This window comes from Mytilus californianus, unplaced genomic scaffold, assembly GCF_021869535.1.
Source record: "Mytilus californianus isolate M0D057914Y unplaced genomic scaffold, xbMytCali1.0.p SCAF_9, whole genome shotgun sequence".
Taxonomy (NCBI): domain Eukaryota; kingdom Metazoa; phylum Mollusca; class Bivalvia; order Mytilida; family Mytilidae; genus Mytilus; species Mytilus californianus.
This window is the reverse complement of record NW_026262745.1, coordinates 12139232-12283410: the sequence shown is the minus strand read 5'-3', so window position 1 is coordinate 12283410 and position 144179 is coordinate 12139232. Positions and strand designations below refer to the sequence as shown.

The window sequence follows — 144179 nt, the reverse complement described above, 5'->3', positions numbered from 1 at the left end:
TCGATACCATATGGGGTGAACGTCAATAAGACAGCAATCATACAAGAAGAAACCACACTTGGAGGGCAATATATAGTGTTCAACATTAGACAGGTCATGTTCTAAATCGTCTCGAATTTTATATAACAATTCTTTAATTGTGAATAAATTTTATAGAAACAATCAAAGATCGGCATTAAAAAGCAATTCTCCAAAATATGTTTCAATTTAAAAGAAAGCCTGAAATATAAAAAAAAGTCACTAGAAATATTTTTAAAAGCTACAAACCTTTTACAACACAAAGGCGCATTTCCCATTTCTTTACTAAACAAGAAAACTTACACAGGAGCCTTGGAGTATATATAACTTATCTGCACGGTCGGGGCTGGGAACAGTATATCACAAATATATATGTTCCTGGTCGGGGTGAGCATAAAAAAAAGATTCAAAAAGACTTTTTGTAACATGATGACCATGATGTGAAATGAATTCAATGGCAATTGTTGTCCTTACCTCTTTGCAATTTTGTTTCTATTTTTGTACTAGAAAAATTCCAAAGATGTTTTTATAAACAAAATGTTCCAATTTAACGATTTAACGATTTTCAGATGTTGACCTCGTGAGATAGGAGGAGATATAGGAGATCTATATTTTTTTAGTTGGGATGATTGTTGTGTTCTTATCTCTGTGCATTTTCATCATATACCAATGTTTGGACCTTTCTCCTGCACTACTGAGCATTTGTAATATGGAGTAAAATCCATGTATTTAAAGACTAAAGACTTTCAACGATTATTCAATCATGATTAGTATAGCAGGCTGGACATTTCGTGCGAACTCTTGTTTAAAAGTTCAGTTGACGAATACGGCCCACGTCTATATATACATGAATATAAAAAGAGTTCTTTAACCTTTATTTGTCTTTTAAATACTCCATGTACATAATAATATTTGAGAGTCAACACATGAATTCAGTAAACGATTATGAAAATAAAAATATGTCGTAAGGGAGCTACCATTTGATTTTTATGGGGGGGGGGGGGGGCGGGGGGGGGGGGGGGGCTAGGATGAAAAATTTTGTCCTGCCTTTTTTATTTTTCCCTCTATTCGGTCCTGCCTTTTTTTTTACATAAATTGTCATCCTGCCTTTTTTTTTTGCAAATAATCTCATCCTACCTTTTTTTTTACTCAAAACTTCTGTCCTGCCTTTTTTTTTCAAATTTCATCCTAGCCCCCTCCCCCCCCCCCCCCCCCCCCCCCCCCCCCATAAAAATCAAACGGTAGCTCCCTAAATGCAGATATGATAACTCTATCAGGATAGACATTTATTATTCAATTTCATAGATGAAAAACACGTATCGTAATACATGACCGTTTTTCGTTTTCAGTGGCGTAGCTAGCCATTTTTAAGTGTACGCCCGATCTCGGCGGGGGGTTTGAGGGTCCCCAGCGGGTACAGGACAATGGACCTCCTAGCAGGGGTCCGACGGAAGCTAACGATTTATTGAGAGCGATACTATTTCTGTCATTAAAACTCATCAATAGCAACATACTTTAAAGTCTAATTTCTTGATTTTTTCATGTATAATTTATTAAGTGTGTTGATTTGGAATCTAATGGCCAATAGTTGTTACTATGAAATATGTTTAAAAGGAGATGTGGGGTAAAACAATCAATCGACCAAAGATCCAAAGTTTTCGAAATATAAAAAAAGCAAGTCTACATTTTCAATGGTGTCGTTCTTTTGATTATTATGACTTAATCTAGTTTTCTCCCCTTTTATGCGCAAATTTCGTTAATGGACAAGTACATGCAATAATGAATCTTCATAGATGGCCATGTGTGATATAAACATACTCAAAGGGTTCCGTGGAATCCTGGTTTCGCCTGGGATTGCTGCTGTCGGTTAAACTATAAAAAGTGAATCCATTTATCGGTCAAATACAGGATTTAAAAGAAATCAAACTTTTCTTTAAATGTTTTTCTTGATCTTGGAAGATAAGCTTCTGTCCAAGTTTTCATAACAATCTATGAAAGTTTACAAATGTAGCAGGTGAAAAATATTCAATTCCAGACCGTCTGCTAATTGCCCCCCCAAAAAAATGGTAAAATACTGAAAATGAAAAAAAAATCTAGACTGAAATTTGCTGACTGTTGTAAAAGTTTTGAAATCATTTAAAAATAAAGGAATAATATATCTCCCCCAATGCAAAGCTCTGATTCTTTGTCCGGAATTGGCTATACTTTAGGTACGTTTTATTTTTGATCAGCTCTTCCAATGTTTTTATTAGGTTTTGGATTTTCAAATATTTCGGCCTCGAGCATCACTGATGAGAAATTAATTGTCGAAAATGCGCATCTGGTGCAAAAAAAAATCGTACAGTTGGTGTTAAAATTTTTACATAAAATTCGATGAAGTTTTGACAAAGTAATTGATGCGTAACAAACAGTATCTACTTGTTAACTAATAAAAACAATGTTCTTTTCAGTAAATTGCGGAAAAAATTAAAAGTAAATTTTTCATAATTATGCTCTGGATACTCTTTTGATCATAAAAAAATGTATGCCTATATTCTGTAAAATTTCATAAAGCTTTTACAAATTCATTGATGTTTTAAAAAAAAATTAACCACAGGCTGAACATGAATATTGACGACGGCAACGCCGATTACGGAATGTCTCGCAGGCTCGACAAAACTGCATATCGTATCTAAGCAGATAATGAATTGGGATAATTCACAGTAGATTCAGATTTGGACAGAAAACGAACAAATAAATAATATGATACCATTTGATTTAAAAGTAAATTTCTTCCGACTGTTATCTTCAATTTCAAGTCAGTGGAGAAAGAACTACAAGGCTCATGTGCTTTTATCCAGATCTTTTAATTTATTTAGATTAAAATATTTTTTCTCCAAAATTCATGTGTACGCCCGGGCGTTTTGACGTAAACGTAGCTACGCGCCTGGTTTTGTTTCTTATTTTTAAAATCTTTCAAGGGAGATAAATTGTTAACTAGTATTGAGACAGAATGGCAGGAGCTTAAATTTTTAAAAAATAAAGGGATTTAACACCCGCAGAAGTGCTGGAATTACATGACTTCTTAATGTTAGACTGACAATTGAACCTCACGCAAGTCTACGACTTCCATTATTCCCGTTATTGGCAAATTTACCGATTTACGACTGCTTAGACCCAGTCGGGAATTTGCGACCAATATTCCTCGTAAGTAGTAAATCGTAAATATTTGTGAAACGGTCGCATATCGTTAAGATGGTCGTACGACCTATTTCACGATTTACGACCTTTTGTGAAACGGTGGCCAGGCTTAGCGTGTCGGTCGGTACAAAGCAGGGTTCATATTCATATTGCCTTAACATGTCCTCGTCCTGAATATGCATTTAATTTGCCACTGGACGTTAAACATCCATCAATCCATCCAACCGTTATCCAACCATCTTATTGTGTCAGAGAAATGCAATAAATCCAGATGATCCTATAGATAGATCAGTGCTGTTTTCCAGTAACTGCTAATCAATTAAATCAAAACTTAATCATGTTTTATTTTATTTAACCTATTTTTAATATTCTTTTATATTATGTTTGAAAATTATATTGTAATTATTTGGCTCATTTTGGGCGCCCTGATTGGCTAATAAAGTATTTGTATGTTTGTTGTACGTCGACCAAATTTTTATATTTTTTAATAGGTCTGCCTCATTGTAATAAAAGTTGACAGGTCATAGTATCTGTTACTGATAATACAAGGTTCAAACTTTTTTTTAATTTAAAGTCGGTATTCAAAAACGGGCTACAAAACAAAAACTATAGTGAGCTTTTCAAATCAAAGGCATAACAATATTTACATTTGAATTTATTATATGGATTAAAATTATGTCCATCTGAAATTTCAGTCCAGTGACATTTTGCCAAAAGATCACCACGCCACAATGCGGCTATATCAACAGGCCAGGAATAACCATTAATGGGTGGATTACACCTCAATTGAGCGCTTCGAAGACATGATTGGAGGTATAATCCACCATTTGACATATAGTGAGATAGACCAATTAAGGTATAAAGCAGTTTTTGCGTTTTGTAAAAATGTGGATTATACCTCAATTGAGGTATAATCCACTAATTTATGGATATTCCTTAAGTCTGCATCAGTTCCAACTATATGATTTGTTAGTCGAAATAGACAGGAAGAGACTAGAACAAAAATAAATTTTGATAGATGAAAACTCAGAATTTATAAGTAGGAAAAGAAGGGTCATATTAGTTTATGGGTTTCCATAACAAATGCAACACGAAGTGCCAGAATCAATTACATGTCATCACTAAATGGTCACCACAGCCTGTTATGGTAAATGCAAAAAGATGCTAAAATATCTCTTCAAATTTTCTTTGGATAAAAACTGCATTATACATCAATTGGTGTATCTCATTATATGTCAAATTGTGGATTATACCTGAATTGAGGTATAATTCACCAATAAATGGTTATTCCTGACCTGATCAAATACCTTTTGAAAGCTTAACTGGATCATCTTGTAATAGTTTTTTAAGTTGAGAAATATTGTTTGTTCCAAGTAAAAAAACATGCTTCCCTAGGTTAGTACCTTTTAAATTTTACTTTTCCTGTCTGAGCGTAAACAAATTGCATGTTCGGTTGAATTGATGGTGATGATGGATGGCTGGTCCAGCGGCAAATTAATTCATATTAACGACGAGAACATGTTGATATTAGTTACATGAATATTAACCCTTATTTGTACTAGACCGACACGCCGAGTCGGATTTTTTAACGTGATAGTTCACAAGATAATTGTCCACATGAAGACATACCACCTACCCGGACATATTATTCAGAGTAGAACAGTCTTTGCTCTAACCTCACTCCTTAATGCCGCTTTCTTCGAGGAGAAGCAGCAAATATCAATTTCAAAGTCTTTGGATTTATCCGGCTGTGGTTCGAACCCGCGACCCCTCGCATTCGTAGCGAATACGCTACCACAAGACCAACGAAGCGGTTCGGTTGCATTGAGGTCAAAGGTTATGAATGAACATTCCTAAAATTTGCAAGAATTAAATCTAGATGTACAAGAGATCAATAACGTTCTAAATATGCAATTTATAAGAAATTGCTTAAAAAAGTTTATTACCCATAATATTTTAGGGATAAAGTTTTACATGCTTACAATCATATATATTCTTCCATTTAACACCAACCATCTTTCATCACTTTAAACAAGGTATTTTCCATATATAATGAAATTGGATACACTGTACCAGGGTAAATAATTGCCCAATTGGTCTAACATTTACAGAGTGTTATTTTCTTATCAAAACCATTGATTTAAGGCAAATACGCGATTTTTTGGTTGCAATTTTTGTTATTTCAAAAATCGTATTTTCACCCAAAAATTCAAAAATCGATATCAGAATTTAAAACTTTAAACTTAAACATGGCCTGCTTAAAATTTTGAATGCCTATGCAGATATTTGAATACTTAATTCTAATCTTCGAAATTAAGTGCCGACTTTTGTCATTATTTTCCGCAAAAATAAATGTGACCCCTATGTGCAATAACACGGTATTTTCTCACTTTCCAATTTGGTCAGATTCTTTTAATCATATGCAACTGAATGTTTTTCATTGGATAATTTAACAGTTTTTACTATTGATTATATTTTTTGATACATTGGACTTCAAACTTGTGTATCGTTACGTTTGTTGACTAGTATATAATACAATTCTGCATATGTCTCTGCCTCGACGAACCCGAGAAAGCAAGACTTAGGCGCTGTTTGGAGGCGTCGGCGGCGTCAACACTGTATTAATTTGTGATTAGGTCAGTTTAAGGGGAACCACTAGGGGTAGGTCAATGATATTTGGTATTAGTATTGGCACGTCTCATTTCCATGTATAAAATGAGCCCCTTCAGTTACATTGTATTGTCTATTGACTTTGAAACTTCTGCATACTTGTAGTTTACGATTATGTCAGTTTAAGACAAACCACTTATGGTAAGTCAATGATATTAGGTATACAGCTGTATTAGGATTGGCATTTCTCATTTTCATGAAGATTATATGGCCCACCCCATGATCATGGTTCATAGGCTTTGTAACTTTATATAAATAAGAAGATGCGGTGTGAGTGCCAATGAGACAACTATCCATCCAAGTCACAATGTGTAAAAAGTAAACAATTATAGGTCAAAGTACGGCCTTCAACACGGAGCCTTGGCTCACACTGAACAGCAAGCTATAAAGGGTCCCAAAAAGACTAGTGTAAAACAATTCAAACAGGAAAACCAACGGTCTAATCTATATAAAAAAACGAGAAACGAGAAACACTTATGAACCACACCAACAAACGACAACCACTGAACAACAAGCTCCTGACTTAGGACAGGTGCATAAAAATGCAGCGGGTTTAAACGTTTTAACAGGCGCCAACCTTCACCCTAACCTGAAACAGTGGTATAACATTACAACATAAAAAGACACACAATAAAATATCAATTGAAATGGCTTAACTCGACCAAAAGGACAATACACAAAAACAAAAACAAGTATATATACACTGAACGAATAAGTTTGATCTATGACACAACATAAATAACTTTGCATAGTTTAGACGTTAAAGCTTGTGTTTAAGTGTTTAGGTCAACTTAAGATTAGTCAGTGATATTTTGTATGTAGTTGTCATTTCTCATTGACAAATTGACAAAAAAACAATTGAAACTAGTTTGCCAAAAGTTCTGGGTTATGAACGAAGTCACGAGAATACTACTTAATGATACATATGGTAGATTACAACAATCCAGAGCATAAAATGTAACGGGTTTGTAGAAATAAACTTGCCTCTCCGTGTCTGCCGGTTTTTTTTTCATTCAATTAGTCGGTAGATATTATCTGTCAATAAACCCTACCAATGCCGTATGGAGATGTTTATAAAGGGATATTGTATTAAGGAGGTATGAATTATCAGCAATGTTATTTCTGCGTAGAAATGATACTTTTTTCGCACGCCTAATTTTTCGGAGAATTATTCATGTACAAATAAGCAAAATGAGAGAAACTTCCTGTTGAATGGTCGCGTTACACTTTTCAAAATTTCCCATCCTTTTCTTCAAAGAAATGGAATATTACTGATAAAAAAGTACAAAAACACTCGATCGATTATTATGCAGATAAGAGAAGTTAAAATCACTTCTGTAAGGAAGTTAACTCTTTATCTAACCTAAACATCTCTGGCTTAGCATTCATTCATATCTACGTGATATTGTTATAATATCTTCCTCGTTTATTCTGTCATTTTATTTTTGTTTTATATAGCCTTCTCCATTGTTCTAACATATTAAAAAAAAAATCATTTATGAGGGTCTGAAAAGGGTGTCTTTCAGATGTATTCTTTAATTTTAAACCATTTTTCTCTATTCTTTATAAATTTTGACTCTTCTTTTCTATTATTCTTATTTCAGCACTCCATTATTCTCTATTCTATACTTTTGCCTATTTTTCTTTTTTCTTTATTATTTTTGGCATATTTTTCATCTTGCCCCTTTATTATCTATTCTGTAAACCCCATCCAGACACTCCTTTACAAAATGTACATCAGATACTCATTGCATTATAAGGAATAGATCGCACTAAAAGTTTAATAAAAAAATGTACTTTATGTAACATGCACAAGTCTCGCCACTTGTTATAGATAAAATATATAACATAATAAAGACACAAGTTAAAGGAGAGAGTTTAAAGAACTATGGGAAACTATAAAACCATCTTATATACAAATGCAAGTCATCTTTCATAAGTATAAAATACATTGTGTGATGATATTATTTATGCTTTTCTTATAGGTATTCGGGGAAATACCAGTTTGATAAAAAGGGGGTCATTTTTGGAAAAGGTTGTTGTTTTGCTTATATAACCGAAATTCTGAAAAAATATACGATTGGGTGTTTTGCGCTTTTCTGTCTGTAACATTCAAGCTCTTTGTTTCAATATGAACAAAAGGAGGTTTTTTTTTAAACAGTTGTTTTAAACTTTTTTTATACCATAAAAAATGTACAGTGCGAATATTTGGGGATTGAGAAAAAATATACATGATATGACGTGCTTTTGAGAGGTATATTACATAGCCACTCTCTAGGTGAATGCATGGTAATATCAAATTATCTACCTGGGAGCTTCTTCACGAAGCATCCATTAACTCACGAACCCGTTTATATCTCTGTTAAGTTTCCGTTAATTTTAATTCGTATTCACAAAGCAAGTTTCCGTTAATTGCTCCGTTAAGGATAAAGGGACATTAAATACAAAAAAAAAATCTAAATCAACCATCATTGTTGTCAGAGTAGAATTTGAATCATTCCATTGAGAAACTTTTTATAGAAAACATTAGAAATGTCGTCCTTTCCAGAACTCGAATACGAATCGGAACATAACCTTGATTCAAATATTGAGTCGATTTTTTTTGACAAATTCGAAAATTTACTGGAATGCTAAATAACATTCTAACACACACTCAACGACCAACCTTACTCAATAATAAATACAAAAGAAATTTCTAACATAAACTATTAAAACGTTTTGAATAAATTCTTAAATTATGGTATGTTCATTTGTAGAAACGGAAAAGGTATCTCATGCACACCAAACTCGTATATATATCTTCGTTTATCTGGTACATTTGCCTATCTTCCTCTTCCTCGTACGTTAAATCCGGGCGTTTACTTATAATAAGTTCTTACTGTAAGTGGGCTACCTAAATTAATTTTATAATGGAAAAAGCCACAAAACAACTAAATTTTTTGAGACGATTAAAGTTTAAACTGTACAGCATATTCATAATATTTATGTTCTTTCATATTTAAAATATTCTTTTGAAACAAAGGTGATCTACAAATGCGGATCTATTAGAAGAAAAATATCGGTATGGGTTTTTCTTATTGTTGAAGGCCGTACGGTCGCTACGATTGCTTACATCCACTTCATTTGAACTTTGATAGATAGTTGTCACATTGGCATCTATATCACATCTCGTTATTTTCATATCATCCTTTATCTAAGAATTGTGGAAGACGTGACGGTTGTTTAAGGATGTACACCTCTGAGGAGCCAAAAATTTCAAGAATTAAACTTTTTGTCTTAACCTGATTTATGGGTTTATATGACTGTAAAAAAATAATTGGTGAAGAAAAAATCATATGGTGGTGCACTTCTTTTTTTGCTACGGCCATTTGAAAGTACCCAATTTTGATGATTTTCCCATTTTTCATCAATTTTTACCCATTTTTGGGCTATTATCATGAAAAAAATCACAGTCTCACAATTAAACTTTTTTTCATACTTTCACCAAAGATGAAGTGGACCAATCTGAATAAATTTAACTTTAAAACCTATATGTAGGTGTTAATATAAGAAAGTTTTATAAAATATTGTTGCTTTTTTTGTGTCAAATTTACCATGCTGTCAATTTTTTTAAATTTGGGATTTTTCTCTTTTTTCAGAACAAAAACTTTTTAAAGCATATCATTTAAACTTCTTTGTTATGAATGATTGACAAAATACATATCTAAGAAATCTGAAAAGAAAAAAATGACATGGGATGTACATGTTTCTGTTAAAATCATTTCTTGTACCCATCACCCATTTTCTCAAAATTTTGGCTATTGAGACTGACTTGATTGGTTTATAAAATTTGAAAATTTTATTACTCAAAAACTACTTATTATAAATACACGATTTTTTCACAGAGTTACGTTTGATTATAATATTTTTTAAATTCATTGATATTTTCCACTTGTAATACTTGATTTTGCCATTTGATTGGGGACTTTCCTTTTTGAATTTTCCTCGGAGTTCAGTATTTTTGTGATTTTACTTTTTTTGTATCACAAGTTTTGGAAATAATTCCAGAACGGGATTTCAACGAGACTGAAAAGTCAGAAGAATACATCCTTAACAACATTTATAGAAATAACAGTTCGCTACAGAGGCATTTTAAACATTTATAGTAGATGACAGATAATAGAATGAGTACACATTGATGCGTGTTGTTAGAGTACATTGGTTAATTGTCCAATGAAGACACAAAGTACCTGTTTGCAATCTCATTTTTCCTGAATACTACATTAGTTAAGGTTTATGAATATTTGCACAATAATACATATGTCAACCATTTCATCAAAAACTCTATAACAGTATTAATTGTATATTGCTGTAACTTCAACGCAAATGAATAGTTACAATTGTTAGAAGAGAAGCAAACCCTATATCATATCACATTTCCTGCATATTGGAAAGCAAATATTTTCAGCAATCATATAAGACGGAAAGGGAATCATTTCATTGGAGGATTCTTTAGAGACATATTTCGTTCAATTTGAACGTGTCATTGTGAACTTACTACTAGTATTTCTAAAGCAATATCAAAATCTACTATTTACAAAATTACCTAAAGCAACCCACATCCACTTTAATGAAATGAATTTGATAAACGGATTGTAAACATTTCAAAATCAAAGTGATTTGATCGGAATATGCAGTTAGGTAAACTGGAATCTAAACTTTTCTTCTTGTCCTTCTTTTACGACGTGTGTGAGATGCACGTGATCAATGTCTGTTTCATCTGACAGCATTGTTCTCCATGTCCCTTTGAGGTAGTCGTTACAATGAATTACTCCTCCGGGTACATACAGTGTATGACGTACAGGAAGTCGGAAGGCTGTTATGTGGAAGTCGCCGTTGTCTATGAATTTTGCAAGAATGAAAAAGCCCGAATCTTCTGACAAGGGACAATCTAAGTGTGAAAAATCATGTTTTTCAATCCCTGCCCCACCATTTGTAGCCGTTACATACTTTTCCAAGTATCCGTTTTCATAAGTGAAATCCTGGATTCCGTGGCGGAAGAGCAACGATATTTGTTCTTGCTGACTATCAGCAAAACTGCAGCCATAATACCGCAAAAGTTCTGATGTGGCCTGTTCCATTGGTACTTTCTTGTCAAATTCAAGTGGAAATATCATCTTTCCTGATTTTCCGGATATTGTACTGGATAACCATTGTGTGTCTTTTACGACCGCATGCTTTGGTTCCAATGGAGGCAGGTCACTGAAACAAGCAAGGTCAATCAAGCTATACTCTCCTGGAACAATATCTGCTACCATTCCGTGTCCACCGGTCATAACAACAGAACCTGTCTTTCCAGCCCTTCGGAATGAAGCAAATTTATTCCATCGCTCTCTAATATAGATAGTAAGTTCATCTGCTTCTGTGTCATCATACACTTTCTGAAGGCGGCCTTCAAAATCATCTAGAGATGAATCAGTACCTTGTTCTATTTCCTCTTCTAATATTGGCACAAGGACCTCTGCTCCACTGCCCGAAACCAACAATTCAAAATCTTCAAACGAGATTTCGTCAGTCGAAACGTTAGCAAACGACTTCAAAATTTTTGTCATATTTGCGTTTCTGTTCTTTTCCCAAACATATTCCGTAAATTCCCGGAAGTTCAAAGTTCCTGACCCATCACGATCAGCCTCCAAAAATGCCTTTCTCATTACATTGACGCATTCTGCAGTTTCAGTTTCATTCATGATGTGATTACAAAAGTAGATTTGGAATTCCTCAAAGGAAATCTGTTCACTCTTATTTGTATCTACAGAATTAAAAACTAGATTGCTTTCTTTTTCCGACATGTTTAACCCAAGGCCTTTTAAGAAGTCTGCAAATTCATTCTTATCCAACATGCCGTTTCCATTCGTGTCAATTTTCATAAACATTGCTTTTATCTTTTCTGTACTTTCTTTTTCCAAGGAGGGACCTTTTGGTTTTGTCTTCTCTTCTGGTTCCACTACCTTGATAGAGGTGTCGAACAATTGCTTTTTAGACTGTTTCTCAGCTCGAAGCTTTGTTTTATTAAGAGCTGATTCGATATCCTCTACTTGTTCAATTGTTCCATTTTTATTATCCCTTGTTGCCATATTCTTCAAATGCCTTTCCTTAAGGAGTTTTTGAACAGGCGTTGTCTTATCTCTCAAGCACTGAATTATTTCCTCTAAGTCAGATAACCAGGCCCGTTTCTCATTTTCGTCGTCGACGGCGATCTCCATTTCTAGCACTGGGATATTCGCGAGCCTAAACCTGCCTTTAAGATTTTTCATTACACCACTGTACCTTTCAAGGCTTTCTACTTTAGTATGTTTGGTGAACGTAAATTCGCCTTTTTGGTTGGACTCATTGTCATTACTATAGTATCGAAGACAATGAGGTGTCAAAACACACCAACGTTTTACCCAGTTTGTCCAATTTGCCTGCTTCTTAGTACGTTTGTAAACCTTGCCTTTTTTCATAACCTCTACAACCAACCACATGAAGAGACCATCGATACACGTGTTTATCTGTTGCTGTGACGTGTTGGAAAAGGCAAAATCCTCCATAATGGATAACATTTCTTGGAAAGTAAATTTATCTTCTCTAAAGGCATCATCTGAAGATTTGAAATTATGTCCTAGATTAGACAGCACTTTCCCTAAAAGCCAACTTGCCTCCTCGCGGAATATCACAGGTGGGTAAGTGTCTTCCTTCATCAGACGATTAGAAATGCGCCATAGTTTGTAAACGTCTTCTGTCTCAAGTTTACTATTCATTCCAGATTTAAGGTCGATCCAACTCATTTCCTCCAAATCATTGCAAGTTGTCGAAAAAGCAACACCGTGTTCCCGAATATTTTTTTTTACATACTCTTTGAAATCATCGAATTTTACAGTCGCCTCTGAAAACGTGTCGAAAAATTTGCGCTCAGAAAATTGAATTGATTCATATTGAGACGCTTTCGTCAGAAACAATTTCAATACTTCTTTATTCATGGTTACACTGTTGGGTCGGTCTTGAGCATATATAGCTTGCCAAACACAAGTCAGCTGTTCTCCTGGCATTTTTACCTGCAAATAATAATAATGATAATAGTAAAATTTATCTACTTATTCTAGCGTGTTATTAAAATTCGGTAAAATACAATTTTGATTAATTACGGAATGACTGTAATATTTTTTTCTGTCTATGAAGAAATAACCTCAAAAACGTGTGCACCACATTTTAGAGATTATTTCGAATAAACAGAAAAAAATATTACAGTCATTCCTTATAATTTAATTCTAAATTCCATTTTTTAGGAGTTAATCATGAAAAAAACGTTGTTGACGTCACGGTCACATGTAAAATGAGCTGATAGACAAAAAACTTTCAGCCTATCAAAAGACGTGTTACATCCAAAATTAAACTATTAGAAAAATGTGTTATAATTTTGTCGGTTGGTTAGTTTCCAATTATGGCTGTTTAAAAAGAGAGAATTTAAAAGACACTTCTCTTAAAATAATTGATATATCTATGTCAACCATTCTCATAAATATGTATTGAGCTTCTTAGTATAAACACAAAATTTTAATTCCATTTCTAAGAATGCTTGAAGGCATTAATGCTATTCTAATTTAAAGTTTTATCCCCCTTAAACCAGGTCTACCCAATAAGTTGATGCGCTTTCGAAAGCGTGAATTTGAAAGCTAAAATTATAATTTCACTCCATATGAAGGAAGTCTGGTTTGCTGCAGTGAAGAGCAATCAATAGTTCTCATTTAATATTTTATTTATATACATGTTTTAACTACTGAAGGTATCTTTATTGTCCTCATATTTGTAACTAAACCCGACTACTGCTTATTAAGTTGAGAATAATTGTATATAAAACTGATCATTACTAATCCACAGTTTAATATCAACGTTATTACCCAAGCTAGAATCGCAACAAACAAGTATTTCTTACTGGAATGGGGCATAACTCATACCAAATAAAATAGATTTAAATCAGGGTTTCTAAAATAACTGTATTGGAAGGCCTATTAATTCAAACATATGTATGACTCTCAAACGTGATGGTACTCCGAATCGCGATGGTCACCCTTAAGTACGATGATTTGACGCTGAAGTGCGATTTTGATCACGCCGAAGTGCGATGGTGGCATTGTGACGCTATAATGTCTATAGCTACGCGGAAGTGCGTTCGTGGTAACTCTGAAGTACGATGGATAACATAAACTATATATTTCAATGTTTTACATGTTAACATGTCAACGTAGCAGTCAATTGTTTTGTTAGAATCAGCTTTCAAGTTTTTAAGTTAATCATCGAGAGTATGCAGCAAAATTAAATAGAACGATCTCTCATTTAGTATGGAACTGCAATTGAGGACACACATTTATACGATATTTTCATATATTTAGAATGATGCAAACACTGTTTGAATAGATAAACATTTAAAGGTGTAGATGAAACCATAATATTAGCAAGGTGCTAACAGATTATATTCAAACAGTATATAGGATTATCACATACTAGTAATCCTAATTTGTATGGTAAGCAGGCTTATTACAGGAATGATTCTTTTATTTCAACCATAAACATACATATCATGCATACCAAAATGCCATAAGTGTTTTATGGACAATAATCAATGCAAATTTATAGACTAACTAATAAAAAAAAATCAACTTCTAAAGAAAATGGACATCGGTAGATTTTAAAATAGTCATATAGTCCATCAAACATCAGAGATAGGGCCATCACACTTTGGCAAAGACCATCACACTTCGGCGGAGACAATCACACTTTGGCGAAGACCATCGCACTTCAGAGTGACCATCGCACTTCTTTGTCCCCATCGCACCTCCGAGTCCTACACATATACATTGAATATGATTGATAAAAATGTCGCACGTTTAAAACCAGCTGGTTGAATACATTATAATATTATGTGTTCCTCAAGTTCTTTCCAAGTATTCCGTTTCTATTTAGTTAACAGTCGCAATTTACAGAAATTTTCGATCTGTGTACCGTGTTTTCGTTTATGTAAAAATGAGAAGATGTGTTATTATTGGCAATGAGACAACTATCCACCACAGTTAAAATGAAGTGGTAGTTAGCATTTGTAGGCCACAGTACGACCTACAACAATGCGAAAAACTCATACTCGGCTATTAAAGGCACCGACATGAAAAATGTGAAACAATTTATACGAAAAAACTGACGGCCTAATTTATAACAAAACAATTTACGAAAAACAAATATGAGAGACCTGAACCAACAACAACCACTGTATGACAGGTTCCTGACTTTGGACAGGCATATAAAGAATGTGGCGGGGTTAAAATGTTTGCGAGGGATCAACCATCCCCTGACCTGGGACATTGCTGCAGCAACACAACATCAGAACAAACTGTAAAAATTAGTTCCAATTGGCTTAACTCAAAAGATGGGTACGAGGCACAAAAACAACTAACATAAAAACAATAGACAAAACGCATCGAAATTAGAGTACTCACAGTGACTAAAAGCTAGTTTAAAGTCAATAACGACTAACAAATAAATACTGTTTTCTCAGACTAAAGTACACTGTATATCTGTTATGTAGTTATTCAGTTAGTTGTTATACTCATTTAAAGAAATTTTAACACAAATATCGAAACTTTTATCGTGTATTTGTCTTAGAACTGTTCCTTTGTCGAAGAATACTTCTGAATAAAAGTCAGCTTCATAAATATTTTGTCGTAAAAATCGTTGATGAAAAGAACGGTTTTGAATAAAATATATATGACTAGATGTTTTATAGCATGTTTTATAACTCGTGACCGTTGTCTAGTATACTTTTCTTATTTACATATCTTGCTAAACATTTAACCCTTGTAACCAAGGTTAAAGATGACACTTAACATTGCCTTGGTATGTCTTGTTGAAACTTTTTGAAGTCGATAATAATTATTTTTGCTTCCTTGTAAAATATAATTCATTATATTCATTTAATATGTAATAGAAATGATAACATTTGAGATCAAGTTACTTTTACCATGTTAATAGAATGTCTATTTTTCTACACATCTCAAATGAGTTAGTTACCTGCTACACGTCTTAATCTGACACAGATTACGTAACGATGTCAAGTTTGACCTTATATTAATTATCTTATACACTTAAAATTCTTCAAGTACCTTAATCCTGTACTATTTAATTGCGTTACTAGTACAATGTATTACAAGTTTAACTGATCCTGCAGAAATAAGATTGTTCCAATCATTCATTCTTTTACTTTTCGTGAAGATAAACCAGTCCTATGTTCATTTGCAGTTGAATGCTTATTTACTTTATTGTAATACAAAGAAAATTGTATTTTGTGTATCATTTTCTCTTAAGTAGTTTTAGTGATGAAAACCATGTTATGCACATGGATAATGTATTTAGATAGTACATGAATTAAAAATAGGCGGAAGATACAAAGGGCACTTTCAAAACTCATAAATTAAATATAAACTCACAACGTCATGGCAAAACATCGAAAAACGACGAAAAAACAATTATCTCCACAAAACACTACACAGAAAACTAATGACTGAGCATCAAAACTGGGGAGTATCACATGTGCTCCGAAAGGTATACAGGTAAGTTAACACTTGGTGATATCACAGTCGAGAAAAAGAGGACAGGTTTTTGGTTGGGACAATTGGAACATATCCGTAGTCATCTGTAGCACAGATATTTCAAAACCAGCTCGTGATGGCGTCCGTAAAACTTTCGAAGGGATCACTTGCTTAACCCTTGATTAAATAGTTTTCTTGTAAAAAGCAACCTTCTATCAAGGAAATTATGTTGAGGAAACGAAAGCCCTGCAATATCGTATCAACTAGAAGATATATACTCCATATGCAGGCGATGCTGGCATGCTTTAACATAGATATAGAAAGCTCACAATTGGAAAGCTGAAATGTTTTCATTTTGTCGTCAAGTAGATTTTCAACCGACCCTCATTATCAATTTCTAGATGCAATTCAAGATATGACGCAGACTTAACTGTATCTTTGGTATCCTTTATTTCTATTTCGTTGGGATATATAAACTAACAAAATACGACGAGAAACTTATGTTAAGAAGGTTGATTGATCGGTAACTTTTTCATATCTAGAGAATATTTCTTTTAAAGTCCCAATTTTACAAATGGAACCTATTTCAGTTGGAATAAAACTCTACTCTTTACTGGTTTACGTGAGGCCACACAATATTCTTTGCGAAGGAAACAAAACCTTCCCCCAGAATCAGTTGGAGTTTACCAGTTGAAGGCTTCCGTTGAATAAATACAATTAGCTATTTTTTCTCTATGGGGGTTCATTTAACGGGAACATTAAATTTCTCCTTGAAAAACCAATCATTCATTGATTTATTTGGCTGTACAAAAATTAAATCCTAGTGATGATAATACATGTACCAAATACTGAATAATGACAAGCTGGATTTTATTTTGTATTTATTCAATATCAACTACTCAATTTCTAATGTAATAATAGACGTTTTTTGTTGGTTACTAGGATTGAATAAGGGATATGTTGACTGCATTGGCATACCAGTCTTGAGATTTATCACTATAAAACCAAAATAAACCGATATATTGTTTTTGCAATGTGCATCATTTAAAACAAAATGTCAACACCTTCTCACTTCCTTAACAATAAATGAAAGTATCAAGGTTAAAAAAAAACGTGCAGCATCTAATGTGTTACATGTACTTACCTATATTGAAGTCTCAAGTCACACACAAGTCACTACAGTGCTCACTACAGTGGAGAAATCCTACTACTATGCAATATATATCCGACTCTTCTCGTTTTTTTAGGATTTGTTTATATTGGTGAGAAATTATTCTCATATACACGTCAACTCGCTGATTTCCGGAGGAAGGCACACTGAAGTGTGATTATAAATAACACATCGAACATAAATTATTTTTCAATTCTTAGAAATATTGACACCACTATTCGTACAATTTTTATTAAAAATGTCTAAAGCTGAATCTTCTGCTTATTCATATGAGATGAGCTACGCAAAACTTTTTCACTCGTTTTTAATATTTTAACGAAAACATTAATCAAGAACACATCAAGTTGAAAACAAGCAAATATTGATATGAAAGATCTATCATGATAAACAAAAAGATAAAACACAAAAAGAAACGAAAAAAAACATTAGGTCTAGATCTTACAATAATTTAATTCTCAACGTTAACTTAGTTTGTCAAAAGTTAGCACCGTCGTGCAGAAAAACGGAAACTTTCAATTCTCAGATGCAGAACTTAAAACTTATTATATCTTATTTTCTGACTCATATTTTGTGACGATAAAAAAAGGCACCATAAGTGCACTACTCCTTGCAGTTTTTTTATTTCTATCATCATATCTAACAGAATGTAACAAAGATGATCAAAAGAGATCAGGCCTATACTTTTAGTTATTATATACAAGTATAGATAATGGACTTTTTTGAACTATTAAAATATTCAAGTATGATCTGCTCCAAAACTATGTGAATGCAAAAAAAAAATGCATTCCTTCGTACCTAGACTTTTATATATCCATATATACCCTAGGAAGTTTAAAACACAAAATAGCAATACACTTATTGTTCCCGCATCCTTATAAAACGTAAACATGTATCTGTTTTGTAATATCAGATATTGATTTGGTCATTATATGATATGAAATCCTGAATGAAATTTTAGAGGGAGGCGAAAGATTCCAAAGGAATATATTCAAGACAAACAGACAACGCCAATGCACAAAAAGACAAACAGCAGTCTACAAAACACAACAAAGAAAACTAAAGACTGATCAACACGAACCGCACAGAGTAAACAAGATAGATCTTATTTTCTGTGTAACTTGTGATAAAACTTTAAATCATATTTGGTTATACTAATGATAGTGTTGGTCAATCTTATGGGGTATAGAGAAAAAAGCAGCAAATGCAGATGTATATTTCGTATATTTTATGTATTTTTTCTCGGTGTTATATCTCAGGTACCAGTATAGTAATCTGATTTGTAAATGTACCGATGCGTCGCTTATTACTATTACTGATTGTTAACTAGCATAGAGGGTGGTACATTACACAGGAGACGCCTAACATGTGGTAGCACCATGTCTCTCCGTTTGGAGTTTTTGTTTCTATCGTGATTAGTACATTCTAAATAGTTTCACGAGATTTGAACATCGGTAAAATACGATTACTTAAATTTATATTGCAGCTAAAACATCTAAGCATACAAATTTGAATATTGATTTGTTTGAAAAAGAAGGCAAGAATAAGTTGATTGCTATTTATGGATCACTTTATCACTATGTCTTAACTACCCTCGAGCTCACAAGAAATGCTTGGATTCGATTGTATCTAATATCCAGTACAGCAACGACGGACCACTTATAGCCAGATAAAAGGTAAGATTTTCTTTCAGTTATTTGTTATTTGTATGAAATTGTATAATATAAATACACATATTGGTATTTTCGAATGTGAGATTTAAAAGAGGTACGAAAGATACCAGAGGGACAGTCAAACTCATAGATCAAAAACAAACTGACAACGCCATGGCCAAAAATAAAAAGACAAACAGACAAATAATAGTACAGATGACACAACATAGAAAACTAAAGTAATATTTTCTACAAACAGAGGCGAAAGATACCAAACTCATAAGTCAAAAACGAACTGATAATGCCTAGGCCAAACACCGAAAAACAAAAAGACAACCAATAGTATACAAAACACAACATAGAAAACTAAAGAATGAGCAACACGATCCTCACAAAAATTTGGGGTGATCTGAGGTGCTCCGGAAGGTTAACCTTCCGTTCTAGACAAATGAAGAAATAGGTAAAAATGCCCGGCAAATTGATGAACAGAAGTACTGGAATCTTTACCATAATCTGACAGTAAATACATCAATATCATTTCAGTCAAACCTTAATGAGTCAAAGGTCAAACTGATTTAACAAATATATACGACATAGTCAAGGCTCAATACATGTTGAGAGTACTGAATTAAAACTCGATCTGATATCAGAGGTGTTTGTGTAGGAAAAGCTTGTTGATGGGCTATTCATTGTGTGCCTTGAGCTATGATTACTATATTTTGATTCAAATACTGAATTTAATTTATCACATTAGTTCTTGTTGAACATGTATAAGGATGTTCATTGCTCTTGTTTTTGATTTTTTTGTCAGATATTCGGAATCCTCTGGTTTTATCCATGTAGTGCCATTAAAAAGTTTGACCGTTTATCCCTACTTTTCACATTTTTAATACATATAGTTATAAAAGCTATTTATCAAAATCTTATAAAATCCTTTTTTTCCCCATAGTTTTTGAAAGAAAAAAGGTAACAATGTTAAATGTAGGAAAAAATAGAGGGATTCATTTCCCGCCAAATTTTTAATAACTTTTATCTAAAAAATAAGGACACAGACCTTTGATTTTTTTCTCGATTTTTTTACTTCTATTTACTATCAATTTATAACAGTCTTTTTAAAAGCTTGCTATTTTGAAACAGAGTAGCGAACATCCTTAAATGATTTTTGCATAATATTTGGTCATTATTTTTTTGTATTTCAGCAGATAAAGAAAATTGTGTTTGTTTTATTACAGTCAATCATTTTTTTTTAAATCTTTTTTTTTTTATTAAACAGGACAGTGCATTATTAGAATGTTTGTGAATTTTTAGATGTTAAGTTTTGCAATTTAAGTATTTTTTTCAGAATCTTTGAGGAAATTGGGTTCATCCGAGTAAACAGTACGCCAGTACTTTGATTAGTATTTATTTACAAACGGTACAATAAGTCATCGTTAACCAAAACCAAAATTATGTTGAAAGTTAAGGTTTCAACTCCCACAGGCAAAGTTGACCTTAGATGAATTTGGCTTTTTGTTTTATGTATTTTTGTCATATAGCTCTTCAACTGTTTCGGTACTTATACATCCCTCGGATTTCAAATGTTTGGCTTTGAGCGTTCCTGATGAAGGTAAATCCAGAAAAGCGCTTCGAACGCATGAAATTATTAAACGTGTTGTTTTCAATATTTTAAGCTATGCAGTGTCTTTCGGACACTAAGTAATCCATTTTGGTTATCGATGTCCTTCGATACAAAATTTGACAAAAGCATTTAAAATTTGCAAATTTGTATCAATATGTCTTCAACAGTAACATGTAACGCTGAAAAGCATTTTGAGTGTATTGATCACCAGCCCAGTAGTCAGCACTTCTGTGTTGACATGAATTATCATTGATATGGTCATAATTATAAATTAGCTGTTTACAAAACTTTGAATATTTGAAATACTAAGGCTTGTCTACCTCAGGAATAGATTACCTTAGCTGTATTTGGCAAAACTTTTAGGAATTTTTGGTCCTCAATGCTCTTCAACTTTGTACTTTGTTTGGCCCTTTTAACAATTTTTTGATTCGAGCGTCATTGATGAGTCTTTTGTAGACGAAACGCGCGTCTGGCGCAAATATAAAAATTCAATCCTGGTATCTAAGATGAGTTTATTTGCACGTGTAAAATTAAATTTTTTTTCTTCAAATATATGATAAAGTCTCTTTGATATTAAGTTTCAAGTGAAATAAAGATATATAAAAACAAATTTTAGACCTCGTGAGTGAAGCAGGTACTGGAGAAATTGAATTTACCCTTTTGCAATTCTTATTAAAATGCAGTCAACAGCTACATACCGTGCTAAAAAAGTATTTTGATGACATGGGAATTTGTAAAACTGTGACACAATATATTACATTGTACGTACGCCATCTTCAACTTTAAATTTCAAGACCAATTTTAGATTTTGAACCTATGCCTCTATCAAAGACACCCTCCCCCCCCTCCCAAAAAAAAGGAGTGCATACACATGAACCTCAATCGCCTGTGCTTTTGGCTTTTCTTTTCGTTGAACCATCATCATGCCAAAAATAAAGTTATCGTTCTATGAAACAAGCCAATTGCAACTTAATTTTTACAGTTTATTCTTATGTTGCGCTGTTACACCACTGTCCAAGGTTAAGGAAGAATTGAGCGCTCATACACATGTTAAACCACGCCATATTCTGTATGTCTCTTTTATTGCAAAAAAAAAAAAATAAATAAATAATGAAGCCTTTTAGAGTTATGTTAATTTTATTTAAGAATTGAATACTTCTTTTTGTAAATTTATTGGAGTGTAAAAGCATTGACCAAAGCACATTTTGTATACGGCACGAAAATCTTCCATTCTACACATGTGTGGATGTTCAACGCTTTTACAACCCTATAAAATTACAAAAAGAATTCAATTCTTGGAATGCCTCGGCCAATCAACGCTTTTGGAACTTATGCATCTTTAGTGTAATTTGATTATTGATAAAAGGACAGATTAATATAATCTAGCCATTATAGTGCAGAAAGATGACTAATGATGCCATTTTACATGAGACAACTCTCCACCAGAGACTAAATAAGATAAAAGATAACTACTATAGGTCGCCGTACGGCCGTAAACAATGAGCAAAACCATACCACTTTGTAAGCTACAAAAGGCACACATTAACATCTGTGTGCGATACATCTTGTGTAAAATTATTATCTTTTCAAGTAAAGCTGTTGCTTAAATCATTACATTCATGACAAAATCTCAAAATGTGGCTATTTTGGGAGTTGATGCAGTTTTGCACTAAATTCAAAGTTTGAAATCATAATGCAAGAATGCATGTCAAAATCTAAAAATAATTATACTGATGTCTGACATCTACTGAACATTTGAAGGATATAATTTGGTAGATTTATAATACTTTTTGATTTTTTGAATTCAAGGGGCCAAACAAGTGACATTATCATATTATCTCCTTTAGGACAAAGTATATATATATATATTTATGACTCTATTGAATTAAGGAAAGTCAATAAATATCATTTAAACAAAAATCAACAATCTTGTGTGACATGATACAAACATTAGATATTTTAGAGTACATACAATCTAAGACTCTTGTCTTAGGAAGGGAAAAAAGGGGGGGGGGGGGAGGGGGCGGTTAATCGTTCTTTTCAAAATTCCTCTGATTCAAACAAAAACTTCTCTGAAGCTGACATCATTAAGATGCTTTATTTCTTGATTGACAAAATATATCTTACGTTTGGAGGACGTGTTTTTCAACAAACAAATGACATTTTCAAGGGAACCAACTGTGCTCCTCTTCTTTCTGCTTGTTCCTTTATTCATATGAGGCTGTCTTCATACAGGAGCTTCTTAGGAAGAAAGAAAATAAGTAAGCATTATCCTTTAACTTCACTTTCCGCTATATAATTGATGTTCTCTCACTAAATAATTCAAAATTTGGTGACTATGTTGAACGCATCTATCCCATCGAACTTGAGATAAAGGATACAACAAATACAGTTAAGTCTGCTTCATATCTTGACTTACATCTAGAGGATCGGTTGAAAACAAAACTTTACGACAAAAGAGATGATTTCAGCGTCCAAAGTGTAAACTTTCTACGTAGCAATATTACAGCAGCGCCTGCATACGGAGTATATATCTCCCAGTTGATACGATATTCCAGTGCTTGTATTGCTTATCATAATTTCCTTGATAGAGGGTAACTGTGGACAAGGAAGCTATTTCACAGATGACAACGGATATGTTCCAATTTTTGTAACTACAATACCGTCCTCTTTTCCCCGAATTATACTTATTGCCGGGTTTGTGCTTACAAGATGCTTACATATGTGGAGTACGTACCTTTACCTTTAGCATGGTTCATTGATCCATTTTGCAGAAATAATAATCAATTAGTCAACTGCATTTTGTGTTTGAAATGATTATTAGCTGTTCGTGTATGTCAGGAAGCGTCCGAGTGTGGCATCGTTTTCATAGATCATTAGTCAATTAGGTACGTCTGCCAGGGTTAATATGACCTTCATATAATTTTTATTGTTCATTGGTGAACGTTACATTTTTAGGATAGGTCATTTACCCTAAATACAATAGGTCATTTATATTTGCTATATGGAATGATTGTAAGGTGTGCATATCCGTCTGGCAGTGTTCATCTGATCTTGATCTCATTTCCATAGTAAATTGGTCCACATTAATTTTTCGTGGGCAGGTCCATTCCTTAGAAATCATAAGCAATAAGTCGGGTGTATTCGGTGTAATGAATAATTATAAGGTGTACACTCCTTTCGGGGAGGGTTCATCAGATCTTGAGGTCATTTTCCTAATTCATTGGTAAACTTAATTTCTATGATTATGTTCATCTCTAATACCCTACGACCTTGGCCTCTTTTTTTCATTGCTCAATGGTTTTGTAGAGAGGCTATATGTCAAAGATATTTGGTGTATGGAAAGATTGTAAAATGTACGCCTGGCAGGGTTTTTATAACCGTCATATTATATTTATTTATTGTTCATTGGTGAACGTTGCATTTATATTTTAGGTCTTTCCCCCAGATACTATAAACAATAGGTCAACTATATTTGCTGTATGGAATGATTGTTAGGTGTACATGACCATGTAGCAGTGTTCATCTGATTTTGACATCACTTGCATGGTTCAGTGGTCTACTTTAATTCTTCGTGGACAGGTTCGTTTCTCAGCAATACGTCATGTACATTTGTTGTCATAAATGATTGTAAAGTGTACATGTACGTCTAGCAGTGTTAATATGACCTCCACATCCGTGTAACCTAACATTAATGAACGTTACATTTCAATGTTAGGTCTTTGTTTCCAGATAGTACTGTGGATTCATTATTAGTCGATAGATACCAATTGTCACGGAATTTGTGGGTTTCATGGTTCATTGGTTAATGAATTTGTTTAGTAGACAAGCCATAGGTCAAACATCTTTGGTGTATGAACATATTGTAAAGTGCACATGTACGTGTAGCAGGATTCATATGACTTTCACAGCATTTTCATTATACATTAATAGACGTTACATTTTCAAGGTTAAGTCTTTTCCCAGATACTCTAAGCCATAGGTCAACTATGTTTGAAGTATGGAATGATTTGAAGGTGTACATGTCCATCTAGCAGTGTTTATGTTTCTGTATTGTTATGAATTACATTTTATGCCTAAAATCAGCAAAGACCCATCGAAACCATATCTGATACCAAAATTTAATAACACTTTTAGATATTTGGATGATATATTGGCTCTAAATAATGACGACTTCAGTATGTACACTGAAGAAATTTATCCTGCTGAACTGACTTTAATTAAAGCTAATACTAACAATGAACACGGCCCTTTCCTGGATCTTGATATCTATATCTTAACGGGAAGCTTAATACCAAAATTTATGATAACAGAGATGATTTCTCATTTCCTATTGTTAATCATCCATTTTAAGATGGTGACGTTCCCTTGTCACCATCTTAAAGTGTTTATATATCTCAACTTGTTCGATTCGCTCGTGTATGTTACAACGTATTTGATTTTAATGAAAGAAATCTCTGTATTACTGAAAAATTATTACACCAGGGTTTTCGATATCACAAACTAGTCAAAACATTTACTAAATTTTATCATCGGTACAAGGACATCAATCGTAAATATAAATCAACATGCATACATCTTATACGTTCAGGTATTTCACATCCAATCTTTTATGGTAATATTCTATACAAAGCACAAAAATGTCGGCATTCACCTCAAAAGTTGACCAAACCTTTAAACAGACTTATTCAGAAGGGATATAGTTACGTTACTGTTGTCAGGTTATTGAAGATGGCATATTTTGGTATTAATATTGATTTACTCATAGGGTCTTTGCATCGGAGATAAACACATTTGTACTAAAACCAGTTGTTGGCATGATACTTTTCTCATATATTTTATGATGGTATGATACTAAACCCCTAACGGGAGGGATTATGCTTGACTTTCATATGATGAAGACATAATCTTTCAATCAGTTTAATTGAAGTCTGAAGCTGGCATGTCAGTAACTGCTAGTAGTCCCTTGTTAATTTATGTATCATTGTGATTTTGCTTAGTTTCTTTTGTTACCTATTCTGACATCGAAAACGGACTTCTTTTAAACTGAGTTTTACTGTGCGTATTTCTGTGTGTTTGTTTATTCTACATTGGCCAGAGGTATAGAGGGAGGGTTGAGATCTCACAAAACATGTTTAACCCCGCCGCATGTTTGCGCCTGTCCCAAGTCAGGAGCCTCTGGCATTTGTTAGTCTTGTATATTTTGTAATTTTAGTTCACTTATATGTTTCGGAATTTAGTATGACGTTCATTTTCACTGAACTAGTACACATTTGTATTTAGGAGCCAGCTGAAGCCCGCCTCCGTGTGCGGGATTTCTCTCTGTGTTGACGACCCATTGGTGGCCTTCAGCTGTTTTCTGCTCTTTGGTCGGGTTTTTGTCTCTTTGACATACTCCCCATTTCCATTCTCAATTTTATTGACCTTATTTTCATGGATCGTTGGTCTATATACATTTTTCGTGGACAGGTCCGTTTCACAGAAACAATAAGCAATAAGTCACGTATATGTATTGTACATAGAATGATTATAAGATGTACACTACTTTCCTGCAGGTTTCTTCAGACCTTGAACTCATTTTCTTTCTTCATGGTAAACTTAATATTTATGATTATGTACATCTTTCATGTACTTTAAGCAATAGGACAACTATGTTTGGTGTATGCAATTATTGTTAGGTGTGCATGTATGTCAGGAAAAGTTTGTTCACATGACCTTAACATTTTTTTTATTGTCGATTGGTCAAAGTTACATTTTTAATGTTAGGTCTATTTCCCTGATACTGTAAGCAATAGGTCAACTCTAATGGTTCATCGATAAGATTGTGTGTTCTCTGGTTTAGTTTCATACATATGTAAGGACAATTTGTTTGTTCCTGTTTAAGTATTTTGACAACTTTCACAAAAAACTCCTATAACCTGCTTAATTCTTTTTATATAGGCTTCATTATCCATAGCCTCAATAATGCAGAACAGATACTAGTAATAAACAATATTGTGCTGTTCGTCGCTCCTGATCTTCTCCAATAAATCTTCCCTGAGCACAAACATCAAAATTCCGAAACCTTCGACACAATACAAATGCATAGTGTTAACATTGTGCCACGTTTCAAGATTCTTGCGGAGAATATCCCTGATATCATTATATATTTCATTTATATCATATGCAGAAATTTAATAGATTGTGTTGGAATTTTTGTATGGCTCCTTGAATATGGTATCTAGGGGGAAAAATCGAAATTTGTTCTCCATCATGAAGAACTTAGAACTTCATAAGATAAACCCAAAAGCAGTAATTATGTATTTTACATTATAAATTTGGATGACAGAATAAGTAGAGATTATCTGATTTATAAAACTACATGTATTTAATTTTAAGGTATTATAACTTGGTGAATATTATTTGTGATAGTAATACGGTGAATATGTTATCCCGTATAATTGTCAAAAGGTAATATTTGGTTGTAATTTAATGATGTATGCCTTCAGGGTACTAGATTGTGTTCTTCTTCACAACCACCGTGTGCTGACTAGAGTGTAATACTATTGGAATATGACTTTATGTGTTATCTGCCTTCTGGATTATGAAGTATAAAAAGAAATTCACAAAAATCGTCTTACGCAATTAAGGATAGAAACTTGATATCGTGTAAACAATCAACACTAACAGTTTGCTCAAGACTTGGAAGTTTGATTTCTTGCCCTATGGACATAGAAAGGAGAAACATGCTTTCGTTATGCTGTCTAAGTGAAACACTGTATATTATTGTGGATAGGAAGTAGACTACCTAACACTATACACGATATTACAAATGATGGTGTCGATATTTTATCACTTCATTTTATGGGAAATGAGTGACTCTATATAAACGTTATATAATTGGTTAAAGTTTTGGACAGACAGCTGCTTTTTAGAACCTATGCATTTATTTATTTGGCAATAAAAATTTATCATTTGAAGCCATTATAAATCAAAACAAAACATACGCATCTGATAGCTTTCACTTGACTTTTACGTTAGCATCGTTATTTAGTGGACTTCAACATATGTTTTCTTCGTTACTTAAAAATTATGGAAGACGTGACGTTTGTTTGAAAACATTTATATTATAACAGTTCGCTGCAGAAATAATCTAAAACAACTAAACTAGATGCAATATAATAGAATGAGTACTTTTTAATCCACTTTGTTACAGAATATTGGTCAATTGTCTAACTAAGACACCAAGTATCTGTTTCAAATCACAATTATTCCTGATTTTAATACTTTAAATATAAGGGTTATGAATATTTGCACGATAATATATTTTTCAACTATATAATTGTTTACTGTATACAACTATTGTATACTGTAATTATAAAGCAAATGATTAGTTATAACTGTTAGAAGAGAATCGAACCCTATATCATTTCACCTTTCATGCATGCAACAAAGCAAATATTTTTAGCAATCATATATGATCAAAGTTTCATCATTTCAATGAAAACTCTGTATAGATGAATTTCATTCAATTCGAACAAGTGTATGTGAAAGCGTTAACTGGCTATTTATAATTTTAAAGCAATTTCAAAATTCGTTATTTATAAATTACAGAGACCGCCTTAAATAAAATAAATTTCATTAACTGATTATATACAATTTAAAATCAAAGTAATTTGATCGGAATATGCAGTTAGGTAAACTGGAATCTAAACTTTTCTTCTTGTCCTTCTTGTACGACGTGTGTGAGATGCACGTGATCAATTTCTGTTTCATCTGACAGCATTGTTCTCCATGTCCCTTTGAGGTAGTCGTTACAATGAATTACTCCTCCGGGTACATACAGTGTATGACGTACAGGAAGTCGAAAGGCTGTTATGTGGAAGTCGCCGTTGTCCATGAATTTTGCAAGGATAAAAAAGCCCGAATCTTCTGACAAGGGACAATCTAAGTGTGAGAAATCATGCTTTTCAACTCCTGCTCCACCATTTGTAGCCGTTACATACTTTTCCAAGTATCCGTTTTCATAAGTGAAATCCTGGATTCCGTGGCGGAAGAGCAAAGATATTTTTTCTTGCTGACTATCGGCAAAACTGCAGCCATAATACCGCAAAAGTTCCGATGTGGCCTGTTCGATTGGTACTTGTTTGTCATATTCAAGTGGAAATATCAACTTTCCTGATTTTCCGGGTATTGTACTTGATAACCATCGTGTGTCTTTTACGACCGCATGCTTTGGTACCAATGGAGGCAGATCACTGAAACAAGCAAGGTCAATCAAGCTATACTCTCCTGGAACAATATCTGCTACCATTCCGTGTCCACCAGTCATAACAACAGAACCTGTCTGTCCAGCCCTTCGGAATGTAGCAAATTTATCCCATCGTTGTCTAATATAGGTAGCTAGTTCATCTGCCTCTGTGTCCTTATAGACTTTCTGAAGGCTGCCTTCAAAATCATCTAGAGTTGAATCAGTACCTTGTTCTATTTCCTCTTCCAATATTGGCACAAGAACCTCTGCTCCACTGCCTGAAACCAACTTTTCAAAATCATTAAACGATATTTCGTCAGTAGTAATGTTAGCGAAAGACTTCAAAATTTTTGTCATTCTCGCGGATCTGTTCTTTTCCCAAACAAATTCCGTAAATTCCCGGAAGTTCAAAGTTCCTGATCCATCACGATCAGCCTCCAAAAATGCCTTTCGCATTGCATTCACGCATTCTGCAGTTTCAGTTTCGTTCATGATATATAAACAAAAGTAGTTTTTGAATTGTTCGAATGTAATCTGTTCACTTTTATTTGTATCTACAGATTTAAAAATAAGATTGCTTTCTTTTTCCGACATGTTTAATCCAAGACCCTTTAAGAAGTTTGCAAATTCATTTTTATCCAATAATCCGTTTCCATTTGTGTCAATTTTCATAAACATCGCCTTTATCTTTTCTTCACTTTCTTTTTCCAAGGAAGGACGCTTTGTTTGTATTTTGTCTTTCGGTTTTTCTGTCGTTAATGGTTTAACAACCTTTCTGGATGTGTCATCGAAAACTTGCTTTTTAGACTGCCTCTCTGCCCGGAGCTTTGTTTTATTTAGAGCAGATTCGATATCTTCTACTTGTTTATTCAAACTATCTTTCTTTTCCCTTGCTGCCATACTTTTCAAATGCCTTTCCTTAAGGAGTTTTTGAACAGGTGTTGTATTATCTCTCAAGCACTGAATTATTTCCTCTAGGTCAGATAACCAGGCCCGTTTCTCATTTTCGTCATCGACAGCAATCTCCATTTCTAGAACTGGGACATTCGCGAGCCTAAACCTGCCTTGAAAATGTTTCAATACACCACTGTACCCTTCAAGGCTTTCTAGTTTAGTATTCTTAGTAAACGTAAATTCGCCTTTTTGGTTGGATTCAGCTTTTTTGGGTACTCTTGTTAAAGCTTTAGCATCCGTACCATAGTATCGAAGATACTGAGGTGTCAAAACACACCAACGTTTTACCCAATTTGTCCAATTTGCCTGCTTCTTAGTACGCTTGTGTACTTTGCCTTTCTTCATTACCTCTACGACCAACCACATGTAGAGATCGTCGATACACGTGGTTATTTGTTGCTGTGATTTGTCGGAAAAGGCAAAATCCTCCATAATTGATAACATTTCTTGGAAAGTAAATTTGTCTTGCCTAAAGGCATCATCTGAAGATTTGAGATTATGCTCTAGATTAGACAGCACTTTCTCTAAAAGCCAACTTGCCTCCTCGCGGAAGATCACAGGTGGGTAGCTGTCTTCCTTCATCAGACGATTAGAAATGCGCCATAGTTTGTAAACGTCTCCTGTCTCAAGATTACTTTTCATTCCAGACTTAAGGTTGTTCCAACTCAATTCCTCCAAATCACTGCAAGTTTTCGAATAGGCAACCCCGTTTTCCCGTAGATGTTTTTTTACGTACTCTTTGAAATCATTGAACTTTACAGTCGCCTCTGAAAACGTGTCGGAAAATGTGCGCTCAGAAAATTGGATTGATTCGTATAGAGCAGCATTTGTGAGAAACAATTTCAATGCATCTTTATTTATGTTTACACTGTTGAGACGATCGAGGGAATATATAGCCTGCCAAACACAGGTCAGCTGTTCTCCTGGCATTTTTACCTGCAAAAAGAAATTTAAAAAAGAAATTTTAACACAGACCAAATGACAACAATTTGTAGAGATGAACAAATAATGAAAACAACATTTGAAATCCAAGGATGTATGAAAACCAAACCAGTTGAAGAGCTATAGGACCAAAGAGGACCCAAACAATTAGCCCAAAACAATCAAAGGTCAACTTTGCCTGAGGGAGTTCTGTTCTTAATTTCTTTCTGATTCTGAATTTACAAACAAACAGTTTTAAAAAGGTTTGTTACAAATCATGTCAGTAACGAGTACTGACTATTAAGTTGGTGATACCCTGGGGATTGATAGTCCACCAGCAGCGGTGTCGACCCATTGGTGTAACAGATGGAACCAACACTTAATTAATTTTATGCGTCCGAAGTGCTTTTCTGGATTTACTTTCACCAGGAACGCCCAAAGCCGAATATTTGAAAGCCAAGGACGAATTGACGATTACGAGTTAGTCTAACGTGAAATAATGCATCGGTCATAAAATTTTGATTATCTGAAAATGTATGTCAATTTTGTCGTTGAAAGACATTACTAAGGGAAATAATTCTTTAAAATCACTGGTATGTTTATTTCAACCATTTTCATTGATATTTTCTAAGCTTCTTAGTAAAACAGATTGATTTAATTTCATTCCACATGAATGCTTGAAGGCATGGATGAAGCTGACTATTAAAAGAGTTAAACCATGTCTACCCACTAAATTGATTCCGAAAGTGTGACTTTGTCAATTTTGTTTTTACAGTTTTTCTACATGTAAAGTAAGTTTGGTTTGCTGCAGTGAAGAGCAATAGTGTGATGCAAATATCGCACATTTTATATCTTTTCTATGTACATATTTTATCTATATAGATAGTTCAACTACAGAAGGTATCTTTACTATCCTTATGTATGTAACTAATTAAGAATGATTGTATGTTAAAGTAAACATTTCTAATCAATAATTGCATATTAAGACTCTTTGTTACCCAAGCTCTTATCACAGCAAACCTATATTAGCTTCTGGAATGGGACATAACTTATATCTAATGAAAATATAAATTTAATTCAGTGTTTCTGAAATATTTGTTTGGGCATGGCTATTAATTAAGATATATAATTGAATTGGATTTATAAAAATGTATGAAGTTTAAAACCAGTTGGTGTAATTGTCCTTGCCAAAATATAATTACATTATGTAAAACTGAGAATGGAAATGGGGAATGTGTCAAAGAGACAACAACCCGACAATAGAACAGACAACCACAGAAGGTCACCAACAGGTCTTCAATGCAGCGAGAAATTCCCGCACCCGGAGGCGTCCTTCAGCTGGCCCCTAAACAAATATATATACTAGTTCAGTGATAATGACCGCTATACTAAACTCCAAATTGTACACAAGAAACTAAAATTAAAAATAATACAAGACTGACAAAGGCCAGAGGCTCCTGACTTGGGACAGGCGCAAAAATGCGGCGGGGTTAAACATGTTTATGAGATCTCAACCCTCCCCCTATACCTCTAGCCAATGTAGAAAAGTAAACGCATAACAATACGCACATTAAAATTCAGTTCAAGAGAAGTCCGAGTCTGATGTCAGAAGATGTAACCAAAGAAAATAAACAAAATGACAATAATACATAAATAACAACAGACTACTAGCAGTTAACTGACATGCCAGCTCCAGACTTCAATTAAACTGATTGAAAGATTATGTCTTCATCATATGAATATCAGGCACAATCCTTCCCGTTAGGGGTTTAGTATCATACCATCATAACATATATGAGAAGAACATAACCCGTGTCATGCCAACAACTGGTTTTTAAATAAATGTGTTTTGTGCCGATGCAAAGATGTGTTCTTTTTGGAAAATTTCTTCCAAGAACCAGTTTCTGTTTAGTTTACAGAGATGCAATCTATAGAAATTGACTATCTGCGTACCATGTCCGCCTTGTATATTTTTATTCACCTTAATAGATGTTTATAGTAGTTAGCACAATATATTTTTGTCGAAGAATGCAGTGATGAAATTACAGTTTTAAAAATTAAACATGTATGACTAGATTTTTTATAACATGTACTAAACAGTAATCTAACTCATGATATATATATATTGTATATCCTATCTTATTTACTTAGCTTCCTTTGTAGTCAAGATTAAATATGAACTTTGGTATGCCATGGTGAAACGTTTTGAAGTCGTTTCAAGTGGATTTTGTTTCCTTGTAAATATATAGAAGGTTGCATTTTGCTACACATTTTAAATGTGCTTTTAACCTGCTACACAACTGAAAGTGACAAATTGAAAAATTCTACATCTTTATATTTTTATATGATTACGTAACGATGTCAAGATTGATCTAAAACCACTTATTTTATACTCTTTAAATTTTTTAAGTACATTTATTCGGTACTATTCAGTTGCGTTATAATGTATTACAAGTTTAACCGACCTTGCAAAAAAGATTGCTTTAACAGGGATCAGTCATTCATTTTTTTTTCTCTTCGTGAAGAATGAACCAGTCTTATGTTTATGGAATTTGCGTTTCATCAAATATTTGCGTTTAAAGAAAATTATAAAATTGAGAATGGAAATGGGGAATGTGTCAAAGAGACAACAACCCGACCATAGAACAGACAACAGCAGAAGGTCACCAACAGGTCTTCAATGCAGCGTTTGTCTAATATTTCTTTTTAATGGTTCCAGGAAGGGAAATTATTACAAGGGCATCAATAGTGTATTTCAATAATACCCAAATAAAAAAAGAGGCGGCAGATATCAAGAAGTCTTTCACTACCCCTAAGTTGAAGATAAACTGACAACTACAGGGCAAAAAACCAAAAGATGACAAAAAGACAAACAAGTCAACGAAACACTGCATACAAAACTAAAGACTGAGCAACACGAGCCCTATCAAAATTGTAAGTAATTTCAGGTACTCTGGAAGGGTGAGCAGACCACGCTCTAAAAACTTTCGAAGGGATAACTTCTCTTTTTCCACTAAGAACCCCGTGTTTAATAGCTTAACTTGTAAGCAGCAACCATCTATCAACGAAATTATGATAGGAAAAAACATCACACCTACAAGGTTTATTATTTGTTACGACAGACTTTCGTCTAAATAAAACTCATCAGTGACACTCGAATCTAAACAATTGAAGGCACAATCAAATACGAAGCGTCAGCTTTTCATTATCTTTTTCCTTTTTGTCTAAAGTTTTGGTCTCAACCGACCGTCCCGGTGCAAATCAAAATATGACGCAACATTAACTGTATCTGTGTTTCATTTATTACAAGTTTGTTGGGATAGATAAACTCATATTACGGTGGAACAACTAACATTTAAAAAATTGATTGATTCATTTCTGACTTTCTTTTTTTACACAACTCGAGTAAATACTTCTTTATAGTCACAACTCTACAAATAAAACATTATTTACCTAAAATGTAACTCTGTTTCTTTCTATGAATCACATGCTACCTATGCGAAAAGGTTGGCATTGTGTAAAAACAATAAGATTTGATAGAACTGCCCAAGTGCTAACTACCAACAAGAGACCAAATATTGTAGATGTCCAAAAATGAGCAAAAAAGAAAAAAAAAGAGAATAGTAAGCTTTAAAAAACCCCAACAAGACAAACTGTAAAACAATTAAATCTAGAAAAAGATCGGCCTGATTAATTTGCAAAACAATAAACAAGAAACAAATATGATAAACAGCAACCACCAACAACTACTGAAATACAGGTTCATAACTGGGATATGCATATACAGTATATTGCGTGGTTAAACATGTATGCAACCGTCAACCCTCTATAACCTGGGACAGTGGTGTATTAACACAACGTAAAAAAAACTGTAAAATGGCTTAACTCATCAGATCGACACATAGCACAAAAAAAAAAAACCACTAACAAAGTGACAACAGACAAAAATTACCGACCTAAGAGTAATTGCAGTTAATTGGGGCTATTTCAACGCTAATAAAAAATGTATTCCTTTTGAGCAGTTAATCGAACACATTTCTAATTTAGGGGAGGAGGTGAAGGGGTGGGGATATATTAAGGCAATGATAGTTTACTGATAAGCTTATCAAAGCAAAGACCCAAGTCAACTTCATTTATATATTTTATTATCTTTTGACTGAAATGTTTGCTGACAATAATATTCATTCTAAAGACCATAAATTGTGCACCGCTCCTTGCTGAATTATTGTTCTAGTATGGAGCTGAATCAACACAAACTTGTATAATAAATAAATAAATGCCATATTAGCATGATTTGGTGTATACTTTCCCCGCCTTTCACGAAAAACATAAATACGGTTTATATTCGTTTATGCTTACCTTATAAAAATATCGCGAAACACACGGTGAAAAAAAAAAAAAAAAAATAACCCAGAGAATATCAGTTTAATTAGGAATAAACCGTCTACTCAAACAAAGTATGTTTCTTTTTAAACTTATTGCAAACTAAATAGTAAAAAATCAGACGATTGATATTAATCCCGACTACTATTTCATGAAATGACATCTTTCTGTCTCCCTTTTTAATAACAAGAGTTATAATGATAGAAAGAAGAATATTGAAATTAATGATTGTTCTACGCACTAATTTTTATTATTGTTGTTACAAAAGTGATTTAGTTGCATATACCTTAAGAAGAATTTTTTATGATTATATTTATAAAATGTGATGTATTGTTCTATATTCGATGAATACTATGTTTGAATAGTAGAAAATGTAAGTTCTTCAAGCCTCTTTATTTTTCTATAGGGACGGTTTCTACTATAGTAAGTTAATATCAAGCAAAAAACGTTCCGTACCTTTATTATCTAACGATAAACATTATATAACTTATCAACACTAATATTAAAATTACGTGACGCCACATCATATTTCGAATGAAACTAACAACGTAAAAACAACAAAGAACGTGATACATCGCATGTTCCACTTACCTGTATTAAGGTCTGAAGTCATGAAATAGTCACTAGAGTAGGGAATTACCTACAATGTTTCGGGTGAATATTCGTGTTCGAATTAAAGGTTTTGAGGTCACGATATTTTACTGGTAGCCTTGATCGAGATGATCGTAAAATGGATGTACAATGTATACTCCTGTTTATGATGCTTTATTATTCAATAATGATGAAAGGCACTTTAAAAAAGTATAAATATTAAAGTGAAATTACTAGGCTGTCTGCACAAATCACTTTGACAAATATATAAATGTCTAGATATGTTTAGATGTTCTTTGGTGAATTAGTTGAACTGTTCAATTTTCAAATACTGAGAACCTACACTTATAAAATGGAAGCAGGTATGGATTATTGGAATGTAACTACCTTTTACCAAACGTTCGACGATGCTTATTCACTTTGGTTAAATTTGATGATTTCTTTTGCCAAAGATAGGATCCGATGGTTAATTATAACCCTAATACGTTCAAACGTAGTAATTATATTTTACATTTCAACAATTGTTTTACTTTTAAGGTGGCTGGGTGGTATAAATATCTAATATAGGATTTGGCTAATACTTTTTATAAATGAACTTTATCATATATTAAGTGGAAAATAAAAATAAAAAAATGGGTTCACCGTCTAGTTAAATTTTTTTGAAGGGTTCAAGTTTATTGGTTTTCATTCAAGATTACTATAGAAATGATAGGGAAATGAATGCATAGCCATCTTTTTTGAAGAATTTCTCATGAAACCTAATATAAGATTTTTTAATGTTTGTGTATTTTCAGTTGCTGAAATAGTCTTTTTAAATGATAAAAAAATAAAATCAACAAGTCACCGTCTAGTTAAGACAAAAAATGTACATCATTAAAAATAATGAGCATTTTTTTAAAAAGAGAGATAACTCTGTCTTTTACACATTTTTCTAATTTTGAGACCAGATATAGAAAGACCTGGTTATACAAACTTGTTATACCTTCTATACATGTAAGACCATATATAATATATATAATATTTCCAAACAGTTGATTTGCATATTGGTTGCCATGGCAACCAGCAGTCAAAATGGAAAATCACTAATATTTGGGATTTTTTTAAATTTTCAGTTCAAATTCAATACCAACCAATTTGAAAAATGAACAGGCAGTATCTATTACAACAGGGGTGTTTTTGTTTTTAGAACCTGCATATTTATATGGACTGTGGAATCCCTGAGGCAAATAGTTCTTAGTTTGTCTGCCCGTTCACTTGTTTAATACCACTGGTTTCAGATGATAATTTTAGTATTTCTTGCTTGATTGTAATAAAACTTGCCTTTTTTATGAAACCTAGAGACTCACTCAGACACCTGACTTAAACTGATTTTTCAATTTACAAGACAATCCCTCATCTGCAATAAATATCCCACCTCAGGGACCTCTAACATTAGTATTCCAATTTTGATGAAACTTTGCAAGGTATTTTTATTTTATTGGTGTTTTGTACATAAATCAGGCTGTTTTGACATGTTTGAAATGCCTTACATTTGTCATTTGGTTTTATAGCTTGCCGAACGGTATGCAGTCGGCTCATTGTTGAAGGCCATAGGGGGACATATAGCTCTTAACTTCTATCTCTTTTGGTCTCTGGTGGCAAGTTTTCTCAGTGGCAATCATGCCCCGTATATCCCACCTTTTTATATATATTTGAAATTTTAAACACAATGCTGACAAATATAGCACACAGGACAGCCTCTATGTTTGTTGTATAATGGAATTATTACAGGAGCATATCTAGTTTGACATGGACAAATTCTTCTTTCATTTCCTAGTACTTGTGTATGTATAAAAATTAATACATGAGATAGTTGAACCTGATACACCCGCCATTTAATCCTTTTTTATATCTGTCAATTTATCCGTTTTATGCTTTTGAAATTACATACATAAAAAATTTCAGGTTAAATAGTGTGTTATTAGATTTGTATTAAATAGAAAATGTGTCTATAAGACACAGGATGTCCTGCCATTAAATGTAGGTCACAGTAATAAAATTGTTGATGACCTGTGTGGTATCATAAAAGAATACTGTGGTGATGATATATCACAATAGGTTTCTGTGAAATAAACCTAAACACAAGACTTAACCAAAGACACAAAAGCAACAAATGTAGGTCAAAATGACTCAAGTAATGTATAGTACTACTAGCATACAAGATGTCCGTGGAGAAAAAAATATCACTGATATATTACCATTAGTTTCTCAGAAATAGAGATAAATGCAAAACTTTACTGGAAAGGGATGTACATACTTATGGACTGACAAAGGTATACTAGTATCAATCTATATAATCCATCCACATTTGTTGCAGGGCATAATAAAATCCAATCTTGGTAACTTTTTCAAATAAATATAAATAACAACATGCAGTATTGTGACAAAAGTACTCATTTATGATCAAATTTCAGTTCCCATAAATTACTTGTTTAGATTCAATAAATTCCCCCAAAAAATTAACTAATTTAAAAGTGTTGAAAAGCATGGTTTGAGTAGTAAGCAGGCCAACCTCACAGGTTTATTCTATTCATATAACCTTATGATTTTCTTTTCACAGTGTGCCAATTTTTAAAAATCCTGTTCTGTATAATCAGTTATGCAAATACTTGTCCCCCCCCCTTCCTCCCTCTTACAATTAATTTAAGTGTACACATGTTTTATATGCTAAAACAGTGTTTTTGAGATTTATAAAGTTCTCAACAGTAAATTATTTTGATAAGTGTACCTGTTTCATTTCATATACTACCTTTATTTTCTTTGGTAGGATAGTAAGTTCACCAAATACAAGGAACATGTGTATGACAATTGGGACTAAAATTACACGCAAGTTGTCCACTAAAAATTGAAAAATATATTGCATCAGCATACATTGTACTTCTTAACATATGCAAAAACAATCTATTTCCTATAGCTTCTGTATTAATTTTTATGTGTAAATATGCGTTATTGCCTAAATTGACCAAATAACTTTTTTCAATCATGATGATGATGGGAGTTTTTAACGACCTTGACTGGCTATACAGCTCTTGCACTGTTGTTTTTTTTCTATTCAATTATACATGGTCAAGCACGTTTTATACTCATGTGGAAGAAATAAAAAACCTAAAAATTTTAAATTGGTAGAAAAAAGACATTTTTATGTCATGCATCATGCATGTAAAGCCACCTTCTTTTGATAATCTTGTATTTTTCAGGCACACATTAATTTAAATTTTGAATAATTGTAATACATCTTGAATCCTTGATACACTGAATGATTCTTCATTGAATTGCTTTACATACATGCTACATAATATATTAGGGCATTTAACATTGTTAAATAAATAAATGTAAAAAATAAACTACCTAAGCTACATGATTAAAATGGATATACATGTATCAGTATTGTCTTTAATAAAGATTGTATATTAACTTTGTCAACTCTTTTATAATTTCCTAATCTAACATGTCTAAGGTCATGCAAAGTCTATAAAAAATGTCTATTCAGTTTGAAAATAAAATTATTTCATTATTTTAAAGAGATGGATTTAAGGGATGTACATAAATGGTTAATTCATAGCCTTTTTACATGTCCCACTTCAACCGTTGCCTGGTTTGGGAAGCCTTTTGCCCCTTTTTTCGAAATCCTGGAAACATATTAGTAACATTTTGTTACCTGCATTTCTTTCAGACAATACCTGGTAAATGAAAATATAAAAAGACACACTAGACTTGCACTTTCTCAATTAAATTTTTACAGGCCTTTTAAAGCTGACTATGTGGTATGGGCTTTGCTCATTGTCGAATGCGGTACAGTGACCTATTGTTGTTAATTTCTGTGTCATTTGTTCTTTTGTTTTATATCATACCACATCTTTTTTTTTTTTTATAATGTTCTACTTTTAGACAAAAATATATATTAAAATCATAGAATATCTACCAGCTCTAACTCAAAACATGGACGTTCACTTCCCATATGTTAAAAAATACAAAAAATGTACATTCCTTTGTATGTAATAAAGAAATTATAAAAATAACGAATCAATAAAATAACATGAATAACCTTTTACATTTTGCCACTGTGAAAATAATTATAAGAACTATTACATGTACCCCCCTTTTTCAAGTCCAACTAAAATTGAAAATGGAAATGGGGAATGTGTCAAAGAGACAACAACCCGACCATAGAGCAGACAACAGCCGAAAGCAACCAATGGGTCTTCAATGCAGCGAGAAACTCCTGCACCCGGAGGCGTCCTTCAGCTGGTCCCTAAACAAATATGTATACTAGTTCAGTGATAATGGACGTCATACTAAACTCCAAATTATACACAGGAAACTAAAATTAAAAATGATACAAGACTAACAAAGGCCAGAGGCTCCTGACTTGGGACAGGCGCAAAAATGCGGCGGGGTTAAACATGTTTTTTGAGATCTCAACCCTCCCCCTATACCTCTAGCCAATATAGAAAATACAAACGCACAACAGTACGCACAATAAAACTCAGTATAGGAGAAGTCCGAGTCCGATGTCAGAATAGGAAACAAAAGAAAATAAACAAAATGACAATAATACATAAATAACAACAGACTACTAGCAGTTACTGACATGCCAGCTCCAGACCTCAATTAAACTGATTGAAAGATTATGTCTTCATCATATGAATATCAGGCACAATCCTTCCTGTTAGCGGTTGAGTATTATACCGTCATAAAATATATGAGAAGAACATAACCCGTGTCATGCCAACAACTGGTTTTAGATTAAATGTGTTTAATTCCGATGCAAAGACCCTATAAGTGAATCAATATTAAAGCCAAAATATGCAATCTTTAATGACCTGACAACAGTATCGTAACTATATCCCTTCTCAATAAGTCTGTTTAAAGGTTTTGTTAGCTTTTGAGGTGAATACTGACATTTTTGTGCTTTTCAACTAATTTATAAGCATAGCCTGATTTGAATTAATCTAACTTTTTAATTCTGTCCATGAAAAGCGTACTGTTCTAGCAAAACACATACTGATATACCTTTATTAATTAAGACATTTGACATAAAATTTAACAAAGAGAACAAAATTTTAATACAACAGTAAATTGTTTTAAATGAATAGTTCAATATGCACCTCACCTTATCCATGTTATCATTAAATAATCAACACGGTATGATATGTGCCAAGTTTTACATGAATAATCTACAGGAGGGACCCAGAATTTTTGAAAAAAAAAGGGTGGTGGGGTTACTGATGGATGGACAGACAGACAGACTGACAGAGTGCAAACCAAAAGTCCGATTCGACTTCGTTGGTATGGGACTAATAATCAAAACTAACAACAGAGTAAATGAAAATTCTGTTTGCAAAAGAAACTCCTGCCTTTTTCCCCGAAAAATCAAAAAGTCATTAGTATTAATTTACTTATGGTGTCTATGTAGACAACATTCTGTATGTATGTGCCTGTCCCAAGTCAGGAGCCTGTAATTCAGTGGTTGTCGTTTGTTGATGTGTCACATTTTTGTTATTGGTTCATTTTTTGTACATAAATTAGGCCGTTAATTTTCTCGTTTGATTGTTTTACATTTGTCATTTTTGGGCCTTTTATAGCTGACTTTGTATTTTCGGTATGGGCTTTGCTCATTGTTGAAGGTCGTACAGTGACCTATAGTTGTTAATTTCTGTGTCATTTGGTCTTGTGGAGAGTTGTCTCATTGGCAATCATACCACATCTTCTTTTTTCATATATAACACAACTGCCAAGTTGCAAATAAATGGTGATTTAGTCAACACACCAGGAGTCGGTTTTAAAAAAACTCACAACTAAAATTGATCGTATATGAATTGTTTATGAATTACATTGTACTATCGATCTTAGTTGTAAGATTAACCATGTTAATGTGAAAACTACTCCTGGACCCTGAGTGGTCTGTAAATAATGTGTCATAACATTTACCACAAGTACATTGTACAATGAGCATCACTCATTTTAGTGTGGGTATTATTGCTGTGTTTTTGCTTATTCCACATTGGTTACAGTGGAGGGTTAACATCTGACAAAACATGTTTAACCTCGCTGAAATATTGTTTGCGCCTCACCCTGTCCCAAGTCGTGAAATTCTAGTCTTTTTCAGTCTTGTGTGTATTTATTTTTTGGTTCATTTACATGTTTTGGCGTTAAGTGTGACGTCCATTTTCCCTGGACAATACATCATTGTTTATGGGCTAGCAAGATCCTGCCTCCAGGGGCTGGATTTTCTCGCTGTGTTGAAGACCCATTATACCCATAGTGGCCACGGGTCATCTTCTGCTATTTGATCGAATTGTTGTCCTGACATATAATTTTCCCCGTTTCCATTCTCAATTTTATATAATTTATAATACACATTTAATAATGTTTGTCCGTGTTTTTTGCTTTTTTTTTCCATTTCCGTTAAAAAAATAACTTTTAAATGATTTTATGGTCGTGAATCATTCTTGTGCTGGGATCATTTTAACACGATGTAAAATATATCTTCAATAAACGAAGGATCGCATCGCTAGAAACTTAAAGAAGAATTACTTCATTATTCATTGTTTGTTTACAAAATATTACATACATTTTACGCATATTTCCGGGTCCTTTTCTAGTGTAAAACAAGTGTGAAACTGCTTCATAAGATACTAAAATGAAGATCGTGTTCTAATTTTTTCGATCTTTGTTTCAGTATTCATGAAAAGCAGCCCACGTGTTCGATTATTGTGATTTATCTTGTGTTTATCCTCTCACGCCGGCAAGAACATGCCATTACCACAAAACGGACGTGCATTTGCAACAATGAAAATAGCAATAAATTTGTTTGTAAAATTCTAGAATTACAGTTTTCGATAACAACATTCTTTTGTTATATATTTTAATCAAATAGATTTAATTATTATTGACATTTACGACAATAGGATGCCGTGGGTTACCTTTGTGTAGATAATAGTTGTAATAATTCCTTGAGGCATAACTTATCCCAGGTAATAAAACGGACGTGCATTTGCAACAATGAAAATAGCAATAAATTTGTTTGTAAAATTCTAGAATTACAGTTTTCGATAACAACATTCTTTTGTTATATATTTAAATCAAATAGATTTAATTATTATTGACATTTACGACAATAGGATGCCGTGGGTTACCTTTGTGTAGATAATAGTTGTAATAATTCCTTGAGGCATAACTTATCCCAGGTAATAATCATACAGAAAGTACATTTCTAGTGCATTTTGTCTTGTTCGTATAGATTATAGTGAACATTTTAAAGTTAAGATATCTTAAGTCTTGAAGTTATTTGATGTAAATTAAGGTAAACATATAATACATGTAGTTTGACTTACTTTAAAATTTTACTGGGTAACTCCTATTTCTTTTTTATCATTGGTGTGTCAGAATAATGTATCTTGTTAATATCTGAATATTATAGTGTTACATAATAGATAATAAACTCATCATAGATACCAGGATTGAAATTTTGTATTTGCGTCAGACGCGCGTTTCGTCTACAAAAGACACATCAGTGACGCTTGAATACAAAAAAGTTGAAAAGGCCAAATAAAGTACGAAGGTGAAGAGCATTGAGGACCAAAAATTCCTAAAAGTTTTGCCAAATACAGCTAAGGTAATCTATTCTGTATATTTGGCCTAGCATATTGTTTGGCGTCTTTGTTAGATTTATTTGTATGTTTGTTCGAATTTTTTATTCAGTTGTGTTGTATGTGTGTGATGTATGTTTACACAGTTTTGGTTGCTAGATCCCAATTATTGTCACATTAACCTATAATGTCTGTTTTGGTTGCTCAACAAATTTTGTCAATATAACGGAACTATAAACAACTGTCATACAAGTTAGAGGTTTAGTTACTATAAAACTGGGTTAGCCCATCATGTTCTTGTAAAATTCTTGTACCAAGTCAGGAATATGACAGATTTTTCCACATGTTCCGTAGGTTGATATCGTTTAATTTTTTCAGTTATTATGGACTTTTCCTTTTTAAATTTACCTTGAAGTTCGGTATACTTGTTTTTACATGAGAGAACACAATCAAAGTGTTTAATGTCTGTATACAAAATTGCAAATGAATTCCATATTTCATTGACACTCGAAACTATAATACTTATATGGGAATTGTTTTAACGTAAAGAAGAATGATTGATTTATTGATTGAGGACTGCTTAAAGCCCAGTGGTACTTTTCGACGATTTGACATTATCCTTATAAATCTTCAAATAAAGTATTTACATGGCACATGAATCTACTCCTTAAAGAAAAACAACAGTCTACAAGCACATCTTTGAAAAATACAGATTGAGCAACACGCACTCCACTAAGAGTAAGATGCAAACATATGCGATCTTTTTTACCATTTAAATGTAAGTTCTTCAAGCCTCTTTATTTTTCTATAGGGACAGTTTCTACTATAGTAAGTTAATATCAATCAAAAAACGTTCCGTACCTTTATTATCTAACGGTAAACATTATATAACTTATCAACACTAATATTAAAATTACGTGACGCCACATCATATTTCGAATGAAACTAACAACGTAAAAACAACAAAGAACGTGCAACATCGCATGTTCCACTTACCTGTATTAAGGTCTGAAGTCATGAAATAGTCACTAGAGTAGGGAATTACCTACAACGTTTCGGGTGAATATTCGTGTTCGAATTAAAAGTTTTGAGGTCACGATATTTTACTTGTAGCCTTGATCGAGATGATCGTAAAATGGATGTACACTCCTGTTTATGATGCTTTATTATTCAATAATGATGAAAAATACTTTAAAAAAGTATAAATATTAAAGTGAAAATACTAGGCTGTCTGCACAAATCACTTTGACAAATATATAAATGTCAAGATATGTATAGGTGTTCTTTGGTGAATTAGTTGAACTGTTCAATTTTCAAATACTAAGTACCTACACTTATAAAATGGCAGCAGGTATGGATTATTGGAATATAACTACCTTTAACCAAACGTTAGACGATGCTTATTCACTTTGGTTAAATTTTATTACTTCTTTTGCCAAAGATAGGATCCAATGGTTAATTATAAAATTAATACGTTCAAACGCAGTAATTATATTTTACATTTCAACAATTTTTTACTTTTAAAATCTATTTTTTTTACACTGTCGTTGAAGGACAATCATATGCACAAGATTACGAAGCCGTGGGTTACCTTTGTGTAGATCATTGTTGTAATGATTCCTTGAGGCATGACTCTCCCCCTATACCTCTAGCCAATATAGAAAATACAAACGCACAACAGTACGCACAATAAAACTCAGTATAGGAGAAGTCCGAGTCCGATGTCAGAATAGGAAACAAAAGAAAATAAACAAAATGACAATAATACATAAATAACAACAGACTACTAGCAGTTACTGACATGCCAGCTCCAGACCTCAATTAAACTGATTGAAAGATTATGTCTTCATCATATGAATATCAGGCACAATCCTTCCTGTTAGCGGTTGAGTATTATACCGTCATAAAATATATGAGAAGAACATAACCAGTGTCATGCCAACAACTGGTTTTAGATTAAATGTGTTTAATTCCGATGCAAAGACCCTATAAGTGAATCAATATTAAAGCCAAAATATGCAATCTTTAATGACCTGACAACAGTATCGTAACTATATCCCTTCTCAATAAGTCTGTTTAAAGGTTTTGTTAGCTTTTGAGGTGAATACTGACATTTTTGTGCTTTTCAACTAATTTATAAGCATAGCCTGATTTGAATTAATCTAACTTTTTAATTCTGTCCATGAAAAGCGTACTGTTCTAGCAAAACACATACTGATATACCTTTATTAATTAAGACATTTGACATAAAATTTAACAAAGAGAACAAAATTTTAATACAACAGTAAATTGTTTTAAATGAATAGTTCAATATGCACCTCACCTTATCCATGTTATCATTAAATAATCAACACGGTATGATATGTGCCAAGTTTTACATGAATAATCTACAGGAGGGACCCAGAATTTTTGAAAAAAAAGGGTGGTGGGGTTACTGATGGATGGACAGACAGACAGACTGACAGAGTGCAAACCAAAAGTCCGATTCGACTTCGTTGGTATGGGACTAATAATCAAAACTAACAACAGAGTAAATGAAAATTCTGTTTGCAAAAGAAACTCCTGCCTTTTACCCCGAAAAATCAACACTAATATTAAAATTACGTGACGCCACATCATATTTCGAATGAAACTAACAACGTAAAAACAACAAAGAACGTGCAACATCGCATGTTCCACTTACCTGTATTAAGGTCTGAAGTCATGAAATAGTCACTAGAGTAGGGAATTACCTACAACGTTTCGGGTGAATATTCGTGTTCGAATTAAAAGTTTTGAGGTCACGATATTTTACTTGTAGCCTTGATCGAGATGATCGTAAAATGGATGTACACTCCTGTTTATGATGCTTTATTATTCAATAATGATGAAAAATACTTTAAAAAAGTATAAATATTAAAGTGAAAATACTAGGCTGTCTGCACAAATCACTTTGACAAATATATAAATGTCAAGATATGTATAGGTGTTCTTTGGTGAATTAGTTGAACTGTTCAATTTTCAAATACTAAGTACCTACACTTATAAAATGGCAGCAGGTATGGATTATTGGAATATAACTACCTTTAACCAAACGTTAGACGATGCTTATTCACTTTGGTTAAATTTTATTACTTCTTTTGCCAAAGATAGGATCCAATGGTTAATTATAAAATTAATACGTTCAAACGCAGTAATTATATTTTACATTTCAACAATTTTTTACTTTTAAAATCTATTTTTTTTACACTGTCGTTGAAGGACAATCATATGCACAAGATTACGAAGCCGTGGGTTACCTTTGTGTAGATCATTGTTGTAATGATTCCTTGAGGCATGACTTATCCCAGGTAATAATCATACAGAAAGTACATTTCTAGTTCATTTTGTCTTGTTCGTATAGATTATAGTGAACATTTTAAAGTTAAAATATCTTAAGTCTTGAAGTTATTTGATGTAAATTAAGGTAAACATATAATACATGTAGTTTTACTTACTTTACAATTTTACTGGGTAATTCCAATTTTTTTTTATCATTGGTGTGTCAGAATAATGTATCTTGTTAATATCTGAATATTATAGTGTTACATAATAGATAATAAACTCATCATAGATACCAGGATTGAAATTTTGTATTTGCACCAGACGCGCGTTTCGTCTACAAAAGACACATCAGTGACGCTCGAATCAAAAAAAGTTAAAAAGGCCAAATAAAGTACGAAGGTGAAGAGCATTGAGGACCAAAAATTCCTAAAAGTTTTGCCAAATACAGCTAAGGTAATCTTTTCTGTATATTTGGCCTAGCATATTGTTTGGCGTCTTTGTTAGATTTATTTGTATGTTTGTTCGAATTTTTTTTTCAGTTGAGTTGTATGTGTGTGATGTATGTTTACACAGTTTTGGTTGCTAGATCCCAATTATTGTCACATTAACCTATAATGTCTGTTTTGGTTGCTCAACCAATTTTGTCAATATAACGGAACTATTAACAACTGTAATACAAGTTAGAGGTTTAGTTACTATAAAACTGGGTTTAGCCTATCATGTTCTTGTAAAATTCTTGTTCCAAGTCAGGAATATGACAGATTTTTTCCACATGTTCCGTAGGTTGATATCGTTTAATTTTTTCAGTTTTTATGGACTTTTCCTTTTTAAATTTACCTTGAAGTTCGGTATTTTTGTTTTAACATGAGAGAACACAATCAAAGTGTTTAATGTCCGTATACAAAATTGCAAATGAATTCCGTATTTCATTGATACTCGAAACTATAATACTTATATGGGAATTGTTTTTACGTAAAGAAGAATGATTGATTTATTGATTGTTGACTGCTTTAAATCCAGTGGTACGTTTCGATGTTTTGACATTATCCTTATAATTCTTCAAAAAAAGTATTTACATGGCACCTGAATCTACTCCTTAAAGAAAAACAACAGTCTCCTAGCACATCTTTGAAAAATACAGATTGAGCAACACGCACTCCACAAAGAATAAGATGCAAACATATGCGATCTTTTTTACCATTTAAATGTAAATAAATTTATGTTTATAAACATTTAACTGTTCGAAATATTAAAGATTTCCTAACTCAAGCATAGATGGCAAAAATGCGGCGGGGTTAAACATGTTTGGTGAGATCTCAACCCTCCCCTATACCTCTAGCCAATGTAGAATAAACAAACACACAACAATACGCACAGTAAAACTCAGTTTAAATGAATTCCGAGTCCGATGTCAGAATAGGTAACAAAAGAAACTAAGCAAAATGACAATAATACATAAATTAACAAAGGACTACTAGTAGTTACTGAAACGCCAGCTCCAGACCTCAATTAAACTGATTGAAAGATTATGTCTTCATCATATGAAAACCAAGCACAATCTCTCCCGTTAGGGGTTTAGTATCATACCATCATAAAATATATGAGAAGAACATAACATGTATCATGCAAACAACTAGTTTTAGAATAAATGTGTTTATTTCCGATGCAAAGACCCTATGAGTGAATCAATATCAATACCAAAATATGCCATCTTTAATGACCTGACAACATTATCGTAACTATATCCCTTCTGAATAAGTCTGTTTAAAGGTTTGGTTAGCTGTTGAGGTGAATGTCGACATTTTTGTGCTTTGTATAGAATATTACCATAAAAGATTGGATGTGAAATACCTGAACGTATAAGATGTCTGCATGTTGATTTATATTTACGAATGATGTCCTTGTATCGATGATAAAATTTAGTAAATGTTTTTACTAGTTTTCAAAAACCCTGGTGTAATAATTTTTCAGTAATACAGAGGTTTCTTTCGTTAGAATCAAATACGTTGTTACATATACGAGCGAATCGAAAACGTTGAGATATACAAACACCATAAGATGGTGACAAGGGAACGTCACCATCTAAAAATGGATAATTAACAATAGGAAATGAAAAATCATCTCTTTTATCATAAATTTTGGTATTAAACTTCCCGTTAAAGATATAGATATCAAGATCCAGGAAAGGGCAGTGTTCATTGTTAGTATTAGCTTTAATTAAAGTCAGTTCAGCAGGATAAATCTCTTTAGTGTACATACTGAAGTCGTCATTATTGAGGGCTAATATATCATCCAAATATCTAAAAGTGTTATGTAATTTTTGTATCAGATGTTGTTTTGATGGGTCTTTGCTGATTTTAGTCATAAATTGTAACTCATAATAATACCAAAACAGGTCCGCAATAAGTGGTGCACAGTTAGTCCCCATTGGAATTCCGATAACTTGACGATATACGGAATCTCCATAGCGAACAAATCTGTTATCTAGTAAAAATTCAAGGGCAGTAATCGTATCAAAACAGGTCCAATTGACATAGTTCTTTTGTCTGTTGTTACTAAAAAATGACCTAAAAGAGTTAGAACATATATATTCGCATTATGACTTTTTAAATGCCCATTTGATTAGGTGTGTGAATTTTTTCTTAATAAGATTATAAGGCAAAGTGATATATAGGGTAAAAAAATCAAAACTTTGAACAGATTCGAAATCACCAATATAAGCATGCAATTTATCAAGTACTTCCTCCGAATTTTTAACACTCCAAAAGTAAAAAATTCCACTATTTTGAAAGGCCTTACTTGAACAATTTATTACCAGATTTTTGATTGTACCAAGTGTACTAGTAAGTAGAATAGAGAGCTTAGTAGTGGAACAATGGCTTGAAGACGAAATAAATCAATATTTGTAAGGTGTTTTGTGCAGCTTCGGAAGCCAGTACATATTTGGAACTTTCATTGTATTTGGTTTTCTTGTAAAGAAGTAGCTAAAAGTTTATGTTTGTTACAGATGTCATTTTCCGAAATTGGAGTCAGTTTGAATGTTGGTCAATTCGTGATATCATTTTGCAGAACCTCAATGTAATATTTACGTAAAAAAATAATGATACTATTAGTAGCCTTATCAGCCGAGACAAACACAAAAGCCTTGGCGAGTTCTTTTAGCTTATGTTTGATACGAGAAATAGGGCTATTATGGTTGTTGTTAGGAGTAAAATGTTTTTTAAAATAATTAATACGAATATCAACTATGTTCATTACTGAATTAAAAAAAGAATCTAAGGATTTTTAGTCAGCTTTTTCTCGTTTTAACCATTTCGAGCAGTAAGTACGGAGTGAGTCGTGGATGATGTTACGACACTCATTCCAATTAATAATTGACGGGGGACGATATTTAGGTCCTTTACTTAGGAATGATTTCAACTCTCGGTCATGAACGATGTTAAGGTCTGCTGTTATAACATGGGAATTGGGGCCATAGATGTATTCGGAAATGCTGCAATTTCATGACGTAGGTGTATTGTCACTGATACTAACATTTTTACACACTTCGCTATAATTAAACACATATTTCCGGTTAGAATTTTTGTAAACATAACAAATAAGAGGGAGTTCAGTATTATCAAAATAGCCAGGAATTTGTTCTTTAACAGAATGATCATTGAAAATACCGGCAATATTTACAAAATCAAAACCTTTATCGACATATTTGATTTTATTAAAATGTTTTTTATGATCTTCAAGGCAATCAATTTTGGTAAACAGTTTAGAATAACAATATGCAATTATGATTTGGACGATTTCGTACTTAGGACTGCAATATGGAATTGTGTTGCAATCCTCTAGAATTTGATGTAATTTATTATCAGGTAAAGAACAGAGCTTGGATTACAGATAATGTCTGCCGTTGTTTTTTGAAATAGTAATTAGGTCCGAAATATTTGTATTGTTGTTACGATTGCGATTGCGATTTATTCTACGCCCATGAGAACGGTTTTTACGAAGAGTTTTAGAAACTGTATCCAAAATGTTAACAGAATCGGTTCTTGATATATTACCAATTCCCATGATATTATCATTAAGACAGAGAGATTAGACTGTCTGTAATTTTTTAATCCAATTTAATTCAATTATTTTCCGTGATCGTACAAACTTTGAATGAGATTCCCCAGGCTGCTTATTTACTACTTTTAAAGGTTGAACTGTTAAATGTTTAATGGAATGATTGTGCTTCTTAAGGTGTTGATAAATGATACTTTTGAATTTATGGGGTCTTTTAAAACGATAAAGGTGTTCTTGCGTGCGTTTAGATAAATAGCGTTGAGTTTCACCTACGTACTGAATACCGCATCCTGGTTTGTTTCATGTGAGTAAATAGATAATACTGTTAGTTTTTCAATTTATATCAGTTTCAAAATTTACGGAAAATGTGCGACCATTAAACGTGGACCTTACCGTATTGTTGGTGGAAAGACGGGGTCATGTAAGTCATTTTTTAGCATGACACTTATCGCTAGAAGGGTAACCACGATTTTTATTATTTTTTATTTATTATTTAGTATTTTTAGATAATCGATTTTGAAGATTGAGACGTTAAGATACCCTTTGAACGAGTTCGGTATTTAGTATTTTTCCATTTCTGAGTTTCATTTTTTGTTTTTGTTATCCGTATTTCCAATTGAAAGGAGCAAAGACTGGCGTCCAGAATATGAACCAGAACACAGGAATTGAATAAAGTAAAAAGATAAAACTGTTCGGCTAAGGACGTCAAACGCTATCCGTCATCAAGTACCCGACAAAATACGTAAACTAGACAACTAGAGGACAAAAACAAAAGACAGGGTATATCAGGGTAGCGTCTGACGTCTGACTAAATAGTAGAATGGGACTGAATAGTGAAATATGAGTTTAGATAAATATTCCTAAAGTAATGAACATAGAGAAGTTCTCGCTCGGACACACACTCCATTATCTTGTTTATTATAAGAACAAGGGGAGGCACTCTATTGTCTGAATTCGGCACTAAAGACAAACTCTGTAAAAAATAAAATGGAAAATGGAAATGGGGAATGTGTCAAAGAGACAACAACACGACCAAAGAGCAGAAAATAGCCGAAGGCTACCAATGAGTCTTCAACCTAGCGAGAATATCCCGCAGACGGAGGCGGGCTTCAGCTGGTCCCCTAAATAAAAATGTGTACTAGTTCAGTAAAAATTGATGTCATACTAAACTCCAAAACATGTAAATGAACTAAAATTAAAAAAACATACAAGACTAACAAAGGCCAGAGGCTCCTGACTTGGGACAGGCGCAAACATGCGGCGGGGTTAAACATGTTTTGTGAGATCTCAACCCTCCCCTATACCTCTAGCCAATGTAGAACAAACAAACAAACAGCAATACGCACAGTAAAACTCAGTTTAAAAGAATTCCGAGTCCGATGTCAGAAAAGGTAACAAAAGAAACTAAGCAAAATGACAATGATACATAAATTAACAAAGGACTACTAGCAGTTACTGACATGCCAGCTTCAGACCTCAATTAAACTGATTGAGAGATTATGTCTTCATCATATGAAAATCAAGCACAATCCCTCCCGTTAGGGGTTTAGTATCATACCATCATAAAATATATGAGAAGAACATAACCTGTATCATGCCAACAACTGGTTTTAGAATAAATGTGTTTATTTCCGATGCAAAGAGTCTTCATTGCTCTTCACTTACATACTTGGTTTGGGCTTTACACTCTTTTCATTAGAGTGTTACTGATGAGTCTAGTGCAGACGAAACGCGCGTCTGCGTACAAATTTACACTTCCGGTATCTTTGATGAGTTTGTACTCATATTTTGTTATCCTAATTACAGTGTTGGCCAACCTCACGATGAACAGAGAAAAAAAACAGCAAATGAAGATTTATATGTCGTATATTTTATATATGTTTTTGAAGTATAAGATTTTGGATCCCTTATAGTAGTATGATTTATAAAGTTAACGAAGCCTCGGGTATAACTGATTGTTAAAATGCATGACGGGTGATTCATTAATCAGTAGACGCTTATCCTGTTAAAACACCACTGAAAAACATGATCCTGACTTTGGACAGTCATGTAAAGAATGTGCCGGTGTTAAGCATGTTTTAAACGCTCAATCCTTCCCTAACCTGGGACAGTGGTGTAGCAGCACAACATAAAAACTAACTGTAAAAATCAGTTGCAAATTACTTAACTGAATGAATAATATATCGATACGAAGCAGAAAACACCCAACTACTAGTACCATAAAAAATTTAGACACAAAAACATTTTGAAGGCCAGAAAGATCATTCCGGAAATATTATCAAATATTAAGGAAAATATTATTATAATGATATCAATTAATGTAGTGTTCAATGCAATATTTTACGGAAATTCTTTTAAATAAACCAGGGTCTGCAAGCTTGTAATTTTTCTTGTACAATTCCATTAAAGTACTATCAGGTAAATTACAGACCAAAATATGCAATACATTAGTTTTGAAATAATAGCCACTAACGGTGAATACTAAACTTGTCAAAACATAAAGACATAACGACATGACATTCCTAAAAATAATTTAAATACAACTACATACTCAAATAACATGGTTTAACCGTAATAAGTGCAACATCTCATATTTCACTTACCTGAATTAACAATAGTAGCGACTTCCTATGTGAGGATATGAATATATATATATATATATATATATATATGTTGTTCCTGTCAGTTTTATAGGATTCTATACTAATAATCCAGGAAGACTATTGTAGATAAATTCACACATCAAAACGGTGATTCCCGGCCGGTCCTCTTAAGTGTTTGATAACTTGTACATCTATTTATACATGTAATGCATTTCTTACAAAGACTTTTAAATTCGTGGTAAAACGTCACGCCACCAGATTAGACAACCATTTATAACAAGTGTCTTATTTTATTCTTTAATTTTCGGATGTCGCTTTTTTTCTTTTGTTCATGTATATCTTATGTGTTATGCTCCTTTAAAATAAGACCTAAAAAGTAAACTTATTGCCTCCAATAATATAACTTTATGCAAAGATTAATGTACTTTCATTAGACAACCCCCTACCAAAACGAGGTCACTCTGATATAAATCTGATATACATCTGAAATTTACACCTCAGAAACAAAATAAAATACAAACATATAATTTGTAACTGTATGTATGGATGCATTTAGAAGAGTATTAAAGTCCGCTCCAACCACCTATATTTCAGTCTTTAAAGACTTAGATTATGTTTGACAAAGAGGCTGAAGATATCTAGCTAGGAGACATTTAAAACTAATAAGTCGAAGAGAAACTGACAACGCCATTGCAATAAAACGAAATACGACGAAAAGACAAACAAGTCCCCAAACACTACATAACCTCCAACTTTGGTTACTAGAAATAGACACCAAGGTACCTACTTGTTATAAAACTATCGGTATGGATAGTCTATGGGTACACAACTGGCATCAATCAATAATTGATCACCGTAATATCATGCTTTACTGATTTTGGTTACAGTTAATTCTAAGTTTAATTGTTTAATGGCGAGACACGATGGATGATATCGGCATTTTCCGATTCAAACGCAGTTATTTCAACAGTTTTAGCAATTTACCTATTTTATTTTCTTAATAGTTTTATTGTTTATGTTATGGTAACATTGTGTTTCTTAATCAGAAAGGGAAGCAAGGGTTATCAAAAAATTCATGCCAATACCAAAGCACTGACTTCTGACAGGAATTTTAAAGTCAAATTTAAGGCATTTTTTTCTCATTTCAGGTTTATGAAAGAAAGCTCCTTTTAGATTTTTGTTTAATTTTTCGTTTCAGAGTAACGAGACTTTTACGGTCAGATTTAAGGCAATTTTTTAGTTATCGCACACTCATTCGAGTTTTTTTTAGATTGACTAATCAAAACATTACGCTGTTAAAGAGTTGAAGGAATCTCCGGAGCTTTTTTATATCACCTGATCCGAAGAATCAGATGAGCTATTCTCATTATTTGTCGTTCTTCGTCCGTCGTCTGTTAATTGTTTCAAAAATCTTCTTTTCTGAAACTACTGGGCCAATTGGAACCAATTTTGGCCATAATCACCATTGTCAAAATTTGTCAAACAACTTGGCAGATTTGACAACAAATAGAACATAGACGTCAAATGTACGATAATAAGATAAGATATTCAAAAAGATAAATAGGCCGGAATTGTCATTTGACTCCTTATGTAAACAGTAAAAATGATCAGCAAAAAATAATAAAAAAAAAGAATATTTTATAATCATGAACTTTATTTATTAGTTGTAACTGGCTTTAAACTAGCTTTCAATAACTGCGAGTACTCTTATTTCGGTGCTTCGATTATAACACTACATCGCCTTATTAAGTCTCCCAAACGAAGTTTGGGAAGACACTTCTTCTTCTTCTTCTTCTTCTTCTTCTTCTTCCTCTTCCGCCGCTTTTAAATTTGAACTTGTCCGCACCTGTCCTCCAAAACCGATTGTTAGATTAACTTAGAATTTCACAATATGTTAGACTAACATGTTTAGTGGTGCAATCAGGGTTTTGTTTGTGCAATGGGGTTTATAAAGGGGTACTTTGAGGGGCAAAAAGAAAGGAGGGTTTTATTAAAGAACCCTATGGCATTTTATTTTTTAAAACTTTCAAGTGATTATAAATTGAAAACTGTTTGTGATAGACACAATCTTTTTAATTGAAAATGTTCTAAATGATAAAGCACATTAAATGAAATACAGGGTTAGTCCCCAGGGGTAATCCCGACCCCCTGCCATTTGAGAAAGGTCTAATATCTTGTAAATGGTCGAGATCCCCACCCCTAAACCATATATATTCTGGTTTGTCATGATAAAGCACATCAAATGAAATACAGGGTTAGTCCCAAGGGGTCACCCCCACCCCCTGCCATTTAAGAAAGTTCTAATATCTTGTAAGTGGTCAAGATTCCCACCCCTAAACCATATATATTCTGGTTTGTCATGCGAAGATGGTTTGAATGATATACAGGGTTAGTCCCCAGGGGTCACCCCGACCCCTGCCATTTGAGAAAGTTCTAATATCTTGTAAATGGTCGAGATGCCCACCCCTATACCATATATATTCCTGTTCGTCATGTCTCGAACATTTGAATGACGTATATGGTCAGTCCCCAGGGGTTTCCCCATCCCCAATGTTCTAGTATCTTGTAAATGGTCGAGATCCCCACCCCTTAACCATATATATTCCTGTTCGTCATGTCTCGAACATTTGAATGACGTATAGGGTCAGTCCACAGGGGTTCCCCCCACCCCCAATGTTCTAGTATCTTGTAAATGGTTGAGATCCCCACCCCTAAACCATATATATTCTGGTTTGTCATGCCAAGATGATTTGAATGATATACAGGGTTAGTCCCCCGGCATGATTGATGCATATAACTGCATATATACTGGACCAAACCAATTTTCACTGGACTTTGTCCAATGTCCGGCAACCCTGGGAATTACGAATTATGGGAGCTTCGTTTGGGAGACTTCGTAACAGCATCCTGATACAATCATTTCTTGTTTATATTTTGCCATAATGATAGAATATAGAATGGAAACGGGGAATGTGTCAAAGAGACAACAACCCGGCCAAAGAGTAGGAAACAGCCAAAGGCCACCAATGGGTCTTCAACGCAGCGATACAATCCCGTACCCAGAGGCGGGCTTCAACTGGCCTCTAAAAATAATGTATACAAGTTCAGCAAAATGGACGACACACTAAAGCTAAGACTAACAAAGGCTAGAAGTTCATGACTTGTGTTAGGCGCAAAAATGAAATGGGGTTTAACTTGTTTTGTTAGATATCAACCCTCCCCTATACCTCTAGCCAATATGAATCTCTAGTTGAATATTCCCTGGCTTGTCATTCCAGGGTTAACAGACTTTAATTGTCAGATTCATGTTAAATTTTCACTCGCTTAACACTAACTTGAGTACGCTTTCATAGATTTACTTTAAATTTTACACAGTTGTTAAAATTAACAAAAAGAATGTACCTTTTGAATGAAGTTTGTATTCCAGAGTTATGGGACTTTAACCTTCAGATTTAAGACAATTTTTCACATGTCTCGCACTAGCTCTAGTATTCCTGAATCAAATTACTACAAAATTTACAATTTTTTTGGAATTGTAAAAATACCTTGTGTTTGTAATAAAGGTACACATTTATCTAAAAATCAATAAAAAAAGTAAGTGATGCAATAATGTCAGCAAATTTCTGTTGTCTTTGCTATGATATTCTTACGTTTCCCGTAAATTTACATTAAACAGTTAAATTCATTTTTGATTGTGTAAATACGACATGTAATTTGACTGATCGAGACTATTTAGTTGGTGCTACAATTAAATATGCTGATGTCATCGAGGCGTAGCTTATGTGACGCAGTGAGTAATTTCCGCGTTCAGTGGAGTTCAGTTCAAGCTAATTAACCATGAAATCGAAGTACCTTACGATGAATATAATTCCCGAGACAAGGGAAATTCACTTTCTAAAAATTGTACCCAAGACGTTTTTTCGTATAGAAGTATCCATTACTATCAACAGATCCTCGTGTTTGAAAGAGATTTGGTATCAATAGTCTTCCATTTGTGATTCAGTAATAAATTAAGGCGACAGTAGTTTACCGATGTTCAAATCTCGTAAACCGATTTGGAAGAGACAAATTATGGTAACCAACAAAAACTGAGAGAATCACATGAACTCATACTTGATGAGTGGTTGTAAGACAGAACAGGACTTGTTGCTGTATTTTTGTATCTCATTTGTTGTTTAGTGCACGCAGGAGGTCGCTGTTTTTCTCGTTTGGATTGTTTGACATTTGTCTTGTCTGTGCCTTTTATTGTTTGTTTAAGCGGTTTTGGTATTGCTCATTGTTGAAGGCCATACGATGACCTATAGTTGCTAACATCTAAGTCATCAGGACTCAGATAGATGGTTAGAAAGTAGAACTAACGTTTCCATTGATAACCCTTATAAAGTCTAATAGTCTTTTAGATATTCATGTACAAAGAGGATTATTTTTGAAATATTTGTCCGTCGATTAAAATGCAAAGGGAGAAGACTTTCTTTTCATTTACAAAACCAGGGCATTCCATAATTTAATGTCATTCATCTCCTAGAGCTGACTTATCGCAGAGATTACAATTTCTTACAATAATATGCAAAAGGCCTCGTTCTTTATGTAACGAATGGCATAAAGATTTAAATCTCAAAAACTTGATAAATCATTATCCAAAACTATATCAAGTAAGTCTTCAGTAATAAAGTCACATGTCTTTGCTCATTGTTGAAGGCCGTACGGTTATCTAAAATTCCTATCTTCAATGTCATTTTGTCACTGGTAGAAAGATGTATAATTGGAAATCATACCACATCTTCTTATTTTTATAATGTTCATCATGATGTGAATTTTAGATATACGTTACATATGCCAATTTAGGTTTAAATCCAGATTTGTGAATACAAAGATATTATCGTGCGAGTTGGGCATGGTGTCCTATGGACAAAGTATAACAAAAATCGAATTCCAAGATAATTTCAAAAAGGGAAGTCTATAAAAACTGACAAAATCAAACGTTATCAACCAACGGAACGAGTGAAAAACAACTGTCATATTCCTGACTAGGTAACAGGAACTTCTTAGAAAGAAAGAAAAGATGTTAGCAATATCCGTTAACTTCACTTTCCGCTGTAGATATGATGTTCTCTCACTAAATAATTCAAAATTTGGTTACTATGTTGAACGCATCTATCCCATCGAACTTGAGATAAAGAACACAACAGATACAGTTAAGTCTGCCTTATATCTTGACTTACATATAGAAATTGATAATGAGGGTCGGTTGAAAACAAAACTTTACGACAAAAGAGATGAGTTCAGCTTCCCAATTGTGAACTTTCCATTTCTAAGTTGAAACATTACAGCAGCGCCTGCATACGGAGTATATATCTCCCAGTTGATACGATATTTAAGGGTTTGTATTTCTATAATGATTTCCTTGATAGAGGGTTGCTGCTCACAAGGAAGCTATTAAACCAAGAGTTCCTAGTGCTGAAGTTGAAATCATCCCTTTGTCAATTTTACGGACGCCATTACTAGTAAGTTGACCGTTATGGAATATCTGTTTCACAGATGACAATGGATATGTTCCAATTGTCGTAAATACAATCCCGTCCCCTTTTCCCCAAATGTGACCTATCTAATTAGACTTATCACCGGGTTTGTACTAACATGATCAAAATACGGGTGCTACATGTAGAGCAGAATCTGTTTACCCCTCCGGAGCTCCTGAGATCACCGTCAGTTTTGGTGGGGTTCGTGTTGCTCAGTCTTTGGTTTTCTATGTTGTGTTTTGTGTACTGGTGTTTGTCTGTTGATCTTGTTTTTTTTTAACCATGGCGTTGTCATTTTATTTTCGACTCATGAGTTTGAATGTCCCTTTGGTATCTTTCGCCTCTTTTGTACACCTTTAGGGAAGGTATGTGTCCTTGACTAAAGGATTATGGGTAATGCCATTGTTTTTACCCCAAAATGAAAAAGGTAAATTATTCATTATTTAGGACGGTGTTAGCCAATCACAACGTTTTTGGTGTTTGCTTTTAAAATGTTCACCCAGACTGCAATAAGATTCTGAAACGGCGAATTTCATATCGACACGATTCAAGGATAAACTAAAAGATCGTTCTAAATCTATACTATCAACGCCAGAATTTCCCCTCTTTATATTCCATACGACTTCAACATGTTCAAGTGTAATGTATTCAAATAATCTGAACTAAACGAGTGAGTGTTGTGCAGTACGTGAGAGAAACCTAATCTGCTGTGTAAAAGAGTACACACGATCATCTGTACCGCTTCCGAATATATGGAAATAAATTGTTAGCTTATCGACACTTGAATAAATAACATTTTTTAAATCTAAACTTTTGAAACACTTAACAATGAAACGACAAATTAACAGGAAGACAATTTTTTAAAAGTCAAGGAAATTGTGTGGGCTTTCCTTGATGAAAAAAAACCTTCAAACTGCACATTCCCATTTAAAATGTTATGATTATACATTGTACATACGTTGTTTATTTATAGTGTGAATTAAACTAAAAACTAAATCAATTCTTTTATGTTTTTTTTTCTGCAACCATGTACTAATTTATATCTAGATACTGCAAACAGTAACTTTGACAATTCTTTTAAATGATATGATTTCCGTGTTCCGTGTACCTGCATTTGTGTTGTCCATAATACTGGTATTATAGAGTTAAGTGCTTTTCTTAACTGATTTGTATTGCATGTTCTTCTATGTACCTTTGTTATTGAATTGATTGAGATATAACAAGGGATAAGGTTTGATCGAAAACATTAGTTTATGTGTTTGTTTGAAGTCTGGAACCTCTTAATTGTCCTTTAATGAATGTGATGTTGATGGTAAATCATGTCAAAACTTATTTACAGATTTTACAATAGGAGACACTGTGATTAAGAGTTTGATATGTTCTATAGTAATATGTTTATTGTTGAACACTGTAATATTACCCTTGATGTATATTGTTGAACACTGTAATATTACCCTTGATGTATATTGTTGAACACTGTAATATTACCCTTGATGTATATTGTTGAACACTGTAATGTTACCCTTAATGTATATTGTTGAACACTGTAATGTTAGTATACCCTTGATGTATATTGTTGAACACTATAATTGTTACTCTTAATGTATATTGTTGAACACTGTAATTGTTACCCTTGATGTATATTGTTGAACACTGTAATGTTACCTTTGATGTATATTGTTGAACACTGTAATTGTTACCCTTGATGTATATTGTTGAACACTGTAATTGTTACCCTTGATGTATATTGCTGAACACTGTAATTGTTACTCTTAATGTATATTGTTGAACACTATAATTGTTACCCTTGATATATATTGTTGAACACTGTAATGTTACCCTTGATGTATATTGTTGAACACTGTAATTGTTACCCTTGATGTATATTGTTGAACACTGTAATTGTTACCCTTGATGTATATTGTTGAACACTGTAATTGTTACCCTTGGTGTATATTGTTGAACACTGTAATTGTTACCCTTGATGTATATTGCTGAACACAGTAACTGTTACCCTTTATGTATATTGTTGAACACTGTAACGTTATCCTAGATGCATTTTGTTGAAAATTATGTTATTTTCGTGTCGTAAGATTGCAACCCCTTTTTTTTCATAATAAGAATTATTTTAAATTCATTCGTGAACATAAGGAATATTATAAAAAAAATGTTGGGTTGTTGTATCATTAATGCAACAGTGTACCCATATCATTTTTATTCATTTATGACCCAATTACATAGATCAATTGGTTCTTATCGTTGATATTCCATATATAAAGTTTGCACATGGCAATACTACAGTATCTATACACAAACGAGGCATTTGTTTTATAAACATATACAGCATTAGTTATGATTTGATTTTTTATTCCACTTTCCATATTGAATAATTCAACAGATTTTATTTAAAACTCGTTCTACATTGTTACAAAGTAATCTCCTCAGGGATAAAACGTTATATATATATAAAAAAAGGAAAATGCTTTGGTACTTTTTTTCCAGTTAACTACATAAAAAGGAGATGTACCGATGAGACAATTTTCCACCAGTGACCAAAGGACGAGGATGTAAAAAAAAACTATAGACCTTCGTATGACCTTCAACAATGAGCAAAACCCATACGGTATATAATTCTATAAACGTCCACGGCATGACAAATTGTGAAATTTTCAAAAGAGAAAAACAATGGCCTATTTTATACTTAAATAATAAATGAGAAACAAATATGACAACCAGCAAAAAAAAAAAAAAAAATAATAAAAAAAATGAAAAAAAACGACAAACACATGTCGACCGTGTGATAGCTAGGACAACTTTTTTTGTACTCTGATAGTGTAAAAAAAATATTTTCTTCAAAGATTGATACAACTTATATGAAAATAAGATAAAAACATATATGCACATTACTTAATGAGATATTATCTATATAATTATGACTACTATCATTGCGCCAAAAAATATCAAAAGATATATGATAACTCATCAATGATACCAGGCTTATAATTGTGTACGCCAGACGTGCGCTTCGTCTACGAAAGTCACATCAGTGACGCTCAAAAAAATTAAAGGTCAAATAAAGTACGAAGTTGAAGAGCATTGAGGACACATTTCCTTTTTTGTTACATTGTAAGTATTTCTAACTGGAAAGTTTGTGAAAGTTAGGACCAAAGAATATACTTAACCAAAAATGAAATAATTTATACCCGAAAGATCTTTATTTCCTCCAAAAGTTTGGTTTTACTTTAGTAAACCTTTTATTTTCATTTTTGATTAAAAAAATTGCGGTCTATAAGAAGTGATGCTAAGAGCCATCTCTAAGCAGTTATTGTTTGGTTACATGTCCAGAAAGCACGACGTATTTGAATAATTTATCTTAGAACCTCAAAGAAGAAACATAAAGGTTTACATTTTTTTTTTCAAATTAAAAGATCGAAAGGTTGAATTAAAACTACCCTCTTTGGGGCGCGAATTGAACTATATATGTATGTCTATACACTATGTTTAATGTCTATACAATATGTTTAAGGGGCGAATGGAACTATATATGTATGTCTGTATAATGTGTCTAAGTCTAGATCACCTTGAGTACAAAAAATGAATGAATAAATTTGTAAGATACAAGAAAGACCATATTATATAATTTTAAATGACAGGTTAATATTATACAACATTTAAAGGCACAAAAACTATTAAAGTCACATGCGATAAATTGTTTACTGCCTGCTCATATAATGAAAGAGTAGGTTATGTTAATTGTTTTGTCTCGAGCGAACATGAACCTTTCATCTTATGTAAGACTAGGTTTTATTGGTATCGAGTGTACCTGATGAAATTTATTCTAGAACACGTAGATTGCTATCATAAGTTAAAGTACAAAATTGAACAGATCCAACACTATTCATTTTTCAATATTTGCCTATGACTTTCAATAAAATATGTGAATTCGGCTTATTAAATGAGTAGCGATGAAAATTTTTGACTACTTAGTATGTTATTTGCAGTAAACCAGTAAGATATACCAAAGCTATTCATTTCCATAATACATCATCAACACCAGCAATACAATAATGGCAATCTCAGTTTATAAAAGAGAAGACACAATTAATGTCTCCTGATTGCATCACCGCGTATTGTGATGGTTGGGTTCTAATCTTAGCATAAAAAAAATTATAGTCACAAGTATAAAGTTCTTATATGAGTTATGAGATGGTAGAGATTGGACGGTCATGGTATTACACTTTTGTGAATATATAAGTTATTTGTTGTTTGAAAACATGGATTTTGAGAATTGGGTTTTGTTTAGACGAGCTAAACGGATCTAGTTTTTACGGATTTTCTGCATGAAGGCCACAAATATAAAGACCGTAGTTGAGATTCAGTTTGAAGATTTTTGACAAATGGTTATCTGCGCGGTCAACATTAATTTTGTTTTAAAAAACAGGGATAAAGAAGTTTAATTTTTTTTTATCAAACGGCTTCATACAATAAGGTCTTGGATGAGTTTTTAGCTGGGAAGATTGGTAAAATCTTTGTATTTTACAAGAATCCCAAAATGAAAAAAAAAAGATGTCATCTTTACCCATTGATATGATTTAAAGTGTTTAGATTTTAATTTTTATTGGAACATAACCAACAAATATTATTATCATGTAAAGTTCTGGTATCGAGAAAATCCGAGCTCCAATTTTATAAATATCTTGGAAGACTCACATACCTATTACATTTTTATAAGTACCTAGCAACCATGTGGATTCATTTCGTTAAATAATCAAGAATTTTCTATATATACTGCCGAAATTTACCCAAAAGGAACTTACTTATAATAAATCAAATATATACGCTAATAACTGTCCTTTCCTTTATTTAGATATTTCAGTTTTACACGGGGAAACTCTACACTAAAATTTACGACAAAAGAGACGATTTTTCGTTCCCTATCATATGGTTAATTTTCCTTTTTTGGATAGTGTTGTTCCTTTGGCACCATCTTACGGTGTTTATATATCACAACTCGTTCGCTATGCCCGTGTCTGTTGTGACGTTTTGGATTTTCATGAACGTAATCTATGTATTACACATGTACTGGTAATTTATTAAGTCAGAGATTTCGTTACCACAAATGATTTAAAACCTATACTAAATTCTTCCATAGATATAAAGATTTGGTTTTGAAGTTTGGTTGTACCTGTAGAAAACTTATTTCAAACGTTACCGAGATAGCACATCCTCATTTTTACGGAGATGTTGTTTACCGAGCCCGGAAATTTAGAAACGATCCGGGTAAACTTATCGATCCTCTAAATAAACTTATTCTAAAAGGTTACCAATTCAACACTGTAATTAGATCTTTGAATATTGTTTTTATTGGTATTAATATTGATTTTGTTATCAGTAAATTAAAATCAAACTAAATATTATTGTTATATACATATGCACATTTATGGCCCTACAATCTGTCGATACCTGTATCTTGTCATTGCACAAGGTCGTGTTTATCTCTGACTGTTTATGACGTCATTACACTAAATCCATTGGATGTTGGATGTGTACTGATTGATAATTTAGTCTTAGATGCATGATTTTTTTATCAGTTGTTATTGGCTTTGAACTAGCTGTCAGTAACTGCGAGTACTCTCAGATCTGTACTTAGTGTCTTTTTGTTGTTTGGATGTACAAGTACCCGTCCACGTCCACTCTGTGTTTTTGTTAGACGTATTTCTATTTGTATCCATCTGATGAGTTAAGCCTTTTTCAACTGATTTTTATAGTTTGTTCTTATGTTGTACTGTTACATCACTGCCCCAGGTTAGGGGAGGGTTGGCGCCTTCAAACTAGTTTAACCTCGCCGCATTCTATTTGTGCCTGTCCCAAGTCAGGAGTCTGTAATTGAGTGGTTGTCGTTTTTTGCTGTTTCTCATATTTGTTTTTCTTTTATTGTCTTGCATAGTTTGTTCTTATGCTGTGTCGTTACACCACTGTCCCAGGTTAGGGGAGGGTTTGGTGCCAACATATTCTGTATGTGCCTGTCCAAAGTCAGGAGCCTGTAATTCAGTGGTTGTCGTTTGTTGATGTGTGGGCCTTTTATATCTGACTATGCGGTATGGGTTTTGCTCGTTGTTGAAGACCTTACGGTGACCTATAGTTGTTAATTTCTGTGTCATTTGGTCTCTTGTGGAGAGTTGTCTCATTGGCAATCATACCACATCTTCTTTTTTATAATTATAGGAACAAGAACAAAAGTGAGTATATAAACATCTGAATATCAAACGATCGCAATTCCAACTTCGATAAATTGTCAAAAATTAAAAGCTTGATAAACCTGTCGATCTTTCAATTCTTCTTAATAAATGAATTTTCAGCGTCATCTTTATGTGTGTTCTTTGAGGTTGGTTAGACCTATATTACCAGCTTTACGTATTGGCATAGGATATGAACACGCATGGGTTATATTTTGTTACATTTTGTATCAAACTGATCGTTTCTTATATACCGGTTCAACTTCTCAAAATATGGGAATTGTTCCTGTCCAAATTTAACTGTAGTAATTAAATGTTTACTACATTTTCATATGAGTTATACGGAAACGTATTATGTTCAAAGGGAAATTAAAAGTAGTATTTAAACTTATTTTCGGAATTTCAACATTTAGGTTTTTAACTTTTAAGTGTAAAACTATACCAGTTCAACATTTTTCAATAATAATTGGACATTTGATATTTCTAAATGAGTTAATGTTAAATTTAATTTCACTTTTTAATGATGTAATATAAGGTTACGTTACAAAAAACTAGATACAAGAGCCAAAACTATTTACTTCTTACAAAATTGCCTATAGTTGGAAAAATATGGCAATCTGAATCGCCTGAATTAATAGCAAATATAGTTTTACTATCTATAAATAAATACGATGTGGGGAATATGTCAATGAGACAGCAACCTAACGAAAAAAGACATCAAATTGCACACGGTCTATAACTATAGACAATTTAAATTAAAAAATAATCGGTAGAAATTACCCTTTTAAGATTTCTATTAAAGAAAAATGATATGATTTTCCAGCTACTTTCATGTGTAAACTATACTTTTACACCCATATTTTAATAATTTTCAATCAACTATATCGAAAAAGTAGAAATAAAGATTAAATGATGAAAATGGACTGGTCTCCTCTTTAGAAAAGTATCACTTAGATATACCAACTGGAAAGGAAAAGGGAAATACCAAAAGAAAAACGGAGAAGAACAGTGGAAATGAGACGACGGCGATGGGAATGTCTTGGCTAGAAGTAGAAGCGGAAACACAAGACAGCATGTTACGAAGAGAGCTAGTGTTGGCATTATGTGCATCAAAGATTAAGTACAGCAGATGAATTCAACATCTCATTTTTCAAAAGTACAATGAATTAGTTGACCAAATTTATTTCTAATCAGATTATGTGGAAGAGTATGATGACAAAGTCTTAACTGTCAAGTTTAAATCAGACCAGTAAGTGGTTTTCTCTGACGTCTTTGCGAATTTCAATGCATTGACTGAGCATTTATTTTTTAGTCTCTACATAGCTGTCTTCAAAGTACTTTATGCATTTGTCAACAATATGCATTGCTTCATTTTTGAATTTATTTAATCAATGCTATAATTATTGGAATTATTTTATAACATTGTATTCTGTTTATACACGATATTTTGTGATATAGCTGATCTGCAAGGTATACACCATCTATTGTCCACTTTACATCATGGCTGGATATAGTCGACGAGCAAATGCATTACTCGACTAAAGAAAGCAATATTTGTATATGCCCTTCTTGTCAGGGTGGTCTACGGCGCTTGATACAGTGCACGCGGTGATGCCACCATATCTCAAAAGCAGAGGTTCGAATCCCTCTGAGGGAAGAACAAATATTTGCTAACGCAGTAAGTTGTCAAGTCGAATGAAGAAATCTAAATCATTGTACAACTCGATTGTTTATATGTATATCGTTTTGCTCTGTGCGTTGCTAGTTTTTGTTTTTAATTATTGAAGTGCAATTTCAAATTTTAATCCTCTATTGAGATAATCTGTTTTGTGAATAAAAAAAATAATAGAAAGCGACATTAAAAGATACTGTTCCTTCAGGCTATTATTCTTTTTTAATCGATAAAATAGTAATTTTGAAATCATGGGAAATATATAAATTATCCTATAATCAAACCCCTAACAATGCATTTATACATTTTTGAAAATGAAAATATGGGTTTTTTTTTCTTTCGTTGTTTGTTACGAGATGCAATTATGATGATGAATTAGAGATATAAATGAAAAACGTCCTCTTCTATTATGTTAAATCGAATAAAATAGTCGATGGTCGCTTTCAATTTTTGAAATATATTGTCCCGGTATTGTTTGTTCTATGACATTGGCATAAAGCTGATCGATTAAACCATTTTACTTTCTATACAAAAATTATTTCAAATCGATTGAAAATTAATATAGATATACAAATAACTGAACTAAACCTCGAAATACTGTTAAATTCATATTGACTTAATAGTAATACCAATACGGAGACTGAGGTATGTGAGATTTCATATTCTCGCGTTGTTTTACATTGGAAAGGAATAGAAATTGTTATAAAAGTCAAAGTTTAATTTAAAATGAATTTGAATTGATTATTTTACCTGGGTTAATTATAAAGTAAGGTAAGATTTTTTACATTTGTATTTCTTAAAGTTAACATTTGACTTGATACGGAGATTGACTGGTTCTCTTTTATTGCTGACGATGAAGCTGTTTTTGATACAAGGTAAATTTAAATTCCAAAATAACTTAACAAAGCACACGGCATTAGTAAGTGAACCAACTGGTACAGTCGCCTTTTTCGTTGGACTTTTTTTTTTAGCCATAGCGTTGTCAGTTTATTTTCGACTTATGAGTTTGAATGTCTCTTTGGTATCTCTCGCCTCTCTTTTTCAAAATGATTGTTTTTATTTAGGATAAAATGCTTTACGACACATCGCTTACCTTGGATGCTACGACTCGCCTAATAAACGAATTGTTAACAGTTCATGCTGATCTCTTTCTATAGCTGTGCCATTTGTGATTCGATATTGAAAATAGAAAATCCGCGAATGATAATATCAAATACGATGTATATATATTATAAACCCGTATAAAGCAGGAATTAAAGAGTTTTTGTAACTGCTCTAACAAGGCCTTTTTCGTTAGGCATTCGGTCATTTTAGATGTTGCCTTTCTTCCTAAGTGATCTGTGGTTGATAATTGTCTCTTCGAATTTGGCATTTGTCTATTTGCTGGTCTTCAGATCTGAACTATATGGACGTTTCTTTATTCATAATATATGTATTTTCCGACTTTGAAATAGCTCGTAATTTGGAATAACCGTCAACAGGTGCGCACAACTCGGGTTTTGGAATGACCATCATCAGGTGTGCTTGACGCCAAAAGTTTGGAAAGCCAAAGATGAAAAATAGGGCTTTGTATAAGTCACTTTATGATTTCCATTCAAATGAAAATAACACGTTGTAAATTTCGTACTGTCCGTAGAGCCAGCGCTTTAATGGATTTGTCTTCATCAGGAACGCTGATACTCATACAACTGAAGCCAAGTGACGCTGTGAAGATTCCTAGGTATTCACTACGTGCTTAAGGACACCATGATAGTAATGTACACTGAGAAAATCGAAATTTTTTACTTTTATTTCAAATAGTTGGACGTGTCAAGGTGACCCAGAACGAATTCATTTAGTTAAAACATACTTTTTGTAACAAAACTATTACCAACACATAATAATAGATTTAAACATGCTGTCTACCAAAGAAGACTACACAATTTCGTCAAGTCAATCCCATGGTTCATTTGACGATTAACAAACAGGGATAAACCTATGCAGAATAGTTGTACTATATAGGGCAATTGTTAACAACTAGATATTGCAGTAAAGAATTTGTCAATGTTAAAAAAAACATGCTGTCAAAATATGTACAAACAGAAAGAGATTATCAACATTTATGACGCCTTCAATTCACATAAACATAATGTAAGGATAATTGACAGTATAGATAATAAGCGGATTAACACCTTTATGTAAAACGACAATTAGCACTAAGATTATATGTATAGATTATTGACTATTTTACAATTCTGATATAATGAGTGACACTTTAACCGAAAATACAAAAAAATAAAAAAAAAAAAAATTAAAAACAAAGTAACATAGAGAACGTCATTTTACACCGTGACACAAGGATGTATAAATACCCAAATACGCGAGAAGTTTAAACAATAGTTTAAACATTATTATTTCATGTATGCGAGATTCATGTATCAATGTCTTGATGTCAAGGTATATTTGTTCCGCCTACCAGAAGGTCCATCTGTAAACTTTGTAGTAAAAATTTCATTACAGTTAATTTGGAACAATTCCCATATTTTGAAAAGTTGAACTGGTATAAGAAACTTTGCTATAAGCAATGTCATGATATCATGACAGTATTACTATCATATTAGCATTGTAATGATGCCCATACTTTTCACTTCTTCGAAAGATTATTTTTTTTTGTAACCCGAATAATGTCAGTCGTTATATTTAGCTGATGTCCGACTAATCTCCGACTCGGATAGGCGATCGGCCGCTAGAGGGCGCAGAATTATTCGAGTTATTTTTTTTGCAGAAGAAACCAAATGTAATATTTTAAAATTGAAAATTCGAGATTTGTTAATAATTTCTATGCAAATTCGGTCATTTTTGTCGAAATCTATTTGAACAGTTTAAAAGTGCTGGCTAACCGTCTACTAGACACATTAAAGAATATTTATATGATTCATACAGAAATCAGACGATTTGTGTTGTTCAATACTAAGAAATAATTTATAATAAAAAATATACTATTAGTCAGTACACTTTCTTTCAAATACCTTTGTTTCTTAGCCGTCTTAAAACTATTATTGAAGCAACCGAATAGTAGTAAAAAAAATAATCGGGAACAAGGCTATAATTTATAAATTAAATAATCCTCTCTAACTTACGATATGACCAGAGATTTTAACGAAATGAAAATAGAAGAAGTCTCTACTCTTAAAATAGTGCCTATTTAAATCCCTCTTTTATGGTCTTTAAATCCGAGATAATCTTCTGTAAACCTCGATTTCTTAATTACGTTAATAAAACTCCACCATTGGTTTCATTCATTATGTTTATATGACTTAAATTCTATTGTATTGTTATAAAAAAAATCAACGGTATTTCGTTGTCAATGTTGAAAATAAACGTTAATACCCTTATGTATAGAATTTATAGACTCATTGATTAAACTTCTTATAGAATATCTTTCTTTTGTGAATTTTCTCCGTGTACAATAATAGTTAAGACATTTTTTGTACTGTTATGATAGCACGATGACATATGTTTTCTCTAGTATTCTCTTTGGATTTTTATTATAAGACACACGTGTTAAAGGATATTGATTTGCTGTTTCTGTGATGTAGTGTTTATACTGAGGTAAGTAGAAAAGATTAATATAAGGAATGGTGACAAATTTAGAGAACGTGATGTTTTACAGCAAGCTATTATTCTCAGACAGTTTACATTGAAAATATTTGTGGAATACGAAATTGTGTTAATTTGGATTGCACCAAATGAGAAAGTATATTAAATGGAAGAAAAAAGAGCACGAACTTGGCATTTTATGAAAAAATATATACACTACAGATTTGTGTACGTTACGAATATTTTCCCCTATCATTTTATTGACTGCAAATCTACTTAACTTTTATATTTATTGAAGATTTACAGATATTTCAACATACAAAAATTGTTTTTCTATTTTGTTCCATACTTACTAAATCTTACTTAGATTTTGTGTGTTCAAGTCAATTGGTTTGAAATATACACAATACGGATAAGACTTAAATTAAAAGCACTACGGGATATTACAAGTACATGTACAAGTCAGTGTACACGGCATGTATTCCTGGAATAACTTTCATCAATATAAAAGTTAGGAGAAAAAATGTACTAACAAAAATAACGAACGCCAAGGTGAATTCAAAAAAGGGGAACTCCATACGATCTGCCAAAACCAAACGCTGCACTATATCAACCGACGGAATGACTGGAAAACAGCTGTCGCCTCAGACCTGAAAATTGAGCTGACAATAACATTAAAGGTATCAATTTTATTTCACAACTTGCGCATATCGACAAGTAATATCTTTGGGGATGATTGTGGCCAAATATTTGAAAAACCAGAACTTATACAAACGTTGAAGAGCTGATCGATCAAAAGGACCTTACGTATAGCCAAATCCGGACAAGGAAACATAGCTTTGGAAGAGGAAAATGTATTCATAAATTTTAATGGATTTTCAGCAAATTTTAATCATGCAATATCCGTAGTTTCATGCCAGTACCGAAGTACCTGCTACTGGGCTGTTGATACCTTCGGGGACTAACAGTCCGCCAGCAGAGGTATCGATCCAGTGGTGGTAATAACATTAACAATACAAATTTTACTGCACCAAAATTTCACTAATCGGTCGGGCGCGATAAAAGGTCTGTTCAGAATAGATTCGATCTTTTAGATTAGTCTTGTTGTTGAGTTGCTGTTTCATTTACGTATACCTTACAACTCCTTTTGTTCATACGATATATTGTTATCAAGTGGTTGGCACATGATATTTTTAAGTATAATTCCCTTCTTTCTTCAGATAATTTCAAACTTGAATTATAATTACAAATAAACAAAATTGGCGAAAATAACGCATAGCAGAATTTCTAATTTTAGCAAAGAAAACACCACTGTCCCAGGTTAGGGGAGGGTTGAGCGCTCACAAACATGTTTAACTCCGCCACATTCTTTAAGTGCCTGTCCCAAGTCAGGAGCCTGTAGTTCAGTGGTTGTCGTTGGTCATGTCTGTCATATTTGCTTTTTGTATATTGTTTTGTTATAAATTAGGCCGTTAGTTTTTCTCAATTGAATAGTTTCATATTTTTCATGATGGACCTTTTATAATCGACTATACGGTATGGTTTTTTTCTCATTTTTGAAGGCCGTCCGGTTGCCTATAATTGCTTTAATCCTGATTATCCACTTCAGTTGGTTGAACTTTGGTGGATAGTTGTCTCATTGGCAATCATACCACATCTCCTTATTTTTATACAGTGTGGTCAAATAATCCTACTAATGCTACAATATGACATAGATACAAGAATACACCTGATATTTAATTTTGTGGAGATGATCAGTGTTCTTGAGACCAAATATTTGGTAAAACAAATATCCATAACTAGAAGAATGAAATTTAAAAATGCCTAAACAGAGCAGCCAAAACTGTATCAGATGTATATGAATTCAGTGGTTACTAACAAAGTCTTCAATAATCGGTAAATAGTTACCAAACTTTTCTTCAAAATAAGTTGTGTTAGGGATGCAAATCTAATCTTTGGTGATACGATGTATAAGAGGTACTTTTTTTTATCAAATGGAAATTGTAACAGACGGATCAGATCGCTCGTCTAGTGTTAACTCGCCAGATTTCTTTCTAATTTCTTCCTTTGTAGCATTAATATTGTTTCCCGTATCACGGAAAAAAATACCGGTTAAAAAAATCACAACTTTACAATATGAATCAAAATCTAATCTCCTGACATTGTCTTATAATACTTACTTATTACTTCCCATATATATATATTACTGAAATATAGTACGCACGAGACTTAAGATTGTTATTCATTAGATGTCGTCAACTTATTGACAAGTTTTTATAATAAAACGATACAAAACTAGATGCCAAGCTCTAACATCAGCCCGAGTATTGACAAGGTATCATAATGCATGAATTTAACAATGATTTTCCCCCAACACTTTATCTTTTACGTTTGGGACAAAAAACAATAATCTAAATAAACTAGTTTGTAAAGCTTAACGCACATGTCTTCGGGTTATAATATGAAAAAAAAGCATTTGTCGTTTTCTACATTTTATAGAATCTAGACAACATCACATCCAGGTTTCTCAAATATAGCGATATATTCATGTATATTTCAATTGACAAAGGAATTAAAACCTTTCATTGATGTATTATAATAGGTGATATTTGGTAATAAAAAGATTAGACGTCTTGATTATGATAAAAAGTCCCAATTATTATATAATAATTATACATTAATCTTCTGAATTTAATATTGAAACGTATAATGGGTGTTTACAAAAACGTAACCTGCATTGTTTATACTTTAAATAATACATAATGTTCTGTTATGTTCCATACTTATTACAATTACAGTAACAACATTTCTTATTAGGTAACCTTGGTTGATATCTAAATACTAATGTGACGAATGACAAAAGCTCAAAATGAGGCTTATTTAAAAGTTATTGTTGTTTTGCATTAAATGCAATATGTTTGAAGCCCTAAACAAAATCTAAGTCAAATTCGAAAATAACAATACTAAAATATGAGACCGATGTCTGCTGAACATCTGGCAAAAATATATTTATAGTACTTAATGATTTCCACATTATAGTGAATAAGGCCAAAACAATGGCCTCATCATACCTATTCATCACATTCTCATCCATGCCCAATATGAATTTACTTTTTAAAAGAAGTTGCTGACATAAAATTTTCGTAGGTTAAAGAAATTCACGTTGGTGACGTAAATCCTGAAATCAAAATCAGCATAAAAACACACATCTTATGAAGTACCAATAATACATATACAATGTGCATACAATTGAAATGAGCCTAGCTAATTACAAAATTTCCTGTGATGTTTATTTTTAATCTTAAATTACTTCATTTTAGACAACAACTTGAATTTCTTTTGAAATCAAGAATCCGGATCTGATTGTCACCGCTGGTAGACCGTTAGAGTACATCTAGTCACTATTCACAGCACAAGATCCGCCATATGTTCCCTTGATTAGACATTCCCGTACCTATAAGAATGGCAAACTGAGTTTCTTGTATTAGGTTGGGAAGAAACCACACATATTTCCTTAACTAATACACCAGAGTAGAAGTTCTTTAAACATAGGAATTTTTATACCGCAAATAATTGAGCGGACAATAGCTGTAGTGACCCAATGAGATTTAAGTACAGACCATGTGTCCACGTATAACAAGGATCTGACAACGGACCTGCTCTACTTTCTGTTTCGAAGACACTGCAGTGACCCAATTAGATTTAAGTACAGACCATGTGTCCACGTATAGCTTACAAGGATCTGACAACGCACCTGCTCTTCTTTCTGTTTCGAAGACACTGCAGTGACCCAATTAGATTTAAGTGCAAACCATAAGTCCACGTATAGCTTACAAGGATCTGACAACGCACCTGCTCTACTTTCTGTTTCGAAGACCTTTCGGGGTCCTATGATTTTGATGCACACCTTCAAAAATTGTAGGCAGGAATTTCATTTTCAGATGTAATAATTACCAGAAAAGAAAGTAAGACGGAGTGTAGTCAAAACCTTTTAAGCAAAGCGTGGGCACAGGTGTTCACTGGTGTTAATATGTCCTTTGATTGAGTTAAGCTATTTCAGTTGATATTTTATAGTGTGTCTTTCTATGTTGTGATGTTACACTATTGTTTCAAAAAAAAGGGTGAAGGTTTGGTACCATTAAAACGTTTAAAACCGCTGCATTTGTTTGTACCTGTCCTAAGTCAGGAATCTAATGTTCAGTAGTTGTCGTTTGTTGATGTGGTTCATAAGTGTTTCTCGTTTCTCGTTTTTTATATAGATTAGACCGTTGGTTTTCCCGTTTGAATGGTTTTACACTAGTAATTTTTGGGACCCTTTATAGCTTGCTGTTCGGTGTGAGCTAAGGCTCCATGTTGAAGACCGTACTTTGACCTATAATGGTTTACTTTTATAAATTTTGACTTGGATGGAGAGTTGTCTCATTAGCACTCATACCACATCTTCTTATATCTATACACAGGATCTATATTTTAATCAGAATGGCAGTGATTCTGTTTGTTCGGTTCCCTGTCCTTTTATTCGTCTGTCTGTGACTTTCTTAAAATACATTCACTTAGCTTCTGTATTCTAGAAGTGAATTTGGTTCTTAAACTTTTAAATGTTGAGTTGCAACGTGCAAGGTATTTTGCCCAGGTCTACTTCCTGTATATTTGACGATACTTTGAAATGTGTTATTATACCCATTCAGTATTTTACTTTTCGTTTACAATTACTCAGCTTCTGTATTAAAGAATACCTTGAGTCAAAAACTAAGTTATGAGTCTGCCGGGCAGTCAATTTCTACCTTTTTGACGATATTTGACTTTTTTAGTACCCATATGGGATTTTTCGTTTATATTACATAGCTTCTATATGGACGAATGATTTAATATTTGGAATGGAACTTTATAATATTATATTAAGTTGTAACATGTAAGCGATTTTCAGGTTTGCCTGGCAGTTACTTCCTGCTAAACGATACTTCGAATATTTATTGTACAATTACCCAGACGCTGAATGGGCTTTGTCTGCAGCGTCTAAGACCCCAAGGGTTGATATGGGTATGGACATATAGCCCTAGACTTCTCCCGTCCGGCATTAATAGTTGAACGTCCATTTGGCTATGCGGGATGTATAAATACGCAGCCACGTCCGGTTGGTATGGGTATGTTAAACACAAAGCATCGTAAAGGGAGCTTACCACGCTCTCTGCACGTTAAAGAACCATTGCAACAACTCTCATAGGGATCCGTTGGTGGCAAGGTAAGGCATCTCCCCCTATCCATTCTAAACCTACCATTTTGTTTCCAATAGAAGTCCAAATTGTCCCCCCTTTTTTCATCCCCAATAGTATACCTTTCATAGCCTTCCTATCATATTACTAGTAATTGGTAAATTGTTCTCGTCCTAAATATGCATGGAATAATTGCCACTGAGCGTTAAGCAAGCACCAATAAATCAATCATTCAACAGTTTCCACATGTGCAATATACCGTGGAACGTTTTGTGTTGATATCATTAATGCGGAGTTATGTGGTTTGATATCCCATCAATTAGACAGTCAACAAGTAAAATCTCAAGCCAAATCTTTTTATTTCACTTTCAAATATATTGATGATGTTCTTTTACTCAATAAGTGAGCACTTATATCTCATATATTTCTGTGAAATAGAAATTAAAGATACCATGGCGACAACAATGTCTGCCTTAATATAACTAGAGCTTTTCCAAATTGATGCCAATGGTCACATACAACTAGAACCCATAAAAAAAGCGACGATTTCAGCTTTCCTACTATGAACTTGTCATTCCTGAGTAGTAAGATCCAATATACCCCAGACTATGGTGTATACGTATCTTAGTTTATAAGAAATGCCAGAGCGTTTTCTCATTGTGGTCATTTCATAAAATAATGTAAATATATTTTGTGTTTTTGGATTGCTGTCTAATTGACTTTTACCCCACATCTCCTTTTATTCACATCTGAACTCAAAACCTACCTCTTTTAAATTATATAACATAGTCGTCATTTACAAGAAAACAGGTTAAAAAGATTTAATTATCTTTTTTTAGGAGGGGGATTTTGAGTTTCGAAGTGAAAATCAATTTAAACGAGAAAATGTCTATCCGATAAAAAAAATTCTAGTCTACACAGAGAAAAAAAAATCTACAACAAAAACTACATGTTTATCAGGTCACATTACTCTGCATGTTTAATGACCCTGCTAAATGACAAAAAAAATCTTTAAACAATTATCAACGGTTAGATCTAAATGTACCACTTTATATAATCTTCGTCTGTTACCTTTCATCAAAATGTAGTTTAAATCTTCAAGACGTATGATTATCGCGTTGAAAAAGTGAAAAGAAATTAATGTAAAAATTTGAAGGTAAATAATATGTTGCGTCGTATAATAGGATACGATTTCGGTTCTTAAAAAATTTGATTTATAACTCCCGGTCTAAATAAATAGTAAATTTCAAAAAATGTTTATTTTTAATATGAAAACATAAATACAATAATAAGCACCAGCTGTATTATAAGTACCTATTACATGCTTCTGTACCTCCCTTAATGGAAATAAGACAATATATATACAATTCAACAAATCATGTGCATTCTATGTGCACGATGTAAGAAACATTAATGTCTGTTTGTTGAATACAACGTTGCATAAAAGGTTTTTATTAATTTATAAGACTTTTCTTAACCCCGACCTGTAATTGTGCACTGTTACCGCTATGTTTCTCATGTGCATGTTTTTAGTCATCGTGAGTGTTTATTTAACATGAAATATATGTTCCTTTATGATATTAGATCCAAATGGAAGACATATTGTGGAATATTATTCTTGGAAGAAATATTACAGTATTTATTCCTGACGGAATAAAGGGTATAGAATATTTGTTTTAATAGGTACAGATATTACAGCACTGTTCATAAGTTTGTAGAGGAATTTATGTAAGGAGGAACAAATAGATGTTGACATATTTGCATTGTCAAGGTTCGTTACTCATGACGGCATACATTGTTTTTTAGCCTGCAATTGACCTTTCTACTATACAAATACAGGTCACATACTCTACAAATACAGGTCACCTACTATACAAATACAGGTCACATACTCTACAAATACAGGTCACATACTCTACAAATACAGGTCACATACTCTACAAATACAGGTCACATACTCTACAAATACAGGTCACCTACTATACAAATACAGGTCACATACTCTACAAATACAGGTCACATACTCTACAAATACAGGTCACATACTCTACAAATACAGGTCACATACTCTACAAATACAGGTCACATACTCTACAAATACAGGTCACATACTCTACAAATACAGGTCACATACTCTACAAATACAGGTCACATACTCTACAAATACAGGTCACATACTCTACAAATACAGGTCTCTACAAATACAGGTCACATACTCTACAAATACAGGTCACATACTCTACAAATACAGGTCACATACTCTACAAATACAGGTCACATACTCTACAAATACAGATTTTCTGTTTATAGTCGTCTTGTATCCTGCTTCTGTTGCGAACGAACGGTTTTGTTCAAATTAATGTTAACGTCATCGCTCAGTTTGCGGTCCTCATCGCGGTCCTCTTTTAAGTTGTGTCGATTTCATTCAAAACAAATTCAACGGTTGGAATGTAATAAATCTATACGATTAAGGTTCAATGTTAAATTGCCTGATAAAGACAATTTTCGTATAGTGTATAAATATATGAAATTTATTTTTACACGCTACAAAACAGGAGAAAAGCTCAGCAAGTCTCGCTTTTCTCTCTGTTTCTAAAGCTCGTACAAATAAATCTGATATATTCCTACATTGTAAGAATATTGTATAAAGACATAACTATATTTTTCAATAGGAGCAAACATGCGCTTGAATCTGGGAAAATGGGTATTTGCGATTACAATCCATCACTTTTTATACTGTTTATCTTTTTCATTGTCACCGCAGATACATTTGGTGTTTTCTTATCTGAAGGTAATGTTCTTGTCGGCAAGCGATGTCGAAATGCACGTAACGCTTTTCTTATGGAAATATGGAGATATGGTATGACTGCCAATGAGACAACTATCAACTATCAAACATGTGAAAATTTACAGGTGTATAAAGTGCCTTCAGCAATGAGCAAAAACCCATACCCTAAAGCAAACTATTAAAGGCCCCGGGGATGTGACAAAATTTTAAAAGATTAAAGCGAAAACCAAAGACTTTTTCTTTTGGAAATCATAGTCGAAATCTAACAAATATGCTTTTAATTTGCCACTTTGGCATTGAACTTGTCAATTTAGATATTATCTACAATGATATCTTGTTTGTAACATAATTATATTTTTATAAATGCGTCTAGTTTTGAAATTCTTTCTTTCAAATTGAAATTATAAAAGTTGCCATTTTACCGTTAGATTGATTTAAATAATTTCTTTCTATATAATCCAACTAAGATGTTATCTTGTCATTTTTTTCTTGGCCTTTGTTATATTGATGTTAACCTCTTTCGTTTTCAGGGACGTAGTAAAGATTTATCAATTTAAAACATATATTACTAACAAGGTCAAACAATGGAAGTATTCAAGGAGGGTAACGAAGAGACTTTTGAAAAAAGATCAAGAATCAAACAGAATGTTCGTGTTGTGTCACCGTCTACGAAACATAAACGCATACTATCAAGACATCATAAAAGTTCCCATTATCTGGACAATCGCATATCGTCAGCTATGAGTTCTGATTCAAATAAGATTCCGCCGAAAATAGACCATCTAAGAAAAGAAATTGCTCGGCGTGCATCCACAGTGCCAAACTTTTTAGATTGCTATGACTTGAAAACAGTGTATGATGAGGCTAATTTACGAAAAAAATTCAGAGAAGTTGTTGGAATTCGAAATCACACGTCTCCAGCAGTGCATCAACGCATAGACCCCGGTGCGCATTGGAAAAATATTTACAAACAGCTTAATATATCTCAGTACGAAGTGGAGGATACGTTGAATGGATTAACAGAAAAAGACGAAAAACAGTTCGTAGAATATATGAAAAAGAAACAACATGGTTCATCGTCAGGTCTTTGGAATATGGCGGCATGGTCTGTCTTTGAATACAGGGCATCAAGAGTGCACAATATAGACGATTTGGCCATGGCTATATTATCTAAACAGATGGCAATAAAAAAGATGAGAGAAAAAATTTCACGAAAATTAGAGTTACCAGTTGACAGATTTAAGCGCATTGCTCAACTTCGTCAAAATGTAAGCTTTATAGAACAAAAATTTGAGAACATGAAACAGATAAGACCCAAGAAAACACAATTATTGAAAACAATGCATTTGTTTGAGCAAGCTGGTACCAGCAACATGCCGTCCAGATTCACCAAACCAGGAGAGGTTAGTACTTTATATGTCTTTGAATAGGATTTTATTTTTATGTTATAAACCTCTGATTATTCCACTATCGATCTCGATCGCTCACCTTGAAAATACATATATATGCATGCTACGTCTGCTTATTATTTGTGATACAAAATGAAGTTTGATAATAAAAACTATCAAGAACAGAGACATGTATATATGTCTCTGGCAAGAGTAATCTATATTTCCCCCAAACATATGTAGTTTAATCTCCATATAACAAAACAGATATTTTATTAGTCATTTTAAAGTTTCACTCCGATAAACTTTGCGTTGAAAAAGAATTTAGATATTGATATAGATGTTATTGAATCTTTAATTACTTATTCAATTTGTCATATAAATTCTAATTCTGGCATATTCATAAATTTAGTAGAGACTAAACTGTATGCCAAAAAATAATATAAAAGGATTACCTGTTTCCATTCAAAAGGCACTTTAAATGGAGTGTTCTATTCATTAGTTAATGAAGATATAGTTAAAGTCAGTGTTTTGAAGGTTGTACAAACGTATACAAAGTCACAATGCTTCTCAAAAGGAAGAGATAGTACGATGCACATGAAAAATGTAATATTTTTCGGTGTTATTTTCCTTTTCGGTTAGGCCGTGCTCGATTTGCCTCTTTTTCGCATATTAAAAAAAAATTAAATTAAAAAAATCCACAACTTTGCAGCGCAGACGACAAATAAACAATTGATCATCAGATTTCAGTTAATTACATTGAATTAACCTTTATTTGATAATTAAGCTTTATACCAATACCAATACCAATACCAATACCAATACCAAATAAAAACCAAAACGTTTATTATGGTGACAAGTGTTTTACAATATTAAACAATATATCAATAAGCGGTTGTAATTACATTAAGCTTTAAATACAAATTTTTATTCATATTATAGTTAAAACAGTCTAGTTTAGACAGAAAAAAATCTTTATCATTCTTGACAATAAAACAATTTTATAACTATAAGGATATTCAATTTTGAACCTTTCAACAAGGAAATTTGAATTTGAATCACAAAAAAAGCTTTCGAATATACAAAGACTATAATTACAATGCAATGAAAATGATCTATAATGATTAATTGATGATAACAATTTTGATTTAAAAATGTGAGATCTTTAAAAATGCCAGTCTTTGTAAGAATCAGGCAATTTAGAAAAAAATCAAATCATGGCCGAAAAAAACCCACCAACCTAACCACCCTATTTTGAAGGTACCCTCATCCTGAGTTATAAATGGTAGGTCTTTCGTTTCTGCGTGTCTGGTAATTCGAGAAATATTTAGATAAATTTTGGTTAGAATGATAGCAAATCGCAGAGTTATCTCCCCTTAATTGTTAATTTCTAGTGCATTTCAACCAAATTATATCTTGAATTACCAGAACAGAGAAAGGAAACGAATGTTATATTCATACACCATTATACATTATGAACTTGAATTAATGTAAATCTGAGCGGGTTTTTGTTTATCATGTTTTCACCACTGTCTGATTCTATGGCAGATTGGCACTTTAAAATTATAAATAGGACAATAACATCATTTACGTAAGATCTAAATGTCTTGGTGTAGAAATCATGCCCTGCATTTGATAATTTGTTTTTGAAATTGTCACCTGGAACTCATTTAGGTGTTTTGCATTTTATCGGGTGTTCGGATTTTCCTTGATTTATGCAGTTTCATCTAATTAAAAAAAAATATAATGTTCGTAAATGCATGAATGTTTACAATAGAAGAGGGAATGGATGGGGGTTTACAGCAAAGAGAATATTGGGCAAAAAATATAAAGAATAGAGAAAATGGACCAAAAAAACTAAGAATAGAGAATAATGAGGTGCTACATGTAAAATATAAAGAATAGAGAATAATGGGCAAAAAGTATAAGAGTAGAGAAAAATGGCCTACAAAATTAAAAGAATACAGAAAATGAAGGACCCAACCCAGACCCTCATAGAAGGCATGGCGTAAATACCAATACGACAACAAGACAATGACACAATTTCAACAGAGAGACAGCTAGAAGTAAAAATAAGATCTTAACCAAGTTATTATAGCCTAATGTCAATATCATATGTTCAGGCATAACATATCACCAATTTAGACTGATTGTTAATAATTCTAAAAAGAAAATACCGATAACATTATTCCAGACTTGTATCTTATTTTAATGATATTTATTAATGAATTTAACAGTTATAGTTTATTTTTGCAAATTACATGGCTGTAGTATGTCTTTTGCGGTTCCAGCATTGAAATAATGTTATTCTCTTCTTGTATGTTAAACCATGTACAATATTAAAAAAAGTAAGATGATACCAAGAGGTTAAAAACAGAAAATTCACAATTGAGTAAAGACAAATGTAAATAACACTACACATGCTTTTACAACTTAACAAACGAGAACCAAACTAAAACCTACTAGTAATTCAGGAGCTCCGGAGGGGGTATAGCAATTCCTGCATTGTTGTATTCGTCACATTTAGAGTCCTCATGTGATACATTTGTTACATGAAAGTTTTACACTAAAGGCATTGCTTACCATGGTAAAAAGTTATATACATAGGCTTCATTCATGAATAATTTTCAATTGCAGGCAAAAGCTTTCTTCCGGAAATTTGGAAGGATTGTTTTAATCGTGCTGAACTGGATCTTTCTTATTATGGAGTAAGTTGTTTTCATTATTATAAAAAAAATTGTTGTAGAAACTTTGTGGAAGCTATCACTTTGCGAACCTTTTAACATATCGAGATTAAACAAGAACCGTGTCTATGCTTTAGTTTATCACTATAGTTATATTTGCCTATTTGACAATACACTGATTCAAAGCTTTATAATGATACTATAATTATGATTTGAAGATCTAAAATCTGATGTGTGCGACAAAAAATAATCTAGTAACCTTATGCCAAAAGAAAACAGTGCTTAATGTTAAGTTGAAAAATACTTTGTGAGTAAAATCAAGCTGATCATTTATAAGAGATAATGTTCTATCGTCTGTTGAAATGAGAGGTGTGTCAAATTACTGAAAACTTAAACAAAAGGTCTGTATACACTTTCATTTGTACAAATTTACCACTTGAACACACCTTACAGCCTAGTATATCACATTTCATCATCATGCCATATCGGCCTTGTATCAACCCAAGACAGCCAAAGGCGACATATCAGCGCTTATATCAGTCGAGGTAAAATACTAGGGCTGAAAAAAGAAAGTTATGATTTGCTGATTAGTAATTATTAATTTGTAGGCTCATTTTATACTTATTCTACACTGCAGACTGAGGTATTTTTTTTAATTTGTGTTATGATCTTAAACATGGATAATAAAAAAAATTCTATCATTATTTCCTGCTCTTTCGAAATTTGCAAATAAAATGATATCTACATCAAATAGGATAATTCGCTGTCATTCAGACAGTACATTTGTCTGTTAATTTATCTTAGTTTTAGATTAGAAAAAAAATATTAGTGCCTAAGGTTCTATGCATTATTCTATGTTGAAAACAACGAAGGTTTGATTTTTTTGGCGGTTTTAAATGGCATATTGTGAACTTTTTAAAAATCAAAATAAAAAAACAATAACTGATTTTAGTTGACCCGCTATGTAGCATGATGTTAGCTAATATGTGATATTCAATAAGCTTATTGGTTGTCAGTCCTTCATGAACTGTCTTTGTTTATCTCCTTTTGGTATTCAAGTTTTAATACCTTGTGTTTGTGTTAAAGACTATTCTCCCTTTTATGTAAATTTACTGTTGCCTCGATGTGGTATTGCTCTTGAGTTTTTAAAAGTGTTACATCGATGTGGTATTGCTTTCGGTACTTTGATAACTGGATATTGTCTTGATACTTGACTTGCTTCTGCATAATCATTTTTCCTTATCAAACATATAGTTATGCAACAAAATGCTTGTCAGCACAGAAATAATAAACTGATACGCATTTTGGTTAAAAATTTACAGTAGCAGTGAAAGTTCAAGGTTAGAAAGAGAATTGAAATCCTTTGTTGACATAGCCCAAGAAGCGGTGATTGCAAAGACATCCCAAGCCATGGCAGAACAAGGACTATCATTTGATAAACAGGCATACAAAGCAAATAAAGAGGTAATGTGTATATTGTCGTAAAACCGAATTTCACTAACAGCATAATAATGTGGCCCCTCATGGGAGTGTCCAAGTAATCGCATAATCACAATTTTTTTGCCAATATAATCACATAATAATTAATAATTTTTTTAAACAAGATAATCAAATAATAAAAAATACCGTCCTAGATTACCAAATAATCAAACAATGATGAAGTATTTGGTTTGGTAATCAAATAATCACTTTAAAAACGGCCAAGTAATCACATAATCAAAAACCCCACGAGGAGGCTCAATAATACTAGGAAACTTGCAAATATATATACATTTTCTAGGATAAGAATAAGAATCGCACTTTTTGCACTTTCCAGGGTAAATTAATACATGTGCAAGTCTGTTATAACAATAAAAAAGGTCTACTGTGTGTGTTTCATTTTGATTCGAATTTAGAAAAAAGAAACTTGTAGCCGTTAAATTGAGATTAAATGATTTTTTAACACCATATCTTGTCACGATTACAAGTGTTGTGTTATATTGTCAGACAGGTGGTTTTTTGTTACATTTGTACATTGTATGTAGACCGATGTTTAGTGAGAAATAAAGTTATTGATCTAACAAGACATTTTGAAAAAGATTGGTCAAGTTAATGCATTATTTAACAAATAGAATACGTGTATGATATTACGGTGTAATTAAAGTTTCAACACATAATCACTTTGTATTTTAAAGTAATGAGAAACATTTATAGAGCATACATGTTTATAAAGTTTTTACTATAGATATGAAGACACTTTTCCTCTATACCACCAACTTTTGAACACTCATTCCCATTTTCTTCTTGTGAATTAGAAGATTGCCCTTTCTATGTGTTTTTTGACGTGTTTTGTTAGCATGTGTTACTGAAACTATCAACTGCAGCCTCCAAAATCGTATGTCGCTCATCTAGAGCATGTGCTGACTCGAAATATTTGTATTATAGCAAGTTGTTCTCAATGCATTATTTGTAAGCTAAAAGCTTATATTGATTTCATGGATCACCTTGTAAATACCATTTTTAGGTACGCAATCAAATAGATTTGCTATGAAATGAACTAGTATTTCATTAGAGATTATTGTGTTATATAGTGTTATAGGAATTATTGAACTAATGCATGTACTATATACTAAGCTAATTCCTCTGTGGATGCTTTTTGCATTTATTACGAGCCAATAACGTACAATCGACAAACAAATGTTTATTCATTTATTGTTGAAGACTTTGGTTGCTAATTAACTTTCGGGTTTTGGTGACGAAGTTTAACGATCGTGACCTTGATTAACAATTAATACAGAATCACGAGATAATAGAGTGATGTTAAGTTGCTTTTAAATATTTTCCGTGCGTTCCCGTTTATAATTAAACTTTGTGATACCAATTGTTAAATGATTCGGTATATTAAGCTCTGTTCTTTAAGAATCAGGTAATCCTATCTTTTTTTCTTTCATCGCATGTTTTCCATTTGCAATTTTCACGAGAAGACGAGAAGGTCACTGCATACTGGAAAGCTGTTGGCGAATTTATGTGCGGGAACACAATACTTCAATAACAGTAGATTTGTGAAGATTTTGATTAACTAAAGGATTTACTTTCAAATCAAAGTCTATGTACACGTGTTTGATAGTAAATCTTAGCCATTCAAGTATATAAAACATATTCATGGTTTTTGTTACATTTGAAGGATCATATGACCTTAAGCCATCAAAGATTTAAAACAATGACCAAACATGAAATGTGAAGAGAAATAATTACATCATCCCCCTTGTTCACGCAACTTTTACTTATGAAAAAACTCATCAACGATACTAGGCTTATAACGAAGCAGTTAAAGAAATCAATTGCACACATATATTTCCCCGAAGAATCCCATTTCAACTATCATTTGAATCTTAGATTTCGGACGGAAATAGACGAAAAACAAAACTTTGTGAAAATACTTAAAAAAAAAAATTGTGGCTGTGCGTTGTTTAGTGATAATTTTTCATTATTATAAACATTTAATCCGTAATGGCACGTAGTGGAGCAAACATACGGGCCAACTTATATTAAAATACAAAATTTACCTCGAGTAATCTGCAATAAGTTGTTTTTGGTCTACTAGGATAATTTACAAAAAAAAATCAACATTCTTGTTTTATCGGACGACCCCATAACTAAATATGATTTTTTTCTACCCTTTTAAACCTTTTGTGGAGTCATCAAAAGCTGTTGGTCCTGGTTTATAATGAATAATAGTAAATAAATCAAAAAGCAGGGCGTCATATTAGAGTCACCGAAATGTATAGCAAACGGTATTTGAGTGAGGTCAACGGACATAGCACTAAGGCACTCAGGGATTTCTTTCAAATCTGATTCAATTATTTCATAACTGAATTTCCAGGACTGTAAATGATTTGTGTAACAATAACATTTTTTATTTTAAATTGTAGATATCTTTAACACAAGAACATAGAAAAACACTGACAACGAGGGCAAGCTTCAGGACACAAGATATGGTTAAACAAGTAATATATTATACTATCTTTAAAACATTAATGGACATTTTTAGATCATTTTGAATAACGTATTGGAATTTCATAATTCGTATATTTTTTTCTAAATTCATTTTTTGTGACAGTATGCACCTATCAACAAGTTTTTTTTTCTAAAAAAGAAATAAATTATTTGCTAAAAAGAGAAAGAAAAAAACCCAAAACAAAACACACATACAAACGAAAAAAAACCCCAAAATTCACACACACACACAAGATGAGACACGAGAAGAAAGCAAAAACAAATTCTCGAAGAAAAATTATTTTGATTTCAGATACATGTAGTTATATTAGAGATCACGAACAAAAGACCATATATGTAGAATCTTATTTTAAAACTTGTCTTTATTTGAATTGTGTCTGAATGACGCCTCCCAAATATATTCATTCATATATACTGGCAGACAGAAATTAGAAATAATCAAATATTTTAAAAGGCAATTAAGATATTAAAATTGAAAAAGAAGATAAAGAGCGAGAGAGAGAGAGAGAGAGAGAGGGGCAATCTTAGGAGAATAAGACATACATTGATTTCTTTACCAACAGGTTATGCATGGCTTACAAGCTTTAAAATCATTGGCTGATTATCCTCTTCGGACACAAGAACGACTATGTCAAGTTGCATGGTATCAAACGTATGTACTTTATATATTATTAATATATTATAGTAAATTACATATTTAATTTTAAGGTTTGGATATCAAGCCATTGTGTTGTTCTTCATTGTTTAGTTTTGTGAGTATCTTGTTAAGAATTAGATAGTAGTTGGTTGCTAGTGCAGTCTAATGAGCTGTCAAATGTAGTTTGTGATTACTATTGTATTTTATTATTGACAAAATTTTTTCCCGGTAAACACGTGCCTTCAACCAAGAGGCATACAGTTCCGCTAGCGGCCGTTTTGAACTTGCAGTGCGGTGAGAGTTTTGTTTATCCTTGCTAAAGGCCTTATTGTGATTGTGAGAGGATGAAATGCAATTAAAGCGCTGTCTCTTTGTTTTTGGTTTTGACATATGCGCTGTGAGAGTTTGTGTCTTTCTACAATTTTTTGCCTTGGTTGGTATGTTCAAATGGATGGATGTGTTTAGATAATAACTGTTAACTAGTATCGCCTGTTATTCTGTAAAAAAATAGTTATCTTCGGCAATGTTCGCTTACAGTCGTGTTAAGAATGATTGGATGATTAAATAAATAAAAAGAATTGTTTACACAAAAAACATTGATAATCAATATACTTAAGTCATGGGTTTACTATCAACGAAAATATATATCTTATATCGTTGTTTTAAAATGCAGTAAAATGAAATTTGTGTAAATGGAGTGTTTTGACAATGCTAGTAGTCTTGAAATTTATGAAACCAAATTTTAAAGTTATGATTTTTTTCAGACTTGGTCCCAAGAAAGTTATATTACGAGAAGGCCACAACGCAGAATCATTTTATTTCATTTTAGCTGGCACAGGTTTGTACTGTATACCATTTAAACTGCAAACGGATGAGATTGATTAAATTCAGACATCAAAATGTCAATAAACAGGGTATTGTTCAAATAAATAAGCAGATCAAATAACAAACTATCTAGATACTTTAATAAAATGTGTATGGACTATAAACACTACCCTTTCTTTTTCCCTGTAAGAATAGTTTATTTATTGTTATGTTTAGAAGAATTTTGAAATAAAAAATAAAGAAATATTTGTTGCTAAACCTTTTTTAAGTAAGGGTAGATGACCATGTATCCTCAGATAAGTATTAACTTATCTAATCAAAATAGTTTGTGTTAATTTGATATTCAATTGTAATTTATCTTTTGTATGTACATACCCTTAAAAGTAAGACTTATGTTTTTGATACGTGAATATATACAAAATAACTTTTATTCATTAAAGCTTTCGTGAAGAAGATGGTCAGAAATGAAAGAACCGGGGAAACAAAAGTGCAAGTGGCAGCCAGATTGACCAAAGGACAAAGTTTTGGGGTAATGTCAAGGCTTAACACACTCTTAATTTCACCTTGATACGAATATATCCCTTCCACAAATATATCCTTAACTGTATATCAGATGATATTTGATTTGTAAGTCTTTCACAGAGTAGACAAACAAATATATCCCAAACTTCATATCAAAATATAATTGATTTGCATGTCTTTCAAAATGCAAGCAAGCAAATATAAAGAAGATCAAGTGTAGGTTACTAGGTTCATAAATAAAACATTCATTTATGTTTAGAATATAAGGAAATACAATACCGGCGTCCTTTTCATCTTCAGATCAATATATCAAGTATTACTTGAGAACGTCAGCTGAGCAGGACATTCTATTCAAAAGTAAACACACGTATTATAAATCTAATTTGTTATTATTCATATATTTATTACAGTTTTCATGGGAAGATGGGGTAATGTAAAAAAAAATCCTTAGCCTGTGTAGATATTTTTGTGTTTGTATATTTTTTGTGTTTTTTCTTTCTTATTTTAATAGCATATTTAGAGATCCTAAAAAAGTCAATAAAGGTTCTTTTTAATGTATATAGTTGACTATAGTTGTATGGTTGTTGAAAATCGAAAAATAATTAGATATTCATTATCTGAATTTAAAATTCAAGATTCGAAATAAGATATTAGCAATGCAATATCAAAAATTTTCTTGATATTGCCGAAGAAGGGCTCTTAAGGTAGTATAAGGGTATAAAAAATACAGAATTTTGATACTTTGCCAAAATTAAGTTTATATCGAGTTATTTTCAAAAAATATGTTATTTTACCTAGCTTGTTTTCAATTGGTTAAACAATTACCCATTTTGTAAAGATGATATGCGGAAAACATTAGTATGTGAATAGAAAGAAAACTAAATGACATAACTTCGAAATAAGATAAGGACTACCACTTGAAAACGAATGTTCAAAGGCCAAGGGTTCATTTCTGTGCAGAAATCTTGACAGTCTCACCCAACAAGTCATTGGATTAAGCGTATTAAGCGTTACAATTCCGACCGAATAAATAGCCGGCTACCTCCTTATTTGTTAATTCAGTTAATACCGAATTTCGAATATTGAATTATTTATTTTTTGCACTCGTGTATGTTAGGATTAAATTGGAATATTTGTAATAAATTGGGATACAAGTCAAAATTCATAAATGTCCACTTCAATGAAATAGTTTGTATGAACAGATTAAACGGATGTTCTTGACGTCAGGCTAAATTAATATATTTATAGAATTGGACAACATGGAAAACGCATTCGAGTTAGACATTTCTGTCATATTTTACCAAGATCCTGAAGTTTTTATTTGTTTTATCAGTACTTCAACTTAGCTTGCTTTTAGTTATTGTATTTTATTATCAATTGCTTTGTCATATAGAATGTTACATTAACCTCAAAACCCTGATCTCATTTCTCGGTTCACATTTTGTCACTTGTGAGGAGCATTTAGATGATCTGAATCAATTGATACAAAATTTGGTGACTATGTTGAACGAATCTATCCCATCGAACTAGAGATAAAGGATACTACAGATACAGTTAAGTCTGCCTCATATCTTGACTTACATCTAGAAATTGACAATGAGGGTAGGTTGAAAACAAAACTTTACGACAAAAGAGATGATTTCAGCTTCCCAATTGTGAACTTTCCATTTATATGTAGCAACATTCCAGCAGCGCCTGCATACGGAGTATATATCTCCCAATTGATACGATATTCCCGGGCTTGTATTTCCTATCATGATTTCCTTGATAGAGGATTGCTGCTCACAAGGAAGCTATTAAACCAAGAGTTCCAAATGGTGAAGTTGAAATCATCCCTTCTTAAATTTTACGGACGCCATCACGAGTTGGTTGACCGTTATGGAATAACCGTTTCACAGATGATATCAGATAAGTTCCTTTTGTCGTAACTACAATACCCTTCCCTTTTCACGAATGTGACCTACCGAATTAGACTATTTACCGGATTTGTAATAACACAAGCAACACGACGGGTGCCACATGTGGAGCAGGATCTGCTTACCCTTCCGGAGCACCTGAGATCACCCCATGTTTTTGGTGGGGTTCGTGTTGCTTAGTCTTTAGTTTCTATGTTGTGTCATCTGTACTATTATTTGTCTGTTTGTCTTTTTATTTTTGGACATGGCTTTGTCAGTTTGTTTTCGATCTATGAGTTTGACTGTCCCTTTGGTATCTTTCGTCCCTCTTTGGTATATCAAAATGTAATAATTTTCACCAGTAAAATCTCCCATGTCCCGTCAAAGAAGTGCCAACTTGTAACGTACCAGACAAGACGACCCATAAATTTTATTTGTGTTTTTGTGTGTTTGTGTCTGTTGAAAGAAAAGAATGTCGTCATTACCCTATCTCAAATTGTATCGATAACTCCACTTCAACATGCATATATATAAATACATTCAATTGGTATTTATTCAAACTGCAAAATATTTTACATGGGGAAATCTAACGAATCGTCTTAATTTATCATGATTAGTATCAAACAGAGTACAGTGTTATGTAAGATGCAATTTAAATAGGAAAAATTATTCTTATTGCATGTAAAATGCAAAGTTCGTACAGTCCCATGAATCCAAACTATATACACGTATGAATGGTTAAAGACAGTGATGTGAGTAGTTTCATTTATCGGCTGATTAGTTTTGTTGAAGCTTACTTGTTCGATTCAATTCCCGTACCTGTAGTGCTGTAGATTTATTTTAAGAACTATAGCATGTAGATTAACTCAAACAGGGGTAATTTTGTATTTTATTTGTTTTTATCAGCAATTGATTTTTTTAAAATTCAATTGAATCGACTTTGATATGCTCTACACTAATAAAAATGAATAAAGAAGTATATTTACTGCCATTTAATTCTATTAGCTCCATGCTGTTAGACTTTAATTTTGTTTGTTTGACCTGTTGTATTAGGTTGATGTGTTCAGACATCGCCACTTTCTTTATGTTATTAACCTTGCAAACACCAGATACATTTTAAAAAAGTTTTAACCAATCAAAGTAATAAGATAGATTACTTATATTAACATTTCACATAGCAGTCTGTAAATAGTAAATTGCATTATGATTAAAATACAATAAAAGATTTTCTAATCGTAAATACATTTTAGGTTTTAATGGCCATTTTGATCTTAACATTTTGATCTTAACATCATCTGAATCTCAATCTAAAAAAAGGTTAAGTCTTGTAAAGTGTAAAGTTATTCGTCAATCATTTCATTGCTGAGCAGCTTGAACCCCAACAAAAACTAGGGGATCCGCAGGTGTACCAAAAGGGTAAGCAGAGTCAAAACTATTAACATCAATTTTATCAGCAATCAAAGACAGGTCTCAGATTAATTTTGAAACTAATAAGTGACCTCATTTTGTTGGACCGTTATGAAATATCTGTTTCACATATGACGACGGATATGGTCTAATTGTCGTAACCACAAATACGTCCAATTTTTCCTCGTATGTGACATCCCAGAATTAAACTAGTCAGCAAATTTGTATTTATATAAATAACACGACGAGTGTCATATATGAACAGGATCTGCTTAGCCTACTGGAGCAGCACTCTTGATCACACTGGTTGCTGGTTGGGTTCGTGTTGCTCAGTTGTGTTTAGTTTTCTACGTTTTGTTTGTAGACTTGTTTGTCGTTTTGCCGTTTTGTATGCCATGGTGTAGTCAGGTTGTCGTAAATAAAGTTAATCTAAAAAAGTATAATGATTATCATTGAAATTACATCTCCTATGAGGAAATCATATGACTTGGATAACATTATAAATGAGTTTCAAAATTATTTCAATTGAAGGAAATCGGTTTGATATTCAACACAAAAAGAACAGCAACAGTTGAAAGCACGACGCCAATGGAATTATTAGTAATCGGTAAAGAAGACTTCAATGCTATATTCATGAAAGCAGATGACCAAGATGAAGAAGCAGAACATGTAAAATTTTTAAGGTAATGCAACTGGGCTTTTCCTTAAAATATGTCATTAAGTTTCAAATAAGATCCTTAAACTTGATTAACTTATACATGTATACACTTGTATCTTTATTTCAGTAAATTTGCTTTTAAATTGTTATCACCGATTGTTCATTAATTATATGTTTCATTTTTTTTCTATGTAGGTGGAAATTGTTTTTATTTTAATTTTTGTTTGATAAAGTTATTTGAAACGTTTTCGAGAGAAAATTTTATGAATTTCAAATGGATTTAGTTCCTTCACTGATATTTGAACTGCATAATGTATCACACGTCTTAAATTTTTTTCACAGACAAGTTCCTATTCTGTCACAATGGCCAATTGAATGTTTGGTCAATGAACCGGGAACATGCGTTCTGCATTATTTCAAGTAAGTCAAAATACACTGGTAGAATCATGACAACAAACAAATTTCCATCCATCTTCTTTGTACTATATTATTTGAGTGTTTACTTTGAATGATTTTTATCTTCTCAATGGATTTATGAGATTTAAACATAAACACTACTGTTGTCTCTTAAATATCAGAAACCTGACATTCTTCGACGACATGCAATTTTTTTTTTATGTTTGCAGAATCATTCATTCCTTTTGATCTTGTTACTCAAACAAATACATAATTTATCGGTGTTTGCTCATTCCTTGTTATACATTTGGGACGCTCAAAGCCGAAAGTTGAAAAAATATGCGAGGAAACATAATATACGATAAGAGACAAAAAACAAAGCAAAGGCATTTTCAAAAGTCATCTTTGCTGAAGGTATTGCAATGTTCAATGACGACTCAGATGTTATAGAAAAACAAAGAATATGGGTATCCATCCATGACACAAAATCAGTACATGCACAGCAGAAACACACAAAAAGCAAAGGAACAGCGCTTTTATTGCTGTTCTTCATCTCAAAGTCACAGTGAGGCCTTTAGTCTTATTGAATGTCCTTCAGCAAATTGAATGAAAGGTAAAACAAACATGCAGTAGAAAAAATATTGTATAGCAGTTTGGACAAAATGATAGTTTATTTAGCCCGGTATCTTGCCATATTGTTCAAGATTGCAATTTGATTCTGCCATAACATGGCAGTAAGCTATGAATAGAACCCAGATCAAATGCCAAATAATAATAATATTCATCAGCTATTTGAAAACATGATTAGATTTCAGAAATTGCAAAATGATGATTTTGATTATAATGATTGATAAAGTCATACAAAAGTATAAAGCTATATTTATTCAACCATTAAAAAAACTATGTTGTTTTGTTCATTTAAGTTTTAAGATTTTTGAATTTGTGCTACTAATTTCATACAAGAACTTGTATACCTTTAAGAGAACATATAAACCATGTAGGCTTTTTTCAAGGTAAACTGTATGTGATATTTAACATTTGTGTTTATTTTAACAGGCGAGGGAGTCTTATTACACCAAATGGTAAAACAAGCGAATGGTTATATTGCGTGAAATCAGTAAGTATCGACATATGACTAAAGGGAAGCAAATCTTTCAAATTTGTAAAAATGCAAATTAATGATCGTGCAAGTAGTTAATTTGTAGACAAATGTTAATATGTAAGATGATTCAAAATAACGACTTTAAACTGTCGTGTCACTTCTTAAGTTTGATAAATTACTTTCTGTTCCATAGGAACATATTCAGCAATGACGTTCTTATAATGCAACACATTTTTATTCATGATTATTAAGCTGTCAGACTATGTTTCCACGAAGTTTCCATTCAGATATACATTTGATTTTGCTTTTCCATTGTTGTCCATGGAAATAAATACTAGTACTCTAATTTTGAGTTGATGCAATACACAAGATTATTGCGAACAATAACTTTAGTCCTTTTAGTCCTCAATGCTCTTCAGATTCGTACTGTATTTGGCCTTTTAACTTTTTTACTCGAGCGTCACTGCTATTGTTGACGAAACTCGCGTTTGGTGTTCAAATTGTTTAGCCTGGTATCTTTGATGAATTCTTTAAAAACGGTTTTCACGCCCACGATTTGGTTAATTAATTACTACGAAGAAAATGGATATTGATAGAAAAGGTCTTAATACTCTGGAATAAGCGTACACACCTTTTGAACTATGCATGATATAATTTACACTCAGGGAACATGTGAAGTGATGAAGGATTTGAAAGCAGCAAAAGCTCGGAAAGCTGGACAGAGCTATATTCATCCAGATCCCGTCAGTGATATTATATTACCTGAATTAGGTATGAGTGCATGTAAGTGTTTGAATTTCTATTTTAAATGTGTGGTAGTGTTTTATTGATTTATCTGAGTTATGTAAAAGACTACAGTTAATATGAAATGACACGATAATTAAATGTCTACATTATTTGGACGAAACTATTTAAACTAAGAAATAATTGATATTTCCCTTAACATTGACAAAACATTTGTTCTAATATTGCTAAACAAAAACACTTTCACGAAGATTATATCGTCCATGGTACATGTTAACCCATTCATATCAAAACTTTTCTAATGTTTTCAGCACCAAGGGTAGACACTGGAATTGCTCATAAACGAAAATTTGTCATGACTCCAGAAGTATTTGAAGAAATGTCAAAATATTATGAAAAATTGAAACAGGTAAATGGCTTTAAAATCAAGTTTAGATATAGCTACACAGATTGCACAATCAAAAAGCTAGATTCTCGATTGAAACATCACTTATTGCATGCTTTACGTTTGAAACCAAATCCATATATATTTTGAATCCCTCAATAAATGTAGTGACACCTTAGTTGTGTTTTAGTTAAGCATTTTTTTCATTGATTAGTTTTAGATTTATCCGGTCAATCAATAAGAGTGCAAATATCATGCATGAATACTGTAACAATGTTCCTGTCAAATACATTTTTTTACACAATTCATGTCGATGTGAGAACTATAAAATAAGATGACATTAGTTTATTGATGTTCAAATCTCGTATATCGATCAAGAAGGGACAAATCCAGGTACCAAACATAGGGAATCGCATTACCTCCAAAAGGAGTGAGACCGGGTGCGTCGACAAGGAAAGGGTATCCTGCTATGTACTCATCTGCCACCATACAAATTAACACTCGGTCTTAGGACACAATGGGTAAAATTACGAATCAGATGACCATACTGATATCTAAAGATAGAAACATGACTATAGCGAGTTGAGACACCGACAAATCGTAGTGATGTTGACCGTAAAACCTATGCAATGTCGATTTCAGTCGTTCTTTCTCAAAACTATGTTGGAACAGTTTATGGATAAGGAGCACACCCATTATAATAAAGTCCACATAGTGTGAAAATGCACGAGCGAAACGTATCAAATAAGAAATGTAAACATCAGAACGTTTGTCATAGATTTTTAGTTGAAGTTGTCAGTCTGTGTAAATATCGAGCAAGATATCAAGATATGAAGCAGACATTCTACTTTTTGTAGTATCCTTAATCTCAAGTTCACTGGGATATATGAGATGTTATCACGCATTGGAATAGGTGGGTTATTGAGTGACTTATTATTATCAATATACCTGCACGTGAAATTAAAAATCTTTGTAAGATGCGTTCGCTTTTTGTCTTAGAGAACATTCTGCATGAATTCTGCTTCATATGAGTAAAAATCAAGTCGGCCAATAGTGGTGCAAAATTATTACCCATTGGAATACAAACTTTCTGCTGAGCTCATCAAACTAATAAACTCGGCAAACCTGTTGTCGATATGCCAGGAGGAATCCTTTGTTTCCTGATTCGATGCATAATAGATAGTCAATAGTTTAAACAAATTTATGTATCCTGAAAATTGTATAAATGTAAATGAGGATTTTGATCTACCACCAAAATACAAATTAGAAAAGAGGGGATGGACAAGGGTAAGGGAATGACAGGAGCGGGAGTTAGGGGAGGGAAGCGGGAGTCAGAAGGGAGAACGGTGGAAGTGGGTAGCAAAAATAGGGATATGCTGGAAAAGTTTTTTGACGGATTTTGTCTGGGAGTAAGGAGGAGGAAGTGGGAGTAGGTGAGGAAAGTAAGATGGAATCAGGGATCCCTATCCATCCCTCAGAAATGCAATTATTGTTCTTAAATAAGTAAATATATACTTTTTTGTAAGTTTTAGAACAACAGTTTGTTATCTTACTGTGTATTCATTATTATTCGTTGGATACCAATTTTCGTGCATTTCGTGGTCACAGGGGAACCACGAAATTAAATGTTCAACCAATTACTATTTTTCTATAGGAATGTATGCAGACTTTTGCAAAAAAAACCAAATCAAATATCTACGAAAATGCAAGTTTTCCTATTTCCACGAAAACTGATACCCCCGAAAAGAATTGAATCCACAGTATAAATTGTATATGTATTGCAAAATCGGTTGTGTTTTTGTGTCCTGCTAGTTCATGTAGTTACATTACAAAATATATGACTTAAAATTCCCAGACATTAAAAGAAAGGAAGACAGGTGATCAGGAAGAAGAAAGAGATCGGAAAATAAAACAGAAAAATGAGACGAAAAAGAAAGAACAAGCGGCAGCTTTACCTAAACTTGAGCTAAATAATCAATTAACTTGCATAAAAGACGAAACTGACAACAATGGTACAACATATATCACTTCTGTTAAGAATAGTGATGTTCTAGTTATGCCTCCAGTACATTCAACGCATCATGGTTCTAAAGGAATTTCTGCTAGCACGTTCAATGACCGAATGATATCTTTGTTGAAGATGAAACCACACTACGTAGGTGCATTAGTATTATCGTGGGAGTTTTTGAAAATCTAACTAACCACGGTTATTAACACTTTCCTATTACAAGGCTAACATTTACCTGTAATTCCAACTCGAATCATCGTTTACCTCGCATATTATATCATATTATATAACCTTTAACAAATATATCAAGATGTTGCATTTATATGTGTTTGCTTTATAATATCTAGGTGCATGCTTACTAATTTCTAAATGCTTAGATGTTTTTCTTATGTTTTATTCATATGTTTAAACTATATCTAATGTTATAAAATTCTTAGTTTTGTCTTTAAACTAACATGTTATTTCTTTGAATAACATATAAACCTATAATTGCACGCATTTCTAAATTAAGTACATTGCATGATTTAGACTAATAGACTGAAATGATATATATATGCATTATTGCTTTTGTCGTATTATAAGGCACTGTACGCAAAGTATCGGATGTTAGAATTGATAATTTTGTGTTTTTGTTTTGCTGCTATAGTATTTGTTTAGTGATTATGTTGTCAGGAATAAGGGTTTTGATTTCTCAGTTCACAGAACATTGGATTTTGATAGTTAGAGAGTGACATGGTGTCCTAGGAGCTCATATTCTTGTTTATTGTCTGAGAATGCATTCATCATTAAACAAGTTAACTATTACTAGACCAATAAAAATGAAATGAATTTAAAAGTAAAACATGTAGTTGGGACTTAAATCGCAACACAAATCGTATCAGCATATAAGTGAAAAGTAGAAATTCGTTTACTATTGAAGACCGTATGTTGACGTCATTAGAGGTTTATTATCGTCGTGTTGCTGTTTCTTCGAGGCATTCCCTGCATCTGCTTTTATTTATTTTCATCCAAAAAGTGTTCTTATGCCTTTTCTTAAATATTTCAGTTTTATTATTCCTTTTCAATGGTGTCATAATGAGTGGAGTTGCAATGATCCCTTCAAATACAAATGTGTTTTACATTAAGTATTTTCATTTTTCATCATAGTGGTTTTACGATAAGGAGAGCTGCAATCACCTGTTCGGAAACAATTGTGATTTATTAAACGTAAATATAAATAAGAAGATGTGGTATGAGTGCCAATGAGACAACTCTCCATCCAAGTCAAAATGTGTAAATAGTAAACAATTATAGGTCAAAGAACGGCCTTCAACACGGAGCCTTGGCTCACACCGAACAGCAAGCTATAAAGGACCCCAAAATGACTAGTGTAAACAATTCAAACAGGAAAACTAACGGTCTAATCTATATAAAAAAAGAAACGAGAAACACCTATGAACCACATCAACAAACGACAACCACTGAACAGGCTCCTGACTTAGGACAGGTGAATACAAATGCAGCGGGTTTAAACGTTTTAACAGGCGCCAACCTTCAATATAATCTGAAACAGTAGTGTAACATTACAATATAAAAAGAAACACTATACAATATCAATTGAAATGGCTTTACTTGATCAAAAAGACATATAAACAAAAAAAAGGTAAGCATACACTGAACGAATAAGTTTGATCTATGACACAATATAAATAAAATATTAATAATAAAGTTTTAGAACAATGTCAAAAAGACAACTCTAAGTGGGACAAAATGGCGTTAAATAAAATAACGTACACAGGTAAATTTAGATATAATAATTTTGTTGTTAGGAGTACGGAAATATTTTTTCAAAATAAATAAATTATATATATTTAACATCATCGTGGTTTCATAGTAAGGAAAAGTGCAAAGATCAGTTCGAATACAATTATGTTTTACATCAAGAACATATTTTACATCAGATGTTTCCAACAGCATCAATGATTGAAAAGGAGGCTCCCTTGAAGAAAAATGTTCCAGAATCAGAAGAAATTTGCACAGTCAGAAAGAATTCTGTATTTGTACATGTACAGTTACTTCAAGCTAAAGATGTATTTGTGAGTACTATTACAATCATTTGTGGTTAAAAGGAACTCTTAAAACAAATGTCTGTAGTTAAGTATTGTTATTAATCACAAGCAAATGGCCTTTGTGTAGTCCCCATACTGAAAACACACTCATATAATATATAAACCATATCAAACATACTGAGCACAATTCTTTACTGACATTCTTATGTTGTCAATATAATGGAATTTTATGCAATTGTCAAACAAGTGCGAGGTTTAGCTAGCTATAAAACCAGGTTTAATCCACCATTTTGTACATAAGGAGATTTTGATAAGGCCATTTGATAAAGGACTTTCCGTTTTGAATATTTCTTGGAGTTCGGTATTTTTGTTATTTTACTTTTTGCACACTGTTTTTCATTGCATACTTATATTTCAGTCCTTGTATGTATGTCAAATGCTTACAAACCGACACTAATTATTGCAATTAGAACTAAATAGATTTAAAAAAATATTATTAACCCGAAAAATATCCTCTATACTGTTTATCTGCATTTTGGTCATAAGCAGAAATTTGAACAATATTCACATTGTGATTCTTAAATCACTGTTTTAAAATTTCGACAAATGGAATGGTTTCAAATCACATCTTTTAAAATATGTTACTTTAAAACTACTCCGATGAGAAAAATAAACGAATGAAATATTGCATCCATTAATCATGTCATTTAAAGTCGTTTGGAAACAATTACACAACTTCATTTAAGGTAGTATTTGACAACGTTGGCAAGAAATCGAAGGATTTTTACCAAAATAAGAAAAGGCCAATTGCGCTAATACACCTCTATTACCCTATTATTCCTCAATTGACGCCAGGTAAAAAAGGTACTCTACATTAATGTCGTTTGCAATCAACATGTTTAATAGATTGACCTCAGGGGGAAGATATTTACCAATAGATAGATCCACCTCGCTTAATTATTTAGCATATTGAAATGGTTGTAAAATAAAAGTGTTGCTTTTGTACACATGCACTAAATAATATAAATTTTATGCGTTAAAAGTCTAAATTTTGCCATATAAATAGAAATCCCTGCCCAATTGGGAAACTTTTTCCAACCTTCAAAAGATAGTTTACACCTCTGTTATGGTCATCCGACTTTTGACTTTTGACTTTTGCTTTTGTTAATTTAACTTTATATTTATTTCCAGAAGCACCATATCAAAATCATGAACTAACAGTTCTCTCGAAAAGTCGTCGAACTTATTGACTGTTCAAGAAGTAGGCAACTTACAACGACCCTAGCTTATTTCCTAATGATTATACCTTTCTCAAAACGACGATGGTAGACGTCACCCCACTTTTAAACGTATTTTCTTAAAGATCGGACAATGCAAAATATTTGCAAACGTTATATTGAGGGGTTAAAAACTGTAGAAATTGTGGCTAATGAAAATCAAAGAGGCTTGTTTTATTTTTCGCATGATTCTTATGACATCTTCTACTCGGTCTTCTATTCCAATACCCCAAACTTAACTATGTGTCCTTTTCTCATTAGCATGTGACATTCGAATGCATTCTGAAAGACATACACTCATTTAAATATAAACATAACTTAATTAATGATAATGATTGTATTAAGGATGTTCGCTACTCTGTTTCAAAATAACAAGCTTTTTAAAAGACTGTTATAAATTGATAGTATATTAATAACGGAACTAAAAAAGAAGAAAAAAATGAAATCAAAAACTATGAAAAAATTACAAGGATTTTACAAGATTTTCAAATATGGCTTTTTAAACTATATGTTATAAAATTATAAAAAAAAGTAGGGCTTAGTGGGCAAAATTTTTAATGGCACTACATGGATAAAACCAGAGGATTCCGAATATCTGACAAAAATTCAAAAACAAAAGGAGCGAACATCCTTAAGAACATATTATACAAACTCTACATTGATATAAATTACTTTTACCTTCAGGGACTGAATACCTTATCAGGGTGGAGTTCAGATGACGTTGAAGATTTGGTAAATGAAGCGCCACCTTTATGTTTGGTATGTAAATTATTATTTCTAGTCACTACTTTTTTGTTCTAGATCTTCATGTATTAAATAACTCATCAAAGATACCTGGCTTATAATTTTGTACAAGCGTTTCGTCTACAAAAGACTGATCAGTGACGCTTGAATAAAAAAAGTTAACCTAACTGAAAAATGAAGTATGAAATGGAAGAGTATTGAGGACCCAAAATTCCGAACGGTTTTGCCAAATACAGCTAAGATAATCTATTCCTGGAGTAGAAAATCTTTAGTATTTCGAACAATTTTAAAATTAGTAAACAGTTAATTTATAAATATGACAATATCAATGACAATTCATGTCAACACAGAAGTGCTATATACGGTATAACACTGAACATTTATTAAATATTAAACTAAAGAACAAAAATAAAACAGGTCAAGGCCACTTTTAAGAAATTACTACAATATTAAATTCACAACAACGGCAAGCCAATATCATCACAGCCATTTTAGAATTATTGTATCAGATAAAACTGCATTAAATAAAATTAACTTTAAAATTCTTTTTGCACCGGATTTAACAAATAATGTCTCATCAATGATGTTCAATGTCCAAAACCTAATACAAACGTAAAAAAACTATAGTAAAGCCAAACCCGGACAACATACAATTATATCTGACAGTGGTGTTAATAATTCAAATACATGGCAAACAACCTTTAGGCAAATGACGGAAGTAGTTATGATTTAAGAGACCTTCCAATATTTAAATCTAATTCTTATTTGTTACATTCGCAGGTAAGCCGAGGTGCTGAGATAGTAATGCTCTCGAAGAAAGTTTTCTTGAAATACGCCAATGACAGATTTCGCAGGACTCTCAGAGAGGAACTAAGGCCGTACCCAACGGAATCAAAGTTACAAGATAAATTTCAGACTAAGGTGGACTGGGACAAATATAAAAGTACACTTTTAGAAGACGTTCTAAAGCAACAATGTAGTCTTAAATATGCAACAGGATTAGTTTAGATACAAGTATACTTGCCATTTATACTTTAGATAAATAAGGTACATGTATACTTTGAAGCTCGACATGATCAAATTCCATCTGCAATTTGACTCTCCATTTCACATTACATTTACTCCTGAAGATCAGTGAAATTTGATATCATCAAAAAGATTTGTTTGATTTTACTTGTATGTTTTGCCAATGCAGGAAATATAGGTTGTTGTAATAGTGTCTGACAGTAAAAACATCCAATATATTTTCACAATAAGTACATTTACTAAATCAAAACTTTGTTATCTTATTTATACAAGTATCATGATGCTAACAATTTAACTATCTTATTGTATCAATTGTCGTTGATTGTGAGAATGTTGTAGATAATAATTTTGTGTTTATCAGTAAAATCAAACGTTTTTATAAAGAATTTTATTACTATGATTAACTTTATTGCGAAAAATAAGACATAGTAAATGCTCTACATTAGCACCGAGAAGGAGTAGAGCTTATTTATAAGCATAAAGAATTTAAAGTTATTAACATATATCATATATACAAGTTGATACACCAATATTTTATGCCACGGGTGCACTCGATTCGATTCATGTACATAACCACGTACTAAATAAATTAAAGTGATAGTTGTACGTTAACTAAACTCCATAACTAGAAATTAAAGAAACAATGACACGGCTTCCTGCGCCTCATATTTAGACTTATACCTCGAATTTGACATAAGCGGTCATCTCAGTACCAGAATCTATGACGAACGAGACGATTTTAATTTTTGAAATTATAAATTTGCCCAACCTATATATCAATACCCCAGCAATATACCTACTTCACCTGCATATGGAATATACAGTTTCAAAATCATTCGGTATTCAAGAGCTTGAAGCTGCTACTCAGACGTTATAAAACGTCACCAGTGTCTGAGCAGAAAGTTGATGAATCAGGGTTATGTCAAAGAACGTCTCGTCCTTTTTCTAAAACAAATCATAGGAAGATACAAAGACAGGGATATGACAGTTGTTTTCCATTCGTTTGATATGTTTGAGCTTCTGAATTTTCCCTGGAGTTCGGTATATTTTTGTTGTTGCTTTTTTTTAAGTCAGTAAACTAAAGAAGTGAATTATGACGAGACCAATCTGTAAAAAGCGTCTGACTCCGATTTCTGTGGGCGCTACATGTGCTTTTGAATTTTTGAATAAACACTCTAAGTCTCCACATAAAAATCCTGCAGATAGAACGCCAGGTAGAAAGGAAAGGAATATTCAGTTCAACGATAAACAAATTCTATTGATATACATTGGAAATTAGATTGGTAAGAAAACACACATGAATACAAATCACGTTCATCAAAATATAATGAAAACATCTAGAATGTGAACATTTACTTCACATTATTTATTTATTTTGAAATATCACCAGGAAAAAAACTATTACATTTTAGCGATATACATTATATGAGCTTAAGTTACTGTGACTGGTGTCCATATGAACAAAGCATAACTTAAAAGCCACAAGTAATTATATATGATTGTAACGAACTGACTATACAGTGAATCTGTTGATATCGGGCATTACATGATTTCGATATATCTGCAGTGTAACATAAATGTTCTGTAATTGATTAAGTTATCCCCAGGGGCAAGCAAGATTAAATTAAAAAGTTCAAGCATCAATTTATAATTGGAATCCCATGATTAATCCCTTTTAACCATTTTCCATAAAAGATTATGAGATCATTACATAAAATTGCTTTCATTTTAAAGCAAATCTTATCAAAATTAAAAATCAATTGTTCAGAGAACAATTGCAGGTCTTTCCACATTAATTTTCAAATTTATTGAAAAGAAGCTAGTTCCTGTTTACTTAAAGTTAAAACTGGCATCCAATCATAAGTTTCTTCATACTGATGCGATAAATAAGTGGTTTCTATATACTTCTGAGTGAAATAAGGGAGATAATGTGCTACTTCCGGTGAAGTAAATATCATTTACGATCTCAGCTTTCACACTGATTCAAAAAATATATAGTTTTTATATACTTTTGCCTGTAAACCAGGAGATAATTGGCCACTTCCGGTTTATCGAAAAACACTTCTAGTATTTGGTGATAAGTTAATGTATTTAAATTACAAAATATATGGATTCCGAGTACTTTTCCATGAAAAAAGTGCAAAAATGATTACTTCCAGTTTTCTCAAGGTCACTTCCGGTTGTCATTTTTCAAGGTCATATGTCACCCAACCTTTTATAAAAGGTTATATGGCTTTATAATGAACCAAATTGAAGTAATGATCAATTAACCTTATAATTTGACATTTCAGGGGCACTAACTCCTATAAGATGTCATTAGATTGTTTCAGATCAAACATTCCTGAGGATGTCACGAACAATTTAGAAAAAGAACTTTTTCTATATCTTTTTTTGTTTCGAAGGAGATGCACTCACTAGATAAACAGTGAATAGGGAGATAACTCATACAAAGAAAATTGTTCGTCTTAGCAGGTGAAATTTAAAAGCGCATCAACTATACGATACAATATGAGAAATATTTAAGCGACATATTGCGAAACAAATATTTATCGCAAGAACAAAATTAAGCGGGAAAAAAAATAATAATTAAAAACCAATTGTTCAGAGAACAATTGCAGGTCTTTCCACAGCAATTTTTAGATTTATTGAAAAGAAGCTAGCTGGTGTTTACTCCAAAGTTAAAATTGGCATCTTATCATAAGTTTCGTCATACTGATGCGATAAATAATTGGTTTCTATATACTTCTGAGTGAAATAAGGGAGATAATTAGCTACTTCTGGTGAGGTAACTCTCACTTCCGGTCTCATAATAGTTTTTTTCACACTGATTTCAAAAATTTATAGTTTCTATATACTTTTGCTTGTAAACCAGGAGATAATTGGCCGCCTTCCGGTTTATCGAAAGTCATTTCTAGTCTTCAGTGATAAGTTAATGTATTAAAATTACAAAATATATGGATTCCGAGTACTTTTCCATAAAGAGAGTACAAAAATGGCTACTTCCAGTTTTCTCACGGTCACTTCCGGTTGTCATTTTTCAAGGTCATATGTCATCCAACCTTTTGTAAAATGTCATATGGCTTTATAATGAACCAAGTTGAAGTAATAATTAATTAACCTTATAATTGGACATTTTAGGGGCACTTACTCCTATAAGATGCCACAAGTTTATTTCAGACCAAATGTAACATATCTTCATTATAATAAAGCAAACATTTTGCACTTGTTGTTTCATATATATATCTTTAAAAGTGTTTGAGAAAATGCAAAAACAAGAAAAGTCAAAATTGAGAACTTGACCTTGACCTTTGACCTTGACCTCATTTTCTAAGTTAGGACCTAGGGACCTCAAATTAAAAGATTCCAGGGTTATATGGTTAATGGTTTATGAGTAAAAAAACATACCGACAAATTCCTGAGGATGAAACGAACAATTTAGAAAAAAGAATGTTGTCGATATCTTTTTTTGCTACGAAGGAGATGCACACACTTGATAAACAGTGAATAGGGAGATAACTCTTACAAAGAAAATTGTTCGGCTTAGAATGGGTGAAAATAAAAAGCGCATAAACTGTATGATACTATATAAGAAATATCTTAGCGAAATATTGCATACATTTTACGCCAAAACAAAATTTGGCGGAAAAAAAATTATAATCAGAACAAATACAATATTTCTTTCCACAGAAAAGTGAAAAGACCTAATAATAATCAGAACAAATATTTGTTTAGGGGCCAGCTGAAGGACGCCTCCGAGTGCGGGAGTTTCTCGCTGCATTGAAAACCCATTGGTTGCATTCGGCTGTTGTCTGCTCTATGGTCGGGTTGTTGTCTTTTTGACACATTCCCCATTTCCATTTTCAATTTTACAATAGTTCATTTCACAGAAAAGTGGAAAGACCTAATAAAATAAGTTTTGCTCCGCATCGTGGGCAAATCTGTATGGTTAACAGTAGCTGTATTTTGTAGTATACAATCTTTCGTTTTTTCCAAAGTTAACTATTATTGGACTGTTTAATACCACCAAAAGATAGTACGTCACATCCGGTTTCATGATAAAAAGGGTCGACATAATCTTTCCCTAGAATTTTCTAACGTAATAAAAAGTCTAGACCAATTATGTTCTTTTGTTTGCAATCCAAGATGGCGGAAGACAACCGTTTCATCTTAACATAAATGTCTTCTCTATGGATGGTGAACATGCACCTTTAACCTTGTATGCACTATCGTTTTTTGAAGTTCTATCCTATTTTACTTAAATATTGCAAAAATGGAATATGACGAGTAGATTTAGACTCAGAAAGCACATTTCAGGGAAAATTGACAGTAGGTCTCTACCATGAATGATTTTTCACGTAAGTAAGCAGATCAAATCATATTTAGTGTTTTGGGGTGTTTATTGTTCTGAATCTTTCTACCTATTCCCTATATTGGCCTATGGCAGACATTCTTTTTGATTTGGTGTTTCTAAAAAATGTATTTTGGAAATTTGAGGTGAGATGGTTTCCTAAAGCTTGTAAACCGGAAAAAGAGGTGAACATTTGATTGGGTAACGTCTTGTGATTTTCTTATATGCAATGAGATGTTGTTTGTAATTTTCACTGTAGTACTAGACAGGATAAAACTTTATTCATGCCAACTATTTCTTTACTTTGAGTAAAAAGACAAATTCTGCCCTATTTTTGAAAAATGCCATGTTAACAAAGTCGAATAGGAGGCGGGGCCGAGGGCCGGGGGCCGGGGGAAAATATTGGTATTACACATGTATCTCTTGTCTGAATCTCTTAATTTCTGGGAGAAGACGTTAAACGGCTGTGATCTAGGACCATAATAATTTTTAAATATTTGGGTTACTAATCATCAAGTTGTGGTACATAGATGAAGCTATATTAAGTTTATATCTGATTTTTATGTCACCATCTTTAACTATCCATCATGAACAACTACGACGAGGAGTTTTAAATCCTGACTAGAGACAACCAATCAATAAACCATTGTTTACAAATAAAACAGTGTAAATCAGATCAGAACAAGACAGTCATCATAAACGCGACCATCTAATAAATATCACAAATGCCGAACATTTATATGTATTTAAACGTTTGCGTAATTAGTATCACATACAAGTTACATATTTGATGTATATGAGAGAGGCGAAAGATACCAAAGGAATATTCAAACTCGTGAATCGAACACAAACTGACAATGCCATGGCTAAAAACAAAAAATGACGCAATGTCAAACAGTACACAAAATCACAACTTAGAAAACTAAAGACTGAGCAACACAAACCCCACCAAAAAACCGGGGGTGATCTCAGGTAATCCAGAAGGATGTCAAAGGTTTCATTAAAAGGATTGCAAGTTTTTATTTTGACTTTGTATCATAAGAGTTAACCCACACTTAAATTTACTTCAATACAAAACAACGGAAATCTCTAAAACTTTACTGAAGTTTTTTGATGTTCAAGATTCTTATTTCATTGCAACAATTTTTATCTCACCAGGGCCCGAAGGGCCCCATGTGAGCTTATGCCATCACTTGGCGTCCGTCGTCGTCCGTCGTCTGTCGTCGTCGTCTGTCGTCTCTGTCATCGTCTGTCGTCGTAAACTATTTCAAAAATCTTCTCCTCTGAAACTACTGGGCCAAATACCTTCAAACTTTAACTAAATGTTTCTTAGGGTATCTAGTTTATAAATTGTATCCGAAGTTTTGATCCATCGACAAACATGGCCGCCATGGCTAAAAATAGAACATAGGGGTCAAATGCAGTTTTTGGCTTATATCTCAAAAACTAAAGCTTTCAGAGCAAATCTGACGTGGGGTAAAATTGTTCAATTGGTCAAGATCTATCAGACGAATCGAACAACCCATTGTTGGGTTGCTGCCACCGAATTGGTAGTTTTAACAAAATTTTGCAGTTTTTTGTTATTATTTTGAATATTATTATAGATATATATAAACTGTAAGCGTCAATAATGTTCAGCAAGGTAAGATCTACAAAAAAGTTAATATGACCATAATTGTCAATTGACCGCTTAAGGAGTTATTGCCCTTTAAAGACAATTTTACACAATTTGTTCATCAAGTTTGCTAACATTTAAAAATCTTCTCCTCTGAAACTACTGGGCCAATTACCTTCAAACTTTAACTAAATATTCCTTAGGGTATCTTGTTTATAAACTGTATCCGAAGTTTGTATCCATCGACAAACATTGTCGCCATGGCTAAAAATAGAACATAAGGGTCAAATGCAGTTTTTGGCTTATATCTCAAAAACTAAATCTTTTAGAGCAAATGTGATAGGGGTAAAATTGTTTAATTGGTCAAGATCTATCTGCCCTGAAATTTTCAGACGAATCGAACAACTCATTGTTGGGTTGCTGCCACCGAATTGGTAGTTTTAACAAAATTTTGCAGTTTTTGTTATTATTTTGAATATGATTATAGATATATATAAACTGTCAGCAGCAATAATGTTCAGCAAAGTAAGATCTACAAATAAGGTTAATATAACCATAATTGTCAATTGACCGCTTAAGGAGTTATTGCCCTTTAAAGACAATTTTACACAATTTGTTCATCAAGTTTGCTAACATTTAAAAATCCTCTCCTCTCTCTGAAACACAGGTGAGCGATTCAGGCTATTGAGAGCCTCTTGTTTAAAGACTTTTAACTAATCAAATATAATTGTTTACATACACTGCAACCACAATGCCAATGTGATGATTCGTTATACTTTTAATAACATTTCTTCATTTGCAATTAAAGGACTTAAATACTCTATTTTTTCGTTAACGTAAATTATTGTGAGATACAAAATATTACCGACATTCTTTCATAGAAAATTCCATAAGACTATGTATGAATATTGTTTTTGAAAGAATATAAAAAATAAAATATTTAATTACAATAATAATATTTCTTGTATTCTACTTTAAAAGGGATATTTCAAATGAAAGGTATATAGTTTTTAATTCAGTTGTTTCTAATTATTTTTATATGTTTTCGCTTGTTTTCCCAATTCAACTCATTCATCTTGTTCGTCAAATATTCTGAATTTTTATTTAAAAAAAACGAGTGTGTGTCCGTTACATGCATTTGATTAAACATGTACATGTACACATCTTGCAGACGTCTCAACATACTCGATTTTCTCTGCAATCATATTATAGAATCCTATTAAATCAAAAACTTATTATTAAAAAGATTAAGGGCTTATAAACAAAATCGGGAAAAAATATAGCCAACGCTAAACTTGTGAAAGCTTCAGTGTAAACGAGACATACAACGTCACCCATAATAAAGATACATGCTATAGTAACATGAATCAGAACAACAGATTAAACTCAGAATTAGATAATAATTAAGATGCGTATGATGATGGTGATGATGGATGGCTGCTTAACGTCCAGCGGCAAATTAATATGCATATTCAGGACGAGAACATGTAAATGTAATATAAATATTTACCCTGCTTTGTACTGGACCGACACGATGAGTCGGATTTTTAACATGCTGGTTCATAAGGTCCGCAGGAAGATATGTCACCTTACCTGGACAAATTATTCTGACTCTGAGCCGACCAGTTTTTGCTCTTACTTCTTAATGCCGCGTGCTAATCGGAGAAGCAGCAAATACAAATTCTAAAGTCTTTGGTTTGACCCGGACGGGATTCGATCCCACTACCTTTCGCACTCGAGGCGAACACGATACCACGGGATCAACGATGCGGTTGAAATGCTAATGTAAACCTTTCATATATGACAGAAAAATTTACAAATATCTTTACATGTACAATACTTGAAATCAACATGTTTTAGTCCTTCTTTTGTCGAATAATCGAAAACGTGAGGTCTTCAACACGGAGCAAAACGCATTTAGACAACCACGCGGCACATCGAGTTTTATTCCTGGCAGCTATGACATAAAATTATGACCTTGATAGTTTTATCATTGTAATTTATCGTTCTATTCAACGCTAAAATAAATAGTAGTCTAAAACCACATTTGTACTGTATTTTGTAATTACTGATTCATATGATATTTGTACCCATGCAATAATTCATGGGCATGATTTAGTTAGAATATGTAAATTTCAATATTTTGGTTCGAATGCGAATATTTTTAGTAAAACATAAACAATTTAAGGTCTGGGCTGGCTTAATTTGACCTTAATGACCTTATGCGGTTTTAAATTATTTCATTTATGCATTCTCTAATAGGCCCCATTCTGCAATTGTAAACTTCATTGAATTGCAGTTGTTTTCTTTCTCTGACTGTTCAAAAAAAATACATATTATCTTGAAATTCGTAATGATTAGAAATTAAAAAAAAAAAAAAAAATCATCTTGATATCGTCTATCAAGATGAACTAGAAATTAAGAACAAACATGAAAAACAAGAATCGATGTACTTTCAGCTATCAAAAAAATACAAAGCAGACAGTAATTGAATAAATTATCAGTTTCAATAATGTAGAAGTCAACTGACCTTTTTATTTTATAGGGGGTCCTCGTACCTTTTGTGCTTACTATTTTGGTAATTAGATTTCTAGCTTTTCGTCAATGTAAGACGAAGAATTCAAAATGTCAGTGGTACCCTTTATTTCAAGTTCAATTGGATAAATACAACCAAGAAAGTCATCTCATTTTGAACAATCTAGTGAATGGAATGCTGGATTTTCGTACATGTAGGTCAAAGTCACAAACCTACTTATTACAAATTCTTTGTCATTTGTATAATATGTTTGCATAGAAATTGACGGGTGTCATTAATGGAACAGGAGCATCTCACCCGTCCGGAGCACCTTGGGTCAACCCTTGGTTTTAGTGGGGTTCATGTTGCTAAATCTAGTTTTCTGTGTAATCTTTCCCATATTCTTTTTTTTTTTGTTATTGTTTTGATTGCCCATTTTGGAATCTACTCTTTTTTAAAGTAAACATTTGAAACTTTGGATAGTAACTGCTTGGAATGTGTATCGTGAAAAGGTTAATGTCAAAAACTTAACTTAACTTAATACTGTATAGACCATAGAAGATTGGTCACTTTAATTTTACAAATGTTAAAGTCTATTCAGATAGCAACACGACTCCTCATTGACATTTAATCAATGGAATGTTCTTGTTTGTGTACAGTTCCATTTTTAGTATATGTGACTAGGAATTGAATCTATCAGAAAACATTTTAAAAGTATTTGTTTTTTTTTGTTTTAATTAATACTACATGGTTAATAAATATACAGTTTTTAGTGACATTCTTGTACCGTTTGTAATGAATGCATTTAAACATGTGAACATTTAATGAATACATTTCGTCTTATGATAATAGGAATTCTCAATTTGCTGATTCATATCACTTATAGGCTACAGTTCAAGGCTTAAATATCTAGACTTATTCTAAATGACTTCGTTCTAGTATTATCCAAAATATAATATAATATAATAAAAACCGCAATTTTTATACGTGTGGAAGCAAAACAAATTTCTTGTTAGAGGGGTCTAAAAACAGCACAAACAACATTTTCCAAAAGACCAAAAAAGTGAAAAAGTATATTTTAACAAAACGCATTTGACTAACATGTCGAACAACAAATGTTCTTAAACCCTACTGACTGCCATTGGCGATTGCCAAATAAACGGATCACTGATGTAATAAATGGATCTTAATTTTAAATTTAATACTAAACAGAAAACAATTAACTTGCTGAAAAGATGATATACCGCAAACAAAAGGTGCAAAGGTTTTTGTACACCATATCCGGATTTCGACAAATAATGTCTCTTCAGTGATGTTAGGAATCGAAACGGTTTTTGGAAAGCCCAACAATTTACCTCAATTTAGGATAGACTCTTGAAATTTGAGGAGTCAAAATAGGATGAACGGATCATATAAACCCCAAGGCAAATATAATACAAGCCCAAACGAAAAAATATAAACAAGTCTAAATTAAAAACAACGTTCAAAACTATGATTGCGTTGGATAAAAACCGCAATTTTTATACGTGTGCATGCAAAACAAATTTCTTTTTAGAGGGGTCTAAATACAGCACAAACAACATTTTCCAAAAGACAAAAAAAGTGAAAAAGTATATTTTAACAAAACGCATTTATATATATATATATATTTAGACCCCTCTACCAAGAAATTTGTTTTGCATGCACACGTATAAAAATTGCGGTTTTTATCCAACGCAATCATAGGTTTGAACGTTGTTTTCAATTTAGACTTACAATATATAATTAGTAGATTTGGTATATTTCTTGTTGTTTGTATTGGTATTACACACTGAATTATATGCATGGCGATTTGATTTTTGTTTCCTTCACAAAGGGCATTGTTGTTTGCTGTAGAAATATTGTTTCATGCATATCCCATGGAAAGCTGAAAGATATCAAATACTTGTTGATTGACGTATTACACTCTATATATTATAAAAGAATAATCTATTAGCAAGCGTTCTCAATCCGTTGCAATCAAGATTTGTGCCAAATGTTTAAAGCAAAACGTTTGACCTTACTCAAATGTACGAGAATACTTTGAACGAACAGTCTGCTAAACAAGACCTTGGCATGTCGGACCTTAAAGAGCTTGCTATGCAGTATTGCATTTGCTCATTTTCCGAGGCCATACGGTGACTTATGATAGCGAACATATATGTCATTTGTTCTCTGGTTGATTATTGACTCATTGATAAACATACCATATGACATTAATTTATATTGATGTAGCTGTTGTGTTTTTATCTGAAACATTTTTGAATAATTGTGAAATGTCAATAGCATTGAGTTTTTCTTATATTTTCTACTTGATATAAGATATTGTGATGAATTTGTTTGAGGAATAGATATGCTGTCACATCTGGAATAACATTCATACACAAAATGAATACTTACAATGGATGCATGGTAGTGCAACAACTGGTCATTATTGTTTAGATTCTGAAAATATAACACATTTGGAACCTATAAAATATACAACGTTATGATAAAATTTAACAAAGAAGCAAGATAATAAAACAAAAGAAAATTCCCAAAATAAAAAAAATAAATACCCAAACACTGGATAAATATTCTCAAGTTTTGCGATTTTTCATTAGGATTGTTTCAAACACAATATTTGAATATTAAGTTAAAAAGAATTGGATAAATGTAAACAAATTTAGTATCATAAATATGATTTGTGAACACGTTTCATTCATACCTGTTCGCGGAAGCTCTGTAGTGAGCACATAATCACCATGTGACGAAGGAGGACAAAATATGTTGCACACACATTGTTTCATCTTCTGAAAACAACAACTCACACAGTATAGCACACCGCATATCAATATCGATCCAATTGGTAGTCCTACGAATCCAAGTAGCAGGTATAGCTAAGGAATATAAATATGTATCAATATATTGATAAAAAACAGTTGCACGAATTACCTGCTAAAATACATAAACTCATTATTGCTAGTAAAAAACTTGTAAAGTAAACACTAAGAAACGACGGCAGATGAAATTTTCAAGTGCAAAATATAACTATCAGAATGAATAATGATGAATAATACACAAAAGCAAAACGAATTGTATTCATATAAGTATGCATATTTGCCACCCTTTTTACCCCCTATTTATCATCATTTTTTATTTGCAATCAAAACTCCTCTCGTCATCTCACTTTGCACAATGTACATGATGATTCTTTTGTTATTTTATCTCGTCCGAATTGTACGAATTGTGCCACTAGACTTTAAGCAAACAATACACTCTGTAACATTAAAAACACAAAACAATTACTTACAAAATCAATATCATATCCACCTTTGTAATTTCCACTATAGGGATCTTCAGCAGGTAATCCAAGTACCATCATTTAAGTTCTATTTTGTCACCAGGAAGACAGTGTAACTTACTGAAATATCAAGGGATTTCCAGTCTAAAAATACCGGGACGAAAAAATATATTTATGAAAAAAAAAAAAACACCAATACCTCTATGTCATATATGATTTATAGCTATTTACAATTTATTCGACAAAACATTTAAACTTAGTTTTTTTATAAATTTGTGATACGTGGACCGTGAAATTTAAATTAAAGGTTATATTTAGAAATTTCCAGTAAGTGGACGCAATGATTGTTACAAAGATGTGTACTTCTGACCTTTGTAATGTTACAATAAATAGGCGTCTTCATTTTATTCATAGTTTTTTTTTAATATAGTATAAAATTTTCTTAACATTTGAAAAAAAAAAATTCTCTTTCGTTGAGATCTGTTTTTATTGGTTGTTATTGATTACTGATGTTACATTTAAACTACTTATATCATTATAGTATATCAATTTCCCATTGGGATTAATATACCATATGACACAGATGTAGACAATACCTGTTTTGTGTCTTTAAATATGAGTTTTTCTGTCTTTCAAAGCAAAAACAATGTACAAAATTAATTGCTGGATAAAGACAAAACCTGTTTAGTATCTTTAAATATCAGCTGTATTTGTACGAGGCTAAGAAACAGGTGTAATCCGAAAAGACAGAAAAAACTCATATGATTTATTGCATGTATTGTCGATTTAAGATATATAAGTCTATGAGAGCCGCGTAGTAATATTACAAAAATAATCACACAATCAGCTGATGACCAGTACGCCGAAAAGAATCTCGCATGGTCATCAATAATACATCGCTCAAAGTTAATAATTATTTGTTATAACATAATAACTAATTTCAACAGTAAAAAGATATAACAAAGCATTGTCCGATTTAAGATAAAAGAGGGATGAAAGATACCAGAGGGACAGTCAAACTCACAGATCGAAAACAAACTGACAACGCCATGGCCCAAAATAAAAAGACAAACAGACAAATAATAGGACAGATGACACAACATAGAAAACTAAAGACTAAGCCACACGAACCCCACCAAAAACTGGGGGTGATATCAGGTGCTCTGGAAGGGTAAGCAGATCCTTCTCCACATATGGCACCCGTCGTGTTGCTTATGTTATTACAAATCCGGTTAATAGTCTTATTCGTTTAATAAAAGTGTATGATTTGTCTTATGCTTCAGGAATTTGAACTAATCGTGACATTCATTGATTATTGACATGGTTGTATGGTTGATTGTGTGTGTTACACATGTACACATGCAAATCAGTGAATTGGGCTTTAAAGCGATATATAGTATACAAATATAGGCTAGCGATATCTGTTTGGCTGTTAATGTATGATAAGACACCCAATTGCAGGATGAATGATCGTTTTAATGTCTTCCCTGTCACTAGGAATGTAACTTACTTACAAATCTAGGAATTTCCAGTATAAAATCACAAGAACGATAAAAACATATTTAAAAAAAACCCCTCTATTCTATATATATAGATTCGACACAACAATTTAACATTAGTTTGTAATAAATATGTGGTATCTGGACCTTAAAATTTAAATATAAAGTAGATATTGTTAAATTGGGGTAAAAAGTAAAATAACAAAATAACCGAACTCCACGGAAAAACAAAACGGAAAGTCCTTTATCAAATTGCAAAACCAAAAGCTCAAACACATCAAACGAATGGAAAGCAGCGGTCATATTCCTGACCTGGTACAGACATTTCCTTATGTAGGAAATGGTGAATTAAACCTGGTTTAAGAGCTAGCTAACCCTCTCACTAGTATGAAAGTCATATATGATTCCATTATATTGACAACAATGTGTAAGCAAAACAAATAGATAAAACATAACAGGTAAAAATGTCAACATTGTGTTTTATTCTTAATCATTATAAAAACAGTTACGGTCGCTATGGGGTATTGAATATAAACTCTATAGGAAGATTGTTATTTCATCATTTAAATTAAAAATCTTAAATAGAATAGCAATGTCCTTCTATCATAAAAAAGGTAAATTAAGAAAATGTGAGTATTATCGTCTATGGAGGAAAGACTATCGTTTTCACTCTAAAATGTATGACTGTTTGTTTCGATTTTGTTAAGCCTTTCGATTTTGAAGATGTTTAAGTATTTAACATTCCTCATGTTTATCTAAATTGAACCGGAATATTAAGTAAAATTTAAATAATGAAATATTACATTTGTTGTATGCCATACCATTTGATACTTAGAGTGATCATATACAGCATTAGGGATGACACTGTTATTCATAAACACACACATTGCCATTCGAACTGTATACTGTCTTTCCTAAGAAATAAACTTATTTTTAGATAATAATGATGCAAAATTGGAAATAGAAAAAAAAAAATATTTATTTATTTGGTAAACACGGAATATTATAGAACCAACATGTATCATTTTAGTGATAGAGTTTTCTCACCCAATTTTGTCAATATAATGGAATAATAAACAGCTGACATACAAGTTTGAGGTTCAACTAGCCGAATCTAACCCACCATTTTCTTCGGAAAATACCCGTATCAAGTTAGGAATATAATAGTTGTTTTTCGATCGTTCCGTTGGTTGATAACATTTGGTATTGTAAGTTGTTACGGTTTCCATTTTTGAATTCACCTTGAAGATCGGTATTTTTCTTATACTTTTTTAGCATTATAAGGTAAATACGACTAACTTCACTCGCCGTCCACATTAACTAGAACAGTTCTAAATCATGATAATAAATAAAGCTGTTCTAATTTCTAACAGCTAACTTCTACTAGAAATAGCACAGATCCTGACAGTTCTAACCGAGAACTTATTCTGGTAGCTCTACCCTTAAACTGTTCTAGAGTAGAACTGTTCAGGAACAGTTTAGATCAGTTGTATGACAGATCATTCTGACATATTTAAAACGAAGTTAGATATGATTCTAACTGTACTCCACATTACGGTTTATTTTTTATGAATAATATCACTGTATCGATGCAACCCGAACATCCAGCCCCATCTTATGTAATTAAAAGATGATATTTCCCAATCACAAAAAAAAAGTATGTGCCAAAGTTGTTTGTCATGTTTTGTACAAACCTACAAAATGTAAATTTGCTATCTTTCGACCGTTCAAGTTCTGTGAATGTTAAATAAATTTCAAATACCTTACACTTCAAACTCCATGCATACTTAAAAATATTATTTTCTTAAAAGTGCCACGACTTTGTAATATTCTGATGTTATAACGAGAGTAGTCCTGAATATAGACATGAAATATTTGTCACTAGACGTAATGAAAACAACAACCAATCATACATTTGGTAGATAATTATCTGATGAATGAATATGGTTCAAAAGACAATCATGTTATTATACGACAAAAGGGACACTCTTGCAAAGAGCCACTTATGGAGATTACTGTAATCCATAAGTGGTTTTCGAGTTCAAGAACACGAATACAAGAACGCATAATATACCCGGACTTTGTGTATTATCAGTCAATTCGTGTACCAAATACTAAGACCGATGTAACTACATATAAATCTTATTCATTTACTTATTCACTGCAACTTCATACCCTAGGAAATAATGCCTCAATTGCATATTGCAAAACCTTTAGGAAATTAAGATATTCAATGCTCTTGAATTTCGTGCTTCTTATGGCTTTTTATTATATATGTATAAATATTTCGGGATCGAGCATCACTGATGCGTCTTTTTGACGAAACGCAGATCACGGCTGTAATTCGGTATATCGAGAAAAATGATCGTGAAAGAATACTTAACGGTGGTCAAGCATTGCGATCGCATCGGGAAAGATTTGGTTTAGGATCGTGAATGTAATTAATTGTAATTCTACTTCACAATCTGTGAAAAATCTGCTGTATTTTCCAAACGCATCCAACATATCCGAAAAAAAAATATGTTTGTCAAAATGATTCAACTTTCTCAATAATACTGTGCAATAAGATAAAGAAAATATGCAGTACTTTATGAGAAAACAAAAAAGCCGCAACACAAGTCTATGGAATTCATTAAAAAAAACAACACGTTTTGTACCTATAATGGTCAAATTCAATATATAATGATATATGTCAAAAGCTGAATCTTTGGTGTGTCAGATAGTATAGTAAGACCAAAGGTTTTTTCCTCTTGAAACCGTTCATTTTGGTTTTGAAAACATTGCCTTTTGTTGATTTTTCATCAAAAGTGATCGTGAACGATCGAACAACGCATTATCTTGATCGTGAAAGACAAGGCGTGACCAGAGAGACGCAGGACGTTTGTGGTTTTTTTTACCTGCAACCCTCAAGGACATTTGAGCTTTAAACTTTGATACACCTGAACAAAATTAACAAGAGATTTGCGCTTTATACCTATTATAGTTTACCTGTAATACTTAGAAAAAACGACAAAATCAGAAAAAAATATTCGGGTCACCCAGACATACATGTATTATAAAGAATATTGTATACGTTTCTTGGTAAACGATAGAGAAAACGAAACTTTTAAGGATGGAACATTAAAATTTTGGCCGAAATTCTTTAACTAGCTTTCTTATTAGTGGATTAAAATTGAAAACTATATTCCTCTTGTGGTTATTCTGTTGCATAAATAGTCTGCGGAACTGTACCATCATAGTTTATCTAAGCTTGTTTCAAATTGTAAAGACCGAAATTTTATTTTTAAACCATCAGCTGTACCTGTTGGCTTTCAGACAGAATCATGGTTGTTATAAGGAATTTACTCTCATCCACCCTCTTGGAGTGTTTTCATCTGACACAAGCATGATTGGGGAAGGTTGATGCTTTTAGCTGTATATAAATTTATGAATGTTTTGTGTTTATTTTATATTAAATGTTTTTTTATGTTATGCTTCCTCCGCTTCATTTTTAGACTTATACCTCGAATTTGACATACACAGTCATCTCAGTACCAGAACCTATGACAAACGAGACAAGTTTGATTTTGAAATTATTAATTATCAATTTCCCCCACCTTAGTAGCAATATAACAACTTCATCTGCTTATGGGATATACATTTCTTAACTTATCCGGTATTCAAGAGCTTGCAGCTCCTACTCAGACTTTGTAAAACGTCACCAGTGTCTGAGTAGAAAGTTGATGAACCAGGGATTTGTCAAAGAACGTCTCGTCCTTTTTCTAAAAAAGTTCATCGGAAGGTACCAAGACCGTGTTGATAAATATTCCGTATCAACTTCACAAATAATAATGGTCTTGAAGTATAGAGTCTGCGTACTGACGTTGTTTATCATCTTAATAACGTGTTATAGTATTCTTTTATTTGTCTTTATTAATATTACTTTTACTGTTAAGTCTGTTTTTTGTGATATCCATTTGACGTGACTCTGTACTTAGGTATCCCGTCATACTTTGAACGACAAAATTATTTTATTTTATTAATATTACTTTTACTGTTAAGTCTGTTTTTTTATGATATTCATTTGACGTGACTCTGTACTCATGTATCCCGTCATACTTTGAACAACAAAATTATTTTATATCTACCTGTGTGACGTCAAACGCGCGATTCTACACCAATACTTAAAACCTTCCATTCTTTATGGGTGGATTTTACATACATATATATAAAATCGTATAATAAAAAAGCAAAATGAGGATGTTAAATTTGATGTATGCCTTTTTGTGCTTCTTTGTTACATTTGTTTGTTTTTATAGTGATTAAGATGATAACACAATGTAGACTGTTGTTATTTTATAGTTCGTTTCTGTGTGTGTTGCATTTTAGTGTTGAGTTTCTGTTGTGTTCTTGTTCTCCTCTTATATTTGATGTGTTTCCCTCAGTTTTAGTTTGTAACCCGGATTTGTTTTTTTCTCAATCGATTTATGAATTTCGAATAGCGGTATACTACAGTTGCCTTTATTTGTACCCCTATTTTTGACATTTTTACCTATTGTGTCTGTTTGTTTTGTTCACGAATCGTTGTCAATAAAATGGAATTTGATGCGATTGTCATACAAGTGAGAGGTTTAGCTAGCTATAAAACCAGGTTCAATCCACCATTTTCTACATAAGAAAATACCTGTAACAAGTCAGGAATATGACAGTTGTTATCCATTCGTTTGATGTGTTTGAGCTTTTGATTTTGCCGTTTAATTTGGGACTTTCCTTTTTGAATATTCCTTGGAGTTCAGTATTTTTGTGATTTTACTTTTTGATAAAGCGCAAATGTCCTATTGAAAAACAAATGTGCTAAAAATTTAAAGGGCAAATGTCCATTAAATGAAAAGCGTAAAAGTTCTATCATAAAGCGCAAACGTCCCACGCTGGACTAGAAAACAGAATTTATTTTACCGATTGATATACTTGCAACGTTGAAGCATGTAACTATTTTTATAAGAACGAACATTAATGCTTTCATTTTTATCCTCACATTTTCCCTTAAAAGTTGTTAGAATAACTAAAACGTGTCTAAATAAGCAGATTTCTAAGATGAAAGGACCTTCAGGAGCGTAAATTTTCGAAAAATAAAAGTATATTTGTGTCTATAACGTATATATGCATCCGCCCTGGAAATTTATGCATGTGTACGCATTTTGAGTTTCATTTGTGTAAGGGTTGTTACCTTCAGATATATGGAGTGTCGTTCGTGCGTATGTATCGTATGACAATATTGGCTAATTTATTGTTTATTTCGTGGCTGAGCTGACATAAACAAAAAAAAGGTACCAAGATGACGTTATTTTTACCTGATTGTTTGATCAGTCTGTTTACAGTAACTTTACGTCATTGTACCAACTTAGTGGGGAAATTACCAATCAACGTACCTCACGATCGGTTATGCATGATGCCCAGCTTAAACAGTAATTAAGTCGAATATGGATTAGGTTCTATTCTCAATCTTATATCTATGAACGAAATCAAAACTTACGAAGGACGGACAAATAGACTGATATTGCTATAAAGCACCTAGTCTGTGTGGTATTATCAGATAATAAGATCCATTATCCCCTGCTTAGTATATTTCTAGGATTCTGATTGGTTAACGCACGTCGTTACAAAACCCATAGCCCCTGGGTGTTGCTAACCCATATCCCCGGACGTTGCTACCCATTACATCGGGGAATTTCACGCGCGTTTTCCTTAGTTCCATGGTTGTTCCTTATGAAATATCGAATTCTGTAGATTTTCCATGATGTCTGTATAATTAAATATTTAATCCACTAACGATTTTATCTTATTATATCGATTATTTGCACACATTTTAGTAAATCGTCACTATGCAGCCACATTGTCAATGAATGGTACTACTGACCTAGCTATGCAAATGACCCACGTTGACGTCACACCGTTTATGATGTAACTCTCACAACATTGCGCGCCAAATTCGACCCATTTCAGTTTCTCTGTCTCTAGTTTAAAAACGTCTTATATTTGTCTACCTGTAGGGTTCTACCAAAGGTAGTACCCTACACCCCGTTAAAAATATGTCAAATTCCCAAATTTCAATAAAAGATATTTAAAAAATGAAAAAAAACGTTGCTTTCACGTTTAACTTTGTGGTCGAATTTCTCTAAAAATCGCCAGATTTAGACTAAGACCGGGGATAAATTCGTTATCTACGTTCATATCCATAGATATGGATATTTTAACACCCTTCAGTACCCTGTACACCCTTCGGCTGCGCCTCAGGGTGTACTTGGTTCCTCCAAGTGTTAAAATATCCATATCTACGGATATGAACGTAGATAACTTAAAATGGCATTGAACGATTATAGCCCTATTCACCAACAATAGAGAACCGGAATGTGTCATGCAAATCCAATATTTGGTATACCAATTAAAAATATAAATCATCATTATGACTAAATAATGATTTGAACGTTTTCGTAGCATCAGATCTTTTAGGATCCTTTTTACGTTCTTCAAAAAACGGTACGCGATCTTTCACGATCCAATAAATCATTTTTATGTAATTTTTTGCAATATAATTTCTGATTATGTTATCACAAAATATATTAAAATGGAATGACATTTTTAAAAGAAAAATTGTTCAGTCATTCGAATAATGAAAACAAAATCGTGTTTGTTTACATATTTAATGTCATTGAAAACTCAAGGAGCAATCTGCCTTTTGTAGTTTTGAAAAAATGAGTTAACTTGATTTTTCTTAAATACAGATCATAATGTTGAACCATTTTGACAGCCAGTTTTATTTTTTTTTTTGAAATTTGTCCGATTAATTCATTAAATAAGATTAGTAATTGACCTTGCATAAGTCTTCTCGATAAGATTTCCTTCACGATCCTATACCAGAGCTTTCACGATTTAATCCTAATACTTGATAGCCTAGTCAATTTATCTCTAAAATCACCCAACCTGCAACTAATTGCAACACAAAGTTATAATATAGACTTGTTCTAACAACATACTAAAAATATACATTGATATAATTTGAGGAAAAGGTTATTTTTGGGTGAATCATGTGGTTTTTAGAGAAAAAATGCTGAAAACTGGAAAAGAAGAACAAATGTTATTAATTTACATTTTTAGACCTAAAGCTTGTTGAAGACAGGAAACACTATACTAATAGAGTATTATGTAGTCCTCTAGTTATTATTATTCATATTGAAGTAATTTTGAGGTGAAATGAGTGATTTTTAGTGAAAAAACGCTGAAACTGGAAACGTATAAAATCTCCGTTGTTAATGGTTAATATTTTTGAAATTTGATCTATATAGAAAAAAGAACATACTATTTTATGTTTATTTTGTGAAGTCCTTTAGTTATCAATATTAATATTTGGGTACTTTTGGTTGAATATATGTTTTAATAGAGAAAAACTCGGTAAACTGGTAATGAAAAAATCTCGGTTATTGATGGTTAAAACTTTCGAATTGTGTCTCTAAATAGAAAATAGAAAATACTATCTGATGTTGATCTTAAGAAGTCCTATAGTTATTAGTATTTAAAAAAAATGTAATTCTTGGGTAAAATGTGATTTTTAGAGAAAAATTGTGAAAAATGGAAATAAAAAACTCGGTTATTCATGGTTAAAACTTTTAATATACGATCTTTATATACAGACTATATAATCTTATGATTATATACATATGTATTCCTCTTGTTATCGATATCAATAATAATCTATTTGTTGTGTGAAATATTTGGTTTTACGAACTAATTACAAAACCAGAATGTGTCCATAGTACACGGATGCCACTATCATTTTCTATGTTCAGTGGACCGTGAAATTGGGATCAAAACTCTAATTTGGCATTAAAATTAGAAACATCATATCATAGGAAACATGCGTACTAAGTTTCAAGTTGATTGGACTTCAACTTCATCAAAAACTACTTTGACCAAAAACTTGAACCAAAAACTTTATCTGAAGCGGGACAGACGGACGAACGAACGGACGCACAAACCGAAATACATAATGCCCCTAAGTGAGGGGTATAAAAAATGAAAATTTTAAAATCTTGGTTATTTCTAGTTTGATTTAAAAAAAAGTAAAATGGAGAATGGAAACAGGGAATGTGTCAAAGAGAAAACAAGGCCACTAATGGGTCTTTAACATAGCGAGTAAATCCGGCACACGGAGATGGGCTTCAGCTGACCTCTTAATTATTTTGTACACTAGTTCATCGAAATGGACACCACCCAACTCCAATACATACAAATGAACCAAAATTATGAAAAAAGAAAAAAAAAAAAAAAAAAAAAAACACAAGACAAGACAAGACAAACAAAGGCTAGAGGTTTCTGACTTGGGATAGGTGCAATAATGTGGCGGGGTAAACATGTGGTGCATGTGAGAGCTCAACCCTCCACTAGTTTCTCTACACAGTGTAGAATAGACAAACACACAGTAAAACTCAGTTTTAAAGAAGTACATTTTGTGGAAGTTTGAGATTTTTTCTTATGTTTCTGTTATGTATTAATAGTAATTATACGTGTAGGTACTAAGTATAATAAACAAAAAATGAATGTGTTCAAAAATAACTGTAAATCAGTTTGGTTACTGACTTGATTTTATCAAGTTAATTGCTGGAAGAGTTATTTTTCTAGTGTCCTTGCATCGTCATTGACTGTAGTCCTTTTTTTTGGTATTTTTCCATTGGCTACTTTTACAACATTTGAATTGCATAAAGTCACAGTTAAACACAGACGATGTGATTGTAGATTTCTCTTAATGTGTTGCTAATTCTATATAATTACATTAGATGTATGTTTATAAAATTGGCATATTTTGATTGGCTAACAGCAAGCTAGCGTCATTCTGAAATCAACATTAATTTCCAAATGAAATGTAACATTCATGATGACACGAGCTTCCCCAATAAAGTGCACAGGTAAATGAAATAAAAACTTGATAGAATTCGTGTTTTCCTATCAAAAAAATGTAATTATAAGTATCGAATGCTTCTTTTAGTAATTTTATTGGGTTGTAAAAGCGTTGACTATGCGTACATTTTTAGAATGAAGCGATTCATACAAAATGTAATTCGATCAACGCTTTTAAACCCCAATAAATTTACAAAAAGAAGCATTCAATTCTTAATTAGCAAGCTCTATCAATATCCACGTTTAATTTCAGATAATATCAGATATATACGCTTTTAAAATTTGGGAACATATACTAGTTCACTGAATTAGCATGAAATGTAGATCTGATATTGTTTTAATGCAATTTCAAGGGAAGCTTTTATTTGTCAATACGATTACAAGTTTACCTCAAGAGCTTGAATTTAAAAAGTTATTTGTACCAAAATGGTCCAATTTTGGATGTTGAAAATGAGATAAGCAAGCAAAATATTATCTTACGAAATTATAGTATGGGTTTTTTTCCTGACAAGAAAACAATAGGCAGTTCTGATGGTTCCCTTGGTGGAAAATGTCAAAGTGTGTTACACGGAATTTTCTAGATATTTAATGTCGAAGAATTCATACAATCAGTTGTCTCAGTCTGAATATAACGGTATCACTGTTGAATGAATTGATGGGATAACTTCCTGGAGGAAGTGTTAATAGCAACAGCGCCTTATGTGTGTACCCTATAAACCTGCATGTATGTGGTGGTCTGAAACATCAACCAAATGATAACGACAAAGAACTAACATGGGTTGTCTGCTATATGAAAATATTATGGCCAACGATATATATATATATAAAGTAAAGCATTACCAAGTTCCTTCTTGGATATCTCATTGAATTAATTTAATAAAAGGTAATCAGCTTTAGCCTATTAAATGTAAAAAAAGATCATGCATCATCTAAGAATGAATTAAAATTTGTAGTGTCTGTGGGCGACTTATGGCCAGAGATAGCCTTTAGATAGTCATGTCTAATCTGAAATTATGTCTGTTGGTTTTTGTTAGTCGTTTTGGGTTGCTTTCTCGTTGACCTTAAAAACCTCATATCTCTCTCTATTCATAAATATACTCTATTACAGAAATATCAATGTTAAAGACGCCGTTACCTGCTTCCGGAATGCTGACCTGTATTCAACTCATTTGATCGAAACTAAAAAACTATTTAGAAAAATACACCTCATGCCAAACGAATATAAATGTTTAGCTTTTAAGGTCCACTAAACTCTATCAGTGATCTCTTGGTAGTATGATTGATCGCTTGTCTGTGAAACCATAATTTATTGATTGATTGATTGATTGGTGTTTAACGCTACTTTCAACACTATTGTGCTATTTCGTGGCGGTCAGCTGTTATTGGTGGAGGAAGCCGGATTGCCCGGAGAGAACCACCGACCTTCGGTAGGAAAACTAACAATCCTAGTCAATTAAGATTGGAGTCGATCATATTTTATTGTAAAATCTCCCCACTTTAGAAATATAAAAAGATGTTGTATGATTGCCAATGAGAAAACTTTCCACAAGAGATAACAATGATGTGGATGTGGATGTAAACAACTATAATAGCTCATCGTCAAAATATAAAGTCAAACGAGAAACTCAAAGGCCTGATTAATGTTAAAACAATAAACGGAAAAACAAATGTGACAGACAGCAAACAATAACCACCAAGTAATAAAGGGCCACTGAATTGTGATAATCATATTCATAGTGTGCAGGGTTAACCATGTTTGCGAGCACTCAACCCTCCCAGAATCAGGAACAGTTTTGAAATAGCAAACAATATAAGAACATATTGTAAAACTCAGTTGGAAAGGTCTCGACTCAAAAAGATCAGCGCGGAGTATGAAACCAATTAACAAAAAGACACTGAGTTCTCGTAGCTAGTTCAAAGCTAATTACAGTTGATGAATAAATACTGTTGGCACCAACTAAAATATAAATCAGTTCACATCCGATTAGAAACCAAAATGAAAAGTGAGATTCAGTGTTACAGCCAAAGCTTTATTTATATGGTCTGTGAGTACTGAGATCTTCGCTAATTACATGAGTAGCTATTTGCTTCGAGGAGCCTGAGCTTTTCGTTTTTGAAAAAATATTCAACATTAAAATCACTTAACACTCATCATTCTTATTTTTTTATGAAAAACATTGTTGGATTCTAAATCTAAACATGTCTGTTCCAGAAGGGAAATGAAACAAAATTGTTTTCTTTATAAAGTTGTGGAGAAAAAATACATTAAAGACTTTGAATTTCAAAAATTAAGTCTTACAATAACATTTTGTTTGATAAAGGACAAAACATGTGTTTCGAGAACCCCTCCCCCAACAAAAAAGTAATTGTCGGTGCCTTTAACACAGTGGCAGAATTCTTTCAAATACCGAGTAAGATTGTGACTAAGATGGTTAAATTGTATCAGTTCAGTTTTCCACTTGTAGTTATATTTACCAACACTGTTTTGGAGAATTAAATTCTTGGATTGTAAAATAGCAGAACACAATCTCGGTTTATATCTTTATTCAAATATACAAATTTTGAGAGAGGGAAGTGATTCATTTGTAATATTATTCTTTTAAATTGAGATAATTATGTATTGTATCGTATTATTTCAACTATTAAAAAAAAAATACAGAACATTTTTTATATAATTTTATTTTTTTTCAACTTTGGCAAATAAGGGGAAGCAACTCATATAACCTTACTTTTACTACCAAAAAGTTTGATTAATTACACCACTTTCCGCAAAATATATTTTTGTATATTTTTAGTATGTTGTCCATAGATAGTAACAGACTTGTTTTTCAGAGAAAGACTTTGTGTTGCAATTAGTTGCAGGTTGTTCACTAAATTGACTAGACTATGACCACCGTTAGGTATTCTTTCAAGATCTGTTTTCTCGATATACCGATTGACACCCGTGCACATTGGCCTTACAAAATATCAGCCTGATATATTTGAGAATTTTTTAAACACAATTTTGCATGAAAGTATATAGCTTAAATATCTATTACGTCTTTGCATTCAAGAACATTCTTTTGTGGGGATAATTCTGCGAATCAATCGTAAAATTAACGTAACGACTGTATAAAGGCCAAATGCTATAATAATTAAAGCATTCTGAACTACATTTATGTTTATTTTTTCAGTTTGACCCATCCGTTTTTCTGTAAAATCCGTCATTATTTTAATATCAATTTTTTTAAAGACTTCTCAATTGAACCATTTAAACTACAACTTTCAAATGATTGTTCAAAAAAGAGGGGCGAAAGATACCAGAGGGACATTCAAACTCATAGATCAAAAATAAACTGACAACGCCATGGCTAAAAAAGAAAAATACAAACAGAAAAACAGAAAAACAATAGTACACAAGACACAACATAGAAAACTAAAGACTAAGCAACACGAACTCCACCAAAAACTGGGGGTGATCTCAGGTGCTCCGGAAGGGTAAGCAGTTCCTGCTCCACATGTGGCACCCGTCGTGTTGATTATGTTATCGCAAACCCGGTAAATAGTCTAATTCGGTAGATCACATTCGTGGAAAGGGGATATTCAAATATTATAACAATCGTCTAGGTTTTAAAAATACGCGTTTGCTATCACTTCAATTTGACACAAAGATAGACACAACAATTCAGCGTTCTTTTTACTGTTGTTCGTCAAATGTATATAACATCATCTACATGAGAGTATTTTCAGGTTTCAGTCTGACATATATATTTGTGAAGATTCAATGTCCGTTCGATCTCTGGATGCTTTTACACTGTGCATTCTTTGTCAAACGAATTAAGCTGATGTCTTACACAATGGACATTTTAGGGATTCAGCTAAAGATGTGTTATAATGCACATTCAATGGAAAGCTGATAAATAAAACGGACATATTTACTATTGAACAAATATGGAGTGTCTTTATTTCAATTGAAATGTTTATTGTTCTTACTATTGGAATGTAATGCATATTAGAATTAGCGCTTAGGATTTTGCTGTCATGTTTTTAAATTACCTTGCAATTTTATGAACAAATACGCTTATAAAAGATTTTTTTTTTCAATCAGGTAACCTGATAGTTGTTTGTTTTTTCGTCGAAATTAGTTTATTTTGCTAAAGTTTTGTAAGTTTTTATTCTGCTTCCCCTATTAGGTCAACAAATATGAATTTATTTCCCATGGCGTTGTCAGTTTATTTCCAACTTATGAGTTTGAATGTCCCTTGGTATCTTTATTCTCTCTTTTATAATAGCATTTACACTACTTTAACTAAATATTATGCAGCAATATGTATATTGAATCAAAAACATAAGTTGAAAAGATTTATAACATTTTTTCTTAGCCATGGTATTTTGACACGACTACCACGGAAAATTGAACTCTTACCTTATAGATACACATTTTAATTTATGATATCATGTGGACCAGTTTAACTAAACCTAATACTGCAATAAATATCTTGAACGGAAAAAAATTGTTTGGTGAGATATTATAGCACTTTTTTATAGCAATGGTATTTTGACCACACTACCATTGAAAATTGACCCCCCCCCCCACTATTAACAATTGTGAAGTTATATTAGCATTTACACTACTTTGACTAAATATAATGCTGCAAAAACGTATTTGGAATGCAAAACATTACTTGGAAAAACTTGTATTACACTTTTTCTTATCCAGTATAATGTTTATCACCTAACATGGAAAATCGACCCCCCCTTACCCTATTAGGTCAAAAGCATTTATGATAATTATCATGTACACCACTTTAACCAAACATAATGCGGCAATACGTATATTGAACGAAAACATCTGTTTGATTAGATTTTATAACACTTCTTCTTAGCCATTGTATTTTTACCCCCTTTTATGGAAATTAAACCCACCCATCAGCTGTCAAAAATTCCATCTATAAAACAATTTTAACTACTTATATCATTATGATACATCAATTTTTCATAGGGTTCAAAATACCATATGACACCAGTATCATCGTTTGTATGTCTTCTCTATCATAAGAAAGTGTAACGTAATAACACATCTAGGACTTTTCAGTATATTTATTCATTAAATTCGACACAGTAATTAAACCTTGTTTTATTACAGATATGTTGCATGTGGACCATGAAAGTTAAATATAAAGTTATTTTGTTAAAGAGGGGTGAAAATTGGGGTACAAAACGAAATAACTGACACAAAAAGTTCTACTTCTAACTTTTTTCAGTTATTTTATTATAGATACAATATTCAAATTTTCGTATTAATATATAGATAGTAGTTAGCAAATGGGTCACAAGATTAAACACATGACTCTCTTTGTTAATCCTTGTTACAGTATTAATTCTTTTTCTCTTATTTCAAATCTAAATTATAGACAATGCGTAATACTAAAAGGAACAAAGCCCCCTTAGACTGAAACAAATCAACAGTTGGAACTATCCTGATGATTGTTCAGTTTTTTTTTTACTTAAGGACCCTTCTTTAGTTTTTATAGCATTTAGTTTGTCTAGTTATGTATTTTTTTTTATTTCTATATCCCCCAATTCTTTAACAAAATTTTATTCAGTACCCTCTGCATCTTTATGGAACGATATAACCGACAAAATTTGATTACTGTGTTTTTATGGAACTTTTGTTTAGTGTGCTTGATCATTGTAAAGTAACTATTGTTGTGTCACTTCGTATATTTGATATAAAAGTTGCATATCTTAATCAAGATGAAAAAAGAATTGTAAATTTCCTCATGCGTTACACTTGTGACATAACTGACTTTCAGAAAACAGTTTGGTACATTACATCAACTCTAGATGTTAAGTTTAGTTTGATGAAACAAATTGCAACTGTGTCAGAATGTTTTAACGAATTATAATAGGTGGAGTGGAAAACTAAGAAACAATCAAGTCATGGTAAATATACTCACTATGAGCACATTAAAGTGCGACAACGTTTCCCTCTTGCAAAGACTCCAAGCATATAACACAGTTAATTTCTATAAGATAAAAGTAACACAATTTAAAGTCAATATGATTCGGTCGTTGAAATAATAAACAAAAAAGAACATGCGTAGTTAAGATATATTTTACTTGTCACAGTAAGGACTTTGACGGTACAGTGCACACAGTAATCAATATTTTGATAATAGCCTGAGTAAACTGATACATTTCAGTGAAACATTTTATCAACTATGAAATTGTATCAAAACTAAGGTTGCAACTCCTTGTCACAGTCAAAGGAAATTGATATGGTTGAAATTTTAGTATTTGGTTTTATATATTTGATTCCTAAATTTTTGGTCGAGAGTGTTTTTCATGAGAAATAGATATCGTGTAAAGATTGCTTGTTATTACCTGTTTTCGTAGCCTCAATTGTGGTAACATTCAACATTGCTAATGCACGGCCGTCACTCGGCTAACCGAGAGATTGGTCGGTTAATCTATATTGAGTATGCGGCTATATCGGCGGTTGGTCTGTTAATTGGGTTGGCTAAAGTCTGTTAATTGGGTTGGCTAAAGTCTGTTAATCAGGTGTTATCGAGAAAATACTTGCAAGTTCAGTATGTTTCATTGTATAACTTTTTAAATATATTTTTTATCATAAAAATTATTCATGTCTGACAAAACAATTCAATGTACTGAATCCAGTGCTGTAATTATTTTTTTTCTAGCTTCGATAAACAATCAATAAAATGAAAAGGCGGGTTACTCACCAATATTTATACACATTTTACACACACAAAATGTACACAAAATGACAACTTGGCTGAATTTACTTGCATGCAATATTTTGAACATCGAAAAAAGACGGGCATTATGTTTGTTAACCATATTAATATCATTGTGTGAAAAATCTACACGAAAATCTGTATTTTGGTGATATTAATCAATTTTTATTAAAAACCTGGTCTGTTAATGGGTCGGATGTATAAAACCCGGTCTGTTATTTGGTCTGTTAAGAGTTATGAATGGCAATGAAAATATAATTTGATTGCTTTATGGGGAGTTATCGGATCAAATGGGTAGGCTCAAGACGAGTGGCTAAAATATACGGAAACAACACATGAACAATGAAACATAAATTTAGACAATGGAAATTGGAAATTGATAAAAATTGTTTCAAAAAGTGTAATATTAAAGTGATATTAATTTCATTCAAGAATGCTCGCATATATCATGTGAATTCTGTTTCGTTGTTATGAATGACACCAATTTGTCATCTACATTGGTAACCAGTATATACATCATTTTTATAGTTCGTTCTTATGTTGTTCTGTTATACCACTGTTCCAGGTTAGGGGAGGGTTGGGATCCCGCTAACATGTTTAACCCCGCCACATTATGTATGTATGTGCCTGTCCCAAGTCAGGAGCCTGTAAATCAGTGGTTGTCGTTTGTTTAAGTGTTACATATTTGTGTTTCGTTCATTTTTTTTTATATATATAAATAAGTCCGTTAGTTTTCTCGTTTGAATTGTTTTACATTGTCATTTCGGGGCCTTTTATAGCTGACTATGCAGCATGGGCTTTGCTCATTGTTGAAGGCCGTACGGTGACCTATAGTTGTTAATTTCTGTGTCATTTTGGTCTCTTGTGAAGAGTTGTCTCATTGGCAATCATACCACATCTGCTTTTTTATATCAGAGATAAACGTCGTAATGTAACTAAACATCAGTGAGTAAAATATATTGGGATGCTAAAATATAAAGAATAGAGAAAGAATAATGAGAAAAATAAATAAAATGTAGAGAAAAGTGACATAACAATTTAAAGAATACAGAAATAAACAACACCCCCAATCCGGTCCCTCATGGTATACACGAGAATCTGGATGGAGACGCAGAATATAGAATAATAGATAAAGACAGTAGAGAGTGATGCATTGCTGAAAAAGAAAGAAAAATAACAATTGTTTAAGAATACAGACATGAAACACCCCTTTTTACTATTTAGACCCTCCAAGATGATTGTTAAAACAATTTTGGCATTTATTCCACATCTCCTTATTTTTAAATTAATAGTATAGACAACGATATCTATATAGATGCTTTGCAATTTTTTTTACTGTATATCACATTATGTTATTTGAGACTGGAGTCCGATAAACATTGGCCTCCTGTCAACCGCTGAATCTGATAGCTCAGTAAATATTGTAAAGTGCAAACAAAACAAAATTTCAGGGGGAGGGGGTGGTTGAAACAGTAACGGATTGCGATGTACTCAAATTGGTGACAAATGCTAGAATTTTACAAGCGCACAACTGCAGTTCTCCTCTGCACTTATGTAGAAAGGAACTAAACGGAATAAAATGAATTAAGACTTAAGATAATCAAATGTAGCTGCATTCGCTTCTTTCCATTTACTTCTTTAGAATGTTTTGTAAACAACATATGATTAAGTAAAAGAACAAAAGAACCAATTGGATGATGCTGACGAATTAGGGTTTAACGTCCAGTGGCAAATATCATGTCCATATGAGAACGACAACACGTTATATGTACCCGGTGTTGTATAAGACAGACACTTTCAGTCGGATTTTTTAACGTTCTTCTTTGAACAGACACAAAAATCAAGGCTGTTAATAATAAATTCATGCATATTCCAGCGGCCAATCCATATCACGGTATATTGCAGTGACACACCTTTCAATAAAATGCAAAGAAAGTCAAAATAAAAATGCTCTTACTACAAGGATACTGTTGCACCGTATTGTCATTTTTTTTACTCAAGTACATCTCATTCTAAACTTTTTTAATGGGAAATTATAAAGGTAGCAAATCTATTGTCGTGGCTAAATAACTCTTAACTGACACAATTTTAATTGTCCAACCCATTAACAGACTTTATTCCCCTAATAGTCACTAAAACGTGGTATTACTCACGTTATATTACAATTATGAAATATTTACTAATGTCAATTTATTTTTTAGAACCAAAGTACTATTTTGTGTTTTTTAAATGATATCTAAAATTGTTTGTTTCGCCTTTTATTAAAACAATTGCTATGCGTATAAGCATAAATACCACATACTTGCGCTACGCCTTTTAGTTTTACTGAAGTTTGCGCAGACTATGAAATGTTTTTACAGGTGGAAAATGTTCTATGATAGATATCATTTTGTCAGACACTTTTCTTTTTTTTATTTGGTTCTTATAATATGCAAAAAATCTGTATATTTAACAGAGTTGAACATTTGAATTATGCGTTTTACTCTTAACAGACGTATAACCGACCCGATTAACAGACCAACCGCCCATATAGCCGCATACTCAATACAGATTAACCGACCAATCTCTCGGTTAGCCGAGTGTCGGCCGTGTAATGTCCTTTGTGTCTTAGTTGTATGATGTCTTGTGCTTTCCAAAAACAGAATAAGGTAGTGTCTAAAATAAATTAAAAAAGTAAAATGAATAAAGTTCCCCGAGTTTTTTCCATTGGAAACGTATTGTATCTAACTTGAAGAGTTTTATACGTGTGTTGCACATCAATAATATAAATACAAACAAACAAGTATACAAAGAGAAAAAAAAAAAAAAAACACACGCAAAGTAGGACTATAGTACGGAAGCTTATTAGCGCCACACAACTTTTTTTTTAATATTTCTTCCTATGTTTGCGTTATAACGCAAACCTTTACGATATAACGCAAACCTTTGCGAAATAACGCAAACCTTTGCGTTATATAACGTAAACCTTTGCGAAATAACGCAAACCTTAGCGTTATAACGCAAACCTTTGCGATATAACGCAAACCTTTGCGTTATAGCGCAATCCTTTGCGAAATAACGCAAACCTTTGCGTTATAACGCAAACATTTGCGATATAACGCAAACATCTTGATTTTAATTATTCATTAAGTTTTGTATATATGTCTGACTGTCATTAATTTCGGTTGTGATTTACTAGTAGATAGGAAACAAACCATAAATACAAGGCCAACTCATTAAAATAAATTTGCATAGGAATGATGGAATACTTGAAGTGCAATTATACATAAATTAAGGATGATTTGTGCATCAGAAAAGTCAGAAAAGTATATAATTTAACAAGAAAATAGATATGGTATAGGTATATTTTAATTGAAATAGCAAAACTAAGTCATACATTTGTGAAACTTTCAAGTCAAATAGACAAAATTATCTTTCTGCTTTAAAATGAATTATTAATTAATAACTTTTTTTTTTTAATTTTGATGCAAGATTTTTTTTAAATCTCAGAATATGATCAAGATTCTTTGATAGAAATTCATGGAATTTTCATTTAAATCTAGTGAAGTAACTTTAAGATACTTGGGTAGCAATTTAAATGTAGAGAACATAATTTTAATAATAAAACATCTTTATTTTATTGCAAAAAGGTAGCTTGTTTGGATCTAACCAACCTTACACAATCCTCAAACGAGAGCTTACTTTGGAAGTATATTTATATTTGGCTATAGCTATATTAGCAGGGTTGATTTTTTATATTCTTCGATACAACTTCAATTTGCTCAATTTTCTTTGTAATATATATATACATGTATATCATGTATATAATTTTGGGGCCCTGTATAGCTTGCTGTTCGGTGTGAACCAAGGCTCCGTGTTGAAGACCGTACTTTGACCTATATTAAATGGTTTGATTTTACAAATTGTGACTTGGATTGAGAGTTGTCTCATTGCCATTCATATACCACATCTTCTTATATCTTTTATCCAACTCATTATTAGTCAATGATATGTTCTAAATATTCAAGCATTTTTCTTTGTTATGAGTACAAAGGAGGATACATTTTAATGTATGCAGCCTCCTCCATTTATAACTGCTGCTTCCTTTGAATCTTAAATAAGAAATAAGATTAAAAAAAATGTTTGCGTTATTTTGCAAATGTTTGCGTTATAACGCAAAGGTTTGCGTTATTTCGCAAATGTTTGCGTTATAACCCAAAAGGTTTGTGGTATTTCGCAAATGTTTGCGTTATAACGCAAAGGTTTGCGTTATAACGCAAACATAGGAAGAAATATTAAAAAAAAAAGTTGTGTGGCGCTAATATGCTTCCGTACTATAGTTCCTTGATTGGGAAACTGAAAGGAACGAAGTCTTAATATATCATTTTTTAGTAGGAGCTTTTAAAGACGGTAGCTTTAATGGCTTTAAAACAAGAGTTTTAATTTTTTCGACATAAGAGAAGAATTTTCTTTCCTTTCGGTTAATTTTCCGCTTTTTGAACAACTATGTTCCTTTTGCCACTTCATAAGGTGTCTTTATTTCAAAATGTTTACGCTATGTTCGTGTCTGTATTTGCATGTCAGTTAGTGAGAGTTACTTATGTATAACTGGTAAATTATCAGGTCAGGGAATTCGTTATGACAAATTGATTAAAACGTTTACTAAATTCTTTCTAAGATACAAAGATTTGTTTAGGAAGTTTGGCTGTATCTGTATAATTCTGATTAAAAACGGGATATAACATCCTAACTTTACAGTGATGTTTTTTAAATAGAGCCCTCAATTTAGTTACGATCCATGTAGAAACACCGATCTTTTGAATAAACTTATTCTAAAGTTTATCTATTTAACACTGTAATAAAATTGTTTTTCATTGGCACGAACATCGATTTTGTTTTTTTTGAAAAAATAAAACTTAACTAAATCAATTGTATATATAAACAATATTCCTGATTCAATTTCAGTTATGATTACTTATATTTAGGAATTGTGCAAGGTCATTGTTTCTCAGACTGCTATTGAAGTTTTTACACTAAATCTGTCGAATGTGTGCTGATTGATACTTTGATATGACCAGGCTGGTATTGATAACAAAAATGTTTTGAATATGCATTTTGATAACGTTTAATTACATATATACAATACATGTATGTTTAATAAGAATTCTTAATACACGTATATTTAAAAAAAAATCCAAATTTTTGATTGGCTGACAACAATCGAGAGTCATTCCCTAAATAAAGTTTTTATTTTTCAATGAAATGGAACATTCATGACAGAATATATGCTATATTAAGTTAATGCCAGTTTAGTCAGTAGGTTACAGCGAGTACAGAATACCGCAGCTAGACTCGTTACACGTACCAAGAAACACCCTCATGTTAAACCAGTTCGTGTGTCACTTCTTTGGATCCCGGTGCTGTACCAAATACAATATAAACTGCTTTTATATACTTTCAAAATTCTACATGGCCTAGCGCCTATCTATCTTTAGGAACTTATTATAGCGCCTATCAACTATCAAGATCTCTTAGATCGGAAAATGCAATGCGACTCATACAACCACGTGTACGCACCAAAATTTACGTAGAACGACGTTTCGACAAAGCTACTGCGAGCCTCTGGAAAATCTTCCTAGCTGCTTCCTATCCATCGAAGACATGAACACTCCATCGAACTCTTTAAGAAAAATAAAAAAACACATTATTTTAGACTCGTTTTCAGTGATTACATTTAAATTTTTTTACTGACAATAACTTTTCATCTTTGTTCTTTCCGTTGTAGTAAATACCTTTTTAATTATTTTTTTGCAAATGTTCTGTTTCCTTTTTATATGTGTTCAACATTTTGTCATCAAGTATTCGTGAACAACGTAATGCATGATAGACCCGTGCAGAAACTACATTGTACTACATGTAGCTACTCCCATTCCGTATCATTGAAAATAGTAGATGTCTTTTTGGTTATTATTTGTTGAAAAAAGTAAAATAACAAAAATAACGAACTCCGAGGAAGTCTAAACGGAAAGTCCATAAGCAAATGGCAAAATCAAAAGCTCAAACACATCAAACGAATGGATAACAACTGTCATATTCCTATGTTGAATAGTCACTATCTTTCAGGTATGACTATTTTTTATATTTGCCTTATAATAACATGTGTAATGTATAATCAAATATTTGCAAACTTTATTTTAAAATATTTTATCGTAAAATATATTTATTTCATAAGAAGGGGCAGAATTTTCTTTTTTCGTAGAATATGACATGAGATGAAACGGATTCCATCGTTACTTACAAGATCAAAAGACTACAAATAAGCTAACACTAACAAAGAAATAGGGTGCGGTGGGGAGGGGGTTGCTGGCTTTGATTCAAAAAATAAACGGGGGAAGAGGGTTTGCTTTCTTTGAATTTAAACTTAAACGCCATTGCAATTGATTTATTTCATGAATATAAAGACGGACGTTCGACGGAAACATTTATATTTCAATTAATAGAGTATATGGTCGTTTTTGAAAACAAATATGAATGGTACGCACAGTGGTTAAACTTTCAGTCGCTATCCACCGTACTATATGTTTTAGCAAAGTCCCAGCCTTGTTTATTTGAAAACTTATTTGTACTAGAATTCTCTTGATTTCACAAACTGGAGGGACTCCACCGACTGGAGGGACTCCGTCGACTGGAGGGACTCCACCTACTGGAGGGGCTCCATCGACTTGAGGGACTCCAACGACTGGAGGGACTCCACCGACTGGAGGGACTCCAACGACTGGAGGGACTCCACCGACTGGAGGGGCTCCATCGACTGGAGGGACTCCACCGACTGGAGGGGCTCCATCGACTGGAGGGACTCCAACGACTGGAGGGACTCCAACGACTGGAGGGACTCCAACGACTGGAGGGACTCCAACGACTGGAGGGGCTCCATCGACTTGAGGGACTCCAACGACTGGAGGGACTCCACCGACTGGAGGGACTCCAACAACTTGAGGGACTCCAACGACTGGAGGGACTCCACCGACTGGAGGGACTCCAACGACTGGAGGGACTCCACGGACTGGAGGTTGGAGGAAGGGATAACAGGAATATAAAAACAAATTTTATTTTTCTATCTATCTATCTAAACAAAATAGTGATTAAGAATTGTTTCGATAGACAAATAATAGTATTTAACATAAATATCAATAACAGTTGCCATGGAAACGCATTAAAAGAATGCATAGAATTTACCAGAAGTAAATTATTACAACATTAAAAATAAAAAAATATTATTAATATAATCATAAAGAAAATAAATAATATTTATCTAAATTATGGCACATTCAAACTTTATGAAACATAAAAAATGTAACAACGTTTTATATAATAATTGAAAAAATGTTTGTAAACTATGACGGGGTATGTGCGTCATAAATATTTATGCATGCCTAGGGATAAGTTTAAATCCATTTATGCCTAGGCATAAATCCATTTGAGGCTATGCATAAATGATTTATGCCTAGGTATAAATACTTAAGTTAGCCTTAAATCGAGGTATGCCTAGGCATAAATACTTATTCCTAGGCATAAATACTAGTGGCTATCCATAATTCGATTTATGCCTAGCCATAAATGTATTTATGGTTAGCCATAAATATCTATGCCTAGGCATAATATATAGCCTTGCCCAATCAGATTCAACGTAACATATCATCAGCTACTCTATTCTGCTGCTCTTTATTACAGCCTCATGCAGTTACTTCTGATTGCCCACGTCGCTACATAAATCACAGTTCTAACATGGCAGATGATTGGTAAAAAAAAAAAATTAATTATGCCTATGCATAATGACTTATGGCTAACCATAAGTATTTATGCCTAGGCATAAATCGAATATGGCTAGGCATAGGTATTTATGCTAAGGCATAAATAAATATTTGTGACGCACATTTCAATTCTGATTACTTATATTTAGGAATTGTGCAAGGTCATTTGTTTCTCAGACTGCTATTGAAGTTTTTACACTAAATCTGTCGAATGTGCGCTGATTGATACTTTGATTTGACCAGGCTGAAATTGATAACAAAAATGTTTTGAATATGCATTTTGATAACGTTTAATTACATATATACATTACATGTATGTTTAATAAGAATTCTTAATACACGTATATTTAAAAAAAAATCCTAATTTTTGATTGGCTGACAACAATCGAGAGTCATTCCCTAAATAAAGTTTTTATTTTCCAATGAAATAGAACATTCATGACAGAATATATGCTGTATTAAGTGAATGCCAGTTAAGTCAGTAGGTTACAGCGAGTACAGAATACGGCAGCTAGACTCGTTACACGTACCAAGAAACACCCTCATATTAAACCAGTTCGTGTGTCAGTTCATTGGATCCCGGTGCTGTACCGAATACAATATCAACTGCTTTTATATACTTTCAAAATTCTACATGGCCTAGCGCCTGTCTATCTTTTAGGAAGTTATTAGCGCCTATCAACTATCGAGATCTCTTAGATCGGAAAATGCAATGCGACTTATACAACCACGTGTACGCACCAAAATTTATGGAAAACGACTTTTCGACAAAGCTACTGCAAGCCTCTGGAAAACCTTCCTAGCTGCTTCCTATCCCTCTAAGACATAAATACTCCATCGAACTTTTTAAGAAAAATTTGAAAACACATTATTTTGGACTCGTTTTCAGTGATTACATTTAAATCTTTATACTGACAGTAACTTTTCATCTTTGTTCTTTCCGTTGTAGTAAATGCCTTTTTAATTATTTTTTAAGATGTTCTGTTTCCTTTTTATATGTGTTCAACATTTTGTCATCAAGTATTCGTGAACAACGTAATGCATGATAGACCCTTGCAGAAACTACATTGTGCTAGCTACTCCCATTCCGTATCATTGAAAATAGTAGATGTCTTGTTGGTTATTATTTGTTGAAAAAAGTAAAATAACAAAAACAACGAACTCCGAGGAAGTCTAAACGGAAAGTCCATAAGCAAATGGCAAAATCAAAAGCTCAAACACATCAAACGAATGGATAACAACTGTCATATTCCTATGTTGAATAGTCACTATCTTTCAGGTATGACTATTTTTTATATTTGCCTTATAATAACATGTGTAATGTATATTCAAATATTTGCAAACTTTATTTTAAAATATTTTATCGTAAAATATATTTATTTCATAAGAAGGGGCAGAATTTTCTTTTTTCGTAGAATATGACATGAGATGAAACGGATTCCATCGTTACTTACAAGATCAAAAGACTACAAATAAGCTAACACTAACAAAGAAATAGGGTGCGGTGGGGAGGGGGTTGCTGGCTTTGATTAAGAAAATAAACGGGGGAAGAGGGTTTGCTTGCTTTGAATTAAAACTTAAACGCCATTGCAATTGATTTAGTTCATGAATATAAAGACGGACGTTCGACGGAAACTTTTATATTTCAATTAATAGTATGTGGTCGTTTTTGAAAACATATATGAATGGTACGCACAGTGGTTAAACTTTCAGTCGCTATCCACCGTACTATATGTTTTAGCAAAGTCCCAGCCTTGTTTATTTAAAAACTTATTTGTACTAGAATTCTCTTGATTTCACCAACTGGAGGGACTCCACCGACTGGAGGGACTCCGTCGACTTGAGGGACTCCAACGACTGGAGGGACTCCACCGACTGGAGGGACTCCAACGACTGGAGGGACTCCACGGACTGGAGGGACTCCAACGACTGGAGGGATTTCGTCGACTGGAGGGACTCCACCGACTGGAGGGGCTCCATCGACTTGAGGGACTCCAACGACTGGAGGGACTCCACCGACTGGAGGGACTCCAACGACTGGAGGGACTCCACGGACTGGAGGGACTCCAACGACTGGAGGGATTTCGTCGACTGGAGGGACTCCACCGACTGGAGGGGCTCCATCGACTTGAGGGACTCCAACGACTGGAGGGACTCCAACGACTGGAGGGACTCCACCGACTGGAGGGACTCCAACGACTGGAGGGACTCCACGGACTGGAGGTTGGAGGAAGGGATAACAGGAATATAAAAACAAATTTTATTTTTCTATCTATCTATCTAAACAAAATATTGATTAAGAATTGTTTCGATAGACAAATAATAGTATTTAACATAAATATCAATAACAGTTGCCATGGAAACGCATTAAAAGAATGCATAGAATTTACCAGAAGTAAATTATTACAACATTAAAAATTAAAAATATTATTAATATTATCATAAAGAAAATAAATAATATTTATCTAAATTATGGTACATTCAAACTTTATGAAACATAAAAAATGTAACAACGTTTTATATAATAATTGAAAAAATGTTTGTAAACTATGACGGGGTATGTGCGTCATAAATATTTATGCATGCCTAGGCATAAGCATAAATCCATTTATGCCTAGGCATAAATCCATTTAAGGCTATGCATAAATGATTTATGCCTAGGTATAAATACTTAAGTTAGCCTTAAATCGAGTTATGCCTAGGCATAAATACTTATTCCTAGGCATAAATACTAGTGGCTATCCATAATTCGATTTATGCCTAGCCATAAATCTATTTATGGTTAGCAATACATATTTATGCCTAGGCATAATATATAGCCTTGCCCAATCAGATTCAACGTAACATATCATCAGCTACTCTATTCTGCTGCTCTTTATTACAGCCTCATGCAGTTACTTCTGATTGCCCACGTCGCTACATAAATCACAGTTCTGACATGGCAGATGATTGGTAAAAAAAAAAATTAATTATGCCTATGCATAATGATTTATGGCTAACCATAAGTATTTATGCCTAGGCATAAATCGAATATGGCTAGGCATAAGTATTTATGCTAAGGCATAAATAAATATTTGTGACGCACATACCGCACCATAGTAAACAGCAGTAACAGCGAAAACTAAAAAGAGACAATCGGTAACAATCAATGTATTTTTGAGTGAGTTTAATTCTGAATGTCACGGTTTTATAGATTACAGAGCTCAAAGGCAAATCTCGTGCATCTTTCATAAAAATAAGGAGTACATAAATTATTTCATTACGGATTAGATGCGCTTGGATAATGGACCCTCTTTTTCTGAACTTTTTGGCAAAGTAAATATTCTCATATATTTTAACCTCTATGTCTATTTATTTCATGTACTTTATATACGAAGCCCCTGTATTCATATTTTCCACATGAAAAATATGAATACAGGTCTATCATATATATGCTACTGTTTTTGTTATATCTTTTGGATGAAAGCAAGAAAACATTAAATATGTGAAAATAGAAAAATATTTAGAAAAAGGGGGATCCATATATAGGTAGCAATCGTATTTATTTACAAATTAACCATCATATTAAAATATATCCCAAAGCTAGAACAATCCTAAGACCATTTTAAGACACCTATCTAGATGTTCTTAAGTTAGGACGATTCCTATGACTTTTCCCAAGTTACGACATGTTTGATAAACGCACTTGAGACAAAGATACGTCGTAAGATGATATAAGGACACATCCTAGTCCTAAGAGCGCTTCGATAAACAGGCCCCAGATATATTAGATAAAATGGATGAATAATTAATTGATAAGTGAATATAATGTGCATTAATTACAGTCCTCTGAAACTACATTGTTTACTTACATCCATGGTTGCGTTGTAAGAATCAAGTCAAATTTTTCTAGTACCTTCGGTAAATTTTTTTTTGTATATTTTGCAGCAATGAATATGGGATACTTTTGTTCATTCTGGACTTTCCGATTTTGAAATATATTAAGACAAAATGTATGACTTTAAGAACAAGTATGATGTACATGAAATACATGTTTGCACTTACATTGCATCGCTTAAGGAAAATAACTTAGGCAGCTTATACTTATATTTAGCTAAAACGAAATTTGTATGACATGATTGTTCCCGAATTTACAGAAACAGATAATAATAGGTAAAAAAGGGAATAAATGAAAATAACCAGCTAAAACATATGGAACACAGAACAATGGATAACAAATAAAATTAAAAAAATATGAGTTGAAGACCCTACTTCTTATTCCAGACCCTCCTGTGTTGTTCACATACTATCCTCAGATTGAATGATGGTTTTGTTTGCTTAACGAGCATTGGCAAGCACTTTTTGTATTTTCATTTCGAGACAAAATTAACAATTGATTCCACAGGTGTGGTCTGCAAGGAAGGACGGTTGGTTGGGTTGAAGGATTGGAAAATTGGTCTGTCACTGGAAATGAAGGTGTGTTTGAAGGAGGTAGAAATATGATTTTACAAAGGCCACCTACGGACTCTTCAGGGAGTTGTTGGAAAGGTCTTTTTTTAATTTTCAGAGAGCGTAGTACTCTCTCCCTACAAGAAGCATTTAATTTAACGTCAGCATTCCGATAGAGCGTGTCTACGAATTCGTACACCAGGCACATCTAGTCGGAAAGCAAGTCATCAGAAATGACCGTTGTTGCTACTTTCTAAAGACAACAATGGGACTGATATTAGAACCCGCCATTCTGAAGTTGCGTTATTTTCGCGGAAAAAATTAAATTGGCGGCAATTTAGAAATATTCTGTTTTCTGTTTTTTACTTCCTGTTGGAGTCAGAAAATGTCTTAAGAATGTGTCCTGTTATAATAGAAAATATAATTCAAATTGGATCAAATTGGCAGTCCTAAAACAAATATGTTGAAAATTACGCGAATTTTCTTTTCGTTTTTTGTTCTATTTTCACAGATAAACTTGCATCATATAAATTCTACAGAAATATCAAAATAATACGTATCTCAATTTCTCAAAGTAAAATAACTATTTAAAATCTAAAGATCTGTCACCCCTTATGAAACCCCGTTTGAACTAAATTCCGACGGAAAGACATTTTTTGACACTGTATTTTTTTTTGTCTCATACAT

At 32.6% G+C, this 144179-nt stretch overlaps 3 protein-coding genes and 1 long non-coding RNA gene across 8 annotated transcripts; 1 reads left to right on the top strand and 3 right to left on the bottom strand.

Annotated features, from left to right (window-relative positions):
- Nucleotides 1–9687: 9687 nt before the first annotated feature.
- LOC127716546 (switch-associated protein 70-like) lies at nt 9688–17760 on the bottom strand. The gene is made up of 2 exons (XM_052222769.1): nt 17608–17760; nt 9688–12941 (listed from the first exon to the last, which is right to left on the bottom strand). Exon 2 carries the CDS (start codon nt 12933–12935, stop codon nt 10545–10547), a length of 2391 nt encoding a protein of 796 aa, XP_052078729.1. The 5' UTR covers nt 12936–12941; nt 17608–17760; the 3' UTR covers nt 9688–10544.
- Nucleotides 17761–27986: 10226 nt separating this feature from the next.
- Nucleotides 27987–54175, bottom strand: LOC127716545 (uncharacterized). The gene is made up of 2 exons (XM_052222768.1): nt 53577–54175; nt 27987–31021 (listed from the first exon to the last, which is right to left on the bottom strand). The coding sequence occupies exon 2, from the start codon at nt 31013–31015 to the stop codon at nt 28574–28576; it is 2442 nt and encodes an 813-aa protein (XP_052078728.1). The 5' UTR covers nt 31016–31021; nt 53577–54175; the 3' UTR covers nt 27987–28573.
- Nucleotides 54176–70432: 16257 nt separating this feature from the next.
- Nucleotides 70433–102711, top strand: LOC127715511 (cyclic nucleotide-binding domain-containing protein 2-like). Of its 3 annotated transcripts, XM_052221568.1 has the most exons (18): nt 70438–70594; nt 79114–79986; nt 82609–82679; nt 83978–84119; nt 86567–86641; nt 87215–87303; nt 88053–88126; nt 88554–88642; nt 89046–89063; nt 92469–92620; nt 92938–93015; nt 94048–94108; nt 94759–94876; nt 95149–95246; nt 97078–97377; nt 99171–99305; nt 101240–101314; nt 102080–102711. In XM_052221568.1, exons 2-18 carry the CDS (start codon nt 79168–79170, stop codon nt 102305–102307), a joined length of 2622 nt encoding a protein of 873 aa, XP_052077528.1. In that variant the 5' UTR covers nt 70438–70594; nt 79114–79167; the 3' UTR covers nt 102308–102711. The 3 variants fall into 3 exon arrangements, with proteins under 3 accessions (XP_052077530.1, XP_052077528.1, XP_052077529.1); XM_052221570.1 differs by lacking the exon at nt 97078–97377 and having other exon boundaries at nt 70433–70594; XM_052221569.1 differs by lacking the exon at nt 89046–89063 and having other exon boundaries at nt 70439–70594.
- A 1156-nt stretch (nt 102712–103867) lies between these two features.
- On the bottom strand, nt 103868–130635 carry LOC127715517 (uncharacterized). Of its 3 annotated transcripts, none has more exons than XR_007988459.1 (5): nt 130474–130629; nt 114114–114248; nt 113529–113700; nt 113222–113266; nt 103868–103886 (listed from the first exon to the last, which is right to left on the bottom strand). It is a non-coding gene; the product is annotated as an uncharacterized LOC127715517 (long non-coding RNA). The 3 variants fall into 3 exon arrangements; XR_007988457.1 differs by lacking the exon at nt 103868–103886 and adding an exon at nt 112561–112749 and having other exon boundaries at nt 130474–130635; XR_007988458.1 differs by lacking the exon at nt 103868–103886 and adding an exon at nt 112561–112749 and having other exon boundaries at nt 114114–114224; nt 130474–130635.
- Nucleotides 130636–144179: the final 13544 nt, after the last annotated feature.

Bases quoted from the DNA above. Each gene is read 5' to 3' on its own strand.
- LOC127716546 (XM_052222769.1), bottom strand. From the start codon at position 12,935: ATGCCAGGAGAACAGCTGACTTGTGTTTGGCAAGCTATATATGCTCAA.
- LOC127716545 (XM_052222768.1), bottom strand. From the start codon at position 31,015: ATGCCAGGAGAACAGCTGACCTGTGTTTGGCAGGCTATATATTCCCTC.
- LOC127715511 (XM_052221568.1), top strand. From the start codon at position 79,168: ATGGAAGTATTCAAGGAGGGTAACGAAGAGACTTTTGAAAAAAGATCA. The intron at 84,120-86,566 runs GTAATGTGTATA...TTTAAATTGTAG, and splicing joins CATACAAAGCAAATAAAGAG to ATATCTTTAACACAAGAACA. The intron at 101,315-102,079 runs GTATGTAAATTA...TTACATTCGCAG, and splicing joins AAGCGCCACCTTTATGTTTG to GTAAGCCGAGGTGCTGAGAT.